The sequence below is a fragment of the Netta rufina genome (assembly GCF_964035555.1).
Source record: "Netta rufina genome assembly, chromosome: 15".
Classification (NCBI taxonomy): Eukaryota; Metazoa; Chordata; class Aves; order Anseriformes; family Anatidae; genus Netta; species Netta rufina.
In genome coordinates, this window is record NC_140138.1 from 8611343 (window position 1) to 8734240 (window position 122898).

The 122898-nt window shown below is 39.5% G+C and overlaps 4 protein-coding genes across 11 annotated transcripts; 1 reads left to right on the forward strand and 3 right to left on the reverse strand.

Moving 5' to 3' along the window:
- Positions 1–1038: 1038 nt before the first annotated feature.
- MARF1 (meiosis regulator and mRNA stability factor 1) lies at positions 1039–26847 on the reverse strand. 4 transcript variants are annotated; one of them, XM_084296004.1, is made up of 27 exons: positions 26802–26847; positions 25349–25556; positions 23179–23844; positions 22028–22202; positions 21169–21395; positions 20142–20259; positions 19259–19431; positions 18060–18494; positions 17431–17597; positions 17171–17332; positions 16288–16477; positions 15399–15577; positions 14367–14447; positions 13828–14064; positions 13215–13334; positions 12707–12882; positions 12295–12515; positions 11411–11553; positions 9895–10028; positions 9177–9379; positions 8510–8737; positions 7591–7821; positions 7280–7492; positions 6461–6521; positions 6215–6355; positions 5088–5258; positions 1039–4567 (listed from the first exon to the last, which is right to left on the reverse strand). In XM_084296004.1, the coding sequence occupies exons 2-27, from the start codon at positions 25493–25495 to the stop codon at positions 4335–4337; spliced, it is 5232 nt and encodes a 1743-aa protein (XP_084152130.1). In that variant the 5' UTR covers positions 25496–25556; positions 26802–26847; the 3' UTR covers positions 1039–4334. The 4 variants fall into 4 exon arrangements, with proteins under 4 accessions (XP_084152130.1, XP_084152131.1, XP_084152132.1 ...); XM_084296005.1 differs by lacking the exon at positions 14367–14447; XM_084296006.1 differs by lacking the exon at positions 6215–6355.
- Positions 26848–31416: 4569 nt separating this feature from the next.
- NDE1 (nudE neurodevelopment protein 1) lies at positions 31417–46923 on the forward strand. Of its 4 annotated transcripts, none has more exons than XM_084296360.1 (10): positions 31433–31648; positions 31821–31859; positions 35766–35896; positions 36909–37062; positions 40641–40789; positions 41108–41244; positions 42307–42486; positions 43441–43532; positions 44353–44489; positions 45602–46923. In XM_084296360.1, the coding sequence occupies exons 3-10, from the start codon at positions 35811–35813 to the stop codon at positions 45693–45695; spliced, it is 1029 nt and encodes a 342-aa protein (XP_084152486.1). In that variant the 5' UTR covers positions 31433–31648; positions 31821–31859; positions 35766–35810; the 3' UTR covers positions 45696–46923. The 4 variants fall into 4 exon arrangements, with proteins under 4 accessions (XP_084152485.1, XP_084152486.1, XP_084152484.1 ...); XM_084296361.1 differs by having other exon boundaries at positions 31438–31541; XM_084296359.1 differs by lacking the exon at positions 31821–31859 and having other exon boundaries at positions 31417–31541.
- A 2676-nt stretch (positions 46924–49599) lies between these two features.
- Positions 49600–109753, reverse strand: MYH11 (myosin heavy chain 11). Of its 2 annotated transcripts, XM_084295847.1 has the most exons (42): positions 109711–109753; positions 103292–103650; positions 98453–98609; positions 90744–90771; positions 83569–83671; positions 79660–79752; positions 78684–78747; positions 76628–76726; positions 75510–75653; positions 73196–73291; positions 72703–72821; positions 72373–72525; positions 71744–71917; positions 71375–71548; positions 70781–70895; positions 69533–69726; positions 69244–69365; positions 69059–69128; positions 68765–68925; positions 67803–67911; positions 66764–66895; positions 66257–66463; positions 65738–65875; positions 64964–65087; positions 64566–64737; positions 63538–63750; positions 62686–62830; positions 62394–62600; positions 61123–61227; positions 60870–61022; positions 60226–60474; positions 59741–59953; positions 58855–59067; positions 57959–58120; positions 57076–57204; positions 56456–56544; positions 56105–56228; positions 55743–55951; positions 55097–55205; positions 54322–54494; positions 53144–53175; positions 50126–50253 (listed from the first exon to the last, which is right to left on the reverse strand). In XM_084295847.1, the coding sequence occupies exons 2-41, from the start codon at positions 103631–103633 to the stop codon at positions 53148–53150; spliced, it is 5811 nt and encodes a 1936-aa protein (XP_084151973.1). In that variant the 5' UTR covers positions 103634–103650; positions 109711–109753; the 3' UTR covers positions 50126–50253; positions 53144–53147. The 2 variants fall into 2 exon arrangements, with proteins under 2 accessions (XP_084151972.1, XP_084151973.1); XM_084295846.1 differs by lacking the exon at positions 53144–53175 and having other exon boundaries at positions 49600–50253.
- Positions 109754–115574: 5821 nt separating this feature from the next.
- CEP20 (centrosomal protein 20) lies at positions 115575–121050 on the reverse strand. The gene is made up of 5 exons (XM_084296117.1): positions 120940–121050; positions 120500–120697; positions 119211–119295; positions 118228–118364; positions 115575–115936 (listed from the first exon to the last, which is right to left on the reverse strand). The coding sequence occupies exons 1-5, from the start codon at positions 120965–120967 to the stop codon at positions 115860–115862; spliced, it is 525 nt and encodes a 174-aa protein (XP_084152243.1). The 5' UTR covers positions 120968–121050; the 3' UTR covers positions 115575–115859.
- Positions 121051–122898: the final 1848 nt, after the last annotated feature.

The following is a 122898-nucleotide window of genomic DNA, read 5'->3' on the forward strand; positions in this document are numbered from 1 at the left end:
GCTACAAAGCTTTTTAATAGTTATTTGTTAGTCAGATTTTATTTTCTTTTTCAAATTTCCTCCATCTATATAATGTTAAACATAAAACCAGTCCATACAGGGAGGAACACTACTTTAGAAGTAATGCACACTGGAAGGGTAGAGACATCAGAAGGGTCGAGACATTTTACCACGTTGTCCTCTGAACAAACACCAGCTAAACTGTGGAAGAGTATCAGTAGAATCTCTACGAATCTCAATTGTTCCATAGCGCACATCCACTATAGGATACCACATAATACATTTTACCTTCAAAAATATCAACTTTAAAGGATATCAGCACCTTCCTGGAGGCAAAAAGACTGAACAGGTATCTAGGTTAAGCTTTGAACAAGTCACTTAAAATAAAGGCTGAACTCTTTGGAAAAAAAGGTAAAAGGAATGAAGTGGAATGAAGTATTCAAACTGCAGAAAGGTTAGCTACAAAGACAATGTATTTCAAGTGGAAGAATAAAAAATGAAGGGACAAGATTAAAAGGAAACCCACAGCATTATTCCCCCAGACTGATAAGCAGATATAAGCAGGTTTCACTGATGCTACTCAGTCTTCACTCATTCACCTTTCTGTAAACGGCTATCAAAGCAAGGCCACATAACTCAGTTCCCATGGGCTCACCCCTCACCAAAGCCCTGGAACTGTCTAGACAATGTAATTTGTCTGTGGCTAGAACCTCAGTGTGTTGCACATAAAAATTGCTTTCTGTCTTTCACACCCAGAAGTTTTGCTTTGTCCAAACACAAACCCTTTTGTCAGCTTCTCCACTCAGAAACTTGAAAGCCTAAGGAGCAGCATGATGTTGTCATACTTCCTACCAGCATTATTGCACATTTTACCTGAAACATCAGCTATGTCTTATACCCCCCTCTACTTGCAACTCTGCCATTATGCCTGTCTTGTTTCGTTTGCTGTTTTTTTTTTTAATAGAAATATAAGTTAAACCACAGTTTACCATGCAACTACACCATCCTGTTACATTAAAAGAGACAAAATGAATCATATCCTGAAAAAAAAAACTTTAATCATAACTTTAATTGACTTAAACAAATGACTTAACATAAGAATGAAAAAAATGAGAATGTCCACAGCAAGATAACAATAAAACAATTAAAATCAAACTCACCTTTTGCAGTTAAATTGCATACCAGGTAGCATGAGGCATTGTACTCACATACTTAAAAGCATTCACAACTACCAAAAGAGTAAAGTTGGAGTACTGATTTCACGTTTTTCTTATGCTTTAGAAAGCTTTTACCAATTGCCTGCCCCTCCTTTTCGGAAGGAGTATCTATTGCACTAATATGCAATGCTGATTTAGTTTTTGTAACTAATTAAACACTTTGGACTGACCAAGTATTCTACAGGGTCAAGCAACCATTTATGTGTGGTTGCCCTGAGATTTGCTCTTGCAGCCTGCTCCCCTTGATATTGCATTCTCTTTAATGGAACTAAGACAACTGAATGAAAAAAGTCAGGAGTAAGCTCATCCAGCTCTTTACTTTTGCACACAAACCTGAGATGACATAACAGAACAATTTACTTGCAGTATTTTAATTAAGATTCTGAAGTAAAGTTCAAAGCTCTCTAGTGAAGTTGCAAAGTAGCTTCTGTGCCAAACTTGTAGCACCTGAATATTTACCATCTTTGAACTTAAAAAACAAGGCTATTTTACCTTACCACGAGTGACTGGTTAACTTTAATGTCATATGGAGTCATGCTGTGCAATAATCTCACATTTTAACTTCTGTAATTGAGATTAAAACTCAAGAGAACCTTATTTCTACCTGTTCCATTTATACTTTTCTCCATTTTTCTCTTTAGAGTAGTTAGTAATTCTTACTGCTCTTTGTACAACAGCTTTATGACTTGTTTTTAGAAGGAAACTGCTGAGTGCATCTCTGTTAATAGTAGAATTGCAAAAGTTGAAAAAACCCACATTCTCCAGAGTAGCAGGTTATGGATTCATGGAATTTTCATTAAGCCCCAATATTTAGCTATCTGCTCTGTCTGGATAATTCAGCTTAGTGTGAGTGACACAGCAAGTTAAGGATTCTGGAACATTTTTTTTTTAACCTACATTTCTTCAGAAAAAGACAAGAGTTATGCTTGCTTGAAAATTTTATTGACACAACTGTTTGGTCCCAACACACAAAACAGCACTTGAGCCACAAAAGAAAGTGTCCAAACAAAGTAGACAGCTAATAAAAGAATTGTTCCTCCCTCCCACTCGAAGAAAAAGATAGTGCATAAACTGAGGGCTTCAGTGACATTTTTTTTTTTAAACAGACATGAATCTGAAATAGTACATTAATTGTTAAATTAAAGAATTTCATGGTTGTAATGCTTTTAAATCTGTAAGCCACATCATTCATTTAACCCTTTGGATAAAAAAATATATTGCAATTCAAATAGCTATTTTGTTACACTATAAACACAACTTCTCAAAAGTATTATTCTATTACTTTCAAACAGCAATTTCATCAGAATCACACATGAATCCAGAAAAGGTATGCTGACCTCCAGAAACGGTATAACCACATTCACTTTGACAAATACCATACTTTCCTCTAAAGCATCAAAAACTGGCTTTCTTCAGTACTCTAGATGACTTGCAGCTGCACCTTATGAAAATAGAACTCCAGATTTGCCTTTCCTCTAATGCATGCTCTTCTGAAACAAAGATCTAAGCGATCAGTGTTAACTTCTCAAAGGTAAGGTGAAAGCAGATGTTCTTGCATTTAACTTATTAAAAGCATTCCAAGAAAGCTTATTCTAAATCGCAGGATGTCTGTAGAGGCTTACTAAGGACTCAGATACTGTGCCATAATGCTCAGAAAAACTTCCAAGTGTTTCTCTGCATTCACAATGGCTATGTTTACTACAGGGAAAGTCTAAATTTAAAAGATTTTATAACAAAATCTGACTAGTAAAATTCTGTCTATAGCCATTATTCAGTGGCATTTCCTGTTGCTGGCTGAGAAATTAGAGCCCATGTTCCATCTCTTGCATATTACAATAGAATCCACCTAAAAAATCCAGTTGGACAGTGGAAAACCTCTGGTATAGGTTCTTTCAGTACAACAAGCAATTTATTTGCTGCCTGGCAAATACAACCCATTGTAAATGCCATGGTTACCCAGAATGGGTATAAAGTCTCATACACTGGACGCTTCTGCTAACTAGAGTTGAGGTCATCCACTGACTTATCTTCTCTTCCAAGGCTGGCCCTTTCAAAAGCCAACACAAGACACCACAATTTGAAAACAAACAGCTTCCAACACTAGGAGTAAGATTTAGAATAAAAACAGACACAGCTAAAAGACAGCACATCAAAGAATAAGCTTCCCATTTACCAAAGATGCTTAAAAATAGAAAACAAGGTTAAGCAGAACAACCTTAGCATTTCCACATGTAGTTGGAACTTGCCTTACAGGTGGAAATAGCATCGACTTCTCCCATCACAAAACATTTTAATAAGACCTGCTCCATTATCTGTCATTTATGCATTACATGCATATTTTAGAAATATCAGAATCTTCCTAACTTCATTTCTAGACACAATAAAACGCGTGTGTCTCTATCTCAAACTCATAACACCAAGACAGTCTTTTCCTTAACCAAATCCATGCCAGACTGGAACTAAACATAAAAGGGAAGCTTAAAACATCGATGTCCTATAAAGCTCCTAAATGGAACTGAAAAGTACAGAAAACATTTAAAACAAGTTCTACAGAAATCCACATAATCTTCTACAGACATCTTTACACAGAAAATTTACAATGCAGCTACAAGTCATCTGAAAGGGCAGAGAACAAGTTTCTCCTCTGGAGTACAATCAACTCCCTCACTCTTGTCACTTTAGGTCAGCACGTTAAAACTTCTTAACAGGCTTTTGAGAGACAGATCATGCATTTTATTAATACTGTCTGAAACAATACCAGTAAGCAACAGCCTATAGAGTATAATATGCTACATGTATGATTACACCACCAACGAGGCTTAAGGAAAATAAAACCTGTTCCATTTTAGTTGAATTTATAATTTGCTTTTACTGAACACATTTATGAAAAACTGTAAAATTTAAGAATAATTTAATGAACGCTGGATTTTTTCAAAATAACAGAAAAAATTCTGCTCTGCTAATAGCTGTGTTCAGTGTAAAAGGAACAAAATATTCACAGAACACATTTAAATACAAATTAATTCTAGGCCTTTCATTAAAATACATAAGGGCTAGCAAATAGCTTCATTTTGTGCAGAGTCCATAGGTATTTGTCTTTCACACTAAAAGAAACAGTTAAAGCTTGGTTACAGGTGCAAGTGAAAAGTTTGCTGCCAATTTCACCTTGTTTTTGTGTTGCTTTTTGGCTGGGCTGTCCATTGCTTCCTTGTTTAGTTGGATTTCAGAGGACTGACAGGGAGGCACTGAAGTATTCTCTGTGGTGTTAGATACCACCGAAGCAGAGGTCAATTCTTCATGAGCTGTAGTAACAATTCTTTGTTTTTCTTCTTCTGTTAAAATCATCATCTCTAAAGTAAGCAAGACAACTCTATTAATGCTCTGTTCTTCAAAAAATAATACTTCTCTAGTAATAGAAAATAAATCGCTTAAAAAGCTTGTCAGCCTGATTTGAAGCCAAGAGATATGTCACATTCACCTCTGCAGCTGACATGATGTTTTGGCTCTTTTTGTTTTATAATATTTAGACTGTTTAAATTAGTTCTCATAAATTAAGTCTGTCAGTGCTCAAAAAGCACAATGAAATTACTCTGGTGAAAATACTGCTACAGGTTGACAAAATGCAATTTTAATGGTGGGGAGATAAGGTACCTATAAAATTCACCCCGAGAGCCACTGTAGGGTACTTATTGTCAGTGCTCAGACATCTGATAGAAGCCACCTGCATTTCCAACACATCCTATTGGGCAACGTATAGTTTTTTTCTTTTTACATGGTAAAAACTTGGTAAACAACTGTTTGTTTGATGTTCTGTTTGAGATCATGAGTCGTCATCACTACATTAGACACAACAGGCAACCAAACTCTTACCCGAGAGAGGTACAGGACGTTCCTCAAACTGAATTAGGTCAGCGGACTCAAGAACCACTGGATCAGGTCTCAGTTGCGGGGATGGTAAGCAGGAAGGAACTGGCTCACACAAGAGGTCAACAGGAGACGTATTTGTGAGGCAAAGAAGTTCTTGCTCAGTTTGATTAGAAGCTACAAAGATAAGACAACATCTTTCAAAGCATCTGTATGCTACAAAGGTATTATTTCAGCACTGTTAAATGCAAAGCCTTCATATGTGATTCTGAGGATATACAAGCTATGCCATATACCAGCCTCAGTTACCATGGTGGGACAAAAAGCATCTAATCAAATTACAACACAGCAGACAAGCAAAAACTCTGTTGAATCTGGTGCTTGGCCAAGCAGGTATACCCCTAGAGTAAAATCTTATTTGCCAAACTTAACTAATAAACAGAGAGATGAGGAACAGTCTTTTAACAGAGAAGGGACACTTCCCAGACAACTTCCCTGCAGATATACTGACATCATATCAGTTATTTACACAACAACTAACACTTAGATGTGAAAATTAAGTTTCAAAATAAAGTAACATGCCCTTACTAAACGGAGTAAGCCTAGACTTCTTAGGTAATAGCTCAAAAATCATTTCTCAAGTTCTCCCAACTAGAAGCAATAGAAGAATTGGAGACCACAGCAAGACATGACCTGTAAGCTCAACATTTCCCAGTTATTTTTATTCGCAGACAGACCTATGCAAGTAGGACTGTCATTATTTGCCAATACAAAAACACAAAGATAACCCAAAAAGGAGTACTATGCCCTATCAGAAGGTAGGAGACAGCCCTACCAGAAGCTATTACTGACCATCCTTTCTCATTAGCCTTATCCATGCAGACTTAAGTTTCCACTAAAAAACAGGAGAAAGTATTGCAGTGATTATACGCACAGAGCTGAGAACAGACGCCCTTGTTGAAAGGACACATGCTTGACTACACACCGAGAAGATCACAGAATCAGCGTTCAAACCCAAAAGCATTTTTACAGAAGTTAGATCTAACTCACACAGCTTTCCCCATGCTGCTTTGCTTACTTGGCTCATTTCCCCAGAGATAACAAATTTCTTATACAAATCAACTTAGCATTACCATTGCTAGGTGTTCCTAGACTTAATTCCATTGATGAAGTGGATCCTGTGGTCTCCATAATATGTCCATTATGGTCAGCAAGTTGATTTCCATGATCATCCACATGATCAGCAGGGGGAAAACTAGGTGAGCTAAAACGAGCTACAAAAAGGCAAGTTCATTTGGTTCATTTGCTAAAGTGACCTCTTAGAAAGACTTAGAAAGAAAGAAAGATGGAAAGTACGGTTCAAAATTGAAAATGCTTACTTTTCATGTCATTTTTCAGTACCACAATTCTCTTATGGCCATGCCCTTTGATCCAGACCACCTATAGAGAAAAATGCGGAATTAAACAGCAGTACATGCCAGCCTCAAAGCCTAAAGCAGTTTACTCAGTGCCTTCACTGACTCGTTTACTTCAGTGCCTTCACGTCTTACACTGAAGTTATTTTTAAGTCAACTGAATCATATTGCTAATTTGCTCTACTTTGCCTAAGTAAAAGCAGTGTTTGGCATCAATTTCAAGACAAAGGGAATCAATAGGGCTAGAAAGTATATTAAATACTAACTAAATTACATTTAAGCATGAAATTCTATTTTGTTACTCTCCACAAAAATTAGTCTACTCAGAAGATAACAGCCATAAACCAGGTCACAAAGTTATCCTAGAGCACTTAAATGCATGTGGATGACAGGATGGCACAGCAAAACGCCACTATGATGCTTCTGACAAGGTGACACAGCTCTTTACTCCAGGAAGCCTACCGTAAGCAAAACTGAACTTGAATACTGTAGTACTTTACAGTGAAAAGAAAAAAGAATTCTCACTTGATGAAGATGCCAAGAAAGCAAGCAACTTTGTGGCCTCACCAGGAACAGTTCTTAAGCAAAGTTCATTTGAAAAAAGAAATTCTCATTACAAAGCCCCGACTTCCCAAAAGCTATTTAAATACAACTGGTACAAGCCTCCTCAAAAAATGTAGTCATACAAATAACTCAAACCAAACGTCAGGAGCTTCAATTGTGTAACTGTTTTTTAGTTCATTCAGAAGTCTCAATGTGATTGTGCAAAACAATTTTTCACACCTGTGGAATTGCTCCCAAGAGCTCTTCTAAATTATTGCATCCATATGCTTTAGGTTGCAGCACTTCTCCTGTATATTTGCTATATGCTAGTGGGAACTCATGAAGAAAAATCTGCTGGTAATGGTAGGTGTGAAGTAAGGACCTCACATTCTTTGCAAACATATACAGATTTGTAAGTTTCACATATTCTTCTGTGGCACCATTGGTAAAAACCTATTAGGAAAAAAAAAAAGAATTAGAGTGCAAGCTTATGTATCCTCTAGTTATGATGTCTCTTTCAAAGTATGAAAGACCAGAAGAGAACTTCATACCTCAACCAAATAAGGCAGACTCTTCAAGAGCTCAGTTAAGGTCATAAAACCATATTCACACGGATTAAGAGAAGTACTATGGATTGTTTCATAATGTTGTTTAAGCTGTTCAACTGAGAGAAAGGATGCTCCATCCCAAGACATCAACAACACTAGTAATTGGGCAGTCAGGGTCCGCAGAGATTTTCTGTTTATCAGCTGAATCTGCTTGCCAGCCTCTGTATCAACAACCTACAAAAATGAATTTCGAAAGTAGTTAGGGACAAGGAAGGAAATTGATCTATAAATGAAGTGTGTAGCTGGGGTTTCAGCACAGCTGTATCTTGTGTTACGTATCAGCATCTGGTACTACCCCAGTCAAAAGCCTAAAAGATGAAGCTTACAACAAATTACAACATATTTACTTTAAATACAAGATCTGTGTAGCAGTTTGTCTATGCAGTAGACAATTTTATTCTTTGTTCCAAGACAATTGGATGCGACTAAGCTCCAGCCTGAACACCAGCTGCTGAAGTAACAGCATGGGAGAAACTAAAAGACTACATCTGTATCTACATCGGAGTATGTATGCCTTCTTTTCTACTGGCATACAAGATCATTAGATATTTCCAATCCGAGTCAAAGCCTCAAATCAGATTAAAATAAAGTCAAGAATATAAAACATCATGAGAGAGTGAGACCTACTAGAGCTAAAAGGAAATGACTATAGTCAGTTGGGAAGAAAACCGCATTACTGTTAAAAAAAAAAAAAGCATTCTAATACAATACTTTAAAAAACAAGTAAGTGTGCATGAATTTTCCTAGAAAAAGATAAAAATCAAAAGTTTTACATTATTAAACACACAGAACAGTAATTTGAGATAGGAAAACCTCAACACATTACATACCTTTTCGGTGGATAAATTACAAAGAGCATTACCTTTACAACATGACAAAGTTTTTGCATTAAAGCTGAAACTGAGCTAACATCATAGTCGTGAAGACGCAGTGTATATCCAAATGTTTTGCTGTACTCTGTCAGTAAATCAGTCATCATTAGGCAGTTGTCTTTCTGAGACCGCAGCAGTTTAACAAACTGGGCAGCAACTGCTTTAACTTGCTCCACCTCCGTGAGTGTGAGAATTTTCTCTTCTCCACATTCCAATACCTACAAAACCGAAATTACACTTCGTTAATGCAAGTTACCTAGTTTGAGTGAAGAAAATTAATCTGCAACTAAAATTGAGTGCTTGCAAGCAATCATTAGGTATACAGCAGGGCTATCTCACAAGATATTTACATAGCAAGATATTTACATGGCAAGCAAAAAACAGTTTATGAAGTGACAAAGTAGGCAATAAAAATAGCTCGCTTTCTTTAACCAAGTTTAACATAACTTAAATGAAATTTAGCCCTGATTTTGATGCACTTCATTTTGTAAATGTAATCCAATTTGAATATGTTTAACTACCCTGAACATACTATAAACCTTCAACAATTTACTAACATGGCTATATCAAAGTTTTAAATGCATACATAACTTTAGCATGAGTTCTAAACATTTTACTTTTGAACTCATGCTGAAACAAACAGATTTTAGGACTTACTTGTAACACATCTGGTATGGCTTCAAAGAGTTCAAGTAGTTTTGTAAAACCGTAGTAAGCAAGTTTGCACTGACGACCAAAATGGTGGTGGTAAGATGGAATAAATTTATTAAAGGGCATTCGAAAGTGGGGTTGGTGGCGTAGTAAGTCTACCACCTCTTTAGAAAATTGTTTGGTTCTTTCAATTTCTTCTTGCGTGCGTTCTAAAATTAAAAAAAGAAAGCTATAGCTGTGTACCAACAGAACTATTTTGACATACAGCAGAACATGAGAATAGTGATTTTCAGGTTTGTCACATTACACCACTTTCTTCTAATATTGAAGACCCATCTTAAAATAAGACAGGCATAGTCCAAAATAAGCATGTGATCAGTACTTTACAACATCTTTAATAGTCAAATATTTAAGTATGTGTTGTGTAGAAATAACCTGTTCTCTAACCATATCACAGAAAGCTTGCTATATGCAGTAGTAGCAGCATGATGTTGTGTTTTGCCACCCGCTTTCCCATCTGTTCCATTATAAAATTATTCCTAATATAACAAATACAGGGTTTGTTACAACTTCCTAACTACTTTACAGTTAAAGGTGGTTATAGAGGTAGAAAGAGCTATCATCAACAACATATAACCCACATTACTTCTGCATTTTTTATGTAGCCTGGTTTTTAACATATTCAAAGAACAATTTCTTTAACAGTAAAAGATAAGGTACTTACCTCTTTTGGGAATACAGATCACCATTTCATTATCTAGCTGTGACAAACAGATGGTTGTATCTGGAATTTCTGATATTATATCTGCCAGTTCACAAACTCCGTACTCAGTAACATCCCAATCCTTGGAGAAACACCTGCACGTTTTATAAAATTGCATGTTTTATAAGATTATAACATAATAACCTTACTTTATAAGATAATACAATACAAATGTCAAAGTTTTGAGTTAACATAGAATGCTATTAGAATAAGCCTCAGATTCTAACAAGGTAAGCATAATTTTCATATGACCAACGTTAGCATATGAAACAAAGGAAAAAGTACTTAAATCGAATTATCTGTTCTAACCAGAAAAATAAGGGTCATACTAATGACTCACACGCCACTGGAAGAAAGCCTCACCAGCCCTACACTCAGTAGTAGTGGCAAGTAACGATAGAAAACCTGAACTTGAATAATGTTATTTTAGCAAGAGACTAAAAAACACGTATGCCCCACATGCTGCCACGCTTTCAACCGTTTCTATTTGCATAATAAAGATGTGTACTGTTCTTAAACAAAGTAAGGACTTGATAGAAGATATAGACCTATTATAGACTTTATAGGCATATCCTGGAAGACAGGATATTAAGGTTCACAATATTATGCAGAGTAGTAAAAGGTATTTTGCTCCCCTTATTCCTTTCCCTCCAGACTGATGAGCACTTCCCAGATGCAGGAACGTTTCACATTTTTATTCAAGGAATTGCCAAAAGTAACCAATTTTAAGGGAGATACACATTTAGTAGATTAAGAAACAACCAGTAATGTATTTTTGCCAATAGCAGAAATAAGTGTGCATTTCCACAAAGAATGCATTGGCACATGTAGCAAAATCATTTTTAGAAGTAGAGCATATGTAGCACTAACATACAATAGTTTCCTCAAAGCAGCTGAGGTACTACTTCCTATCTTCACGGTAAAGGAAAACATATTTTAAAAAAGAAACAATGAATTACTTCTTTTTAAAACCAGAACAGAATAACTCCTAGTAATAGCAAAACAGCTATTATTCATCCTCAGTATTATTGTTTTCCCCATTATTATGTCACTTAAATTTGATTGAAATTAGGAACATTTACTGACATTCAGTCTATTTTGTGTTTCCCTCTAAAAAAAAAAAAAAAAAAAAGTAACACTTCTCCCATAACAGTTCATATTATAAACATGCTACAAGCTGCTTAGATATATTAGCCATCTTCACAAGTAGTCAGCTTCATTAGCCAGCTTCAAATAGGCTAATGAAATAAAACAACCTCTTTTCCACTTCAGGAAATTTACATGAGCCTAGTACTGAAGTAAAGCAGTACAGCCTGACAGAATTCTTAATTTTCATTAGAAGCTGGAAATCGCAAGTCATGAAATACAGTTGCTACAAGTTTTGTACTAAAATTGAAAGCGCTGACCCCTCTTGCACTAGGTTTAAAAGCCACAGCTGGATAGACAGCTCTTCCTGTTTCATTCGAAGTTAACTTACCAATGATAAGCCTGTAAGAATTCCCTTACAATAACTTGCTTGCTGGCCTGGGATTTCAGAAGCTTCAATAAGTCCTGAGTAAAGCGTTTCACTTGAGCTCTGTGCGTTAGAGTTAATAAGCGTTTGGAACCCATGCCAAGAATCTGAAAGAAAGTTATTTGGTCACTCATCCTTAGCATCCTCAGCTAATTATATTTACAAGGTGGTTATAAGCTAGTTCTAGTATCGGTACACTATAGATAAAGGATACAGACAACTGTTCACAGACAGCCTTGTAAAGCCATATACTTTCAGTAATAAGGCATATGCCATCAAGAAATATTTCCTCCAGGAGTACTGCAATTGTTGCATATGTTTGTATTGGTTGTTTTAAACCTCTACAACAACTAGCATTCAAAGCAGTAAGCTAATGTGACCACACTATCTTTTTTTGTAAGATAAGGCCATGCTATTTGTTATTTCACAGAACAATCCTTCAAGTAACAAGCTACACAGAATAACTTACTGGCATTCAGATGTTTACTGTGTTTCTTTTACCTAAAATCATTTATCCAAGCATTGACGATAGGCTAAAAAATCCTTCAAACTTGCCACTGGAGGCATAGATTAAATAAAGTGTTAACTTCCAAAGAAGTTATTTTGGGAAGGTGGGGTAAATAAACAGCAGAGAAGTAACAACTCAAGACAAGGAGGAATTCACTTCATTAAACCAAAGCAGGAAGTAACTTAATTGAACCTTGGATTGTAATATCTCTTTCGAGGTCAAGAAGGTAATTCCATGGCATCTACTATATAATACCAACCAGCAACAGGCTCATAATTCAGATAGTTCAAGATACAAATACAGTTCTCCAAAGTAAAAGGAGAAGTGCCAGGTAACTCACCTGCAGTACATGAGGTACTGCTTCTAGCAGCTCCATTAACTTGGAATACCCGTAGTCAGACACACGGCATTGTTTTGCGAAGTGATGATGGTATGTCGGGATGAATTTACTGACAGGTATGATGCAGGACGGTTGGCTTTTAAGTAGATCTATAACTTCTCTACTGAACTGAATAAGCTGTGGATTACCTACAGGGCTCTTAGAACGCAGAAGCCAAGGATCTACAGAAAAAAATAAATGGTGTTACTGAACCTTGCACTAGTATTCTTCCACTAATCACTGCATATTATTTGTGACAAAGGTTAAACAGTTTCCTTTATTAAGTTTATCAATTACACAAGACGTTCTCTGGTATTTTTTGAAACATTTCCACAGAAACATATTAGTTCAGAAAAAAAGATGAAATATTTACCTGTGGTAGGAGGTGGTGGTTTGTTATGTATCCACTTAATAACTTTAATGCCATTTTGGGCAGTAGCAATATTAACTCCAGGAACACAGGTAATCAGGTGTTCTAAAGGCACACCACCCTGGCCTTCTGGCACCACTTGAAGATCATTGAACTCTGACATATAACAATCAGGAAAACTTTGGAAGAAAGAAAAGAGTTTCTATTATACACTAAAGTACTACTACAACAATGATCCTAAAACAATTATTTTGAGCCAGTTCCTGAGCAAAAGGCTTTAATAGCTTACTAACAGACTACAGAAGTCTTAATAAAGTGTGCATTTTAAATAAAAACATCATTTTGTGCTCAGCAAGATGTAAAAGCAATAATTTGATAAAGTTATTTGACAAGCATGTATGAGGAGTGGAATTTTTAATATAGCAGGTAGTTTCAGATTGTTACAACAGTCAAAGTTTTAAAACTTGAGATTTCAGCCTTTATACTAAAAGACTAACTTAAACTACTTTACCTTAGTAAAGGCACAGTACCCTCATGGGTCTGTAAAAGACTGTGAACTTGAGGAGCAAACGTCTTCAGAGACAAAATCACAAAGGGAATTCTGTAAGAATCTGGATCAAATTCATGCTCACTGTAATAACAACAGGTTAAAATCAATACACTCCTCCTACACTCAGTTTTAACATGACACGTGTGCTCACCTACACACCCATAATAAACATACTATGATTCACAGACCCTAGCTGACCAGGCCACTACATACAGTCACAAGCATTTTCCATCTTTTATTCTTCAAAAAAGGGGTCTAAAGCAAGTTTTCAGAAGATAAGTCAGAAGGCCATGCTTTTATTACCATTAGCTTATGATGTGTAGCAAATGGGTAGCAGTACAGCAACACATACTAGCCAGTTACCAGTGAACACCTAGTAACAACAGTACTAGCATACCCTGGCTGTTGTTGAACAAGATGAAAAAATGTAGTATGTGGCTTCAGGAAATCTTCAACCCAGTAAGAACAATTTACTAAACATGCTATGAACTTTTTCTAGCTTCAATCCACTTATTAGTGTTAACTGCTGTTCAAATACTTTATAATATTTTGTAATATTTTATGCACAGCTTACATAAAGTCTTTATTCAGGCAATGCTGCTTACAAACAGGCTCGTGATATTCCAACTCTTCAAATATTATAGGACTACAGTTTGCTGATGAACCATCATGTGACTGTGAAGATCCCAATGGGCTTTGACGGGCTTGACTGCTGGGCAAAAGACACACCAGCCGCCCACTTCCTTGGTCACGGATTGCCACAGTATCCGTTAGTTTGTACAAGTCTGATACAATTAACTTGTGCCCAAATCTAAAAGAAAAAAGTAAAATATATAAATCTTAATTTTATATTTATAACAGAGGAATATTGGAGAAACTATGCTATGCAAATTGTTCAGGCAACCACAAATCTGTTCACCTAAACAGAAGAAAAAAAGTCAGTAAAATAGCATATTCCCTTAACCAAAGGCCAGTATTACAGTCACTGTTCTGGATAAAGATACTGCAACATCTAACAGCAAAGCACAGCACCTGTTAGTTTATATAACACACTGTAAGTAATGACAAAACTGAATTCTTCTTAGAGGCACTGAACAAGAACTCAGAACTTACTTCTTCTCATAGATTTCTGTGAACTTGAATACAGGCAGACAACAAGCAGGTGCATCCTGCAGAATGGAGATTGCTTCTGAGCTAGAAGAGAAGCTTTATAATGTTAGCACAAGATTAATCTGTTAGTATTAGAAATAGCTATGTATTCTCCGGACTAGTTTGGGACATGTTTATAGTTCATAAAATGCATCTAAATATGACAACATGACTAACTATTCCCTTTTGTCCTAGCACTATGGAAGTTGATGCTTCAGATCAGTGGAGTGCAGTTAGTAATATATTCCTGCTAACTCACATAAGTAACATCTTTAGAGAAGTTCCATGTTTTGTAGGTCGTAAGTTTTTCAGCATCTATAAGTTCTAACTTCTAGCGCTACAGTTTTAATGTTACCAGTTACCTAGTCATTACATTAAAAAGAAATTTGAACTGCTATAAACTGAAACACAAGAAGGAAATGAAGTTGCAAGTCATGCAGTAGCAAGAGAGTTGATGAATACAATATATACAAACACTATTTTCAAAGGGAGCTTTGAGACAAGATGATTTTTTTCTAATGCTTTCTTTCAGGAGGGATGAAAAACAAAACATTTGTATTCCCACTAGCATTAGCACTCTAGTTCTTCTACCACTTTCCTTTCAGAAAACTGAGATAAAGAGAGCAAAAGCATTTGAACTGTGCGTACTCTTTAAGGAGATCATTTGTTGGCATTTTCTTGAAGAAATAAAAGATGCAAAGTATAATCTCAACTCAACTGCTACAAGTACGTTATTGAAGATCATCAGTATTACAAAAGCGGTGATGGAAGTCCAACACAAGGACACCATTAAGCAGATCTAACCTCTTTAAAGGTAACTTTAATGTAAGCAATGTAAAAATGCTGAACTGAAAATTGTCAGCCTAATTGCATTTAACACAGTTATCAGATTAGATGGATTTTTACTTTACCTTCCTATCATTCATTTACTCAGTATTTTAAATTATCTCTCAACTACTAAATACATGCTATAGCAGTTGAGACAAAATTTATCACCTTAGGAGAGAGAGCGATTTATTAGTAGCTCCCGTTGCTAGTGAGACCTGGATCCTTTTACTGCCAATTTTGTATCTGTGAAGACTGTTGACAGCACTGATTGCTTCTTGCAGATTTTCCATCTGAACTGTAGCCTTCAATTGGTAGTCTGTATGAGGGCTAAGCTCAACACTTTTTACCTGAAAGTCAAACAGAGCCACACCACCTTATGCATTTACCACAAAATGTTAACCCAAATCAAGCTGACAGAAGAATATTAGTCTGTGGCCTGCAGACAAACATGAGGCAAAAGGGAACTGAGTATGATGAGCTACAGCCAAGAGGACAATGCAAACAATGATCCAGTGTAATGAGCTGTAGACAAGGCAAGGCCACAGTACTCAGTTATCTCCTTCCCATGCAGAAGATGCCAAAAGAATGTTATTTACAGATCACACATAGCATCACTATAAGAATGATCTCCCCCAGTATAATTATTTAGAACAATTGTCACTCTCCCTGGTTTTGATCACTTAAGACTCAAAACAAACTCAGTTTTTACTTTTTTAATCTGACAGTAAGAATTCAGCCTTACAGCTTAAAATGATTATGTAGCCAAACAGCATCTCTCTTCCCTTCATGCAGAGGGAAGCACTTAAAAATGAGACATATAACAAGCTTCAAATTGACAGATCTACAGAGACCACAAGCAAATTACAAAGCTAGCGCAAGTGACCTTCTGAGTTTTTCCCCCCCAAGGAAAAAACTTTTCTACAAGGCAGTATTATGTAAGAGTTGCATTTGGATAGCTTTCTATTCCTACTCGAAGCTAGACCACAAACGCACCCATAAAGACATAGACAAGAAGTATTTAAAGAGACAGATTTAGTGAAGGGGTTTTACCCTTTACCTTGCCATGCCTTGAGAAAGTTTCTTGTAAAGTTTGCTGCAGCTCTTTTCTGGACAATCTGTAATCTATATTGCTGATCTGAATGTCTGCACCATTTGCAAAAGGATCAGGGCATTCTGTACTGCTGGTATGATTTACTACATTAAACGTGAGCGGAGATGATCTATTTGAAAGGTTTGGAGACATACTCCTGGGTAAAACAAACATTTATGAAGTAGTTATTGCACAGTTCTGATATGTTGAAATCCATTAAAAGACACAGATCAAGTACACAAATACAGAACTTTGAAAGCATTTTCCTGCTATATATATGCATGTAAAACAAGTTTCACACGTGCAAAACACCAAAGCAAGACAAGCACGTCCTTTGAGAAGGCTGATGAATAATATGAATAACCTTCTAAGTCATCCAACTTAACATATGTGACCCCAGGTCTTCCTCTACCATCCTAATAACACAAGTTAAACTCATTCAATTTATTTTAATAGTTGACAGGTGCCAGATATTTAAGCCTCTAAGAGAATTTGAAGGGCTTGGAAGAATTGCTACAAGGAACAAAGACAGAAATTAAGAGGAGTAAGATGTCTAATACCTCTGATTTTTCAGAAGTATTAGAGTCAAAGTCTACATGAAACAACTGCCACACAGTAAGTTTCTGATAAAAGTTCAACTTACGTTGAACTTTTTTTTGAGGTGAACTTTATCCACCCTGTCAGCTATTATGTAACACCATCACAACTTCTTTTCACATGCACATGAATTGGTAATGTCTACTATGTCTACTGTATGCAACCCCACATGAAAATATCAGGAATCAAAATAGATAAAGGCCTAGCACTGGCCAGTCCTGCTCCATCTCCCAAACAAGACCCAGACACTTACCGAGATGACCAGCAACTCTGAGACATGAGCAAAGGACTGAGTTGTCTTGAGGCTGTCAACTTACTGAAAGCAGATGGATAGCTGACCTGAAATACAGTTTCATCTTTATCTTTTTTATCTACAGGGGAATTGGTAATACTCCTGGAAGCAGCGGTCTCTTTTCTATTTAGAAGTACACAAAAAAGAAAAAAAACACGTTACGTTGCAGAATTCATATAAAGAAGTGCAGTTAACATTAGCATCTAAATTCTTAAACATACTTATGACTACTTTTACAAGACGATTCTCCTGTTCCAGTTTTTTTGGTTGCCAGAGACACAGGAATCACTGCATTAGAGTTATTCTGAGACGGAATTTGTTCTCTTAAGTGTTCTTGCTGGTTTTCAGTATTTCTACTGATAGTCTTTGATTCAAGCCGACATAGCTCCTACACAAAACAGCAAAAAGGTCAGCAAAAGAGCACTAGACATTCCTTACGACAGAAAGTCAAAGTTTTCTTTAGTTAGATTTTCATTGGCACTTCAAAACCAGGAATACTTGATTTTTTGTGACAAAGTAGTAAATGGTCAATGATTTTTATTAGTATTTTTGCTATACTGTGTAAATCTAATTCAACACCAATTTAAAAACTACAACTGACCTAGGATCCAAGACTCTGTAAGCACCAACAATATTTCCAAACTGAGTAAGAAGGGTGGTGAAAGCAAAAACACTTTCAAACTCAACACATGCTTTCCAAGCAGATGAGCATACAACTCACTCATGAACACACTACACATTACAGTTATACATTAACTAGGACTGACCAGTTAAAACTACAGCTCTAGCAAGCCATCTTCAGAACATGACTAACAGCAAAACTACAAAACAAGGCAGAACACAACAATACCTGTAAACTCTTAACATTTGTGGGCTTGATAATTGATCCGTGTATCTGTACCCCTCTCCCAGCAGCGCCTTTGGTACCAGAAGCCTGATCACTTGCATCTTTGTTGAAGAGACACAGCTTTGTGTTCTTGTTAACTTTTTTGGGAGACTTCACCTTTTCAGTTCCAACAAAGCTGGAGGTTTTTGTTTCATTAAGTTCTTTGTTTTTGGGAGTAAAAGACACTATGATCCTGTTGCCAAAAACATCTTCATTTTCCATTCGTTTCCGAGCACGTTCAGCACTATCTTGATTTAAAAAACGGAGAATTGCACTGCTTCCAGAAATGCTCAGCACCTTCCCTCCACAGTTGTCTGACAAGCGCCGGAGTCTATTACTGACACTTTTACTGTCTCTGTTTGTAGGCAGATTGTAAACATACAACAATGTATGGCATGCCTGTTAAAGGGAATAAGATTTTAGTTTTATGTCAGAACACCCGTGTGCTGTTCAAGAAAAATACTTTTATATTGATTCTGGTAACAAGCTCTCCCCTGCAAAAGTCTTCTCTTTACAATGTTCAATTTGTTGGGAAAACTAATGCCAAGGTTGGCTCTGACACTTCCATCTCCAAAATAAAGACAGAAAAGACTACAAACACTCTGATCAATGGATCAATACCTGACTACTTCTCCAGATGAGAGAGCCTCACAGTTTGCAGCCCAAGAATTCTATGTATCACACAGATGCATGTGAACACATAGTTAAGGAAGTTCTTCTGAAGAAAAGGCTCAGTGCTGTGCAGAGACAGCACAGCAAATCCAGAGAGCACCATCCAGAGTTAAAACATGGTAGGCTGTTACTTAAAACCAGCTTCTTTGTTAGGAGAGCATCACAAAGCTGTCTTAATGCACAGCTAAGTTCTTATCCTACTTTCTGCCAGTGAAAGAAACTCATGTAATATACATTACCTCATCAAATATTTAGTGAATGTGACTTTGCTGTTGTACTTTTTTTAGTAAACTACTTGGTTCTTTATTTCATTCTTTGTCTTCATGCAAAAAGCACATATTCACACAGCAGTAACTAGAATACAGACCATGGCCAAATCTGTAGCGGACTTTATGTCCCACCATAAAAATAGCACTGCTTTCCCCAAAAATCAGAAAAAGAGGGCTTTGACACTTGGAAACGTTCACTGAATTAAGAATTTGAAACCTTACCGGCATTTTCAGTGGTAACCTTGGGGGCAAATCTGAAATAAATTCTTCAAAACAAATAAGTTCATGAGCATGATGTAAGAGTGCTTCTGAGGCTTGGTTTTTATGTACCAAAATTATCCGAAAACCATGTCGATGTCTCAGGTCACTGAGTTCCAAAGCAAAATTTACATCCGCTGCAGTAAGGCAGAATGAACACATGGGGAAAAAGTAAAAATCATGGATTAAACATGCAATGCTCCAGAGCTCACTTGTCAGATTTTATTTATTACTGAAAGTTTCCAATGAAATAGCACTAACAGCAACAAGACTTCAACAGATTTAAATCAGTAGTTACCACTTGGTCTCAGAAAGGTACTTCCTTTTAATAGCAACTTGGAGCAGCCTGCAAGGCATTTGACTGCTACTGTATACTTTTGTAACAAGAAAACATTTAGCTTAACAGGGATTACAGCTTTAGCGAGAAACCCAAGGCAACTGCACACAGCAATTTAGTAGTTGAGTGCTTTACATGTTTACCTGTGTAGTATGCTGCTACAAGAATAAAAATATTAAATATTTGTCTCAAAACTCATTCCTGAAAGATATCCATAAGGAAGACTCAGTTACTTTATTAAGGTTCCTATTGAAGCTGTCTAACAGACAGCATAATAAGCACAGCTAGTAACACTTAACAGGCCAACAGATTGCAATGATTTAACTAAAAAGTCTCATCTTTCTGTGCCTACTTTTCTCTAGCTGTCAACAAAATTATGATTTCTTAATTAAACAGGTCAGTTAAAGCTGATTCTAAACATAATTCTTAAAAAGCAAAATATGGAAGTATTTACATGCAGAAGTACTACTGAAGAGAAGAAGTGTTCTGTACCACAGAAGGACCACTTACTTGACACAAGAACCACAGTGGCAGGTGCTGTGTGTGTATCAGCAAACCTCCTAAGACTCTGTCTGAGTTTGTCATCAGCAGCATTCTTTGCTGTAGCATTGATGTGCGCAACAGTCACCTACAGAAATGTAGAGAGATTCTACAGAATTGTTCAAACATACTAGCTTAAATGTTGTTCAAGAATAACAGATACAAGCTATCCCTTGCAGTTTCTACTCAGACAATACAATGCACACATGCATGAAGTACAGCATGTGGATACCAAACCACTCTAAAGAGCAATGAACTGGACAGCTAATTGCTCAGTGTCTTATGGATGACAGCATTCTGTGTAGAGATCACAATTTCCAAGTTTTGCATTCTTTAAGAGTATAAGCCACTACTGTGAAAACATTCTACAAGCCATCATTTGAAATACAGATGTGACAAACATAGCAAGAACTGTCATTACTTCATTTTAAGCTTCATGTAAGCAGGTAATTACAAACAACGGGCTGGCAGTTTCTTATAGCTTCAGACTAACTATCCAATAACAAACAATTTGCTAGCATATCTACAAGTTCAGGAGCAGGAAGGGAAATTGTGTGAGAACCTGCACACAAAAAAGTCAAAGATACCAAGAAATAGTATTGATGGAAAAAACAAGTTGTTGAAGGTGTCACAATACCACTACTTTGCAAAAACACTAGTGAGCAAAACATTCACAAACAAGAGGTAAAGCATCATGTTCTCTAAGTTAATGCTATAATCACTTATTTCAAGGATACTACTAGAAGCATCTGCTTATTACTGAATGAAATCAAAATTATCTGAGAGCTAAGCTAAAAGGGTAATCTACATATAACAGAATGCAGTTTCAATTTTAAGTAGCATACCAAGAAAGTTTAGCATTAAACAGCACCTACAAGGTAATTATAAGACTATGCATTTACAAAAAGTCAAAATAAAAGCTTTTAGTAAACAGGAGTCACAATCTGTAGAGTACTTATCCTCAAGCAAGCACGCTAGGTAAATGCTGTTTTCATACCTGGCAGTTGTTCAGCTCCTGAATAACTTCTTTATTTTCTTTGCTTATGTCACACACACAAATGAATTCTGCCTCTCTGTGACCTTTAAAAAACTTTTCCCGAATTCTCTGTACAACCGCTACAGCCGAACGGCCAGTGGGAACTGAACAGTTTTCAATATCCCAGAAGACTCCAATAGGGGGCAAGTTTTCCAGAACTTGTCCTGTTACTGCAACTTCTGGAGACCCTGTACAGGTGTAACACAGCTCATTTTAATCCCCAAATACCAGAAGTATTCTAGTTTGCATACTATGAACTTATAATAAAAATTAGAAGCTCCATGTTTTAGAGAACAGCATGCCTAGGAATGCAAATTCATTCTTCTTATATAGTTGTGCATCTTTCCAGTTTCACTTCAAAGGAGAGACCTTATAGCTCAAATCCATATTAAACATGAATTTAATCAGTGTTAAGTTAGAATAAAGATGCAAGGCAACCGCAACTTTACTTTTAACTCTGAAGTAACTAAGTAACATGTTTAGAAAAGGTATCATATACTGAGGTGGCATGTGCAATGAAGACTGAGGGCTATATCAATAAAAAAGTGAAACATTAAAGCTGTTCAAGTGTACAGTGTGCATTAGAAAAAGAATCTAAACAAAACCAGCTGAGATGACTAGTAGTGTCAGTGAGTACAGAAAAATTAAGGTAGTATGTAACAGAGGTGTCCTATAGAAATGGACACAGAGGTTAAACTGTTTAGTCTTCTGCGACTTTATAGAAGTTTCCAGAGAACAGTGCAGTTTAAGAGAACTTGATATGCAACAGTACTTAAGGAGGACATCCACTAAGTGCAAGTTTCTAACAAATGTGGTTTACCATATTTCTGTGGTGATGTGCCAAGGCTGCTTGCCAGTAGCAAACTCCTCTCAGTTCCTGTTCCTTTGGTTCCACAGCCATTACATATTGGGATAGAAACAGGTGCTGTCTGTGTACTTGGAGGAGGAATATTTGGCCAGATTTTAGCAGCATCAACTAGGCTGTTTCTGTTTGGCTGTCGGGACAATTTTTAAAATACATGTTCATTTAGTATACAATATGAACACATACTATTCCAGGCTTGAAACACTCAATTTCCCATCTGCAATGAACGCAAGTTCAAATATACTCTAGAAAGTTAATTAACAGCTGTACAAAATATTCTCCTAGATTTAAGTCCTTTCTAGTATACTTAGCTCTATAGTCCCAAATAGAAAGAAGGACCCTTATTTAACTCTGCACATGAAGATATGCCATCTTCAGAAAGTCCTGACATATATTAAGAACACCTACCATGTGACATCAGCACATTTAAGAGTACAAGGCTGAATTCTCACCCTCCCACCAAAAACAGCATTTATGCTTCAAAACATACTGACTTCACCACTTAGTTTACTGAAAACATTTCTGTATTGGAAACTCATGCTTGGAAGTAATGAATCTTCCAAAGCCCAGTGTATTATTTCACTTCAATTTCCTATTAAAATTCAAGTTCTAAGGTGTACCAAGACAGTACTGGAGTACAAATAACAAGTTAGGAAGATAGAACTAAGATTCAACCAAAACAAGAATACCATTGTAGCTTCAGACATTTCACCTGAGTTTCAAATGGACCTTTACTGATCATTTACTGATCAGTACACAAATGTACATGTTAAACATTACCTAGCCTTTTTTGATTCACTGCTACAGAACATTTTATTCTGAGCTGTCAAGGAGAGAATTGTCTTTAAAATCCCGTCAAAATCCTGTTTGAGTACATTAAAGATCCACTGTAAGCTAACCACTGGTAGTCTTGTCTTGCTGTTAAGCTGAACATTGCCTCAGAAGAAAGCACCTCTGAGCAATCTGCTACGTTTGGCCTACGCGTCACGAACTAGGTGAATGCAGACAAACCAACAGAAGCTGGTGTTTTGCTCAAGTTAACACTTACTCCTTCAACATTTACCATATAGCACACTTAATGAGCAAGAAACGCGATGCATACAAACCTGGTTCAAGCAGTCACTGCAGTAGTGAGAGCCCTTTAAACAAACTGAAGGTGCCACATTTAGGTGCAAAGGGTTGGCACACACACGTGATGTTAGCTCCGACTGTGCAATATGCTCGTCCAAGTGGCCTGTAGCCCCACTTGTGAATTCAGAACAAGGAAAGTAGCCTGAAGATGTGCAGCTCTGAAGGGCTGGGAACTGATGGAGTTTGTGCATGTTACCATGACAGGACTGGAAATGAAGTTTTCCACAACAGGGCAGATGTTGACAGGAGGATACATTGTTTTCTATGCACATGCCAGGGAACTCGCTGGCAATGCCTGCCAAATTGCTTCTAGCTGGAGGGTTCTTCAGTGAAGATGCAGGCTGGAAAGCAAATCCTGACCCTACTTGACAGGTAATCGTCCCAGTGCTTTTTGAGTCTAATATCGTGCCAGGGTGAATGACATTACCACCACCACCACCACAATGCATCTGTGGAGTACAAGGAGAGTCAGAGCCATGAGCACAGCAGCTTACTTTCGGGCCAGGTGAAAGCTGTATTTGCTGTTGCTGAAGAGGATGGACATCAGGAAGCGGTACTGCTGGAAACAGCTTAGAGCCAGCATTATGAGATGAAGCATCCTTCAATTCTACAGCAGCTTTCTTGTTCTCCATGTAATCTTTCTGGAAAATGAAGGCTACGTTACATTCAGAAACATTAATAAGCTAACAATTTTACACTATCATATGTATATTTTTAAACATGCAATTCGACAATACCATTTTGAAAAGTGTTATCTCTGCCTCACTGGCTAAGCATGAACAATTGGCATGTTTCCTTTAATACATGCCAGCCTGAGATATACTGGTACTAATGGGTTTCAGAAACAACAAACCAATTAAAATCTGTAAAAACAGAATTTGAAAAGGAAGAAAGTGTTAGGCTAAGTCTAAGAGATTCCCTTCAACTGCAAAGCAAATAAAGCAAACCCAAATGGGTGAAATATAAAGCAAGAAAAAGCCATGCGGAGATATGTAAGTAAACATCTTTTCCTTTGAATAAAGGCTAGAGAACAGTATTAAAGATTTGAAAGTTATGCTTTAAAAGATTAAGATTTCAGAAAATTAGAAGTTATTTGAGAAAGGTAAGCTAAGAAGACAGAAGACTGAATTATCACAATGGCTATTTAAGTTCTTTTGCCTACCTCAAGATATCAAGAGGTACAGACAGAAAAGCAGCAGTGACAACCAAGCAGCAAGGTTATGAGAAGCACCAGAACACCAAGGTCAGTATAGCAAACCTGCACACAGCTCTGTTCCAAAGCTTCAGACCACTACTTCGCTTTCCAAATTGAACTTAATGCATTGCCTACTACACAGCAATGAATAATTGATTACCCAAGTTCAAAACCATTACTCTTTACCTGATGCTTTATCTTATGCAACAAGACACAGCCAAAAACCCATCTGGAACTGCCTTACACACTGAGCTCCAGAACTTACAGCAGCTCCCCTCCTAACTCCCTAGGCACAAAAAGACCAACCCAAGGTATATGTTCACAGCTTCCCCTGTATCTTTTAACCAGAAGATTGAACGCAGATGAATGAAAACTAATTAACTGTTGGAGCTTGCTTGCTCAAGCAAGTCACTGTGTTCACCATTTCTTCTATTCCTTAGCACTCTACATCTTAAACGTACACAGTCATACATAGCTACAGAACTGAAACATTAGAAGAAAACAAACAAGGAATAATTGGACCTTTATTAAGGGCATATCTACCATTACTGTAACTAATACATACTCAATTCAGAAAACAAATTATCTCCCAACTATTGAGAAAACCTGGAGGCATGGAGAGTAGCTTCCTACTCTACTCTTCAGCAACAGCTTCAGAGCACTTTCAAAAAGCTGTCCTATACCCTTTCTAAAGCAATCAGCTGAATTACCCCAAACACACAGGTGCAGAGCAGAGCCTGGCAAGCAAAACAGCATTCATACTGTCACTGATATTGATGAGAGCACTCTCAACACAACTAGAGACCTTAAATTCCCAAGCAGACTTTGTACTTTGCACAGTAAGTGCTGTCTCCTCCCTCTCCCCTCAGCCAACAATAGCATTGCCATTAGGTATACTGCTCTGTAACCAGGTACCAGCTAGACTTTTGGCAAAGCAAACAATTACCTACCGTTTTCTCACTGCAAGGCAAAGTCTTCTCGGCAGCAGAAAAACAATTAGAAAGTTTCCAGAGCCATGGTTTAACATCATTCTCTTGTCGCTGAAGCCATCCAAAAGATTTATTGCAGAGGTTCTCCGTCCTGTTTCCTTCCATCATACAGCCACACTAAATAGTTCAACATTCTTTCATCCCCCCTTCCTTTCATTCTTTCCACCTGCTAAAGAAAAAAATGTACGCTTTAAAATAATTTTAAGGTAAGAAAGACAAAACCATGGTGGTCTTACAAATTCCACTGCTACTAGATCACTAATCCTACATTATTTATGTCAAATTTAATTATGTAACAGACACAGCTGTGACTGGCTACATCAGCCTTCCTGTTTACTGCAGAAATACTCCTTGTGCTCTGCAGTACAGGTAAAGCTGTCTGAAACGACTGCTGTTTGTGCCCATGGCATTATCTACAAGTCCCGGAAATCATTCCTAGAAACCTTCATTGCACTCTCCTAGAAAGAGGAGCTAGGGTGAGTTTTCAAGAACAGCTTATCAGTGAATATAAAATAGGCATAACTGAACCCAGCTATAGAAACTGGTGTGTATATTTATTGTTTTTCAATGGGCTTACAAAACTACCTACACCTATATTAAGCACATAGCATTTAGTATTTACACAGTTTTAAAATCATTAGAATTATTTACAAACACTTCTTCTAATCCTCAACCTGTTCCATGGCACACCACATCAATTTCCCTTTATGGAACCACAAACAACCAAAACCATTTGTTCAAGGCCCAGCCACACTCCACCAGAAAAATCAGGATTAGCAATGAAGCCTTCTTGCCCTCCAGCTACGTGCTGCATTGATTAAACTACACTCATGCAGTTCTTTGCATTTACTGTTGAACACAACAGCCGGGGAATACATTCCATAACATTAAAGTCATCTCTAAGACCAAGTTTGCCTCTAACGTTGTTTTTAAGCAGAAAAACAAGTTTGACGTTTTTATAAAGTAGACGTGTTTATTCACACGAAGTGTAAGTTATGCTTCAAGTTATTTTGTACATTATGTTGTATAAAATATTAAGTCAAAAGACTCCACGAGCCTAGAGGAGGCTACTTCCAAAAACGCCTTGTGACACGCAGCCGAGCCGTTCTGTTTACAAAATAAAGCGACAACAAGGAAACAAAAACACCCCAAAACCCAGGCTTTATGTCAGCTTGCCATGCCCGCCCCCGGCCCGAACGCCCCACGGGCAAACGGCCACCGTCCCCTCAGCACCCCCAGGCCGTTGGGCGGCCCCACACGGAGCGGGGGCGGCTGCCGCCCGCCAGGGCCCCGTTCCCGTCCCCACCGGGCCGCGCCGTTCCGCCGAGGCCTCCCCACCGCCGCGGGCAGCCCTCAGCGCACGGGAGCGGCGGGGCCGTTCCTCCCCGTCCCCTTTTCCCCCGCCCGGCCTCACCTGAGCCGCCCCCGGCCCTCACATGGCGTCGCCGCCCGCCCCTTTGTTGGCCGCCCCCCACCCCGCCGCCGCCGAGCGCCGGAAAGCAGCGCCCTGCCGCACAGCGCCACTGTCGTGTCGTGACGCACCGCTCCCCCCTCCCCTCCCGCCGGGCCGCGCTAGGCCGGGGCGGGCTTTAAACGGGGCGGGGCGGGCCCCAGGGGCTGCCCCTGACAGAATCCGAGAGTCGTTAGGGTTGGAAAAGAGCTGCGAGATCGTCTGGTGCAACCATCACCCTACCACCGACGTCACCCACTAAACCATGGCCTCAAGCACCACGTCCAACTTTTCCTTGAACACCCCCAGGGACGGTGACACCACCACATCCCCGGGCAGCCCGTCCCAACGCCTGACTGCTCTTCTGAGCAGCAATGTCTCCTCATTTCCAGCCTGAACCTCCCCTGGCGCAACTTGAGGCCGTTCCCTCTGGTCCTATCACTGGTTACCCGTGAGAAGAGGCCGACCCCCAGCTCCCCACACCTTCCTTCCAAGCAGTTGCAGAGAGCAATGAGGTCTGCCCTGAGCCTCCTCTTCTCCAGCCCAAACCCCCCAGCTCCCTCAGCCGCTCCTCACAGGACTTGTGCTCCAGGCCCTTCACCAGCTTCGTAGCCCTGCTCTGGACTTGTTCCAGGGCCTCGATGTTCTTGTACCGAGGTGCCCGCAGCCCTGGGAGAGCCTCGCCCTGCTGGCAGCACGTGAGGAAGTACAAGAGTCAAGCTGCATGCTTAGAGATAACCATTTTTTAACACTTTGTGCCAAATTTTGGCATTCACTTACATCTTTTTCATGCAGATGCAAAAAAATATCGGTAGGCTGCAAAGGACAGATAGTTTTAGTCGATTAGAAAGTATAGTCCAAACCCTGCGGACAGCAGTTAGGTGTCAATTTGTTTATTGTAACCCAAGTATCTGAACCTTCTGTACTGTCCTTCTTGGGGTCACTTTGGGCATCTTTAGCTGCATCTAAAGAAACTTCCCAAGCAGAATATATATGTTTTTAAAATGTAAAGCAAGTACCAGCTAACAAAAACTACAGCAAGCTGCTAACAAGCCACTAGATAGGCATTTGTGTGTTCCCCTCCCCCTGCTAAAACACCTGAAGTCTGCTGGCCACTCCTTGAGCCACCAGCAGTCTTTGTCTCAACAATCCTCCTTTATTTGTAATTTTACTTTTATTTTCTCTCCACAGACACAGCACTATCTCACAGTGTAGCAGTTCCCTCACAACTTAGCATTCCCTCAGAAGGCCAGGACAAAGTCATGCTGCAGATCCATACCATCCAGGCTGGGCCTTGCTTCTTGGCATGCAGGTAGCTGAGCTTCTCGAGGTGGGGTAGGTAAAGAGCAGGGTGAGGGGCCTCTCTCTGATGGCCCAGTATCTTTTAATCATAAGTGACATCATCGTATTTGGCTAGGTCATCATTTTATCTTCACCTTTGCCTAATGGGCTGCAGTCACCACCAGGGTTAAGAGTCTTAGGGACAATGCTTGTATCCAAATCCCATCTTGTCCCTGCTACCATCATTCATTCAGGATGTAATGCTGAGTGAATGCTGGTATCAAGGTCTTGAGTGGTGTTATATTTTGCTTTGCTGAGCAAGGCAGTGCTATTAATGAGCATTTGATAGCTTCAAGGTATCTAAAGGGTTTTAAAGCAGTGATATGCAAATCCAATTCTACAGACTGCAGAAAATTATGTAACATCTTTAAATGCAGGGAAATAAGTTTCACTGGTGTTAAATGCTTACTCTGCTGTGACAGAACTATTTGAATTTGTATATGGCGTTCTAGTACCTATGTTTGTCATATCTTGTTATGAGTATCAGTAATCCTCAAAAACATAATTAATTTGTAATGACAGCTGGGGGTTAGTTCCTGCGCCATCCATAGAGCACATCGTTCTGTGGTCAATGACTTAATTTTTACTGCAAAGCCAAGCTCTTTCCTCTGACTTTTACTAATGAATGTTCCAGCCAATAAGCTACTTCTTTTTGTATATATTGTGAACTGTACATAGTGATAAGCTACACTATTAGCTGAAGGTGCTGTAATTAGATCTGTGGTCTCCTATGTTCATTATCCATTTGATTTCCTTAGCCCCTCTTTTCCTTTTAACAACCAGGATTCATATTTATCATAATTAACCATTTTTTTAAGCAGCAGCTGCAGAACAGCTGCCAACATCACCACGATATCCTTTGTCAGTCTGTTGTGGTTTAACTATTTAGGTTGCCTTTTTAATGCTTGTGTTCTACTTTGGTAGCTATGGATGTCTAACGTTATTTTTATGTTGTAGATGTTGGATTTAACATCACTGAATTTTATCAGTTAAAATTGTGTATAAGAGGGTTAAATTTTGGAAATATTTAAGATCACTGATAAGCTTCAGTCCCTAGGCTATAGGGTCAGATAGGTGTCTTTGTCTTTAGCTGTAAGATGAGCAGGATATATCCTGAGAATGACTTGCATAATTAATTTTGTATTGTTTTAATTAACAGAACATAAAGCAATATTGAAAGGTTGAAATAAAGGTGAAACAAATATGGACAGTATTTCATTATTTTTAAGTCAAATCACTTCTAAAAAGGATATTTTTTCAAATGTATTTGCCAAAATAAGAAAACATCATGTTACTCTGACTTCCTTGCTCCAGATCGCTCACACCAAACTGCTCTGAAATACTAGTTTTTCCATAAGAAGCCTGTTGCCAAAAGATAACATTATGCAATGTTGCCAGAACTTACAACGTGTACATTTTTGCTCAGTTTGCTCTCATGGAAGTCTCAGTGTAGCATTCTCATCAAAATAACCAGCAACAAATCTAGCACTGCAAAAACTGCCTGTTATTAATTATTCATCAGCAGAATAAAAATAAATGCATAAAATCATTTTTTTTCTTCTCTGCTAATTTTGAAACAGGCAAATGTTCTCATGCTTCTTGCAAACAAGACAGTGGATAGTAATTAGAGAAACATTTTTATTAATATTTATTGCACCCGTACAGCAGTGCCTCTGAGCCTTTGGCACCTGTCAGGCTGCTGTTACACTGTTTTGGAATTGGATGAGAGGCTAAACAGCTTCCTCTAACATATCAGAGATTTTGCTGTACTTTACAAGTGTATGAGATGAGAACTATTACAAATGTTCAGGTACACTGAATTTTCAAATTACTGTGATGACATGTGGTTTATTTTCTGTAACTTGCCCACTTAAAATTTTATTGAGCAACAAAAGAACTGCAAATTGCTATTAACCAATTTTAAGCACATAATTTATTTTTCTATTAATAAGTCTATAATAGTTTGTCAGTATTTACTTCTGAACAAATGATCTCAAAATGCAGTTATTTTGCTGAATATCTGACATGAGAGCATGATTATTTCGCTCACCCTATTCAACTGAAGTCATCATAGCTATGGCTGGATTTCTCTTATAGGAATATTCTTATAGAAAAGCACAAACACTCTGTTACAGTCCAAGCCTTTTTCTGCAGAGTTGCTGGGAAAGGCTTACCTGCTTGCAGCCCACCCAATTAAGTCTTTGTGGGGTTGGGCTCTGCTCCAGGCTGGGTGGTGCATCTCTGAGGTAAGCGGGATGGGCTCAGGGCCACGGTGCGTGGGTGCCTGTCATCCAGCAGTTTGTAAAACGTGCTGCACGTGTGTCAAGCGATACTCAGTGACATATGGGCAGATGTATGTGGGCTGGCGTATCTAGGTGCACGCGATAATTTGTGCTTTTGTTTTGACTCAGGAAGCAAATACCAGGCACGCCTCATGACCAAGTGTTTGTGCATGCTGTTGGGTAGGAACACACCTGGGGCATACCTCAGGCCCCTTCACAGTGACCCTGGGCAGCAAGGGCATGACAAACCATTTATCGGCTGCACCAAGGTTTAACTCGGCCCTCTTGTTTGTGGGTGGCCTGAGGTTTAATGCGGCCTCATTGTTTGTGGGTGCCCAGTTCCCACTGTGGGTGTGAGGTTTTTGAGGGTGCTTTCTGGGATGGTGACGCCACAGCAAGGTGACAGGTGAGTGCAGGCAGCTACTGTTCGGTAGCACACTTTGTCCTCATCGTGGTGACTGCTCATCAGTCATAAAAGTCGTGCTGGCTGCAGCGACAGTTGGCTTTGTTAGCCAGCCGTACAAAGGGGTTCGGTGTAAAAACGTTGAGCTTGTGTTAGATGTTTATATAACCACCTCGCTGCTGGCTCTTTCAGGGGAGTCTTTGAAATAATAATAATAATAATAATAATAATAATAATAATAATAATAATAATAATAATAATAACAACAACAACAACAACAACAACAACAATAATAATAAATAATTTTTAAAAGTACAACTTTCCCTTTTTTAGAGCATTTCAAGGGAAAACAGCTACGCGCTGCTACCACCCCGTCACCCCCGGCTGAGGGGCTGGGGCTGAGGGGCCGCCCCTGAGGGGCCACGGCCCCGCCCCGTCCCTGTTTGAAAGTAACGAAAAGTTCCCGAACGCTCCGCGGGCCGCGCTCTGGCGCCGCCGATTGGCGGAGCCCTGCGGGGCACGTGATCTTCAGCCAATGGGAGCCCGGGAGCGAGGGGGGGCCGCGCTGAGGAGCGAGTGGCGTCCCTGGGGGAGCTCCGTGAGGCGGCGGTGAGGGGCTCCTGAGGCGGGGCGCTGCCTGCTCTCGGCCGCCTCTCACGCCCAGGGCTCTACGGCTGGGTTCGTACCGCTCGGGGTGTCTGGGGGAACGGGGAGCCCTACCACTGCTCTCAGAAATCCCGCAGCAGGGCTGAGGGGGAGCGCCCCCCGCCGAGTCCGTGCCTGCGGTGAGCTGGGCTCTGGGGGCCTCTGCCCTCGGTTTGCTTTTGTGCTGCTTCAGCAGAGGGAGGGCGGCGCGCTGTGGGGAGAGCCTTGCCGGGGGTGTTTTAAGATTTGGTTTTTCGTGCGATGGGAAAGCTGCTTCTTGGGAGCAACGAGCTTTTTTGTTTGTTCTTACAGTTGGCAGAAGTGGCAAAGAAGAGCTTCGTCCCTGCCATGGTAGTCTTTCACCTTTACCTAGTCTCTTTCCTATCTTCTCTTTTCTATTTTTTGTTCAGGTAGGACCTGCTCAGGCTCCAGCCACAGCTTTAAAGATGGGTCAGTGCTATTCAAGTGCTCCTTTGTAGCAAATGCATTTGGTATGCAGAGGTTGTTCTGCATCCTTTACTCTAGGACTAAACCAGCTTCTAAGTTGGGGTCTTTGTGAACTTGATGAACTGGGACTCTGATTCCCAAGCTGAAGTTTCTTCAGTAATGTTACTTGTATGACTTTCCTTTCTTTTTTTTTTTTTTTTTTTTCCTTTTTCTTTTCACTGAGGAAACTTGCAATTTTGCTGTCACTTGTATGAAATAATTTCCTGCAACTATTATGCAGAGGTGTTTATCTCCTTGCAGAAGTCCCTTCCCCACCCATGAATGCTTCACTTCCTGCATGCTGTAGAGATTTTGTAATGTCTGTGACCAGCTCTTGTGGTGCTTGTAAGCAGGAAGTCTGGCCAGATGTTTTTTTCTGGCTTTGTGTGTGAAAACGAGTAAGAGACAGCCAGTGTGTGCATTCTGTAGCCTGTGACTTCCACTTGTTTTTTCCACGTTTGCCTGTGTTTAACAAAATATTGCTAAAATCTCTTTTGCACAGACACGCACCCTTCCCATATTACAGTGAGCCTAAATAATGAAAAGTTTCTAACTGGTTTTATTAATTATTTTCAAGGTATTTTGCATGCTGGCTCCAAGTTGTTAAAAATCAAGTAGAGAAAGTAGTTGTGTGTGGAGGGAAATCAAACCTTACTCTTTCTACTGTCACTTCGGAAAAAATTGTGTTTTGGTTTTATGATTTAATTTTTTTTAATGGTCTTTAACTCTGTCTGAAACTTTGACTTTCTAGTTTCAATTTGTATTTTGTATCTTTGATAGGTTTGAAAATCCCCATGAGGTAAAATACAGTGCAGGTGTACAGGGAGCCTAATATGTCTTCCTTGGATGTTGAAGACAAAAAAACATATGCCTGTGGCATGGGATGGTAGTGAAAGGATCTCTGCTATGCTAGGTTGTCTCTGGAATAAATACAGGTCCCCCAGTCTTCCAGGCATTCACAGTTCAGCAGTCAACTTTAACCACTAAGTGCTCTTTAGTGATGGTAACTGTGAAGCAGTGTGTTCTTAATGGCTGACATCCTGAGGGTCCCTAATCCCTTGATTATACAGACACGGTTAGCAGCTGTTCTGGGCAGCATCTTTGTTTCTCTGAAAGTTATCAAGGTTCTGTGGACCTTTTATAAAATTTATGACTCAGTGGAAGTCCTTTTTGTCTGTGACCCATGCAATCTTACAAAATGTGAAGTAGCACATTCTTTTAGTTCTTCTAAGGTGAAATGTAAAAAGGTAAGTGAGGGCCAGGTATAAGCATATCCAAGCCTTTCAGGCCAACAGAAGCTGTCTGTTGGTTACAAAGCTTTTGGTTCCAAGGGATTATTTGAGAGCTTTCAGGTACAAATCTTGCAGTTCTTCATGTTGGATTTCTTTCTGTTGACAGTCTGAACGCAGGTATGGTATTCATTAGTATGCATGCACTGGTCAGAAGAAATCCTCTTTGGAGACTTCTGAAGTATGTCTTGATTTGTGTAACAAAGTCAGGCATATCCTAGGTGGTATTTCTGTTTTTAAAGAAATACAGAAGTTTCCTGTTGTATGAGTGGTGAGAATTAACCACTCAGAAGGATTTCTGGTGTTCTCTTCTAGATGGTGGTTTGGCCGCAGTAATGGTTGCTGGTTCTTCTGGGTTTCTTCTTGCATCTGTATTGCTTCTTTGTCTGAGTTTCTGTCCTGTCCCTCGTCTGTGAAAAACACAATTTTCTTCTTTGCAAGTGTTCTGCAAGGGTTGGTGAGCGTCTGCAGTGCCTTGAACATAAGACATGCTCATTAACTTCAAAGGCACTTTCAGTTCACTTAAAAATGATATAAATGTGTAGTGAACTATCCTAGGTAAAGAATGTTAATTGTGCTTGGTCTCGCTTTTCTTTTTAAAAGGCAAGGCTACTATTTAGAAAATCACTCCTTAATCATCCCCACCTCCATGGCGTACTTCTAAAAACATCTACAGCACAGATAGCAGCAGCCTTGAGAATTTGTGTTGGAAAGTTTTCTTTCTTAGAAGAGATTTTAGCTTTGTCTAATCAATATTTTGTGTCAAGAAACTGAGTTGTAAAACTCGAGTTAGTAACTTTCCTGCACCTTCTAACTCCCATTCTAAATAACAATGTAAATTCCATGAGTGTGGTGCTGATACTGTGTGTTACGGTGTTTGGGCACAGGCCACTTAGCTGTGACAGCTGCTTGGTTTTTGCTCAATAACCTTCTGAAAATCATCTGATCTGTGAAAATGACTTGTGCTTTCCAGCACTGCTTGGATTTGTAGGAATTGGATTTTAGATCCCTAAACTTTGAGTATTTGCCACTGTCCTCCATAGTAGAGGTAAGAACTGAAGTTTGGTTGTTAATCCTGGTTAAACCAGGTGGTTTTGCACAGCAGAGTGTGATGATTTATGATAATAACTTTTTTCAGTTCTGTAGATGTGGAGTGGATGTACATTTTCTTCAGCTATGACATGCTGCTCAGAAGGTCTGCTCCAGCATTTCCTGAGTGTCATAAATAAGAGCAGACAACAGGATTGATATCTAAATGATCTCTGAAGTATTTGGCTATTTTCCCCCATTCCCCCTTGATGCTATCAGAATTACCTCAAAAAAGTGTTCTTAATACATGTAGAGCTGAGGCTTGATAGAAGGGCTGTGTTTCCTCAGCCCCAAGAATTTAAGAAGTTTTGACAACACTGTTGCTGTGGGCTGTTTGACTCCACCTTTATTTACTGCCCTTGCTCTACTCAGGGGTTTTATTAACTTGATAATGGCTGTGTGGAATCCTTGCCTTGCCCAGGGCAGCGCGTGGCCGGTTATCTGGGGCTTTGGGACTGACGTTTCTCCAGTGTCAAGACTAACTCCTATAAAGTGATATTTGCTAGCAACCTGCCTATTAGAGTGCATCACGCAGCTCAGAGGGCATTTATTTAATTGTAGCATCTGCTTAAGTCTTCAAGCTGGAGTCACCAACTTAAGGTTCTTGATTTCCATGTGGCTTTCTCATGTGCCATTCCTGTTTGGTACTGTGGCATAGGGACTGCTGGACAGTCTGGATTGCTGGCTGGGTTTGCTGCAATTTGTCTGCACGCTTAGTCCAACCATGTGCTTTCCCACTAGAGCCTTTGTGGAGCTCTTACTGCCTCTTCCCTGGGATTTTCTGGAGTTCCCTTCTCCCATGGCTCTCTGAGGCATGCAGATACATTGTGACCCTCAGCTGTATCTGGGTTCTGATATTTCAGGTTTAAAATGGGGTAGTTTTGTCTATCTCGATTTAGGGAGAAGTTTTTTTGTATCCAGTGGTTATGTCCATAAGAAGCTTAGGCACTCCTGGAAGTGTTAACACAGGAAACCTCAACCTTGAGTACTTTCTCTGTGTCTCTTTGAAGTCTCTTTAATTTTGGGGTGTCTTTAGGGCTGTTAACTCCAACTTAATTGCACTGTCTTTGGAGTTGAAGGTGTCTAAGATGTCTTTCTTCTGTGTTGTGTATGCATCTGCACAGCTGTAGCTCAAGTTTGAGGTTCTGTTCTGTGTAGTCAGAGGATGGGGGAAGATGCTTGCTGCTGGGATTGTGGCATGCAGCAACCTTGGGAGAACTGGGGAGAAGAACTTCATTATTCAGTAGAGATTTTCGCTTTTTTTTTTTTTTTGTTACATCCAACAGACCACTGTCAAGGCTCATCTTCAGGCACGCGCTGAGTTCCTGTGAGGAGCAGCGTATCAAGTTAGCTCACTGCATTAGCTCTTATACTTGATCCTTTAATTTTCCAGGGCACAAAATGAAACAGGAGTCTTAACTTTGAGGGCTCATTCACCATGGAAGACTCAGAAGGCCATCACTTCAGCTCAGCAGAAGAGGAAACCAGATACTGGAAAGAGCTGGCTATGAAATACAAGGAGTGGTAAGGCAATGGCTTTGTTCCTCAGTTGTTTGATATGATGCAAAAGCACTGCATGCAAAGATAGAAATAGCTCCACACAGGGAGGTGAACTCAAGGTAGCTCAGTTGTCTCAAGTGTCAGCAGGAGCAAAGCAGTGACACGTGCTTCTGCATGAGCTACACCAGCCCAGAGTCCTTTGTGCTTATTTGAGCAGTGAATTTGTGCTGCTGAGGGACCACTGCTTGTGTCCCCTGCTCTGGTTTGAATGGGAATGTGTGTGCTGCACGGTTTCTGACTGCAGCCTGTGGGAAGCACAGGTGAATTTAAGTCACTGCAAGACCTTGTTGGGATGATCCAGGCCACTGCAGAAAGATTCTGCTGTTTAACTTTTATATGTGGATCAAAACTAGTTTGGCAGCATGTGGATGGGAGAAGATCCATGTCTGAGAACGGGCATGCTTTGCTCATTCCTTTAGCTCACTGTGTTGCTGTAAACACAGTAAAGGGTGGAATAATTCAGCCTTTTTGATGCTGGTATTGGTGGATCCTTTCTCAGACCAGACGTCTAGACCTTTCAGTACTGCTGATTTGGCTTTTTGTAGAATTATTTCAATAGAATTTTCTTGAATGTAAGAACAGGCTTTCTTTTCTGTCTCTTATGTTTTCTCCCCTTTTATTGATGATCAAAAATGGCACTGTTCAATTTCTTATTTGGAAATTGGGACTGAATAATAGGTTAAATATGAAGATGGAGTGGATATTGGACATCTTAAAGAGACTACATGTGTCCTGTTTGCTGCTCGTGTAAAGACAGATAGGATTTCTTTTCCTGTTTGTCCATTTACTGGTTTGCTATGGGGTGGCTTTCCAAGTTTGGGGAGGCGTGTTTGCAAATGGCTGGGTTTTCCTGTTGAGTGTGTGTTGGAGAGGGACATAGAGCTTTCTGTGTTAGATGGCAGTATCTTTTCATCCTCAAGTGTACAAGAGTTTGTTCTGTTTCATTATGAGTTCTGCTGCTGGAATTGCCTTTTAGTGCTGAGAACACACAGGAGGAGCTGCGTGAATTCCAGGAAGGGAGTCGAGAGTATGAAGCTGAACTGGAGACTCAGCTGCAGCAAACAGAGTCCAGAAACAGAGACCTTCTGTCAGAAAACAATCGCCTGCGAATGGAGCTGGAGTCAGTTAAGGTAGGAGTGGTTAATGCTTCCAGTAGACATGCGTCTGAGGCATGAAGATGAACAAGACAGGTGTATGCTGATTCCACTTGCCTTGTGGGCAGAGGTGTTTGGCATTATAAAGTGATTGAATGGGAAATAGTAAAAAAAAAAAAAAAAAAAAAAAAAAAAAAAAATCTTGGAAAATGAAGAAACATCAATCTGTTGTCTGCTTTGAGAGTACTGGATACCTTACTGGATACCTCCATGATGTTCCTGAGTCCCTGTTTGCAGGTTGTGTTTATGTTTCAGGGATAGATTTGAGACAGGAGAAGTGTTCACAATGGAGTGAAGAGTAATGCTGTCTGCATTGTGCAAACATGATACTGCAGAAGAATGAAAACACAAACATTTCATCTTTGGTGTTCTGTTACATAAAACTTAGTTGTTTTAAAGCCTTTTGATGTAGTTGTGTGTAGTTATTATCCAGTGTTCCAGATAAACTTGGAAGTAGCAGCTAATAAGTAACGCAGAACTGAGAGGAATGAAAGTTGCACTCTTGATTTTTGTTGCTGATTCTTCCTATAATCAGGGGAGAACAGGAACACAGCTTATCTTCCTTACACTTGGTTAGTCTGGGGGGTGTGTGGGTGAAATAGCTGGCAAACATTAATTTCCATAAATATCAAACATAAGGGATACAAACTTACTGAGATGGAACCTCCTGACAGAGAAAGGTAAGAGATACAGTTACCTGAAGTAGGAGACTGAAAGGAGGCAGACACATCTCTTCAAAGATGCTGCTAGTTCCCTGTCCTCACTGACAGGTTTAGGAAATACTGCTAAACTAAACTTGAAGAAAAATTGTTGTTGAAATTGGTGTGCATTTCTAAAGCTTAATCTTGTTAGCATTTTACTTAAAGATGGTATAGTCACCTAGGAAACATTCCACTCTTTTTAGGTCTAGGTCAGTATCTGTGGAAGCAAAGATTTATTTAATTATACTTCTCAATTGTATGCAATAATGAGCTAATGGGAGTGAAGATATTTGTGTAAGTAATTAATCTGGGTGTATAGAGCTTTGTGTCTCAGCTGTTGTGTAAATTACTGTCTTAAGTAAATATTCTTTAGCTCCAGATAAATGTCTTGTCTCCCAGCCTCAACTTAGGGAGGAAGAAATCACTCTTGGGCAGCAGAAATTCCATGCTGTGGTTCGTTGCATTTGCTCTTTTACACTGATCTTTGTTGTTTATTAGTACCTTAGCAGTATTAGATGCTGCTTGTAGTATGGAGTGTTGGTCTACTCTGTTCTGTGTAGCTACATAAACTCATGGGAGCTGATGAGTCTGGGGAGAAGCCATAGCAGTTCAAAAAAAAAAAAAAAAAAGGCAGTGCATTTGACTAAGAAGATCATGGACTTTTCTTTTGCTGCAAGAACTGAGAGAAGGGAACAAAAAACGAGCTCAAGCAGTTGAGAATGAAAATAGCAGAAACTGACATAGAACTTCAAAGTGGAGAGTATATGTATCTTGGAAAACTAATCTTCATAGTAGATAACTTACTCTGTTAGATAGTAGATAAACATTCTGTTTCAAACAAACCCTTTTAACAATTGGCTATTCATGCAGCCTTGAAGACTGCAGTAACAGCTTGCACTGAAGGAACAGAGGCTCCATTGATGGTCAGATCAGCTGATAGTTTATTACAATTGGCTGGAAACAAAGCCTCAAACCTTGCAATCCTGGTCTTTTATCTGAATCAATTGAAGAGCAAAGCATTAAACTTGGGAAGCTATTGAATAGTAATGTTAACCAAGCCCATCAAGGCTTGCTATCTGCATCCTTCCTAACAGGAGTGAACTTTGTGAGGCCCACACAGCCTGTCGCTTTGAGTTTGCCAGTGTAATGAGCATGCTTGCTATCCCCTCAGAAGCCAGCGTTCATGTTACCTAAACATAAATTGAAATAATGCTTTGGAGGACTTGTTTGGAGAGGCTTGAAAAGCTAACTGAAAGTACTCTGCCTCTTAGAGCTTGAAGGCTCTTAAAGTCAGCATGCATGTATGCTTCAGAGATCAGGAATTATGGCAATGTGTCATTACACTGTAATCAAACAGGAATTTATTAATTCAGCATGGGTGTTTCTTCCCTTCCTCCTTGTCTGTGCATTACATGCGCTAAAACAGCTCTATTTACATTGTCAGCTGCGTTAGGCTACTTGCCATGGTTTTCAAATTGCCTCATGTGAATTTGTTTTCAGTGACTTCAAGTGTGTTAAATTTTAGACAGAAGCACTTCAGGAATGCTACTTATACAGTAATATTGTAGCTTCACAGAAAAAAACTCTCTGGCATGTCAAAGTGATCTGATAGCAAGGTGGTGGAGTGTGAAGTGTTGCAGTAGATGGTGGCTGTGAAGCTTTTGCTGTCACATGATGTTTACTGCATATGGAGGCAATAGCAGGAGAGAGATGTATGCTGGCAAAGCTGAGCCTTCCTCCCCACTGGTGCCTCTTTTTAAATGTATCCTTGTGTACCTGCTGTAAAGGACAGAGTTTGTTTTAGGGTCATGTCTGAAGTGTGTTGCATAACTGTACCTGTAATGTTTATAAACAAGAGCTCTGAACGTGTTTTGGGCTAATAAAACCACAGAGGTGGTGGAGAATCCTGCTGGTTCCATTTATGTTAGTATATAAATGTACTAACACTTTTTTCATTGCCATTTAGGGTCATAAGTACTGCTTGACTCTAGCTTAGGCTTAAAAATAAGTGGCTTCTTTCAGCTCCTTTTGCATCTTCCTTTGTGCATTGCTAAAGCTCTTGGGGGCTCAGAAATTGCTGTCTTGTTCAGAGTTGCACACAGATCCACTTGGCTCCAGGATGTCATACATATTCTTCCCATTCTACCAAAGCAGATCGTAGAGGGGGTGGCAGGCTTATAGTCTTTCTGCAGACAATCTCACTCTAGCCAGTGCATTTGCCTGGCAAGCAAGTGCACTGTCTCTCTGTGGCATTACTGGGTGCTGTTGTTAAAGTGGATGCTGTCTCTTGGGCCTCTGCTTTGTGGTTGTCACCTGCACCTTAAAACAGTGAGGCTAAGACTTGCCTTTCCAGCTGCTGCCTTGTGGTAGGGGAGCTCAGGAGCTCTGTGCCGTTGCCTGTTGAGCCACCCACCTGCATTGGGCAGAACCCAGGAACACTGCTTTGTCTTGTCTTTGAGCGGGGCACTGCACATGTGAACAAACCAGCTGCTGTTGAAGCCATTTTTCTCAGAAAAAGGGTAAAAGCTGTCTGTGTGTAGGAGTATGTGTTTCTTTCTTTCATCTTTGTGAATGGGGGCAGGTCAGGAGCACGTGTGAGAACTGTCTGGTAGAGCAGGGAACAGCTCTGGGCGGTGGAGCTGCTTGCTCTCCAGCACAGTAACTTGATAAGGAGTTACAGGAAGAGCTCTTGTCTGCTGGCAGCCCAGAAGTATGTAAGCAATTGGCTTTGTTGGCATTTTACTGTATGTAAGCTGATGTTTCTCAGAAAATTTCACAGGATTTATGTCTGTCTTTAAAGGCTTTAAGACAATGCTAAGTCTCTGATGCACTGTTTGATTTGTCCTTGTACAGGAAAAGATTGAAATACAGCATTCAGAAGGGTACAGGCAAATCTCTGCACTGGAAGATGACCTGGCACAAACAAAAGCTATTAAAGATCAACTTCAGAAATACATTCGAGAACTTGAGCAAGCGAATGACGACTTGGAAAGAGCAAAAAGGTGAGCAGTCTTCTGTGTTTTCTTCCACCTCAGTTCTGTCCTGTGATTATGGTGGCCCTGAGTAATTTATGTTGAGCTTGTTAGCATTGCCATTCTGAACTAACCATTCGGTGATAGTTGTGATGAAGATGTTTGTTGCAGATGGGAAATAGGATTATTTTTTTCACTGTCCAATCCCATAGCTATGCTATTTCATATCTTACAAGCTAAAATTAAAACAAACAAAAATAATCCTAACCCAAAAGACTCTTTCTTTCCTTCTGGGAGAGGGAGTTACTATATGTGCTTGAAGGGTCTGACATGTGTACTCTCTTTCAGAGCAACTATAATGTCTCTGGAAGACTTTGAACAGCGTTTAAACCAGGCTATCGAAAGAAACGCTTTTCTGGAGAGCGAGCTGGATGAGAAAGAAAACCTTCTGGAGTCTGTGCAACGCCTGAAAGATGAAGCTAGAGGTTAGACAGCAGTTCACTTGTACCTCTGCGTTTCTCCCCTCCTGACTTCTACCTGTTCGGTCTCTTCATGTGCCTTAGAGTTTGGCTTCTACTAAAGAAAATAAAGAAAATGGTATCTTCTAAATCTGCAATATGAAGTGATGAAGCTTCAAGACTGTCTACCCCCCTTGTTGAACTGTTGATCTTGTTCCTGAGTAGCTTGTAGGAGCACAAGTCTGTTTTAACTTTCTCAACCTTCTAATCTGTGGTGATGGGTCTGTGATGAGGTGTGCTGTTCAACTTCCTGTAACCTGTGAAGGTCAGCTTTTAGTAACCAGTAGTGTCTGTTATTCCCTGGCCTGTGAAAAGTGGAGTTAATGAAACACTAATGGGACTGGAAAACAGGAGGGCTGTGGCTGGCTTCCAGTTACCTTTGAATAGTCTCAGGAACTAGCTTCTTGGTTTGTCAGTGTGACTGGGTAGGAAGATAAGAGAGACCATGTAGCTGTGGAGCTAGAAAAAACACTTCTAGCTCTGCTCAGATTCTGTGCCCTTGGGTGGTTTCTATAAGCTACAGCCAGGCTGTCAGACAGGAGTGCTCTGTCCCTGGGTTAGATAATGGTGTGGTTTCCACTCTACCTCGGCTCAGGATTTCTTGATGTGGAAACCCAAGTGGGAGGGAAAACAGTGTACTAGGTAGGAATACCTGGATCTCATCCCAGTAGGGAGCTGGGATATAGCCAGGATATTCCAAGTTGCAGAGCCTCAGTCTTGATGTGCCTTCATGTACTGGTCTGTAACGTTTGGATGCATGTTAATTCCCTGCCTAAGGGAATTTCATTGTGAAATGGTATAGAACTTAAAGCCAAATAGCAACTTGAACTAACACAACAAAAACAACTTGAGCTGTAATGCTAGATAAGCCTTAGCGTTCATCCAGAGTTTGAGTATGTGCCTGTAGTAATCATTACAAGGATAAAGGATTTTGTTCCCCTGGTGAAGGTGTGAAGTACAGCTCTTATCTGCTTTTTATCTTGGTGAATACTAATTCCCAAGATTTTGTTTGTGTTGCTTGCATCATAGATCTACGACAAGAGCTTGCAGTGCAGCAGAAACAGGAGAAACCCAAAACACCAATGCGAACTGCACTGGAAACAGAACGAACAGACACTGCAGTTCAAGCATCCTTATCTGTGCCTTCAACTCCCTCCGTGCACCGGGCACCTGGCATCAACATGGCCACCCCTGCGACATTTAGGAGAGGTGCGTGATGGAACCGGTACAGACATGCCATGTGATACCCTTGTTTTCACTATAGCTTCTGGCTGCAGGAGGAAGTGAGAAAACAGAATTACAGTTGAGTGTCTCAGTGAAATCCACCTAAATCTAGTTACTGTGATTTCAGCATTCACTGACCCCAGTTCTGGGGGTTTATTTGTATTCAGGGCTAATTTAGGGAAAGGATTTTAAAAACTTCATCATGATCTTTAATGCCACGCTCCTGTTTCTTGAACTGGCTTCTCCATGAGCGTAGGTTTTCTTTGGGACGGGTTTTCTTCCTCCTCTGGAACAGTAGGACACTGGAAAGTCATCCTAGATGGCTGTACTAGATGATCATCTCTGCTTTTGTGCCAATAGAATCAGTTACTTATCTTTTATGAGTGCTGATTGTATTGATATCCTAATCCTCCAACATTAGCTTTCATTCTGCTTACTTAAAAAGTGATAAATTGATGTAATTGTGTTTGTGTGCGTAAATGCAAGGAGTTGCAGGGTCATGTGCTGGTGTCCTGATACTACAGCTCTGAGTGTTAATCAAGTTTGATTGTAGCTGTTGGTACTCTTAACCTGAAATTGTCTTTTGTGCAAGAGAAATAGCATTTGTGTAAAAGAGGATTCAGAAGTTTTCAGTGAAATGAGATTATGGTTCTCTCTGAGAACGCATCCTCCGGTCCTACAGCAGCAATAAAGATGTAGAACAGGTCTCTAGAAATCTAAGCCATGACATATGTGGAGACTTCAGCTTAGGCCTGTGTAACTGGAGCTGTCTCAGGGAGGCAGTGCTTTGTATTTCTAATGCACATGAAGTATCTGGAGGTCAGATATGAAAAGGTGAAAGGAAGATAGTGATGTTTCATTTACTATGTATGACTATGCCAGAACTTTTTTTTTTTTTTAAATATCAGGTAATGTATTGTTCTTTATCCTGCCCTGCAGGTTTTGAGGACAGTTACAGTGCAACCCCTCTCACACCTGCTGCCAGAATATCTGCACTTAACATCGTGGGAGACTTGCTGCGGAAAGTAGGGGTGAGTGATTAGTTGTTAGCAAATATTCTTGGAAGGACAGAGTTGTTGGAAACTGCAGCCAGCAGCAAGTATCTGCACTGCCCAGAAGAGACTGGAAAGACTAGCTTAGCTAACCTGACAGCTGAGAAAGGCCTTGAAGTTGTCTGGACTCTGTATATTTCTGAGTAACCCCATACAAAAATAGGGCCCATCCCTGCTTTTCTGAGATCTTGCGCCCATGTGGAGTCCTGACCTTTCTTCCTCTCCAAACTTCTGAAAGAGTATGTGCAGAAAGAACAATCTGATGTGAGTAAATTAAGAGATCATCTACTCCCATGAAGGGCAGAGAAGAAAGCAGGCTGGTGCCTGCTGTCCAGAGGGCTTCCGGTAAAGTTTTCATTAGGGCTCCAGTAGTGTTTTGAGCAGGGCCTAATGCCATGTTGAGTTGTAGTTTGACATGTCAGGTAGTACTGATGCTGGGAAAGTTATCCCATGACTTCCATTTGTCTCTTCCCTTGTGCCCTAGTGCTGTGTTGGCACAAGCATTCATATGTCTTTTGATGGTCTGACCTGCGGAAATGATATAGCTGAAAAATAACCCAGCATGAGTTAGTTTATAATCCTTTATAATCCTTGACCTCCCCTACAAAAAGATACAGTTTTCCTGGGATATTTGAGATGACTGGCTTTACCTCCTCAAGAATTCAGAACTCATGGCTTTGTCTAGTAAAAAAAAAAATTTTTTTTTTACCCCAACTCATTTTTAAAGCAAACTTAAAAACAAAACCAACACAGTCGATCTGCTGAAAGATATCTGACACATTACCTGTGTTTGCATCAGGCTTTGGAGTCCAAACTTGCCTCTTGCCGAAACTTTGTGTATGACCAGTCTCCAAACAGAACCACAGTGTCCATGTACATGAACAGAGATGTCCTTGAAACGCGCCTGAGTCCTCACCAGCCTCTGTGTGATACAGGGTTAGTGCTGTTCTCCACTGTTGTGTCGTAGTGAGAACTCTGACAGGTACTGTTGTATTTCTTACTGAATCTTTGGTTTTGTGGAATCAGTTTTGTTTCCAAAAGGTAGGAAATTTATTTATTTAAGATTGATTTGAATGTTTTGGATCAGTTTAAAATTTGTAATCAACAGCTGTTAAAATCTGAAAACTGTGATCAAGTTTTGAAAAACAAATTCCAAGCAAACTTAATACACCTATTATAAATCCAGTTTTATGTGTAGGAAAGTACAACAGAGGGAGCTCCTGCTTATTGTCTTAGTTTTGTTTATGTTTCATGTTCTTGTGTGGTGATTCCTCAGGAATGTTGTGGCATGTGGGGACTTCCCTTGTCAAAGTTGAGATTCTCATTTATGGAAGAACTGGGGAGGGGAAAAGCAAATAATGAATCACCTCAATCAGAATGCTTTATGCTTGCTAAAATGTGTTTCCAGGGAGCAGCTGACAAAAGTAGTTATCTGAGGCAACTTGCAAATTTTTCCAAGCACTTGAACTGGTTGTCTTTTTGTTTTAAATGCATGAAGAAAAATCAGCAAGGACATAACAAGTTCAGTGCCTGCTTAAGCCCTGCCAGTCTTGTACTGCGTATTCTTCAGATTATCTGTAAACTAAGTGTTTATAATACGGTTCTAGATGGAACTATTCAACTGGACCCTTGCTCTGGGAGTAGTGGGTGGTTCTGCTACCCAATGCCCAAAGTTTGCAGATGAAAGGAATATTCCGTATTGTACCTGCTATTGCTAGAGAAACCTCATTAAAGCTCCTACAAGAAAGCCTCAAGGGCCATACATTTGCGTTATTACATACATGCTGACTATACCTCTACTGCTGTAATGCTAGAACTGAAATTCCAGCACCTGTAAAAGATAACTTTTCACTATTCAGAGGGAAATAGAACCCTGTTTTACGGTGGAAATTCAGCCTGGTTAAGTAAAGGGCTCATTTAGTGTGCAAAGTGGTTTTTAATCTGCTGGCTTCTCAGGCTGAGTGGTGTACTCTTGTAGCAACCAGTTGTTCTGATAAAATCAGTAAAACTGAGCAAGAAATGTACTAACTTGTGTTTTGTATTTGTAGGTTAGTGAAACGTCTGGATTTTGGGACGCGACCTTCAAATATTCCAGGACCAATAAGCCATCCTTCACAAAGTGTTGTCAAGATGCTGCTATGAAAAGACTGCGTGGCTTTGGAAAAGGGAAAAAAATGTATAAAACTTTAGTTTTAAAGAGATATCAATGAGCAATCAGTTAGCAGCATAAGGGTAGGTGAGGACTGAGTAAGAAGCTGCAATTGACAAGGGCCTCTCATGGCCTTACCCATCTGGCTTCTCTGAGTTTGGTGGGCAGTGTGATGAAGCAATGCTGCCTAGCAGCACATGACTTCAAATTGCTTCTTATATCAGCTGTGGGAATAAAAAACCAAAAACAACTCCTTGAGAATTGTTTCTTTGGCACAGTCAGTCAAAGCTATTGTCCTTTTGCCTCCAACAGGCAGTATTTCCTATGCAGCTCCTCAGGCTTCGGCTTTTGATACTGAATTCTGATTGTGTCAAGTTTTTATCATGGGTGTTGTGTGCTGCAGTCACCTGAGTTAGGGGAGTGGTTTTAGGTAATGAGAGGTGTATTTCTATGGGGAAGCTGCTCAGTTCTTTGTGAGATGTTTGGTCAGAATCATGCTACACGAAACCCTGTCTCTAGAATGGTAAGGTTTTATAAGCAGTTCTTTGCCACTAAGAACAGGTGTTGGTTAAAGGTGAGGAATGCCTAATGCTTAGAATACTCGGGAGATCACAGAACTATCTGCAAGGTAGGGGACTTCTAGCCTATAGATATTGTTTTACCATATGGGGCTCATAAAGCCTAGCTGTTGTAGGAAGCAAGAGACCTGATTAAGTTCCTGGTTCTAACATCTTACTAGCTGGGGTTTACTACTTTGCAAACCTGTCTTTATTAATGTGCCTTGGGTTTTTATGAGTTTTTTTGTTTTTGAGAATATGCCTTCAGCTGTTACTAATTTAGCAATGTTTTTAACTTGAAATGTCCAAGTATGTCAGAATACTGAATTATTCTTGAAATTGGAGTTTTTCCCCTACAGAATAACACTGCATCTTTTTAAAATGCAACAGGTTCATTCACAGTATTAATATATATTTACAGTATTAATATACATTACAGAAGCTTGTACTTGCAAAATAATTATGGCTAAATATTTCTGTATTATTGGAGGGAGCTTACATGACAAAATGCATAAATTGTGTTTTTTCTTTCAATGATGTGAAAGCAACAACTGATAGATCTGTTTCTCTGGATTAGGAAATAACTACAGATCATTCAAATTATTGAAGCCATCTGCAAAGTTGGCTTAACTTGGAAGCAGAATAAAGCTTATTTCGAATGTTAGGTATTCGTTTTGATTTTGTCTCTGTGAATTGTCATTGTAGCTCTTGCAGGAATGCTTGCTACCATCTTCTCAGCTTACCAATGGAGCCTGAAGAGACATTGTTTGCTGAATTGTATGCAAAGATTTTTTCCTACATTTTTCTTGTTCTCATGCTTTCCTACCCTAAGGAATGTAATTGTTGCCATAATTAACGATGCCTTTGGGATTTATGCAATGGCTATAGTTGGCATTGCTCTCTAAAAACTTTGAACTCTGGTTTTAATCCATTTTAATGTGATTTTTGTCCTCTCACACAGGGAGTTCACACTTTTTCTTACCCATGAAGAGCTGAAGCATGTGGGCTACTCTGTTAGTTTTGCTGTCACATGGACTCTGGATCACTGAACTATGTAGCCTGGAGGGATCACTCAAGACAAGTTGCATTTTCTGTATGATCTTGCCAGAATTTGCCTGCTTGGTGAGCAGGTTGGCTTGCATTCAAGTTGAAAGTCAGCGCTGAAATAAGGTAGAGATAAAGTCAGGGATGTGCTAGAGACACGGATTTGAAGTTAAAGTGACTGCAGGTATTTTAAGATGGTATGTTATACAGATACATATTTTTATGCAACTACGACTGTCGTCAGATCATTGGGGGGTATGGGTATGCTGTTGAGAATTGTCAGAATACTTTAGTGCAGAACAGTCACCTCTGTAATATTGTATCTGCTGGGAGTGAAACTAGTGTGGTATTGGGGATTAACCCTGGCAACCAGGTAAGCACCACACAGTCACATGCTTGTTTGCCCTACTCAGCGGGGTCAGGGAAAGAACTAGAAACGTAAAAATGCAAAGAACTCATGGGTTGAAATAAAGATAGTTTAATGGCTAAAGGAAAAGCTGTGTGTGTAAGCAAAGTAAAATAAGAAATTCATTCAGTGTTTCTCCTTGGCAGGCATATGCTCAGCCACTTCTAAGAAAGCAAAGATTAATCATGCTTAACAATTACTTGGAAAGACACATTATAACTCTGAACACATGCCCCTGCTCCTCATGCCACATTGCTCCTCTTTGCCCCTAGCTTTTATTGCTGGGTGTGATGTGAAATACGGTATAGAATATCCCTTTGGTCAGCTTAGTGTTCCTCCCCAGCCTTTTGTCCACCCTCAGCCATCTTGCTGAGAGGGCAACAGGAAAAACATGAGGCCTTGACTGGCTGTAAGCACTATTCATTAAAAGCTAAAACAACAGTATTTCGTCAATACTATTCATTACAAATCCAAAGCATAGTGTATCCAGCCAAAACCACTGTTATTTGGCCACTGTTGCAGGTGGATTCTTCTTGTAGTGTTACTAAATAAACACTCTTAGGCTTCTTATTTTGAAATAAAGTTTGTGGAATAGGAACTAGAACCCAAGTTTCTGAAGTGCTATGGCAGTACTCTAACCATTGGGCCAACACTTACTGTTACACATATGCATTTTTCAGAAGAAATCCTTTTAGAAGGTCACAATGTTCAATCGCCCAGCTCTGATCTGAGTATTGGTGCTTCAGACCGTTCTGTTTGAAGTCTGACTTCCTTGGTCTCCGTGTTTGCATATGTGTAGGCTCACCAGCATAATAGCTGGCTATTGGACACAGTTACAGAGCTGAGCTGCTTGCCTGACGATGCAATGAAAAGCTTTCAGGTGACACCTACTAACTGCCCATCACCAGTTTATCATCTTAGTCACTCTAAATAGATTCTTATTTGAACTCTTCCTTTACTCTTTTATGAGCTAAGAGAAGTCTATGGGATCTACTTCTGCTGGCTAAATGGTGCCTGGTCTGAAGTTCTTGAGTTCATGGTCTCTGTGCCTTCTGGTACAAAATTCAGTTTTGGTAGGTGATCACATTAGCAGTTAAGATGGATACTTTTCCATGATCTTCTCCCTGTAGTCATACTGTTTAAGCTTCACCTGCATTACAACCTAAGACATGGAGGAAGCTCTCTGTTCTCAGTTCAGAGCAATACTATACCTGGCTTTGCTGTTCATGGTTCTCTGCTGTCCCACTATGACCACAAAGCCAGCTGCTATCTGGAAGTACTAGAGCTGCATAGAGCTGTGGTAGGTCCTGGTAGTTTCCAAAAGTGGGCTGCAGTCCTGTTGGAGTACTCCAAAAATAAAAGTAACTGTGTGCTGATCCCTTTATACAGAGTAGCTTGGCTTGGATCACTGCATTCAATGAGGGCTGCTGTGTCTAATTGTTTCCAGCCTGCTTTAGAGGTTATGACTGTCCCTCTGCATACAGACTTGGAGTGTGGATGCAGTTACCTAAATGTAGGTATTTAGGGCCTTGTTTGCTTTCTAGCTCCTGTGCCAGAACGGTGCAAGTCTCTTGAAGATCCTGTATGTCCTTAGATCCATCCTAGGGTTTCTTAGCACCATGTCTCCATGTGGTAGCCAAACCTGTTCCAAGTGCTTCGTGTCATTTTTCGTTCAGCTAGATGTGTACATATTATTTTATTCCTTCAAAAGCAGTTACTTAGAAAATCACCAGAACGAAAAACTGATAATAGTTGACCTTTCCTAAAAGGTATGAGTAGTAAACATGTTCCATTGTATCCCATTCCCTTCCAGCATGTTGTGTTGCACCCAAGTGACACCTGCACACAAGAATATTGGAGTGTTTTTTTATAGACTTTTATTAGTGTGTAAGCACATCCATGGTGCATATAAAACTGTAACATTTGACTTAATTTGAACAAATGATATTTTATTTTTCAGTAAGTGATTAAAAAGGCACTTTCACCTTGTGAATGGTGCATCAGGGGTGTAGTAACCAGGAAAAAAAAAGTTATATTGAATACTTAAGACAAAATGAAAGTTTAAGAAAAGATTAACTGACCAATGCCTTTTTTTCCCCTGCAACAGTCTTACAAATCCTTTGTAAACTTTAGTTCACTGGGACTTAAATTGTCTGAGCTATTGGAACTTTCTTTCTGGACGATTCTTGGTGAAATACTCTGAATTTAAAACAAAACTTTTCAAACACACTTCATGGTAAAAGTTTTGGAGTACTTTCAACATCAATCTATACATTAGAGACAAGGCAGTTGTGCTTTTTATCATCATCAGAGGAGTGGGTGTGTGTGACCTTGACACTAAGAGTAGACTTAAACAGTGCTAAATATCATCCTCCTTCCCCTTACTGCAGTGCAATTTTTAAGCGTGTTTATTCACTGGCTTTTCCATTGAAATCTCCATCTCTTCCATCAATTTCTTCTTCACCTCCATCTGTTGCATTCTCAATTACTCTTCTGCCTCCAGATCGGCGGGGTGGGGCAAAAGATGTTGGCTCATTTCCCCTCCTGTAGTAAGTAAATAAAAAATAAAATTAGATGTTAGGTCATTTGCAGTTTTCACAAATAAGTGTAGAGTTTTGTAACAGTACCTGTGGGCCTGAGTTTTTAAATGCAAAACAGCCAAGAGCTGTGGGCACCTAATAAAGCTTTCTGTTCTGTACCATCTAAGGCTAGTTTATAGACAGGTTCAGACTCCCAGTTCCTTTGAACTGTGCTGGGATTCCTGTTCTTGTGCTTAAAGCTCCACTCTGAATTGTCTTATCTGCCACAGATCTCCTACTCTTCCTTTCATTTTACTGTTTTCCCCTGTAGGGACTGCAACTGATTGTGCTTAGAAGGGATTGGAAAGTGGATTGCTTGTCCCTGCATCATCAGGGGAGCATTGCCAATGCTTTTAGAAGATCAAGGAGATACAGAAATCTCATACCGAATTTCTGACCTGCAGTCTGAATAAACTCAACAGGTACTGAAAGCCAGGGACTGTAGTGCTGTGGATGACAGGAGGCATTTTTGAGCCCACAGTCCCTCTCTGCAAAGGCTGTGTTGCTTAGAGCACCACAGGTGCTGTGACATGTATGGCATCCTAGGCTGGGAGTAGCTCCAACCTTTTCCACAATGGGGAGAGGAAGCCATCAGTGTGCTTTCAAACTGTCTTAACTCACATGCTGACACTCAGCAGAGTGTTTTACAGAAGAGCTTGGAGAAAATGCTTTTTTTCCTCCTATCCCCTCTTCCTTTCCCTTCCCTCCCCTTCCCATGTATTCCATAGACACAGCCCAAGCTAGGAGCACTTTGGTCCTCAAGGTTAATTTTCTGGGAGGTGTGAGCAAGTGAGCCAGAAGATGTTTGTCTCTTCTTGGCCTCCATTGCTAGTGTGTTACAAAACAGTGGAGTTTTGTAACATGGCCTCTCACTTGCTCCTCATTAAGCAAACCTTTGTCAAGGCTTGAGACCACAGACATAAGCGACAAAATATTTTCATGATCACTGAATGTTTGGCCAAAATTACTAATTTGGTGTTAAAATACATCCAACTCTGCGCTTTTGGGTACAGCAATCATGCAGAAATATTTAAAGGCTTGTCTTGTCCTTGCAAAAGACTAAGCCACTGTCATCCTTTCTGAAGCAGCTATTCAAGCCCCAAATTCACTGTTGCATACTAGGGAAGTAGGTAAGAGCATTGGCTGGACTAAGTTATTTCAGAGGTACAAACCTGTATTTCCCAGGTGAAACTCCTTGAGACGTGTAGTCTGTTGCCTTTTTTTTTGTGTGTGTGTGTTTAATCAGTTCTACCATTTAAGGTAGACTAATTGTGATGTGAACAAGCAACTAGCTGAAAATAATGCTTCATTGAAGTTCTGCTCTTAGAACTACTTCTGGTGCCAATGGCATGTATTGAACAGAAGGGTAATTAATTTCTACCCTGCCATGGCTGACAGAGTAAAACAGCAGAGTCTACTACTTTATGATGCCAAGTATTTGTCCCTACATTTTAGTTCAGTAGTTTAGGTCAGTAAATTTGTTAGTTCTTATCAATGAAGGTCTCAGTCTTCACAAGGAAGAGCTCTTTACCCCTCTTGGACTCTTGCTATCTGAACTTAATTATGAATCATTTGTCAAATGACGTTTTTATGCTGTGGTAGTTCACTGAAGTGCTATAAAAGAACATGGGACTGGTAGAGAGTAATAGGAAGTCTACCCACTTCTTGTAGTAAGTCTTGGCTACAGAAAAGTGAACACCCTTCAAACTAGTATTGGACCTGTTTATAGATACTTTTTGTTTAAATCTGTTAATCTAAAACAGGTTCATGTCTTTGATAATGTTCTTGTGGTCATTTGCATCAATGCCTTTAGAGTAATGTGTACAGCTGAGGCAAGCCCTAAGCATTAGTGTTTTGCTTAGCATCTATTTTGTCTATCTTTGAACAAGTGCTAATGGAGTGGTGCTTGAATAACAGCCTGATTGGGAAGATCAGCCTGACTAAAAGGCACATGCAAGGACAAGACATCTTCTTTAAATATTTGTGTATTCACAGCGAAATCCAGCATATTTAAAATAAGAGATATACAAATATTACAAGGCAGTAGCTCTTCAATTTTTGCAACAGCAGGTGTTATTCCTATCTCTAGAGAATGTGATGAAGTATAACATAATGCTGTGCTACGTTACAGTGTTCATATTAATTCTGATGTCTGTGCTTTACATTTCAGTAATAGTAGACAAGCAACATACAGTAGACAAGCAAGTAATGGCTGCAAAACAGCTCTAAAAGCCTTAGTAATAGCTATTTGTAAGCGACACAGGCACAGAATGCTACATAACGAATGGCAAGATTTCCTCTTCTCTCTGTGATTGGATGCCATCAATGTGTAATAAATCACATGCAAATAAGACCTTTGCAAATCTCATGTGAATTAGATAGGGTCTTACCTTAAAATCAACATTACAGTATGCATAAGAAATACTGTGAAACACTTAACATGCTGTGATGATTCATATTCATTAGTGCTTTTAATCAATTTTACTAATTAATGGTGTATTTGATTTGCAGATTTTCTTTTTTTGGCTGTAAATAGGTGCAAAAAAGACAATTTTCATGCAGAAAATGTCAGAGTACTTTATTAGGTACTCTGTTGGTAGAGTTTATAAGAGGTGAGAATGCAACATTGGTAAGTCTACAACAGTACATAACCTACTTGTAAGAAAGATGTATCACTGATGAACAGCTGACGGTAGCTAGCTTATTGTAATATTTGTCTCTTTTGAAAAAAAATTATTAATGCCAAGATATCCAAGCCTTCACAGTTTGCAGAAACCTCACATAATTTTTACTTGGGCCAAAGAAAATGGAAATTTGTGCAACACAAGCTAGCTGCAAAGTTGAAGGCATGGTACCTGCTTAGTCATGCGAAGGTTCCTGTGTCCCTCTGAAACAGAGATAAAGAGTCCCGGGCAGTTATACTAAGCACATGGTCATGATCAGAGGTAGGTAGATTACTTTTAAATAATTAAACAAAGTACATTACAGCCAATGACATTACATTTGGATCAGACAAAGATCAACTGTGCTATTCTATGTAAATATGCTTTTCTGTGTAAAAGGGACTGGATGCAGCTGCTCCTTTGTTAAGCAGCCAGGAGCATGCACCACCCAAGATGGTGCTAATGGAAAAGGCCACCACATCCCTAATCCTTCACTTCGAAGGAAGTATTCGTATCTGGAGGTTCACGCATGTTACTGGCAAACCTGAACAACAGCTTCAAGAACACATCTAGGCAGGTGCGTTAGTTTCATCTGAAATACCTTTGGTTTTCGGTAGAAAACAAAATTGCACAGCATGATGATGCAGATTCAGCCACTTCCTATAATTTAAGTCATCCTGTATTTCAGTGACTTGGAGCTTTCAGACCCAACAAGTGCAGGAAAACTCAGGTATGTAGCGGGCTGATCACAGCTTTATCTTTTTCCCAGTTAGTTTTAACTAACTTAGTTTAGCTTAATAAGAAAATACGGAGGGACATTTTGATCTTTCCTTGGTCTAATGACACTGAATAAGGAAGGGTGAAGTCCAAAGAGACTTTTGGATAAGAGTCACATAATGTGCTTTGCCTTTTGCTGCCCGTGGAGTTGTGCAAGACTGATTACAGTCATTGTGCGTGAGTTGTGCAGGTATGAGAGTGTGAAAAGCACGAGCATTTCTAACTGTATTTGTAACTGTAAGAATAAATATATACAGCAATAAGGGTATTTTCTAAAGCAACCAAGTCTAATTCTGTTCCTATTTAAGCCAATAGGAGTTTCAGTTAGAAAAAGAGGTAAGTCTGTGCCATGTTATCACAGTTGTTCATCTCACAGCTGAAATCCTGAGACTGCTGCAGTTTATGAAATGCATTTCACCTTCTGATTTTGGCCTTTTGTTGCATCTGCCAAGCTAATACAAGGAGTAATTTTGCAGTATAATCAGTGTCTGTTTGTTACTCAAGTAGATATTTTTTTCTACATTTCTAATTTAGTTCTAAATTTCAAGGTTGTCACTGAGTGGGAACAGCTATTCCAAACAAAGGCACTCTACCTTAGCTTGCTCTTCAGTGCTGCAACCTCCCGGCCCAGGGCTTCGTTACTCTCAGTAGCTTCATCCAGCTCTCTCTGCAGCTTCCTGCGGTTTGCGTTGATACGCTGAGACTCTTCCTCAGCCTCCTCCAGCTGCCTTTTCAGTTGCTTGAGTCGTAGGTTGCCCTTCTCGGCCTACGTGAAAAATTTAGAATAATTCTTTAAGTCAAAACAGGTCTGATAGCTTTAGATTCCTCATTTTAATTTCATATTTTACAGAAATAATGACCTGAATTCAGTTTTACAGAAACATGACCTGACCTGAATCAAAGGTGAAAGCTTAAAATCTAAAAATGTAAAAATAACGTTACTTTATGGGAGTTCATTTTGCTAATGGACACTGTATTTGGAAACTACTTGTTCCTTTTACTGCACAGTCCTACCTCTGCATTTCTGATTTTCAAGTTGGTGTGTTTTATGTGAAAGTTAAACATTTCAGTGTGGGACAAAATTTGATCATGGTCTCCATTTGTGTACCAAAAGGGATGTTGTGCAGAGTCCTATGTATCACTGTGTGAAGTCAGACTGTTGCAGCTGGTTGATGGGCAAGGACTAGTGCTTTGACACTTGTCTCAGCATGAAAGAAGAATCAGATTGTCAAGTCTTTTAGCAGAGTGCTGTATAGCTCTCCCAGCACAGAATATTTTTCAAGGTGGAACGTGGAATATTCTTTTCTTAGGGTAAAACCTGAAAATCCCTGTGCCCCAGGCTAAGACCCTTATGCCATATTCTGATACCTGATCTTTGTACTGCTCTGCTTGCTTTCTCTCATCCTCCACCTGCAGCAATGCATCCTTGAGCTTCTTGTCCTTCTGGCGCAATGTCTTGGCTGCAGCCTGCTTCTCTCTGCAAATGACAATGCAACATTTGATGATGTAGAAGTTCTGTAGTTCTCACCTGCCTCGGGAATGTGGCACCAAGGAACAGTGTGTTAAAGGCCTTACTGAATTTCATAGATGAATTCTAAGCAAAACTTAAAGGTTGTGTTCTTCTGTTCAAATCAAGTATGCGTCTTTGCTATATGCTAAGGTGCTCCAGGGATATGGAGATGTGCTCAAGCATGAGTTGATTTCCTCAAGAAACAGTCCTACAAATGGCACAGTATATAACAGAGAACCTGGCAGGGGCATACGGCAAGGCAGGGGAACAGATCCTTGCCTTTGATACCAGTAGAACTTTTCAGCAATAAAATGGTTCTACTCAGAATCTGGAATAACTCCAATTAATGGCTGTGTCTCTAAGAAATGTTAAGTGGATGAGAGACTTCAACAAATATTAATGACACTGAGAGCCCAATGATATAAATCCTATATGCTTTTGTTTAATTTGACTGATTAACTGGAACAATAAATGGATAGCTGTACCATCTGGAATTCCACATACCTGGCTTCCTGTTCCAACTGCTCTTCAAGAGATGCAATTTTGGCCTCCAGAGCAGCAATTGTGCTCTTGAATTTGGACTTCACAGCTCCCTCCATCTCTTGCAGTTTACTCTTTAGCTCTTTGTTCTGCCTCTCCAGTTGCTGCCTGGCATTTTCATTCTTCTGTGCAGTTGAACGCTCTGTTGCCAGCTCGTTGTTCAGCTGCTCAGCCTGAAAGGGTGAAAATGGATGCTGTCAAAAATGTGTACTTTCAGGGAAATGACAGGTGGTGATTCATGGTGGCAGTTCTCCAAATATTTATTCAGAACCACAAATAGCTTTCACAAATGCAAACAGGGACACACATGCTGAAATGAACTCTACCTGCTGTACTGCTTTCCTCATGCGATCACCCATTGCCTCTATGTTGCTGTGCTCCTCTTCTAGCTCTTCCTCCAGTTGGGCAATTCTTGCCTCTAGGCGCCGTTTCTCATCCTGAAGGCTTGTCCTGTAAGTTTAAGAAGTATGTTGTTATGGCTCTGATGAGTTGAATGTGTTTGAAACTATTAGGAACTGCCTATAATTCACAAAGAAAAGAAAAGCAGATCATGAAACTGGTCAGACATGCATGTTGTGTTGTCAAGCCTGGTTGGCTGTTGGGACAGGCCAACCTGGCAGCCGGGCAATGTTCAGCAGCATGTTTATAGCTTTGTGAGTCATCCAGACTATTCCTACCTTCCAGAAGAAGCACTTGCAAGTTCCTCTGCCATCTCTTCTTTCTCCAGATCTGCTTGTTTGCGAGCTCTTTCTGCAGCAGCCAGGTCCTAGGAGTAAAGGAAAAGGAAGCATAATAAAGAAATGAGCAAGTGTTCAGTTAGACAACCATGAATTTTCTGAAACTAGTGTATGCTGGGTTGTCCAGTTAATGGAATAAATTATTATATCATAAATCCTAGGGAAGTATGACAAAATACACTTTCCCCAGACTGTCAGCCTGCTTTCTATTAATTTTAGACGAAAAGATTTCCATTTAATATATACAGGAATAATTAATTCATTCAGGAATTTATAGATACTGAGAACAATTTGTGTTGAATCATACAGATAATTTTCCTTTAGATCTGATGAACTGTGCTTTTTTCCAAGGTGTTTTTTTCAGTTTAATCTGGTTATGTTCAGATGTATATTTGACAACTGTTGGAGTGCATGGAACACACGTAACTTGTAGCAAGTTCTGCTTATAGCTTTCCATCTGTAACTATTGTAGCACTTATATTGTTTCACTACAGTTCTGTTTTGCTACTGAACATCCTGTGTACTCTGCTTTATATTGCTTTAGAAGTTTTTTACTTTACCTCTTGAAGCTGGATGAGTTCTGCTTCCAGGCTCTTTGCTTTCTTCTCATTCTCTCTGGCTGTAGCAAATATTTCTTCTCTGGCAGCCCGTGCATCATCCAGCTCTCGTTGGTAGTCTTTCATCTGAGCCTTTTTGAAAAGAAAAACAGATTTATTTTTGTCTGGCTTTATTACAATTTCAGTAGAAAGAAATTTACACAGACTAGAAGACACACATTTACGTAGTCATAATGCCTGATTAAATGATGTTTTTTGGAGAGATCAGCTAGCACGTGTTGGAAGGGTCTGAAATGCTATTCCAAGAAGAGTGATGCTTCCGCTTGCACACTGTGACTTTTGTAATGCCTGTTGTCCTCATTTCCCTGGAATGTTTGAGTATGTGTGTGATTTTAATCTTTGCAAATACGTCTGCTTTCATTGTTTAGTTGTCAGCATATGACAGAACAGTAGATATGGAGATGCACAGTATAAATATGAAGATATTCAGAAATTGCATGATTTCTGAAGAATCTTTTGTACTGACTCTTAGAACCAGGATTGAATTCTTATAGTAGGCTTTATCCCGTGGCCCTTTCTCTACATTGGAACATGTTTTTCTTCAAATCAGTAAGTTAATAGCAGATGGGTGTTGGTTAGAGAATGTTGGAAGCTCTCTGTAATGATGACATTTAAGGTTTTCATGGTTTGCCTTGTAAAGTTTTCTTTTTCATTCATATTGAACATTACAGTACAGATACTTGGTTCTGGTAGGTTAGTTAAAAGTCCCTGTCTAACCTATCACCTGTAACAAGTATCATGTTCACAGATGTCACCAAACTTTCATGTTGTGTCAGTACAAAAGACAACAGCAGAAAAGACAACTGTATTTGTGCGTTGTACATACTTGTAATTTGCGAAGTTGTTTGATGGCTTCTTCCCGAGCTTTGTTAGCAGAATCAGCTTGGCTTTCTAGATCTTTGACATCAATCTCCAACTTCTTTTTGGCTGCAGCTGCCAGGGCACGTTGCTTTCGCTCGTCTTCCAGTTCCGTTTCATATTCATGGAGCTGATCATTAAAGAAGACAAGATTAGAAAAGTCCTCAAGAGCTTTTAAACACTCTGTATAATTCTGGGTAATCTATACAGTCCTCTATATCACTGTTAATTGTGGTATCACTAGCCGTTAAAATATTTACATTTTGTTCAAAAATTGAAGGCTCTTCAAAGGAGTCAGCAATATAGGTTTTGTACTTGTGAAAATCTGACAGCTACAGTATTTGTCCTTGCTGTCACACTACTATACATACTAGTATATATCTATATTCTACATATCTACATAATAGGTTCTGTCCTGTCTGTGTTCATTTCCAGTGCTTTTGTATCCACTCAGCATACCTTGAGAAGGCAAATAAATATACAGAAGAATAGATACATTGAGAAGGCAAATGGATATATTAGTTGGTGTCTTTTTTCACTTGCACTGAGAACACAGGGAAAATTCTTCTTACTGTGCTAGAAATAATTCATGTTTTATACTATATTGATTGTAGGGTTGAATTGCTACATCTGTTTTCTGTTGGATATTGTGCATCTGCTACTGAAACAGGAAAAATGTAATACTGCTATGCAATTTTGTGCTTTTTTTAGTGCAATAGCCAACATGTAGTTTTTATTTGCCAAGCACAAGGAAATATAATGTTTCCTTATTATTACAGTAAAGTGCTTTAGTATAGGCACAAGGCTGGGGACTTTCATCTGTTTTGTTGAGATATTTACAAATGCAATAACAAAGAATGATACCTGTTTAAGGAGTTGTCTTCTCTTCTCCTCATTCTGTTCATCTCTGGCCTGTAGATCTCTTTCAAACTGGCTTTTCATGGCTTGCATGTTAACTTCCAACCTGAGTTTGGCATCTTCAGCGGCCTGTAGCTCATCCTCTAGCTCTTCTAATTGTGTCTTCATCTCTTCTACTTGCTGTTCAAGGGTCCGTTTAGACTTCTCCAATTCGTGGACCTTTTTAAGCAATGAGAAATTCATAGATTTGTTATAAGAAATAAAAATAATTTCACTTAAACACAGCTTATTTGCATTATAGGCCATTTGAAAACATCAGCTATGGACAATGAATGAAGTAAATTGCAGTGTAAGTAGTAAACCAGCGTTTTCTGTACACTTGAAAATCTGTCTTAAAATAAACTGGGAGACCTTGAATCTCAAACTTTCATTTTCAATCAGTCAAGTATCATCACTGAGTTTAGTCAGTATTAAAAGTGATACTGTCATCTCACTGTAATAAAATAAATGATTGGCAATGTATCAGTGGAAATTTGCTGCAGCTGTACAAGTACATGTTAGGCTGGTGGCAAACTCAAATGTGATTATGAGATTGCAGAGTTTACAACTTTAAAGTTGCTTAATAAATAAATGATTTAGAATCCCTTTTTCCAATCTTAGAAGAATCTTCAAACTTGAAGCCATATTAAGAATAAAAGTCGCTTACAGTTACTTTGCCAAGTCTCTTGAAGGTTTGGGTACAAATAGAATAAAATTTGAATTTTGCACAAAATATCTGATCTTGTTGAAAGGTTTTGTGTGCTACAGAGAACTCCCCACACTGAAAACAACTATCTGTTTGTTAGCTGCTATTTTAAGTTACCGTGGATATCGTTCTGAGCCCAAAACTTACATTCTTGCCGACATCATCTTTGGAGCTAACAAGATCTTCCATTTCAGCTTTCAACATTTTGTTTGTTCTCTCCAGTTCTTCTTTGGCTTCCAAAGCCTCTTCAAGCGCCCGCGCCAATGACAGAGCCTTTGTTTCCTTTTCTCTTGCTTCAGCTTCTGCCCTGTCCCTTTCGTCTGCATATTTTGAAGAGATGTTTTTCTCTTCAGCCAGCATCTATAAAAAGGAATTCATTAGTAGAATGTATTTTCTATTGAAACGGTCTTATCAGTTGTTAATGACAGAGAGAAACCCGCATTTTGATCAATGTATATAAATGCTAATTAACCACTATATGGTATGTTTAGTTCAATCCTACTTTATTTTTTGACCCTGATCTTTTAGATGAGGGTCAAAAGATTTTTGATCTTTCTTTGTGCCAGTGGATTCCTTCTGAGTCCCAGAAAAGTTAGGTGATAACATAGCAAGGGAGAATTTTAAATTCACACCTGATCAAACTTCTTCTGCTTCTTCTCAAGGTTGGAGACCAGCTGACGTTGGTTATCTAAGTCCACCACCAGGTCATCCAGCTCCTGCTGGAGTCTGTTCTTGGTTTTTTCCAGTTTGTCATAAGAAGCAGCCTTTTCTTCAAACTGTTGCGTGAGACTTTCGATTTCTCGCTGAAGTTTCTTTTTACCTTCTTCCATAGTTTCTACTGTGGCAGAAAATTCCTGTAGCTTCTTCTTAGAGTCGGAGAGCTGAAATTTGAATTTAGAGAACAAATCTTTATAGCAAGCGACAAAAAAGCTTGGCAGAGAAGGTGACTAAGAAACAACCAAGATCAAGAAATCTATCATTTGACCCATGTGAGGCTACTTACAGTTACCCATTACTCATCCTTTATAAAATGAGGCAGACTACAGGCCTAGTATGCACATTCAGGCCTACTGTGCAAGACTCTCCTGGGACCTGTGTTGCATATATACCTAGAGGAAGAGTGCTGGCTCCATTGTAGAGCCTCACTGATGCCATCTGGGCTATCAGCACTACTCACTGAAGGTCCATATGCTTTATCAGGATAGTTCTACAAACCTGAAACCTGTGGAATTACAAAACTCAGTGATGGAGCTAGTGATTTATATAGCACTGATACCTGTATCGTAAGCGTTGAAATATGTCTCTCCAGATTTTGTTTTGCTTCTACTTCTTCATCCAATTGCTCCTGCAAGCTGTTCTTTTCATCTTCCAACTGACGAAGCTTGGTAGACACATTTAGCTTCTGCCGTGTTTCTTCCTGAAGCAGCTCCTGTAGTTACCACATCAACCAACAAGTTGGTCATTAGTTTAGGTCATTTATAGTGCATTTATAATTACTGTAGGTGAGCTTTTACTGGATATAGTTTTACCTGTGTGTCTTGTAGCTGAGATCCTAAGGTTGCAACATCTTTGGTCAATTTGATTGTCTTGCTTTCTGCTTCGTTGAGCAAACCAGTAACATTTTCAACCTCAATCTATGGGAGACCAAAGTGACAACGCTCAGTTTTTTTGCACAACTTCAATCTAGAGCAAACTAAAGTTAAAGGAATACGTTGAAGTCTTAATGTTTGATTGGATTCTGAATCTGCTTCTATGCTTCTTGGGTCACCTCAAGCACTAAAGGTGTTTCTAGCTCAACTGGAATTCATAGGAGAGCCATAAACTTTGCCACAATTTTTCTGGACAGTATATGGGATTTAAGTCCCATAGAACTAAATCCTACATACAAAATCTGCAGTGTCTGAACGTCATCTTTGCAACCTGTACATTAAGACCCCAAGTTGTAATGCTGGTTTTGTCTAGAGTATACCTTAGTATCATATTACTATCAAATATCATAGCCTGTTCCTAATCATAAGACAATACTAATATATTGTATATACCACAACAACAGGCAGTATTTTCAGGAATTCAGTTGTGAGAAATATCGTTGTTTACATGAATGACACAGATGCTGAAAATACAGCTCCCATTTTTCATTCACTTTCCAGTGACTTGCAAAGATGAATGGGGATTTTCCTGTATTTTCTTTTCTCTTAAGTTTGAGAGAAGCTGATGCATTTTGATTATATTTTCTTCATTATCCATTAACTTAAAATAAAAAAGAAAAGCTTACTGCTACTCTGAAAAAAGTGGTAAGAACATGCTTGGTCAGTATTGCTAGGCACTGCAAATCTACCAAAGAGTCATCTTAAATTATCTTTAGTTAATTTGTTATTAGGAACTAAATTGTAAATAAGTAAGCATTCTCCTTTCCCTGTCATTTCTCTGAGTACATCTTATAAGATTAATAGTTGTTTGATCCATTTCCAGAAGCCACATTCCTATTGGTGTTCCCCACCACCCTACAACAAATGAACAGAAAGAATCTTTTAAAAACGTGCAGTGCTGTCTCTGGAACAGTGGTGGCATTACAGACGTGTACAGGGAGACCGTGAGACTAAGAGCTGTCACTTCCATGAAACAGCGTTCTAACTGTTTAACAGCATGATAGCTGAGGTAGGAGCCCTACAGATGACAAGGAGCATTCCAGCTGAAGTCAAGAGAGCCAGGATTCCTCCAGGTGTACTCTAAATGAACTCGGCTTAACTGGTCTACTCAAGTCCAAGGTGTCACAGTGAAGGGTCAGACTCCCCCTTACCTGTAGTTTATGAACTCTTTCATTGAGTTCTGTCCGAACACGCTCTCCATCTGTGTACTTGGACTGTAACTCTTGCAGTTGTACTTCCAGCTTCTTCTTTTTGTGCTCCACATCTTGTTTGGCCTGATTCAGGCTCCTGACTTCATTAGCCAGCTCAGAATTTTCTTTCTCCAGTGTCTGTTTGGTCTTATCCAAGTTTGCTTTAGCCTAAAAGCGTGAAGTGAAGAAAGAATTTTTATAAAATGAAGTCGTATTTAGTGGATAGTTTTCAATAAGATGAACTTCTGCTTACCCTTTTAAATTGTTCCAGCTGCTCTGTTAGCTCTTCTACAGCTTGAGTGTGTTTTTGCCTCATCTCCTGGACTTGGGCTTCATGAGTTCGAGTCTCCTCCTCCAGAGCTCTCTTCAGCACTGTGACTTCCTGTTCACGCTTTGCTCTGCAAGGTAACACATGTAAATGAAGCAACAGTAGATAAGAGTGTTTCAGTCGCTGGGAAAATGACTGAACGTCCTGCACAGGTGTAGAAGGTGCTGCAGCTACCAAAACTCACATTCAATTCTAGTGTATGGTTTTTGGATCTTTAGGAGTTGGAAGGCTCCAACACAATGAAAGCCATAGGAGTTGCAGTACTAAGTTATGGCAAGGCAGAATGAAAGCAAACTGAAAGTCAGTCTAGTTATAGTTCATGTTGAGAGATAATGCAAAAATGAATTTACAGAAATGCCATGAGGTGACTGTCACAGGATATAACAGACAGGATCAGAGGAAGTTGCATTGAGATCAGTTAAAAGAATTATGGTCCAAAGAGCTGTGGTCCCTGAAGCATGAAACATCAGGGGAAAAATAAAAGGTTTAGATTTTTATGTAATTAAGTACAAGACTGAATTATTTAGGTGCCTAAGACAGAAAATGAGATACCTAGCTCCAGAAAAAAATAATTTAGATAATCTGAATTAGATTGTCTAGATCTTGGAGACCATCACTGTGAGAGACTAATCTTTCCACTGACTGCTGTTTTCCAAATGTGCCATTTACAATTATGTCATCTGGGTTAACCCACCACAGGGCCATATGAAACACCAGACCGTGTTGTACTGAGCTTGGTGACAGCTTTTATTTGGTCCACGTGCGAACTCTCCCTACCTGAGTTCTTGCTGGGTGGCTGTAGTATCCAAAGTATCTTCAAGCTCTGTTTTAAGAGCCTCCAGCTCTTCACCTAGGTCTCTCTTCTGTTTTTCTGCTTTGTTTCTTGCAGCTTTCTCAGACTCCAAGTCTTCCTGGAGATCAGAGATGAGAGATTCCAATTCACGGATCTTCTTGAGGGCATTGTTCTTCTGACTAGTTTCATCCTCAAGCCTGAAAAGAACACATTTCATTTTCTGTATTTAAAAATATGATTTCACTTTCAGGAAATTGGTATACAGAGATTAAAAGTTTATCACCAGGGTGTAATTTTAACAAACTGGAAATATTTAGTTTTACCATTATCACTTCAGAAGGAAGCATGGTTTGTCTATATGAAGTTATATCTACTTGTATTTAAGATAACATGTGATACCATGTATTTATACTTTTATTTGGTGTTCTGGTGTTCTAGAGTTCTACAGTGGTATTTAACAATGTAATTGTGAGCAGTAAGTCATGACAGTAAGTTTTGAAAGCCCTGCTTTATATTTATATGAACCTACCTGAAAACTGTGCAAGAAAGTACCAGAGAAAGAGAGGGAACTGATGTAAAGGGGATCTGACAGCTCTGTTTTATCAGGACATGATAACTGGAGATGCTGAATCAACTGATTCAGTTTTGGTTGAGTGTTCTCCCTCTTAAATTTATACAGAAAATCCACAGACTAGAATGGATTGAAGTTAGACTTACATTTTTGCCTTTTGCCTATAAACTATGTTGTTACTTTTCATTCTTTACTTGGCAGCACTGCCAAGGTCTTTGGGAAGAGGAGTTTTCATTGCTATCTGGACATAATGTTAGGTTGTTTATGAGCATACTGTCATTTATTTTTTTTTAGTTGCAAAGGAATTTGGAAGTTGGGAAAGCATGCTGACAGAATGTTCTGAGATGAGATTCAGAGCTGCAGCATCTGGGTGTCTAGGGAGGGAAGGGACATGTTACAGCCTGGCATTTTCAACCTGTGTGCAGATTCAAGAGTGAATACCTGGCTAGAGCAGCCTGCAGCTCTTCCTCTTTCTTGGCTAGTTGTGCCTTCAGCTCAGCAATTTGTGCCTGAAGCTCTGCAATTTGCTCATGTAGATCACTTGACTCCCCTTCCAACTTCCTCTTTGTTTTCTCCAGTTCTTGTCTGCTCTTCTCCTCTTTCTTCAGCCGCACTGAAAAAGTAAGGATTTTGTTCATGGGACTGGTTAGTACAAGGAATTCTTAACCTAATCTTAAATTCAGACAAAACTATTTTGGCCATCAGTGAGGCCAAACAAATGGCTTCAGCATACGAAAGTTGGAAAACACCGTGCAGAATTTTTAGTTTGCTTCAGATTCTGTTTGTTTGTTTGACATGAACTATGACAAAAATCTGACATAAAACATTGTTCATGTTACCTTCCAGTTCTGAAATCATAGATTCATGTTTGTTTTTTAGCTTTGTAAGATTTTTGGCTTTTTCTTCCTCTTCTGCAAGATTCGTTGTTAGATCACTTATTCTTTCTTCAAGAAGTTTTCTTTCCTTAAGAAGAATAAAATAATTTTGTTAACAGAAGTGTCTTCCATTGGTGATTATGAAGCATCTCCACACCAAATGAAAAATGTCCAAGATACTGTCTTTCAATGCTGTTTCTCCTGAGATTGTAGTGATATATTATTATTCCTCTGTTATAGAGGGGCTAAAAAGTGGTACCTAAAGTTTCCATCCTCTCTAATCTGCTGTTATTAGAATCTTATACTCACTCTAGTGGCTGGTAAGTATAGGGCCTAGTTGAGAGGAGCATCCCCTCTCCATATACTGGAATACATGTTTACTTCTCATTCTAGTCATGAAGATTGGTTTAAATTGGTTGAAAACCAAGAGACTTATTTACTCCTCTTGAGGCCAAGAAAATCTGTTCCACTGATTGTGCTTGGCTTCTGCGGTGATTTTGCTTGAAGATACTGTCACCACAATGGACCTCAACTGGTATTTTTACATAATTTTGAATTATTTAAATAAGCACAGGAAATTCATCAGAAATTTGCTGACTACAGGCTGAACTGATCATCTGGTACATATGTACACCCATGAAACTCTGTAGTTTTCCTAAAGCATTCCTATTGTTCTTCTAGCTGAAGAGATGTTCTCTTATCTTGCACAAAGTAAGAAAATGGACCCACAACACTTACCTTTGTTAGCTTGTTATTCTGATCTTCCATTATGAGAATATCATCTTCCATTTTCTTTATCTTGCCATCTGCTGTTACTTTTTCAAGCTGCAGTTTCTGTCTTGCAGCTTCTTCTTCTTCAAGCTGTTCTTCCAGGTCCTTTGTAGGGAAAAAGAAATAATGAATTCTGGAAATAAAATACCACTTAGATAACAGGAAATGCCTAATGCTTGTCAGTCTATGTGGGTATGTTCTAGACTTCAGTTTTACTAAGAAATAGATAATCTGTAACGCTTGGTGATTTGGAAGAAAAGATTTGTTAATTCTTTAGAGAAAATTTAAAATTGGGGTATGGAAAGAAGATGTATAAAGAATTCTGGAGGAAAGAACAAATATTGATTGTTCTTACTTCAGTAGAGTAGGCACATACTGTTGAGGGCTGCATAGCAAGCTCTTTGATCAGTAGACCTCAGATCCTATGTCCTTTTTTTTCTCTGAGATGCATGTTATTGTCTCTAGTTGTTGCTTACACCTTCTTACCAGCATTTGTTGCTGCATCTTTTTCTTTTCTGCTTGCAACTGTTGGCTGCGCTCCTCCTCTTCCTCAATTCTGGCCTCCATCTCATGCAGAATCTCTTCCAGCTCTTGTTTCTTAGCAGCTAAACGGACTCTCATCTCTTCAGCTTCAGCATAGAGTTCAGTTTCTGCCTGAAGCTGTTCCTGAAGGAGGTTCTTCTCTTCACAAAGCTACACAGATAAAATGGATAGGCAGGTAAATTTTAGATTGCAAATTGCCCCCCCCCCCCGGTGTCTTTATACTAGATAGGCCTAGTATACAGGTAGGCAGCTGCACCACACACTTTTTGTGCAGGCACTAGGCCTCCACTGAAGGAACTGGGAGTTTGTCTGCACTGAGCTTTTGTTCTGGACCATTGACTGCTATGAATACAATTGTAACTCCAAAGGAAGAAGAGACCTTTACTACAACAGCTTCTAGAAATGGTGAGAGTAGCTAGCATTTCAGAGAGATTCAGAGCTGTAAATCACCTGGGTGTGTTTCTGTTCTAGCTCCTTCAATTCAGCCTCTGCTTTCTGCTGTCTTTCCTTAGTTCTTTGCAGTTCTTCATCCTTGGCCTGCATTTCTTCCTCTTGGCGGGTGACTTGTAGCAGTGGTTTCACCTGGAAATAAAAAGGTATTTTAAAGAATGTTTCCTACCAGTGCTTATGTTACTAAATGCAGCACTTAATGGTGCCAGGCTGATGGGTACTGAAGGCAGCACTATCTGTTGTTCCTCAAGTAGTGAAACTACTTGAGGCAGAAATACTGTCTAACCAAACTCAGCATAAACATCTTTAAAGCAGCAAACCCCTGCAGTGTTATTAACTGGCTTTGTGTTAATTCTTGAAGCCTTGTGAGCACCTCTACCTTGAACAGTATTGCTTCTTGAAGGATTCCAAGCCTGGTTTCATGTGTTGAGAATGCCCATGGACTATAACTGCTGCACAGAAAGGCACACATGCACACGCATGTGTGTGTTAGTGACTTGCTATCAATGCAGGTAGCAACAATTTTCTGAATCCAAACTGAAGGCAATTTTTGGAAAAGCAAAACAAAACAACACACAAAAAAAGCCTCTTTAGTAGGAAAATAGACTTAATTTGCTTGACTGCCTAGCAAAAAGATGTTTAATATCCCAATTAGGGAGTTCCTAAGCTACTCTATCACTAGATGCATAACTGCATGTTCATGAGATTCTGTTTTAGGCTCTCTTCTCATTAACCACCAATGTGAAAATATTTCCTTTTTGGCAATTAAAAAAGAACACATGCAAAATCTTATATGAATCTCTGCTTAATTAGTTTGTTTTCATCCCAAGCTAAAACTAACTTTAATGTTAATGGCATTATATGAATCCAGTGTATCTCTTAATCCAAAATTTTGCAAAGCTAATGAAGCTCTTGCAGTCAGCTGTGTTGAACTGGAGCAGGAAGGGTGCCTGACATGACACAAGTTGGAGTTGGTGTCTTGTGCAGTCTGTTTCTTTTGGAAAGCTGAGGGAGAGATTCACTGACAGTAGTCACTTACTTTAGTGAACAGTCTCCACCATTGCCAGTTCCTCAGCTTTAGATAAGCAGCACAGTTTCTTTGGATAACTTTCATTGCAGTCAGCTGTTGCTGTCTCTTGGCAAAGGCTCTGTGATTAAAAACACAAAACAAATTGGTTCAGTCTGAGAAAGCAGTGTCTGTAAGATACAAACGTTGAGTGTAGAAACTGTAACATGAGGGTCTGCTGATTTGAGGATTCTGCAATAATTCTTCTATCACTTAAACAGTGCCTGTGCTTTCTTGAGATAAGGTAATACCTCTGTTTAGACTACCAGTGTTTTATTTAGTCTTTTTTTTTGACTGTTTGTGCTCAGTAGATAGGAATGAAACAGAAAGCAATTGTATAATTCTGGATATATTCAGAGTACGTGGGCACTCAGAACAGACATTGATTATTATTATTGAAACCTATTATGTTTAAATTTGTTTGCTCATCAATTTGAAACCCTTGGGAGTATGCAGGGAAAAGGGCATTGCTGTTAATAGTTTAGTGATGTACATTAACTGAGATTGTGCTAGATGACTCCAGTGTTTCATTCCCACACTGTGTAAGAAATTATTTAATGTTTTAGAAATGCCAGTGGTGCTGCTATTTGTACTGTAATAGCGTGTGTGACTCCAGGCATGGGTGAGGATGTACCTTGTCCTGTTAGTACAAACGTGTTTAAAAAATGGGTCTTTGCTTCAGAGGGTTTGCTGTACAGAAGGCTTAAGAAGCCTCACAATATAATTGCTCCCATAGTAATTATACTAGTGAGCTGCTTCTGGGCAGGAAGTGAGTCTTTTAGGTCAGTATTAGACACAAGTTGAATTCTAATGCAATACAACTAATATGTAACAATGAAGTATCTTGGTATCTTCAGCTTTTTATAAAAAGAACAAAAGGCTACTGTAGATACCCCACTGCCAAAGATATTCTTTCTGTTAGTACGTATTCTTACTTTCTTGCCAGGTAGCCTCGGCACTGAGCCTGGAAGGCAATAATGACATCTGTGATCTTCAGGTCTCTCTCTTCTTCCAGGTGAGCCAGAACACCAGTTCTGAAGAAGATCTTACTCTGCCCAATTCTGTACAAGTTGGGATCAAGTTCCAGTGCTTTGATCTGGAGGAAAACAGAGATATTTGTTAATTCCGGTGCTGAGTACTTAAAATTACTTATTTCTGTTCATTTGCAGCAGCTTTTATATAAGAGGTATAGACCTGATTATCAATAGGATTAAAGATGCTTTCCTCACCATCAGTATGCACGCCTGCTTTCCATCCATGAATCCTTTAGGAATAGCATTTGCAGCAAGAATTTCGTATCTGCCAAAAGACACAGATGTTAAGGAGGTGGAAAAACATCAGATTATTTTGTATAGACAAACGTGTATTACAGCACTTTTAAACACTGAGTTAGGACTGAACAAGGGATTCCTACCGCTGACGGAACTCCTGGAAGACGATCCTGTTGGGGAATCCCTGTCGGCAGATACGAATACCTTCCAAGACACCATTACAGCGCAACTGCTCCAGCACTAAATGGGCATCAAGTTTGCCAGCCTGAAAAGGGAATGAGAAGTATTCTTAGCACAGTTGAAATATACAAAGATGTTACTTCAAACATCTACGTTTTAAGATATCATTAATTTCTGTAATGTGCTGACAAAGTGAGCACCTCAACATGCATAATGTGCCAGGGTTCTGAAAACTGAGCATTTGAAATTTACCCTTTTTTCATGATTTGGAATGATACAGCGAACAAAGTTGGGATTGGTATTCCTTAAGGTGGTCATCAGTTTGGTCAGCTGCTCCTTATAGAGTTGGCCCACAGTACGGAACATGCCTTTCTTGGTTTTTGAAGCACTAGGCAGTGAACTTTCAGTCATCTTGGCCATCTGGTCCAGCCCAACTATACGGTCCACTGCAATATAAAAGGAAGTGTGAACGGGATTGCTTATATAAACTATCCTCACCGTGCATTACAGCTGTCACTGCCATTGCTAAAGTGCAACTTGCAAAAGAGGACCAAATTATTTTTGATGCAACAGAAGCATCCTAACAAAAGCACTAGAAGATCCTTCTAGGTAAATAGTCCGCTTCTGTCAAACTTGAAATGAGGAGCTTTGTAAACTAGTGACAGAATGGGAAAATGGAATACACAGATTTTATCACAGAATCACAGAATTTTCTAGGTTGGAAGAGACCTCAAGGTCATCGAGTCCAACCTCTGACCTAATGCTAACAGTCCCCACTAAACCATTTCCCTAAGCTCTACATCTAAACGTCTTTTAAAGACCTCCAGGGATGGTGACTCCACCACTTCCCTGGGCAGCCTGTTCCAGTGCCTCACAACCCTTTCAGTGAAGAAGTTTTGTTTTGTTTTATGTTTGCTCTACAAAGGACAGTTCTGCAAAATATCCCCATTGGTAGGTTTGTGTCCTACCAACCAGAAAAAAACATCAGTGAGCCTAGCTTGAAGGTTTCAAACCACCTTCCTGGAGTTTGCATGCATGCTTATTTGCAGATGTTACGTATGTATAGTGTAGTATATATGTCTTACAGATCCATAGAAATTTTTTAAAAAAGAAATTTTTCATATGTACACAGACATTTTTCTGGTGGAATCTGAGATTATACGTTGCTGAAGAGAACTGCTGCGGGACTTTTGGGAAAGGAGCGTCAAAGGTAAGGACTGCTCACAGTCATTAATAATAAACAGCATAAACAGCAATAACCTGTATTAAGTCAGCTGTATTAAGTCAGGTAAGGAAATTATTTTAGTTGTGCTTAAATCTATCTAGTGATGTTTTCCATAAATATTTCTTTAAAAAAAGGCTATTCTTGCTTCTTAGTTCAATCTCTTCTATTCTTAGTTTCAAACTCATTTCCTGCTTGTAAGGGATAGCTGTCAGAATAGTTCTGGTAGAATTTTCTCCCTTTAAACAACATTACTGATTTAGAGTTGCAATTCATACCATCTTTCCAAAGGTCTGCCACAAATTTGTCTGAAGACTGGTTTAGCAGAGAAGTCACGTTGTCATTTAGTGGATCCATGTTCTTTGTTAGCCAGGCAGTTGCATTGTAGGTAACCTGCAGGAAACAACACCAGGTCAAAAATCTGTTTTTGATACAGAAATCTGGAGTGGCCAAGAACACAAAATAATAAAATGACTGACACAAAACAATAAAATGTGAAAAGCACGCTTATAGTTAAGAGCTGAGTTGAATATTTATTCTTGCATGTACTTAGATCTGAAGGGCTTTTTTTTGCAGACATACCCATGGCAGGGGACCTACCCTGCCTTTAAAAATCGGCTTGCTAGAAAGGAATCCAAAGTATTAGGATTTTCAAAAACCCCAGTACTGGTTATTTTTGTTTCCATGTGATCTTAGAAGAAACATGAATGTTTTGCAAATTCTACTCCACATGTGTTGTAATTAAAGCTCTTAATGCATACATTATATTACTAAAGCTCTGCCTTATCAACAGGGGAACTGGACTGTTTTTACTGTTTGAGCATCACTGTATCAAAGTTCTATAATTCAAAATAGCTCAATCTCTCCAGTACCTTTCCTGCATAGTGCATTATACAGAATTCTGTTTTATCCTTGAGTTGCTTGGGCTTCTGGAATTTGGGATGGTTGCCTTGCTCTGTAATGAGTTTTTCCACAAAGGATGTGTCAGTAGCTTTGGGGAACCAGCACTCTTCATCCAGCAGAGCCAGAACACCTGGAGGATTGGTCTGCAAAGTGAGCAACACCAAATCAATATCATCATAGCTACAGACAAAGAAAGAACACCACCTTCTTTTTACTTTGTAACTAATCCTGCCAGGCATCAAGAATCTGAAATATCTTAAATGGCCGTCATATTGTACTGACAGATAATACCCCAAAGAAACCTACAAAGTGTCCCATCTATAGAGATATAATCTTACCGGTCTTTCAATTAGCTCAATGCAAGGTTGCAGGTCAAGGCCAAAGTCAATGAAATTCCATTCGATGCCCTCACGCTGATATTCCTCTTGCTCCAATATAAACATAGTGTGGTTGAAAAGCTGCTGAAGTTTTTCATTAGTGTAATTGATGCACAGCTGCTCAAAGGAATTGATCTGTGAGGAAGACAAAATAATTGAATTCCTAGTGTTAGAGAGACACCTGCAAGAGGGAACTTACATGACAAGATGAAATTTTCTACCTTCTATTTCTTTTTAAAGATTACTGAAATTAAAACCAAGGAATCTGTATTTTTCTAATTTAAGGTCTCAAAAATTTACAGTAAGTTCACAAGTGGTCAATCTCAGCATTGAACCTGTTTAATAAACCACAAAGACCAGACTTTGGTTCTAAACAGAGAGTCCCACAGTCACCCAGCAGGATAATGCTGCCAGCCCTGCACCTTTCCAGGTGGAGTAGTTGTGAGGATTGTCTTGGCCATGGGCAGCTAGCCAGCTTGAAAGAAACATACTGTTTTTGTGGCTCTGAATTTAGTTTTTTTGTCATCTTGCATTCCAAACTACAGTGTGATGATAAGGAGTTGAACCAACTTGTATCTCACAGCACATACCTCAAAAATCTCAAATCCAGCAATATCAAGAATGCCCAAGAAAGAAGCACCTTGTCTTTTTGTTTTATCAAGAGCTTTGTTTACACGCGTTAGAATCCAACGGAAAAGACGTTCGAATTTTGCCTTGGCCAAAGCCTCTATGGCAAAGTCAGCCTGAAAAAAAGAAGAACAAAGTGTAAATAAAAGATGAAATGCAATTAACAGCTAATTTAAGTAAGAATAATGAATAGGGAGACAAGAAGCAGACATTTCCCTTTAGACAAGATGTAAGAAAGAAAAGAAGAAAGGAAAAATATCTTAAAGATTGCTGAGAAGACTGCAAGTAGATACCTGCTCTTTGGTCTGAGCTTTCTGAACAACATCTCGTCCTACTTTGATTCTTGGGGTTAGAATAGATCTTGTGAAATCTGTCACATTAATTCCCATCAGGTGACACACTTTTTGCGCAGCTAGAATAGAAGAGTGATACTATATTTTAGATTAAATTTTCTCTTAGTGGGTCAGTAAGTGTGAATACAAGCAGTCCAACAAGTATACAAAACAATTTATCTTCCTTAAAAGCTCCTCTGTTGTACACACAAGAGTAAAAATATTATTCATGATACAAGCAAGAAATTCACTGTTTGTCAGTTTATGGATTCAGGGTTACCAGAAAAGTTAGTGATAATTGAATGAATCACAGGCATAATATATTTTTAAAGACCTGTGAAGCATATAGGCAATTACAATTAAATTAAAGATACAGATAGAGTGCTTACTCAGCTGCTGTTTTTTTTTTTTTTTTTTTTAATTTTTACTCAATTTTTAAAATGACAAATCATACCAGTATTGTCAGGCATAGAAGCTTGATCAGTGTTTCTCTCCTTCTTGAAGACAATATTACCCAGCTGTAGGACAGATGAAACAACTCTCAATATAGCTGTAAGATAAGCAGATAAAATAAATGAGGAATGGAATGACGCATTTTGAAAGCTCTATTCTCTTCAATAACAAAAGTTCATTGTATTTCCTGTGGTAGTCTATATCTCTATGGAAAGATGTAGGTTTGCTTTAAAAGACTTCTATAAACTTCAAGAGTTTGAGAGCTGACTGAGGAGCCACTCAGATAATTCATGCAGTGGAGTAAACAGGACAGTCTGGGAACACCAGCCCCTCCAAGTTAAGCTGTGCCGGTTCTCCAGGCAGACCCCCAGGTCTCAGGAATTCATCTTCTACTTAGAGTGGCCTGTAACATCTTTCCCACTTGGTCACTGGAGAATCTGTATCTCTATCTTTAAAATCAAACATATCTATGAATTGCCAACAGCTTCAAAAATGTGTGGCACTTGTGAAGCTCAAGTTATGCAGGAACACGTGGTTTTTCACTCATGTAACTACAGCTAAATGCATACAAGTCTTTGCAGGATTAGCGCTGGAGTACAAAAAAATAATTGATGTTTGCTTACTAAAATGTGTATAAGTGTGATGATGCCTTACTTCAGGTAGTAAAATCTACTGCTATGTTATAGATGAGACCATATTAATCTAATCAATTTGTTCATTTGATAGACTTACACGGGAGAATAATACTGCCCTAATGGGCTTATATTTTAAAGCATGAAATGAAAGGGGTTCAATCAGTAATACTCGTTTTGATATTTTGGAAAATGCTGCTGTCAATGCCAATGCACATGCCCTGGCTGGAGAATGAACCAGTCTTCATCAGTACTACGATCAGAATTTACAAGGAGTGGGATTATCATGGCTGTCCGGAAAGGCAAGACATTTTTTTCTTGGTACCCTTAGTCACTGATGCAGGGCTGAGAGATGATGATCAGCTCCTGCTGCAGCAGCTGGTCCAAGGCTCAAGAGATGGGATGACAATGTTTCTGCCACCAGGTGTCACTTGGGGCATGGCAACTGCAACCATGGGTCATTCAGGCTGATGAGCATGATACAAAATCCTGCAGACTCCTAGTAACTGTGAGGGGTAAATATTTGATGTCTCTGGCAAGCCCACATTGTCAAGGTAGTTTAGTTGTTTGTTCTTGCTGTCTGTTTTTATGTCCCTTTTCTCCCAAACAGTGAATATGAGCTATTTGAGCCTGATCCACGTATTTCAAAAATAATTTGTAATATTTTGTAACTTTTTCATTTAACTCATTGAAAAGTTCTGAAAAAAACAGTCATTAGAATGGTTAGTGCATGTCATGTTCCTTCTACAAGTAGGTCTGCTGAATTTATAAGACTTAAAAGAATAAGAAAAACAAACAAACAAACAAAAAGAATAAGCAAAATATTGTGATAATTATTTTAATTCCCTGCTACATTACTACATATAGTCGCCCTGCACATCACCAGTTGTTCTGTGCATCACAGAGATAACTACTTTTTGATGATGTATACTCTTATTTTCCAATATACATGGTAACTTCAATATTTTTTTAACTTTGTTCAGAGCAAGTGCTGCCAGTATAAATGTCTGAAGGAGGCAGTATGCAAAGGGTTTTCACTATTGGTTTCTTTGGTTCTTAACAGTACCTACTGCAGCAATGGGAAAAGGTATGGCACTGTTGTGATATTTTTTAAGAGATCTTTTCTAACAACAACCTAAAAGCAGTGAGATCATAATTAGATCTCCTTGCAAGGTCTCCTTGCAAGGTCTCCTTGTGAATATCTCCTCGTACAAGACTTCTCAAAGCATCACCCTGTTTAAACAAAGGTTTACAAACTCCTGAACACACAGAACTGAGTGCCAATCTAAAGCTTCATGTGAGGAAGAAACAGATCCATGGTTGAGATGGCTTTCCTTTCCATGAGACATCTATGGTTTAATGCATCTAATACATCCTGGGAAGGGGAGAAAGAGGAAAATCTTGGTGCTCTAATTCACAGCGGACTTCCTAGAAACAGTAGCTAGGTTAACAGTTGATTGGTACTAGTTTTACTCAGGGGAAATAAGAGGCAAAGAGGTTAAACAACATGAGTAGATTCAGAATCCTCCACTTTGTGTTTCGTGCAAGATCACAAACCTTACTTTATGTGCATATTTTGCAAGGTGGTTACTCTAGACAAAATTAACTGGTGTGAATTTGCATCTGTATATTGTGTCACTTACAGATGTATACCTTCAATGCAATCTTGCTAACAGTTCTCACCTGTCTGTTCCTCCTCAGTAAAGCCCATAATTTTCATGGCTTCCAAGGTCTCCTGGAACATTTCATCATCTTGTTGAGCAGGAATAGGCACGTGACCATTAGAGAGAAAGGTATAGTTGTTGAAGCCTTCCAGCAACAGATCATCTAAAAGACAAAGAAGAAAAGCATGAGTTAAGTATGTCAGCTTAATGCTGTTAGTTCATGGGTTCTCCCAAAGAACAACAACAAAAAAAATGATGTTTTCACCAAAGGAAGATTCTGCTTGTATGAGCATCTTAGGATTTTATGGCGGACAAATATTTTCAAAATAACACATCATTTAGCAAGTTTGATTGCTTTAAGTTTCAAATTTTTATTAGTAATGAGGGAATGTCTCTGTCCCTCAGTGGAATTTTGCACCCCATGCAAAAAATCAGAACAATTCTTCCCATAAATTTTTAATTTAATTCTGTGTGTAACCTAGTCAGAATTACACCTCACTTTGTATTCTAGACCTGGAGATTCATACTAGCTAATAATAAGAATGGAACCAGGTTACAACCACAGGGGTGCAAATCAAAAATGTTTTCAGCCCATACTGTGGCCAGCAACAGATTCTTAGGTAAGGAGCGTAAATACCAGGGAAAATACAAAATTATGCATTGCTTTATGCATAATTTGGCAACCAGTAATGGAGGGAAAGATGCTGTATTTAAACCATGGTGTTCCAACACATTACATTGAATCCCCTTTTTTAAAATCATGTGCTGTGAGAAAGACATTCTCTTAATCAACTGTAAAACTGCTAGCCAATAATTTTACTGGGAACCCCAATTTCTTTTGTGTAAAAAAAATAATGAACAGCTCTTCCTTGTTCATTTTGATAACGTTCAAGATTGGCTTTCAATGAGTTTTCATTTCCTGTAAGTTGAAACATCTTATAAACTGCAAACCACCTGACTCAAACAGATATACACCAACTGAAGCTTTTTTACAGTTTACTTGAGAGAATTATTTCTATGGCTGTTTATCAAAAGTACTGAATGACATTCGATTAAAGAAATTAAGATAGATTACTTAAGTAAGCCTTTTTTTTAGGTGGTTTAGTGAGATGTAAGAATTGTTATCAGGTAACTTACTTCTCATTTGTTCAGAAGCTCCAGCAATCAAATAGTAAAAGATATGAAATGTTCGCTCATCTTTAGCCTGACGAATAGCACGGGATTTTTCAAGCAAATCTGTTTGTCAAGTATGTTAAAAAAAAAAAATCAATAACATATTCCAGTCCTTCCTTAATTGTGTCATCAGCCTTAGAACCATCAATAGCATTGTTGAAATATTTGCCACGAGCTTGTCTAACATGAATTTGAGCCTAATTCTGTGGCACTAATACTGGTATAATTCACACCACAAGGAGTAAATCAATTTCCCACCTCTTGTTGTACAGTAAATGCTGATAATCATGATTGTAAGCACTACAATTGTCATAAATGCATTCTGAAATTAAACATATAAAAATGGTATTGATAGTACCGTTCACATCACTTTTAGAATGAAGTACAAATATGAATCACCATAAGGTAGGGCTGCTAGAAAAAAGTTCTTGGGGCCATTGTTGTAGGTATCAAAGCAAAGAAAGTAAACTTTATTTATTGTCCATTTTTATGACTATCTAAAATATTAAAAATTAAGTTGACGATAGCGTAAGTATTTTGACATCAATCAATGATTCATTCTTTAAATGCTATATTGCTATAGATAAAACTTCAGTTAAGACTGGAAAAATTAAAACCCCTTTTTTTCTGAAGATCAGTTGTCAAAATAAGAGCAGAAAGATAAACTGTTTGCTGTGCCACCTAAGAGATAGGGTACTTCCTTATAACTGCAATTTTCTTTATCTTCATTTTTTGCAGCAAGCAGCTCCTCTATGCAAATATGAGCAATGCAGCACTGAGGAATCTAGCTACATACCCATTCATTAAAACATGCTATCTCATAAACATAACCAAGGAAAGAGGCAACAGTTCTTGGCAAGCAAAGTCAGGCTCAGTTGAAATTATCTGAAATGTTTTTACTATGGTCCTGAAAAAATAAAATCACCGAAGTTATTTACATGTAGAACACTGCTCTGAGTGCATCACTTGAAACAGCAGGACAGTATTTAGTACCCAGAGAAGACAAGTGCTCTGAAAATATCAAGTTCTTGATGCTATCTGGGGCATCAGCACCAGCAAATTATTAGTTTCACTAAAGTAGTGCGAGTTCCCAGAAAAGTAATTTATTACTATGGTGATTTAACAAAATCTGTAAAGATTGAAGCAGATTCAGGGTAAACTCTCCCTTAGCTTGACAAAGGAAGAAGAACTGTAGGGCATCCAAAGGTTCTTTGGCTTTTTCTGTTTCTTTTGTCTTTATTATTATGAAGGCCCTAGAGGGATGGAAGATAAAGGTATATTACTTTTATTAAGGTGATCTTTCAATCCTCCAGACATACATGTAGACTGTAAAGCTGTTTTACCAGGTATCACATGGAATTCTCCCTTAGCAGGTTATTCTCAATGCTTTTTCTTGGAATCCATTTATCCCAGCACAACATACATAACCTTTCCTTTGCCGGAGTGCTAAACCTGAACTTGAGAACCGGGATACATTCCAGGACATCCTGGGTATGCTGTAGTGATAATGCCAAGCATTCAGTGTTTTTTCAAAGTGTAACAGCATTGCTGAGAAACAGGAAAGTTTCAAATCTTTTTATACAGCTGGAAGCCCAGATGACAGGGAACCAGAGAGACCCATGTAGGATCACACCAATGTGAAACAAAAAGACTGCATAGCTCTCAAAATCACATACAACCTCAACCACAAATCAATCTTCTTGCCCTGTTGTGTTACTGAAAATCTGCTCTTAAGTCCCCTCCCATTGCTTTACGCAGGTATGTTGCCTCAATTTTCTGAAGCTGTATATGGGGAATAGCATACTTTCCTATAGCTGAGAAAACAGACCTGAAAATGTAAACATGAGAGTAAGACAAACTGAGAAGCTAGTAGCAGCGTAAATGGAGCCACTTCCCTCCATCTTTGTTTATAACAGCCTCGGTGATATTTGCCTTTCTTAGACATGCAATGGAGCTTGTTTATCTTTCTTCCTTCTGCTAACCCTAGTTAGCTTTCAGTGCAGCTCATGGAAAAGGATACAAGTCTCTATGTTTGCTCCGACAATGTAGCCTGTCACATCAAAGTTGATGCGGATGAATTTGCCCTGTGAAGGAAAAGAAGACCTAGGTTGGGCTGTTTTTTCAGGTATGTTGGATTTTACAACAGTAGCATTTAGCCTGTTTAGTGGTACATATATGTTATCTTCTTAAGAATAACATGCTCGATTCCCACCTACTAGGACAACCTATGGAAAAGACTGAAATGAAGTGACCTTCTCAGACATTCTCACTGTGGAGATTTGCTCCCACGTTTTGTTCATGTACTTAGAGGGAATGAAATTCTCCCTAGTGGAACAGGCTGTGGAAGCTGACTATGCCAGTGTCTATTTTATACTTTGATTTCCATTAGGGCAATTAGGGAATAGCATTAGGTCTGTCTAACTCCCTCTGCTGAGGGATCCCCAGACTCTGCAGGGAATCAGCAGCAGTAGGAGCAGAATGCCTGAAGGGAAAACAGGCATCTGCCAACACTCCCAGCTAAAAGGGGCATCAAATAGTGGCAGTCCCCAGCTACTATTATTCCAACTTCAATCTGTATGACTGCTTTCTTGTTTTCCCTTGTAGTCTTTCATTAACTCTTGTTCAATGACAGTCACACCTTCCAAAAAGATGCATGCTCAACAGTGGTGCAAAGGAAAACAAAGTACAGGTTTCATTTACAGATTTCTGGAGGAGGATATGTCCTGGAGCAGGAGTTGACTCTGCATGGCCCACTTATAGACCACTAAATTGTGAAAGTACAATGGCACCGTCAAGTCTGAGCTTGATTTTTAGTCTTGTATAAGGCCAAATTCCCATTTCAGAGAGGAATTCTAAACAGTGTTTGTTAGGGATTAGTTTGGAGAAGCTCTTTAGACAGAAACATTGATGACAGGAGGGCCACTGTTTGTCCATTCTGTTTTAAAAGATGCTGTAGCTCCCCACAACGTAGACCCAACTGGATTTCTCCTACTTACGAATCTGGAGGAGTTGTCATTCTTCACGGTTTTGGCATTTCCAAAAGCTTCAAGAATAGGGTTTGCCTGTAGAAGCTGTTTTTCCAGCTCACCCTAAAATTCATTCAGACTCAGTTAACCCTAAACTTCATAATTACTTAATTAAAAACAGCACATGTACACTGGAGAAAAATGTGGAGAAAGATAATTTAAGTCTCTAAATTTTTGCTGAATACTCCACTTCATGTGGATTTGTTTTCATTCTCTGTTAATCTTTGTGTTTATATATTTGTGCAGTTGATTGCTGTCCTGTATACGTGACCCATTTCCAGTCCTGTTGCCTCTGACAGATCAAAGTCTATTAATCTGTTAAGCATCATGACAGGCCTTTCTTTAAAAAAAGGGTCATTCGGTGTCAAATATATGTATATTTTTTTTTTTTCAGTTCAAAGTCGTTTTTTAAAGGGATATTCTTAAAGGAACCTCTAGCATATCTTCTTCAAGTTAGTTTATTGAGATCCTTTGCTAGCAAATGACAACATAATTAGAATAACTTGCCGAGAATCATTTTAATGTAATGCGGCACAAAGCTACAAAGCAGATTTCACCAAGTCTATTAATAATGATCCATGCAAGGCTATTTAGGTTAAATATGGAAATGCACTGATTTATTTCAAACTAGGATAATGAATTCTCATGCAAACACACAAAACTTGTATTATGTTGTTAATTGTGCTTGGTAATTGCTAATGAAACAAAACATGCAATGAAATGAGCATGCATTTAATACTCCTATTTCTAAACAAACCAGTGAAGTTGAAAAAATACTTTGCTTATGAAGACTTTATTTTTTTAATTTTTCATTCAGGTCTGGACTATGAAGTTACTTACACGTTTGCTTCTTGTCATCCTGTTTGAGTACTACTCTGCAGTAAGATTATCTCATTTTAAATAACTCAAGCTAAATAACATCCAGAAAAACTCCTTGATAGATAATATGATAGCATTTAAATCATTCTAATGAAAAAAAAATAATCAATGTTTAGGTTGAATATAGAGGCAATAATTTGGAAAATGACAGCTCTTTCCCAGTCAGTGCGCAAAACTGGTAACCTTCTAAATGCCATTTCCGAATGCTTATAACTTACGTGGGAATGATGGGACTACCTCAAAAATGTAGTAAAAAAAAAGAAAACAACAGTTTGTTAACAAATGGCTAAGGTTACCTGCATGGTCATGGGAGATGGGAGATGGGAGAATGGGAGAATGAGCACCCTCCCAAGCATAGTTCTTTTAAGAACTAAGGCATAAAGCAAGTCCACTGAACTACACAGAGTTGCCTGGGCCAGCAATTAAGTCTTATTTTTTTACTTTTACAGAGAGCTTGTCAAATGAAGTAATAAATTAACTAAGGGGCAAAACTTTGTTGTAGTGAAAATTTGAAACAGCAGTCAGAATAAGGGGGAAAAGGGGTAATAAAAAAAAAAATCCATATACCTGGCATACAAACAAAAAGAAGCCAGCAAACCTGCCTGTATTCCTAAAGCACTGGTATGCTGGATGTCACACCACAACATAGGAGGCCCCAGGGGCCTGTAAGAAACTGCATAACATACCTGCAGTTACACACTGCAGTGGGAATTGCTCTGTTATACATCATAGCAGCAAGCTAGGAGCATGCTAACTTTTGCAGATGTGAACAATTCTTTACAGTTACATGAAAATGTCATTGAAAGCAATATCAAATGGAAAGCATGCAGCCAAACAAATCAATCAAACACGGTGAGGTTTAGGAATTATTTCACAACAGTCCTAGAAAGTTCAACCTGAAGCATGGAAAGCATTTAGGTATTTTCATTCAGAAATCAGATTGCTCAATTTCAGGCTGAGTGGCTCTTTCAGGAACGTGGGAAATTTCATTCAAACTACGGTAATTTGAACACACACGTATAGGAGAGAGTGATATTTGAGAGATGACCCTGCCTGTGTCAGACCTCATTCTTTACCATGGAGCCTGACACAGTTAGGGTTGATTTGTGAGAGCATTTGGCGCTATTGTTGCTTTCATCTTATCATACAACATATTTCAACAAAATCTCTCTTGAATTTTTGAGGTGCAACAATAGCATGCAGATCTACACTCAGTGCCTTAAACACACATCAAACAGTCTAAGTTACTCACGTAAGAAAAAGATGGACCTTGCTGTATTGAATAATGTGGTATAAAACAAGTGTCAGTATCATTTCCATTACACAGACATTTTTATTGTTTTTCCTGTATTAAAATAACCAATACACAGTTTCCATGCAAATAAACCAGAAAAACAAACAAACAAAAATCTATTGCAGACATACCAAGAGTACAAATGCAAGTAACATGTATAGAGTATTTTAACTGAAGAAAAAAAAACAACCTGAAGCGAAGGGATGGGATATGGATCCAGTCCCAGGTCAGTCTCCCAGGACCAGATAAGGACAGTTATTTTTAGGGTAAATCCCCAGTTCTTTTCTGGTGCAATGGAGGCATCTTGCTCTTTATTATTTTTTTAATGACTGAAATTACCATGTTAGTAGTCCCAGTCACTGAATTACTATTTGTCAACATGTTATAGAATAATTTAGACTTTCTCTCAGCCCCCATCTGGTGGATATTTGCCTTCAGGTCTCTCTCAGAGCCAGTTTGATCCTGAGACTCATGTAGTTCCCCAGGGGAGTCAGCAGCAACTACAGTTACATGCCCATTAGGAATGGCCCTGAAACCACAAGTTCATTTCCCCCAGCCACTGAGAAGGACTCGGCAGGATGAAATAAGTTTTTTTTTCATAAACATTCAACAAAGGAAAACTATGCCCTTGGTCTTGGACTGTTTCCACCAACTTGAATCACAGATTTCTAGAAAATACTGCCCTAAGGGACATCTACTCCCTCCCTTGCCCTGAAGCAGAATACGCTGTATGTAAACAACAATTACTCATGGTAGAAAAGGCCAGGCTGTGTGCTCTGGAGTCCTCTATCCTCAGGCATACAGGATAGGCAAGTCCCAGCACAGGTGTGGTCATAAGATTTTTACTTTGTTTTTCACTACTCTATTAATTCCTTATTTTGGACCCAGTCTTGCCTTTGGGATGCACTGGAATGTCTTCCTGAATTAAGCCTGTTTTGTCATAAAAATTGATTGATACCTTTTTTTTTTTTTTTTTTTTTTTTCCCAGAAATTTTTGAGTAACATAAAAAGGGCTGGAAATGACTGAAATGACATAGGACCTCGAGTTGCATTAATGTTGCAGTAAAGCTGAGAGCCTCAGCCACACCAATGATTCCAGGGAACTGGGTAGACATAAGCTCTTATGGTTCAGAGCAAACGTTGAACTTTAATCACTAAGGCAAAATTATTACAAATTTTGAAGCAACAAAGTACTTTATAGAAAATGTGCCTTTCAAAATTGTTCTGTGTCAACAGCCTAAAAAGAAACGATAGTTTTTATATTGAAACTTTTTGCTAGTTCATAAAAAAATTGTGTGCTAACAAATCCAATCAACACTTCAGAAGTCTAAAAGTTTATATACATTTTTGTAATGCAGATGGATGATGTTTTAGTTAAAGGTTTTCCTAAAGTTCTTATTTGCCAGTGGCCAAGGGTAAAATAAGGACCTTGCAGACTTCAAGGCCTTCATGTTAGGATATAAATAAGTACTATGCATATAGAAAGCTATGAATATTTCTCTTCTAGGAAAGTACATTCTGATTTGATGCCTAACAGGGTGTCAAACAAAATTTTTTTTTCCATAAACATAGAGCTGTGACATAATTGTGTACTCTTAATATGTCAACTACTTGGCAAGCCACAGACGTTGACTTGCTGTTAGCAATCAGCTTGGTACAGTCCTAACAGGCTCAAAGGAGAGTTGAATACAGAAAAGCTCACTTACAGTGATGCTGGTGTCCTTTTTGCCCTTATGTGATGAAGCAACAACAGCCAGGTACTGAATGACCTTTTTGGTATTTTCTGTCTTGCCGGCACCAGATTCACCTCTGAGGGAAAAGAAAATAAAACAAAAGAAGGTAACTGGTGGACTCCCGCCATTTGATGAGTTTGTTGTATAAAAACAAGACTGGAAACTGCGTGGCTCAGTATTTATCCCTGAACATGGTCTCTCCAAACCCACTTGACTTCAGCATGCACAGAACATGGTATCAGAGCTCTATCTCTGTCCCATTAGTATTTTGACTGGACATTGGGCCACGTAAGGCAATTCTAAAGCACTTCTTTACAGCGCTTCATTTTGCTTTGGCAGTATCTAAACATTTATGAGAACTGGGGCTGGCAGGGAGTCTGTTCATATTTTAAGACCCCAAAAAAATGCAACATTAAGTATAATGTGGTACAAGAATAAGAAAAACCATCAACAGTAATCCAACAGTTTTCTCATCAGAAACACAGGCATTAAAGCAAACAGTTATATCAATGCTGTAGAATAAGGGAATTATACTGCCTTATCTGATCTCCATGATCTTCAGACTTTCCTTGACCTCTGTAATACCAGAGTTGACACTGCTGGAGTTCTCCCAACTAACCAGGTAGCAGGGAACTTAATGTGGGGACATTTCTGACCAGCAGAAGCGTCATCGTGGCTGTGCTCTGTGCAGTATCTCTTGGGAAGCAGGAAGGTGGTATTAACTTTCTACCTCCCAGAGGATTTCTGGAGTTAAGTTTATTTACAACTCTTAAGCCCTCTCTTACAGTAAAATGCTAGTTTTCTAAGTACAAGGACCAAATTTACAGTATTTTCTCAGAAGTAAAACCATTTCCAGCCTACTTGTCTCTCTCGTTCACATTTCATCTTTGCACTTCTTCTAGATATCTTTGGCTTTGATGATTATATGGACTAAAATGTTTTTATCTTGTCCTGCCTCAGCAGTCAGAAAGGGCATTACAGTGGGTGTGGATGTAGTAAGTTAGTTCTTTCAGCTCTATCAAGCTAGTGCTGTGAGTCTACATGTAAGTTGGACATCTCTTTCTTTGGGTTTGAATCTAAGTGGATTTAAAAAATAAAAGGAACAATACATATAAAAGTCCTATGGATATTTGTCAACTCTTTTGAAGCTGAAACTATTTAGCCAGATCCATTGCAGTTCTGCTTCTTTTCCTAATTAGGAAATAGAGGAGTTAATTTTCCCTACCAAGGGACCAGTGAAAAATGGACGTAAAAAATATGAGTAAGTGCAAGGCAGGACTTTAAAGACAGGATGACATTGATGTAAACATTAGGAAACCAGAAACAATTCCTGCCCAAGGTACACATGATGAGAAGTGTTTCTTCTGGCTTTTATAGTTTTAACCAGAACTAATTGAGACAAATATGTTCCTTATCACCAGACCTGGGGTAATTTGTGCAGTTTAGAGGTTGGATTCATCCCTGCCTGGACTTCAGTGCTAAAACATTTCCATGTTTTATTGATAAAAATTAAGTGTCCTGGGAACTATTCCAAACTAAGCACACCAATTTGAAAACACAGGCATACTAAGTTTTCAAATAAATTTACCTTGCAACTTTGGTACTCTGGAATAAAAGTAAAAACTTTCTTCAAACAAACCCTAGACTTTGAACTATTCTATTTTATTAAAGGTTATTTGTAGTTCATCACTACATGCATTGCATTTCCTTTGCATTCCCAGGGCAACAGTGCCCATCATTTGGCTTTCCCTGAATCCCTGTGAGTATTACCATATAAGGCATCATTTCACTTGTAATTATCCTACCATACTGCAATGTTAAAGTTGCTTAACATTTTGTTCTGTGCTTGCTTTCCTTAACTCTCTGCTCCTGCATGAGCTGAGGGTTTTCCTATTTTCTGCAACTACTCTTTGAGGCTTTAACTTCCTTTTGAAGTGGACAGTAAACAATTCTTCAACGTGAAATGGAAATGCTTCAAAACAAAATGGAAAACAGACAGGATCTCAACAGCTGCAAGGAAGAAAAAAATCTCTAAGGTCATTAAGTAATGAAGAATCACGGCCATAGTTGATGAACACTTCTAATTTTTCAGCACATCAGATCATTTTTAAATGTCCTTGGCAACACACAGGTTTGATAAGCAAGTATTAATTAAACAACATTACTCTGAAGGATGCATCAGAGCTGTATGACAAGGTCTAGACTTCATCTCAGTGATAAAATACCATGTGTTTGAAAACTAAGTAATGAGGAGGAATAGCTAAATCAGGTTCAATGATTCAAATCAAGAAGCTTACAAGGGAAAAGACCCAGGAGAAGGAGAGCATGTGACTCTCAGCTCCCTTCATAGGCGAATGAAACTTCCTAGAACTATTGAGCTGTAGCAGAATCAGTCATGCTGTTTTTTCCTCTGCATCTTTCTTGCAGTACCATAATTTCTGGGATGGCAGAAGCAACTTTTATTGTGAAATGGCATGCAGAATCCCACCTGTTTAAAAATTGGCATGCTCTCTTCATTCTCAGTGATTCAATTGTTAAAGACTGGCCTTTTTCTTGCAAGCAGTGATTTTGGCATGAACCATAAACAGTGGGGTTCCTCCCAGGAGGCATCTTCTGAGTGCCTATTTTCCTCAGTCTTGTATCCCAAATCATATTCCGAATGGGAAGTTCACCATGCAAACTCTGTTAACCACTGTCCTAATCATCATCTTTTGGAAGCAGACCTATCATTTGTTTAACAGAAATATCTAAAGTCATTCTTGTTGCCTGCCATACAGAGGCAGCACATTTATTGCCAGAGCAGTTCTTTGCAACCAGCTCAGGTGGGCAATGCAATCTAACAAATAAACAAAAAGTAACAGCAAAAGCAGTTCCTATTGCTCAGTTGTGATCAGTTCAATAGCAGTATTTAATCTGCTTCCAATACCTATTTTCCTTCCAAGAAACTGCCTTCCTTCCCCAGAGTAAAAAAGTTCACTAGGCTTACAGGCTTGCTCAGATAAAAAACAAACAAACAAACAAACAAACTCCAATTGTGTGGCATAGCTTAAATTTATTCCCCCTTTGTTTCTTGCCAGGCGTTGTTTTCGGAACTCTGTAAAGGATTTAAAGTACATAATCCCCCATATAGTGCTCAGCCATAACAGTTTTTTGTGCTATACAAGCTACTAAATCCTCCATGACTCCATTGTCTTCGCCTTACATGAAAATTATCGTAGTTCAAATAGGTTTCCAAATTAGTACAAGCTGAGAGTGGGAAGCTGGCCCCACTGGTGTGGGGTGAGCCTGGTGTGTAGCTAGGACTACTGAATGTTTGGGCATAACAGGGAAAAAATATTTTCAGAAGTGGATATTTTGTTGAAAACTTGAGAGCTTTCTATATTAATATTATGATATAAGACTTAGTTTAATTCTGCTTTTGGAAACATCTAAAAAGTTACAGCAGGATTTATTTTCAGCATTTGTTTCATCAAGCAATGAACCACAAAATTGACCATTCACACATCCCTTAATCTGGCTACCCTGGCACTGCAGGAAGCCTCTGTGCACAGAGCAGTCAATGAGGTGCTCCAAATCACATTAGGGCTTGGCAGGCTGTGGTATGAGATGTGCAAAGATAACGAAAATCTTTGTCCTAAACCAGCTGAATCCCCCCAGAGACCTCGCTCAGAAGCCAACCCACTGATCCTCCTAGTTTGCTTATAAAAAAATTCCCAAAGGAGGCCAAGCTGTTTTGGCACTGAGCTCCACCTCGGGTCTAAAGCTACACAAGATAACCATGTGGGAGAAGGGCCAGGCAGCAATGCGTGCCAGCTCCAGCCTTTGAGATTTAGTGGGCTGGGAAAGAAGAGTTTAACTCTTTTGTGGAGGAGGCTTTGCCTTACAGGACTTTGCAGTCTGGAGGATGTCCTGGGTGTCTCTGCTTCCTGGCACGTGCCAGGGGAGAAAGCAGGTGGGGGTCACAGGGCCAGGCAAGGCTCTGGACAGTTTGCCCATAAAGAAAGAGGAAGGACGAAATGGCAGGATGGTCTCTGCCTTACTCAGTATTTTGGATGTTACTATGCCAAATTAAGTGGAATCAGTACCTTGCTACCATATGTTTTGATACAGGCTAATCAAATAAAGTGAGTGCATAAAAAAAAAAAAAAAAGTAAAAGCTAATGAAAAACTATTAGATTACATGTACAAATCTAGTGTTTAACAAACATTTGTTTTCTTAGTCTTCACATATCCCCTACGCTTAAAGTTTTGATCAGATTTTTTTTCCTCATTCATTCAAGGCCAATTTTTGTTTAATTAAGGCTCATACCCTGATACTTTTAGCCACATCTGCTTTCCAGAAAACAATATTCTACCCTCTCTTTTCAGGAAGTAGTTAAAATATGGTAACTCCAAGATCAGACAGGTGTAAGAGCAGATCTTTAAAGCATTTATGTGCTTAGCTATGCAAATGAGCACCTGTGGCATTTTTAGAGAAAAAAAAAAAAAAAAAAAAACTTCTAAAAGTTCCATCAGCATCCACTTGTATCTTTAGAAATCAAAACATAAAGGCCAGAGCTCTCCTTTGAGAGCTGGTGCCTTAAGTTGGAAGAAATTTGAAAAGTCACAAGCCTCTTCACTGGCCATTGTTTAGTTGCTGATGCACTAAGGCTGCTCAGGTCCCCGAGTGACTGGATAGTTATTCCTATTTTTTTTTTTTCCCTTCAGCAACACCTAATGTTCTGGTCCACAGCATCCAGGCCCTCAGCATGGTCTTTGCAAGAGTAAGTTCAGAATACTTCATGGCCAAGTCAGATATCAAAGAGGAGAGACTACAGCAGGGGATTTCATGGAATCCCAAGAGGCAGGCAGAGGAGAGGAGGCTGCCCAAAGCAGTGTGGGGACTGAAACACAAAGATGGACAAGCATTAACTACCTGGATTTCCAGACATACAGAATAATGAGATTTCATACCCTTAGTGCAGAAGCATACGCTACGTTATGTTATGATAATTATATGATAATCCTTATAGCTACATTTTTAACAATTTAGGTAGCAGGCTTTGGAAAGCTTGAGTCTACAGCTATTTAAAGAAAAGATCCCAGCTGATCAGTGCCATGAGGTAGGTCTTCAGCTGTTGTTTTATTTTTTAGGGGAAAAGATAATTTCTTACAATTTTTAGCAATTATAAAGTAATGTGAATTGTTTGTGCTTGAACACTTCCCAGCTGAAATCCAAGTGAACTTTCTTGTTTCTGTACAGCCAAATAAGGCCAAAAAGGATGATAAACAAGTAGTTGTTAAAGCTATATACGATGATTTTAGCTTGACTAATCTTGATCTAAAAGACCAGTGAGAGCAATGTTTCAATCTATGGGTCATGGTGCCCATCCAATATACAGCAGTTATTCCAAATGTGGCTGTTTTCAAAATGGGAAAGACATTTCACTCTCTCTATGCCTTAGTGGGGTGAAACACGTAATGTTTCCAGCTTCTAGAAGGAAATAAAAGGTATTCTTGTATTCACTACATATGGTAGCTGTCAGAATTAGAATCTTTAAAGGATTTTCATTAACAAAAAGACATGGGTTTGCTGAAGAAATTTGTTTCTTAAAAAAAATTATATTCCGAGGTTAAAAGAAGATCTGAAGAGTTACTAATGGAAAAATAAACTAAAGTACAGAAATAGAAGGAGGAAATGCATATCGCAAATTAGTCTTCATTACCATGACATGTTTCATCCTGGGAAAAGTGTGATGGGAATTTTTATTTTATCTTTGCATCAATTTTAGATTTGGTATTGGTTTTCATGTATTTTTGGGCAGATTCTTGACTGATATACTGTCATGTAATGAAATCTGGTCACAAGTGAGGTCAGAGCTATGCTAGCCTTTAAGGTACTCTGTACAGTATGTGATTTGTACTTCCTAAATGATTAATTTGTTCAAGTTATCAGTGGCACTCACAAATACCTGTATGGCTGGTGATCAGTAGCACTACTTTTTAAAAACTGTAGTATAAATATTCAGTCAGTCAGTAGCCACACTTTTAGGGATGACCTCCCAAAACAAATTCAGTTTGGGGTTATGATGTGTATTTGAAATATAGGGCAGACTACAGCATCACAGCATGATCCTGCTATAAACAATGTGCATGCCATCTTCTGCAAACAAGAATTTGTTTTCACATGAATCAACTCCTACCTTTGATTGGCAGAACTGGAAGATGCCTAATACAACAAACACAAAATTAAGTCAAAAGCATTCTCGATGGCATTTAAGTAACAAAGCCAACTGACTAGCCATAGAGAAATGCAGACATGGTCAAAATTGCAGGTCAGATAGAAGATCCCCATCCAATTAAACAGCCTGAGTGTTTTGTAGAAGTGGCTATGAATGATAAACCTAGGAGGGGATTTTGAGGAGCAGTAAGTTGTGCACAGCAAGCCTTATTACATTAAAATCTTTGCCTGACCCATGGTACAACAGCTGCCCCCACAATGTGGCACCGCCTGAGTGCTGGCAGGCCAAAACTCAAAGAGGAGGCCTTCGGCAATGCAGGACTCAGAAAAATAAGGGCTTTCAGAACAGGGCTGGCTTAGCTGCTATTTCACTATTGCCTAAAGTGATTGTATCAAGACTGCAGAAAGGTTGAACCCATGCTGTGTGCACTTAGCCAGTGCGCCATGGCCTTGCACACAGATGGGCTGTGCCAGCAGGGAGATGCCAGGTCATGGTTGTTCTAGCTGCACTACATGCAAACAGTACAAAACGACATGAACTTAAGGATCACATTTTTTATAACAACTGATTTAGGATATGTTGGTAAGCTACCAACACTTAAAAATTAAAAACTGTTCAGTAAATACCCAGGATGCTCCGTGTTCCTCAGTTTTCTCAGTTTCCTTTAGGGAACTCTTAAAGATCTGTTCTCCCTAGACAGTTTTACAACTACAGTCTCCAACTGGTTGCTGTAAGCTCTAAATCTCTGAAACTTCCTATGACATTGATACCTGCTTCTTATTTCATCAACAGGTAAATTTTATACTGAGACTGGAGTTCAAGCTCATTGAAGGTGAGAATATATAGTTCTATCAAAATAGGAATTGATTTTGAATATAGAAAGACATGATAATACTGAGGTATACTAAAATGGCTGAGTTTACTTACGTGCACAGGATAGACTGGTCTTCTCGATCTGTGAATAAAGAAAAAAAAATCCATTAACTAGGGAAAATGGCTAAGTCCTGACAGAAGCTGTTATATTTATAAGGACTTACATTGAGCAGTCTAGACCTTCCAAAATCTGGCAATTCATGATTAGTCAAAAGTACAGGGTTCAGATCTTACATAATTTGCCCTCATATTTAAATCAGCATCTCTAATGGAAATATTTTGTACAAAAAAAAAAAAAAAAAAAGAACAAAAGGTTAATAGTTCAAAAATATTTTTTGCAAATTCCATTAGAGATGATCTATAATGAGCACAGCAAGAGGATCAGGCTCTCTATAAGAAGATTATAATTGATGATTTCAAGCCTGAAACTCAAGTTTTTACTATGCTTATGAAGTATGGCTAGCAGCCCACTTCAGACAAAGTCTGGATAGATAAGGCATCAAAAACTAAAATATTTGAAGGTGGCTATGGAAAACTTTAGATTTTGAAGGCAGACCAGTCCAAATAACTGAATGATGTACTCAATGTATTTTATTTCATATTTAGAGATAATTTTTTATCAAGAGGACAGATAATTTCTGTAAGGTATCCTCCAAAGACTGAGACAAAATGAGATACTTCACATATTTTACAAAAGCCTATCAGCAAGAACATAAGTATTCTTCATATTTTACCATGAAGAGGATTATCAAACACATATTGGATAGAAAATTATAAAAAGGTGAGCCAGAATTTCCATTTCTCCTGTGTATTACATTTAAAAGGTTTCTGTGTGGCAGAGACCAATATGCTGCAATGCTGCAGCACATTTTAGCATTACATCATAGCTCCATAATCTTGCCATGTACCTCCCTGTTCATGCATTTGGAGTCAGAGTTTCTTTTTACCTTCAGAACTTTTACACATAATTTTCTACCAAAAGGCTGATATCAGGCTAAACTTAGGCTGTAATAGACAGTGAAAACACACTGAAGTTTCATAATGTGCTCCACAACGCTAAAGTATTTCCCAAAGCTCTACTGAAAAGTCTGTGTTAAGGGGAGGCTTTACAGTTTGCCTCTGCGGAAAGATGCGTGTCTAGCACATCTACTGTGATCACTTCTGAAGCAGAACTCTTTTTTTCAGCATGGGAATGGTCAAACTCTGGTACAGGTTGCCCAGAGAGGTGTGGTAACTCCACCCTTGGACATAGCTACAGATAGACTTGATCAAGGCTCCGAGCAACCTGTCCTGGCATGAAAGCTGGCCCTTCTTTGAGTGAGGCTGCCTCAATCTGCCATGTACAGAGGGTAATATTTACCAGATGGAGAGCACACATTTGACCAGGGAAGCCTCTGGGCAAAGGTTAAGACCCAAACCCCTTCCTCTTTTTATTCAGCATGTTGGATGACCTGCATGGCTACCTATCTGGTTGCTTGCCCCTGTCACTGACCCTGTATGTAATTAATGCCATAAGATAAACAAGCTTTCTGTATTGTGTAAAGATAATGGAGATAAATTCAACCTATTAAGCTTTCAAGTTGTAATTGCTGCCTGGACCACAGCCAGTCTAGAAAAAGCAATAGTGGTTTTTGCTCTGGTTTGGATTGGTATTAAACAACTGTATTTAGTCCCAGTTCTTCAGTAACGTTTGAGCAGATGCTATAACATTGACTGCTTTATTGATCGCTCCCACAGCAAATGGTACCGCTTTACCACTTTAGTCAGTAAATTGGTGTAAAATGAATCATTTCATTGCTGTTGGAGGTATTTGTCAGCAGTCAACATTGCAGGACTCTTCCACGTACACATTTTGAAGAAGAAGAACTGTGATCCATGTTTACTTTTTGCTGCAAGATACCGAGCTAGGCTTTCTCTTAGGTTAAAAAAAAGTGAGAACACAGTTGAATTTTGCTAAAAATACACTGTTGTGTAAATAGAAACCATGGGCATATATTGATATTACATCACAAACTCATAAATACCATAGAGAAAACAAAATTGACTCCTTGATACAGAGTTGCCAGTGGAAATTCTGAGCTCAGGGAACATTTGAAAAAATCAGTTTCCTCCAAGCCAAGTGTTTTCTCACTTCTCTTCACTGCCCATTGCTGCCCCTCTTTTCATCCCTAGGAAGTGACAGACCCCTCTTGAAGGTGTCTCATAAACTGGCCCACCACAGGAGCTCGCACAAGTGCGTGTATGTGGGCAGCTTGGATGAAATATAAGAAAAAAGGAATGGGAAGGTCAGGAGTTGCACCAAGTGCCCTCTGGGCCAGTGAACAGACCATACAAGCCAAGCAGGAGTTACTGAATTTCTTCAAACTCAGACAGCCCAGCCCTTTTTCAGGTAGTGGAAACAAATCAGAATAAGAAGAAAAAGGAGAGAAGGGTGAGTCTTTGGTGTGCTGCCAGAGGCAAGGTCTACTTGCTGCCCAAGAAGGAAAGGATGCCTCTGGTGAAGCAGCACTGTGTAAATCAGATATGCAACCTGAGGGCTACTGGGATTCTTGGAGGGAAAAGGAAAACTATTTGCTTGTTTTCAGCTTCCTCTTGTAATCCCAAATGGCTTCCGGGATCATACCTGTGTGATTTGATCATTCCCTGTAGGTGAGCAGCCCCATGGCATTCTTGCAGAATTCTGTGGGGGAGCAGTGAGAAAAGGCTCCTTTCTTGGTTACTGGCCCTTTCAAACATCTTGTATACTTGGCAGCCATATGAAATTCTGAAGTTTTAAGCCCTATGTTGCTGAGCTGTGCATCAAACCTCACACCAATCAACTGACCTATGCACATTCATGGAGGGAGAATGCCCAAAATTGCTATATTGCCTTCAGAAGTTTTAACGAATTGCAAAGGTAAGGATGGAACATATCAGGAAACCTGATCCTAATTTGTTATGTCATGATCTGCAAATACCTGCCTCATTTACTTTCCAGGACTCTCCAGATTGATTGCTTCTATTTCTGTTCTGGGATATTTTATTCTATGTAGGAAGGATTGTAGCTGGTTTTGGGAGCCTGCAACTTTATGTGGGTAGATTTATCAGGAGAAAATGACTCACAAAATAAAGCTGCTTAAACATAATTTCTGGGGTTTACGAACTATCAAAATATATTTGCTATCTTCCAAAATCTCTTTGGTTAATTCTTTTTTGAAAGATTGATACTACCTGGAAGACTATCCTATCCTGTATTTCTATACTCCCTCTATGTCCATATTAGACATTTTGGATATTTTTGTGTTTTCTCCTCAACTCTAACAGTATACAGACATACTTCACAGTCTAAAAACCACCAGCTTTCCTAACCCTGCAACTGAATTTTTTTTTTTCTGGATTCTGCTTCACTTTTTCAGCAAACACCTCCAGTCTGCTTGTAAGAATCATATGCCCCTCTGTTCTCAATAGACCAGCTAGTTCTGCTTAATCACAAACAAAATCAGATGGTTTATCACAATGAAGCAGCAAGTTGGCAGCTTTACCATAAAAGGGAAAAACAGACTGAAGCCATGCTCCAACACTCGCTTACTGCTTCTTTACATTTGTTAATAACCACACTGCCTAAAGGGGACATTTCTGTACAGTCCTGCTAAGGACACAGTAAACAGCTGGCTTTTCACAGCAGCCTCCTTTTCTAGGACCTTGGGAACTGTGCTCCCCTCCCATACCTCCCAGTAACTACCAGGTTGTTTGTTTTTCCATCTTTTACTCTAGCTTGCTTACAAAGTCATTGCATAAAAATGGCTTTGCAGAAAATAGATAAGTTTCTTTGAGTTGCAGGAAGCCTCAGTATGTCTTCTCTATATCATTTACTGCCAGAACACTTAATAAAAACCTAATCTTCCACATTAACATTTTATATCTATTATTACTGCTACATAACCTGACCTTTTGCATTTTTGCTGTTTACTGCTCATTTGCTGTTTGCCACCTGCAGGGGAGATGGCAGAAGGCAGCAGAGTTACTCATCCTTACTGGACCAGTGTCTGAACTCAGCCACCACTGACGCTGGCAGTGGTGCAGGAAACCATTCGTCCACCCACCTCTGGCTCCTCTTCCCTGCCCTGCACTGCTCTCTCTTGCATGAAGGCATGATGCAGCAGCAAGGCTAGCGTGCACTTTAAAACTATCCCAGCAAAAAGCAAGGGGTGGTGGTAACCTGGAACAGTTCGGTGTGATGACTGCATGAAGAATAATGCTGACAGTGTTGGAATGAGGGGGTTGTATAGCAGCTGCGCTCCTGGAAAGCTACTGCCTCCATAACACAGGAGAGAGAGGTGAGTATAGAAGCATAGGGTGTTTTTTTATGATCACAGTCTCTAAGTGTAGTAGTAGTAAGCTAGCTGGTCTGTAAAGGCAGTTAGTTCAGTGAGGTAGCTCCTGGGGCCAGATTCACACACAAAATGTTCTCCTGGAATATTATATTCTCCTGGATATTTAGATTAAAGAAAATTTCTTATTCTGCCTTGAAATGAGCATGAAAGAAAGACTGTGCTTGGGCCATAATTGTACTGCATTAGTGACATGTGGTAACCTGCAGATTCAACAAGACATGTAGCACCCCAGTTTGAGCATGGAAGAGCATGGCTGTGATTTGGAAAAGTGCTCATAACAACCTGCTGCATGTGGCCATTTTATCTCTGTCCAGCCAACATCTCCATTAATTCCCATGTCCTGTGAGAAGTCAGCTTTTCTGCATATTTGGAAGTCCAATTATTTGATTCCTGTTAACCATGACTGTTGTCACCAGAACAACTTTGATAGGGCTTAAGCATCATCCCTAAAGAACACATTAACCAAGTAAGTCTCAAAAGCAGAGGAGGGGCACAGAGTGCCTGGCTTATGCCTTTTGCTGGATATTTGTGCCAATAGAGAGGCTGGGAATATGAAGGGTTGTAATTTTCAGCTGATGAACCTGCAACAGGACAATCTGCAAACACTATGACTTGGTTCACTGAGAGACAGAAGTTCCTTAGGGCATCTGAACAAGCTGACTGCTCTTGGCCAAGCAGCCCTGATCAAGGAGTACTAGAACGTAGTTCTTCAGCCTCATGAACCTAAGATATATTTTGCTTTGTCAAGAAGAAACTATGCAAGTTTCCCAGATAAGGAGCAATACTGAAATTTCACAAGGAAAACATTCAGTGCCCTGATCCATGTTTATGAGTATGAATTTCTGTTTATACTCCGTTTGTAAACATGCTTACAGAGACCTACAGAGCATTCTGTGCCTATATGTATTGCGTGCACACACACACACAATCACATTGATGCCTACTTTCACTATTCCAGTGTGAATACAATTTGGCTGAATAACTAGAGTTATTTTGAGGTTTGGTTTAGTTTTATGCTCAAAACATGAGTCTGTTTTTCCAAACAAAAGCACAGCTTTAAAAGCAGCTGGGGCCCTCCTCAGAGCTGGAGAGACTCCAAAATGGCATGTGCAAGTAAATAAGCAAGAAAAGCGTAGGTGTCCTGGGCTTGGGATGCAAGCTGTTGTGGGAAGGCTCCCCAGCTGCCGTGCCAGCTGTGCCTGGTTGGGATGGGAGACAGCAGAAGAGCTCCCTCTTAAATGTTCAACTTATGATCTGTTCCCGCCTCCTTTTTTTTTTTTTTTTTTTTTTCCCTTCCTTCCTATTTGTTCTCCCCCTCTTCTTTGCTGTCAGGAAGTTTTCCTTGCAAAAAGGACACATAAATCCTGAGGCGTGAAGCTTCCCCAAGAGTCGGTGGGGCTGGGACATTATTCCAAGCACCAAAAAAGTGAAGAGAATGAAGGAAAAGCATACACTTGTGCTGCCTCCTCCTCCCAGCAGCCAGCCTGACAGGCACAGCTGAATCCCTGCTGTTCTAGGTGCAGATAATGGCCACAGTGAAGGACAATGAAGCTCAGGTGGCTTCACCAGGGCATGTTACGAAGAACAGGAGAGAAGAGTGAAAGAGGTCCTTTTGCTGCTGGGATCAGGCAGAGAACTGATACTGCTTTCATCTTAAGCAGAAAAATTGTGCATACTGCTATGGTGAAACAATTCTTATTTTTTGGTGTAGGTATAGCATTATGTTCTTTTCTGCAGGTAGTTTGAGGCCCTCCCTAGGTGTTTTTTTCTCCCGTCACATTTTTAGGGGACAAACAGCAGAGTTCTGCACTGCTGAATGGGGAGAATACTGCTAAGCTTCTTGCAGAGCTTCCACATGAGGCTTGCTGCTTAAAGGATTTGGGGAAAGTAGACTGTTCTGACTTCAGGGGCTGTTCAGAGCCCTGTGCAATGCTGTATGCAGAGCACTGAGCTTGAGAGATGACCTAAAAGACAAATAAGTGACTGTAACTTACAGGGATCTGCTTATGCCAAGTAAGTTTCTTTTAGCTGTGGCTCCACCAGAAATGAGATTTACTGCATCACGTTATTCTAAAAGCTTGCACCTGCCCACTTAGCCCTAAACATTTCATGTGCTTGTCTTCATGAATAACTGCTGTTACATTAAGAAAGGAAGGAAGTCTGTTTTCAGTGTGTCTGGTATTGGCATGTTATTGATCCTCATTTGCTGCACTGTAATTCTGTCTTCTGGGATGCCTTCATAAAATAAGCTGACATAGTTCCAGAAAAGAAATGTCACATAAACAATAGGAAGAAAATGGTTGCTATTGTAAGGCGGATACCTAGTTCTCTGCATTCAGAGTTGAATTAATTCAAGCACTTTTATGTCTGAAAATGTAAGATCCTGAAGTTAGGAACCAAAGTTACACTTAGCTGCTCAAATTAAATTTAAGTAAATGATCTTCAGGAATGTTAAGTTTTTTGTTATCTGGACTATTTTGATAGCATTACTGTTAGTACAAATAAGTACTCAAGACTGCTGGGAGGAGAAAAGGTGCTGTTTATTGTTTTTCCCCAGTCAGACCTGAAACTGATAAACCTTAAACCCTTAAAGCATTAAGCTCCAGATCAGGCAGCCCTAAACCTTGGGGCTGAGCTTGCCAAGCCATAGTCACCTGCAGGATCAGGCCCCTAATGAGGACATTTAAATCTGAAAGAATTCTGCATCCTCCTGGTTCTGTGGAGAACCCAAGGTTGCAGCAGGATGGCAACCAGTCAAGTCCCTGAAGCCTGTAGGTGTTGTAGCCTGTATGCTCACCTCTGTAGCTTTTTCGTCCCTATGTGATCTTTCCCTAGAACAAAATCCCCTTGGCCTGTCAACACTGACTGTGGAAATTCCCTGTGAATTTCTAAGGTTTCATTTGTACGCTTTGCAGTCTCCTTTCCTTCTCTGTTAGGAAACAGAGCACATGAAAACTTAGGACTCCAAAGCATCAGGCAGTAATGAAAGTAGCCCCGAAATGTTATTTGAATTTGATTGCTAGGAGAGAGAGAAGCAACGCCGACAGATGCAGCAGCGTTAGCAGCTAACTTTGGAATAGTCTGCACTGGTGGAAAGGGAGCTTTTTCCATGCCCGTATTTGCCAAAACTATTTGCTCGACTTTGAAACCTTCCCACATGCCTCGACACAGATGGGTAAAAGGATTGTTTTTCCTTTTTGAGTCACAGTGTTTGTGGACTGCCGTTCCTGCCAAAGAATTTCTCCGAAGCTTCTCGAAAGGCTGTGTCTCCCTCTGAAGCAGACCTTTTCTGTCTGTACTTCTTGCAGGAGCACATGTGGAACTCTCAGCTGTTTTCTCCCACATTATGGTATAGTGATTTCTAAGAACAGCAGCATTAAAATCGCCTACCTTGCAGCATGCTCCTGTAGGCTGTGTCCGCAATAGCATAGATGTGGGGTGGCATTTCGTGCCTCTTCTTTCCCTTGTACATGTCAATAATCTTCTCTGAATAAATGGGCAGCTGTTTGTATGGATTTATCACGACACAGAAGAGACCTGAATAAGTCTGTAAGAAAAATCAAATAAAAATGGGAATCAATATTGCATACCACCTCTATCTTGGGAAACACAGGCATCAGCTGCATTGAGCTATAACAACATTTTAGCAAATAACACTTTCTTTTGTATATCACTTTTAGTGTGACAAATGAGGCAGTAATTTTTGGATGTATGTGTATGGATGTAATTTCCAAGTGCACAAATAATTATTTCTAATAAGCAAATGGTCAGAAAGTATGTGAATTTAGCTGCCTGTAGAAACACCGTGCTTTAATTTCATGTTGCAGGTTTCTTTTTACTTTAGTTATTTCCAGTACATAGTGAATCACCCTTATTTGTGATGACATAACTCTAATGTTTCATAATATTTTTATATGTGCATTGCATACTGGAATTTATTCTTTACTCAGGCAGGTGTCAACTTTTCTAAGTCTTAAATAATAAACTTGGTTTGATGTTACAGAGTCATTTTTAAAAAGATAATGTGACCACCATATAGCAGTGATGATTGAAGTGAGTCCTTGAAAAAAATTACTCAAGTTCCTAATAGACGTTTTATTAGAATTGTCCTATGCTTTCACTATGTAACTATTTCTGTAAGAGATTCAAGGAAAAATGTTTTATATTTAAGGTTTACTGAAGGTATTCATATAAAGATATGTATGTAAACAAGCAAGCTATGTAAACAACATAGCTACCAGTTGATAGCTGTTCATCCAGCTGTTCATCCTGTTAATTTTTTAAAATTTTTCTTTATTTCAGGAAGCTCCAGCTATTGAACTGGGAACAGAAGTAATAGCGCCTTATAATAGATGACGACCCACATCACAAACAGTTACCAAAAGTAAGTCATTTTCAAGGGTTTAATAAATAAACACAAAAAATATTAATAATAAAAATAAAAAGTGATATTATAGCTGCAGCCTTTAAGCCAGCTATTAATTTTAAAACCATGCCAGCCTGGGAAAAGAAAAAAAAAATAGTGAAAAAGGTGTTCTATATAACTTAGGCATAAGTTGTTGGTATTCCCCCACTGCATGAGTGAGTGCTTCGTGGTGCCCAGCTGCTGCCTTGCCCTGACCTTGGGGCTGTGTCAAAGGATGGCTCAAGCCACCTTGGCTCCCCCATTAGGAACCAGGGCAGTGCAGGACTGTAAAATGCCATCTCGGAGGCTTGGATCCGGGCACAGGGATTTCCCTTTCCTGACCATATTAGGAAATGGCACAACACAGTCTCGGCACAGCCTGAGTACTTTATATGGTATTCAGCAAACAGGGCAAGAGCATCCATCAGCTCCTAGCAGTGAGGAGCAGGTTGGGTGCTCCTTGCTGGGCAGGAGAATATCTGGTGTGCTCTGGCTGTTGATGAGGGCTTCTCATGCCTTTTACAGGTTGTGATTTCATATCCATCTGCTCAAGTGAGATAACTAGAAAATGGAGTTCAAGATCTCCTTCAGCTCTTGATATCCCCAAGCTAAAAACTTTGCTATGGAAGGTAAATCATTATTGTGCTGGCTTTTCATTAACACCAAAGCTTAGGATGAAACTCTGTGCTAATCATGTTGAAATTAACTTCATTGCTGCAGGAATGACATGGTTGAAAAGGGCTATACTCTTTCTATCAGAATAACCAAAAGGCCCTAAAGGGAAGGATAATAATGCCTTTTTTATTCAGTAGTAATAGATTTACTGTATATGCTCAGCTAATAATTCCAAAGTAAGTAAAATAATGAGAGTAAATTTCTGATTCAGAAAATCACTTAGGCCTCACTTCCCTGATATTTATAGACATTTTCCTGACTTTCATCATGCAGAGTCCAAATGCCCCTGCATAGCTATTTATTTGCACTTGTAAGAGCTAATTTGGAGGCACAAGAATCAGGTTACTAAAGGGAAATAGCCTGAGCTGACAAAGTTCAGGAATCCCCGTTTCTGACTGGCCTGTGACTGATACCTTCTCTCACCTGAGGGAAGTTAACCAAGACTTTGTGGTTTCACTACTCATAGTTCTAGGCATCTACTTTGCAAAGATTTGGGGAAAACAGATTAATGTATGCAGTATTTTGAAGGCAAGGAAACCGGTTGGCTAAGCATGGGCTTTAAAGTGGTGAATTTGAAGTTTCTGTGCTTTGGATTATTCTTCTGGGGTACGGTCCTTCCTGGGAGGGGGGCATGCCATCATGTCCCTCCTGGAGGATCTGAAGGCAGGACCTGGTTTGAAGTATTTTAGGGATAGTGTCTGCACAGGAGTGCTGTCTCTTGGACAGCCACCACTGATTGGTATTTAAGAGAGATTGATGCAAATACACATCTATGTTGTAAATGTCTAAATTTGGGCAGAAGAATCCTGCCACTGGCTCCAACATACGTATATAATTTTCTGTAGGCAAGAAACTATTCTGCACTGTTGAGCAAAGACTGAATGAGTAGTGCCTATGAATGCAGGTACAAGAAACTTGATTCTTCATGCAAATCCATTGAAGCTAAGATTCTATTTTATTTATGTTTATACCATCCTTTTTAGTCTAATTTCTGCATGGACAAGGCAGATTGTGTTTGTTTTAAACAATGCGAAACATGAGTTTGCCTTTCTTTAAGCAACTCTGATGAAGAAAAAGGCCAGTGTTCTTCCAGTCTATGGTCACTCTGAAGTACTGTACTCAGTCTTTTCTATTTAGTAATGTTTAAATGCAAGAGTATATAATTTATTTATTTTTTTTTCCCCAAGTATATAATTTATTTATTTATTTTTTCCATCTTGGTTGGCTTTTTTTCCTGTAGTGTAATGGGGAATCCTTGCTTGCATCAGTGATGCTCTGAAGGGAAGAATATTAAGGTCATGTTTTCCTTGTATGTGTGGGACTCCAAGGCAAGCAAGATTGGCAGTGCTTGGCAAAGGGAGGAAATGGTGGTTTACAGTTAGTTTTGCAAATGGATAACAAAGCCAAAACTTCTATTTGGTTTTAGGGCTTTTTTTTAAAAAAAAAAAAAACTCAAAAGGTATGACATATAACAGTGTCTAGCAGCGCAGTTCTGTGTAAGGCTGAACATTTTTAAAGCAGCTTTAGGTTTCCTGAAAATACTAAGAATTTGTAATAGAGTGAAAGTAATTTCTTTGTAACTGTTAATTAACCACCATCTTAAAATGTGGTCTCTGGAGAGAGAGACTAATTTCAGGTACACTTCAAGTTTGGACTCAATGAAAACAAATTTTAAAACAGTGGATGGTGCAATTAAATTAACTCCCTCTTCATGCAGAAAGTGGAAGCTCCACGAAACCCTACAAAGTGAACTGACTGCAAGTCCGGAAATATCTAGTCAGTGTTGTTTAATACAAACAAATACCATCCCCCACCTTTTATCACTCTAAACAGCTAGTAATTATTTTTAAATCTTGAAACAGCACAAAGTATTTACAAATTCCATTTTAGTAATTAATGCCTTGTGCTCTAATATAATAATAATATAGAGCTCCCTCTGTTCACCTGCAAACATAGAATCCAATAAACTCAGATCTGAAAGTGTGGAAAGTCTAGCTTCTTTCAGGCATCTTGATGATGTGCATTTTAGTATATTCCTGCAGGAAAGATTTTGAGCTCTAGGTCTTTTAAGTTGTGCATTACAAATGGTTTCATTGTTGTACTATATATAACTATCTTATTTTCTGCTTCATTTCCTACCTTCCAAGTTAGCATTCCTCATATTAAAGAGAGCTCTACTCCTGCCTCCAAAACCATGTTACTTAAGCTTTGTGTTTTCTTTCATTCACCAGTGGTCTGTCATGCAAGTAAAATTTCCATAGATTTGAAACTATTGATTACTTTCTCTACAACGTAGCACAGGGATTCAAAAGTCAAAGGTAACAGCTAAGTTCCATGGAAACTTCTGGGCTCTCTTACTGTGCAGTTTGTAACTATTGGCACAGCTGGGCTACAGGGTTGTTAATAGTAAAATACGCTGGTGTTAACACACTTGTCTGGATTGGAAGACAGAAGAATCTTGGCCCTAAATCCCATTAATGAGAGGAGATTACAATTTGACCAGGCTTGTCTGATCTGTAAGTTGACCAACAAGGAGAAAAAAATCTATGTTGTGGCAGATGTGTCTTTCATTCAGTATTGCATTGAAGGATAGGAGTACCCAACTGGATTCTGGTGGGATTACTCACTCAAACATGAGGTTTTACTCAAGAACTCACCAAACCAGAACTTTTCAGCTATCTTTTAGTGGGAGTTTTGGCTGAGAAAAGAGTATGTGGCATGGCTTTTCTGCATGTTCTAATTGTAAGTTACTGCTGGAACATATGAACTGGAAACTTCTGAGGTTTCCATTCAAGTCATTGAAAAGCCCCTACTGATCTTCAGAGCACGAGGACTGAGGTGGTGTTTAACTATCAGTAGGTACTCTCCAAGCTGACATCATAATTTCACAACTAGCAAGCTCTGGGGAAGAAACCTTCATGTGTTTTAATTTAGTTGAATAAAGAAGCAATTATTAAAGAGGCAGAATAGTAATGGGGAATAAAGTCAATGAGATACATTTTTGGTTTGGGGTCCTGTTGCTGAGGCAGGTGTACTTGCATGGCCATGTTACACCAGTACTGTATCCCTGACAGCAGCTGGGATCTACCTTGTTTGTGACAGGACGTGGTAGCATGCAATAAGAAATATGTGCATTTGTCTCTACTTACATAAATTAAACCTGAGAAGTATCTCTCCCTTAGATTGTGCAGCACTGAAGCTTCATTGAGGCAGGTCAGCTCTGCCATGTCCTCCACTTTGGAGAACTTTGGCGGGTTCATCTTCTGGATGTCATCTTTGCTCAGTGTCACTTTCTTTCCATTTTCCGTCAGTTCAACTGTCACCTCATCCCCTTTCTCTTCCTTGATACTTGCTGCTTCAAATCCATGTTTCTCTGATGGAACCCAAACCAATCTCTTCGCTGACCAGTCAGCCTGGGCAAGTGGGTTATTAATGAAGTTTTTGTCCACAAAGAGGAATTTCTCATCATCGCTGAGAGGTTTTTGAGCCATTTTGACTCAGTAGTCACCTGTTGAGGAAGCAAAATATTCTGCTTTAAAAGGGAGGTAAATATGGAGGTGGTCCAGGCAATTTGGTATTTGTCAAATCTGTGCCAAAGCCCTGTAGGTCCTATGTCATATCCTACATTTCCATGCAGATACTTTGGGGTGCCAGATTAGATACCTTAGAGAATCTGTGCTTAGATACATGAGTCCCACTCTTTTGTTACCATGTCTGAAATCAAAACCTTCAGAGCACTAAAACAAATGAGGACTCCTGAGCTTATTATCTTTGTTTTGTTTGTATGGTACTGAAGATCAGAGAGAAAAGTAAGGCATAATTAGCATTTATGTAATTAGACTGTCAGGATTGCACCAAGGCTACCATCTGAACAGTTCCCTGCAGCCTCATCTCTTGCCCATCACTAAACTAATTGAATTCATATATATTCACTAAGTTAATTGAATTCAGATATATTCAAAATTTATCATTGCCCAAATACTGTTGGGTGTGTACCACAATATCAGTATAATGAAATAATTAGTAGAAGAATAGTTCCCAGGCTGTGTTCCAGAAAGAACAGAAATGAACTTTTCCTGTGAAGGACTATTTCTAGTCTCTCTAATATCATTTCACTTGGAGAAGAAAAAGATTAAGAGAAAATCAAAGTAAAAAACTTAATGTTTGAAAGCAAACTCAGAGGAAACAAAACAAAACCCAACCAAAATAAAACCAACCATTGCTATCAGTAGTGCTCATGAAGAAGAAGTAATTTAGAATTATTTTCTTTCTGTAGCACAAGACGATGAGAGCTGATCATTTTTGAAGGAGTAATGTCCACCATGTGAGAGACGGGGAAAAGAAATACAAGTTATTAGATATTTGGACTTGGATAAAATTGCTGGATGTATCCACTCTGCAGGTGAGAGTAACAGGAGGGTTTTGGCTGCTTTGTGCTGTGTTGGGAGGGAGGAGACAGCTTCTTTCCTGCACTGGCCATTGGAAGTCATGATGCAGCTGCAGCAGCTGGGCTGATAACACTGGAGTGTTCCTACATGTGGGACACACAGCCCTCAATGAGAAAAGGGGAAAACAGAGGTCTTGTGGTTTGCTACAGGGCAGGAAAAGCATGGTGCTAGTCAGGAAACCTGCTGTGCAGCAGAGCAGAGGGCAGCTGTGGAAAGTGGGGAAGAGTATGGCTGAGAAAAACATCACCAGGAGACAGAGGCTGTTTCATTTCCTTATTGAGAGTGAATTTAATATTTACAGTATTCAGACAAACACAAATCTTGAGGGACTTTGAAGAAAATGCTAAAGATGTCTGCAATCAACCCATAAGCAGAATGATATTTGTAAAGTATGTGTATGTGGACAAATGGACACCCTGTACTCTGGGAGTATCAGAGAGTGATTTCCAAGTATTTGTCCCCAGAGCCTTTCCACAGATTCATATTTTTTGCAAGGCCAGGCTGTGTGAGGAGGTCTGAGAGAGAATCATGGATCATGCAGAAGGTGACCTAAAGCTTAAAAACAAAACTAGGATTTTAGAGGCGCCTGAGAGGGTTAGCTGATATCCCCGTGGAAATCAGAAGCCCTGACTCTTTAAACTCCCTTGACAATGCTCTCATGTAAAAAAATCCATCTTTCCTTTAAATATGATTTCTCTAGAGCCACCTAGTCAGAAAAACTCCAAGAGGAAATTTTACTCAGGTCATTGATGGGCACATGATGTAGGTGGTGAGGTGGGTAAATGGAAGGCAGATCCTAACAGCTTGGTTCTGTGCATCACCACTTGCCCATGCACGGCGTTCTCTGCTGTCAAGTCCCTGTGAGGGAGCTCTGCAAGATGTGGCCCTTTGCAGGCTCCCAGGGGATTCTTGGAAGAGAGCTCCAAGAGGAAACTATTTGACCTCTGTGTGGATTAAGGCAGAAAATGTTCCCTCCTTGCCAAGAGGGCTGGTAGAGTCGCACAGTTCCAATAATGGAGATGGTATTCTCTTCTGCAGAGCTTTCCAGCTGGCGGCTGCAGGGTGAAGCTGGCTGGACAGAGCTGCAGCTCCAAGAGCAGGCTTTGGGGAGCAGCAGGAGCCTGCCATGGCCTCTCTGCTCCTGCTGCAGTAGCAGTGGGCAAGGCATGTTCTCTGCCCCATGCCACAGCAGCACATAAGGAACTGCTGCGAAGGGGTGGGAGGATTTTGGGTTGCCGTAGGGCCAGAAGAGAGAGCTATGTAGTCATCCTGAAAGGCTGGAGCCTGCTGCCTTTGGCTAAGTGCCAAGTGGCAGCGCATCCAAACTGATTGGAATTTGGTATTGCTGCCACCAAAACCTAGACTGAACTGCAGAGCTGGGTTTCACGGAGCCTAATCTTGCTACTTTGAGGCTGCCCAAAAATGATGGTGGTGGAAATCAATGCTTACCTTAAAAACCCAACTGAAGATGAAACCTGCTACAAAGCACATCACCAGTGGGACAACCCAACAGTTCTTTGCTGTTTTGTTGCCCAGGGACCAAAAGAGAGTTCTGTTTCTTGTTACATCCTATATCCAACACAAAGCTTTACAATCATCCTCTGCAGGACCCAGCATGATACCGAGAGCTGGTCTGCCTGTATTCTGTTAGGTTCTACTTCTTCCTGTGAGTAGAAATTTTTGCATCTTGTAGTGGTTAAATTTGGTCTTTTTGAAAATGAGGTGAGGTTGTAGTGCCTAAGAGGTGGAACAAACCGAGAAGCTTGGAAAAGAGTCTTTATTCCTAGATCTAAGCACTATATTTTTTCATAGTACAATACGATCCTGTGGATACCAGTTTAAACATGGTAAGAACAGACCTTCTACAAGAAACAAGGAATATCTATCTAGTCTGAGCCATGTAACTCCTCTGAAACATAATGAGGAGAAAACATGGATTTTTCTAAAAAGTTTTCATGAATGATCACCTGGAATCTGAGGATGGCATTTGAGTAGTAGCTGAGTACAGCTGTAGTAACAAAGGAAATTCAGTTATAAAGGGTTTCTAGATAGAAGGGGTAGAAGATGGGCCCCAAAGACTTGACTGGATTTGTCCTAGAGAGGTGCTGGGCATTTAGCTAATGGGCTGCTGAAGTTTCTGAATCAAAATCAGAAGTAAACCTGCTGGACCATCTCTGATCTAGGCTGCACTGCACTCCAGCACATGGCTGATGCTGGAGACGTGGTCCAAGGGGAAAGACTCATGACTGTCCATTGGGAATATTCCCTGAGGTGGCAAAACTGAGCCCTTAGCCAGACCCTGGGTTTCATCCATAGGGCTGGCTAAGAGAAATGGAGGCTAATATCAGTGGAAAGCTGTGATTAGAAGTTCTCATCCATTACTTCAGGTAAATCTTAGCCCAAATCATCTGAGTAAGGGCAAAGCCTGTTCTGTACTCAAAGCTGAGCTGTCCTGAAGAAGGGAGGAAGAAAAGCAATGGCAAAAATAATACTGACATGAAGTTTCTTGCCTCAGAAATATGACACATTACGCCAAGTGCTGGATGCATTTGCTATACTTGCCTAAATTCCAAATGTGCACATATGCAGGGCCATGCATACTTCCATAGGTTATTTTCTATTCCACTTTCTACTGCCCTGCTGCAGATATATCCTGCTGATTTTCACTGTCCTTTCCCCTATAATGTCAGTAACAGAAGTTGAATGCCGTCTTTACAATTAGTTTTTCCTGAGTATATTATTCCAAGGACGAAGTACAAATATCTCCAGGAAGTGCACTTTAATTAAAAGGTTATTGGCCAAGCAGAATTGGCTCCTGGGTCAGAGCTCAAAGGGAATGCTTTTGCCCTAATGAGAATATAAAGGACACTTCTCCCTTCCTCTGCAGGATGTGAATGTCAGTATAAAAGCTTATCACAGCTGTGCAGGGAAGGGTTATTAGAACAGAGGAACATATAACCAAGCATGTGAATTATTTTCAGGAATTATTGTGGGGAAAGGGAATAAATAAATAAATACATTCTAGGCATGAATCCTGATCTTTTGACCTTTCTTTGGGACCTGGCTCCCCAGCACAGTTAGTTTTGTTACGAGCACTGTTAGAAATCCCTTATAGCCTCTTGCTTCTTCTTGCTGGCTACTGGGACCACCCCTCAAATTCTTTCTGTCATCACAGACAATTTGATCTGAACATGAAGTTGTTGTCAGTACTGTTTTATTAATGCTGTTCAGCCAGGGAAGAGGGAAAGTCTGTATTTTAAGAGAGAACATTTTTAGTAATTTCACAGGGCTGGTTTTTAATACATTCTCTATGCACTTTAATCAACTTGTCTGCAAGTGACTTGGCCTCCTATCAGGTGTGCTCATCTCTGTTAATGCAAATCAATACAGAACTATGATAAGACACTTGATACGTCCAGAGAAATTGGTCCACATTATTATGTTATAAAATGAAAATAAAAAAAAAAAAAAAAAAAGACTTGAACTGCATTCTGTGGGGATAGATTCCTCCCTCTGGAAGATACTAGCTATTTTGAATAGCCTCAAATGTCATTCTATGAAGTAAATCAGATTCTGCAATTAGAATTCATAAATAATCTATATTTTAGCTGGACTACGCACAAGTTGGAAAGCTACCTTTTGCTCTTTGCTTCTTCTAAAATTAACATACTTGAAAGAAAAGCCAAGAGATTTGCAACTAGTAATTCTCAGTGAGTTATAAAGAGCCTGGATGCCCTGCGTACATCTATGCGTGCTTCCATATATGGCCATGTTCTCCTCAATACTCGCTGTTCCGCAAAAATGTAATGATAACAAATTCAAAACAAATACCTTTTAGGGACTAGTGTGTCAATTGCAAATGAGATAATAAAAATCATTGTTTACATCTAAGCGAATGCAGTCAGAGGAGTATCATGCAGTAATTGAAGGGACTTCTTAGTTAAGTGCTTTGCCCTCCGGGGTTTCATCCTGTTAGCCTCTGTTAGTTGTTTATGGGAACGGAGAGCCTTGGGGGTTTGGAAAGTGGGACCGGGCACAGCATCTTCTTGCAAGCTGCCTGCCAGGACAAAACTTTAATAGAAAGAGAAGGTGGGCTTGCTTTTAAACAAGTGTATTTCAGAAAATATTTCATTGAGATGTATATGTTATATAATAATGATGAAACTTCTGATTTCCCTTGTATTTAAAATATCTCAATTTTTGTCTTCGTTATAAGCATATATGTACACCTCTCACGTACATATCCACGTGTGTGTGCATACACATATATAAATATGTACGTGAGAGTAGCCAGTGAACTTCTGGGATGACACTGAAGCTGTTTTCTATACTGCCATCTACTGTCGTCTTACTTTACTCACAACATTTTGTTCAAGTTAGAAGTTCGCTTCTGTATTTTCCCTTTAAAAGGGCATAAGTTGCATTTGAAATCACTTAAATTAGTCTAGGTCAGTGAATTAATCAGATTAATTCGCTTAAAAATTATTTCCAGCATATTAAAATGCACAAATATAATAGGTATTTTTGTAAAAATGTTTCCATTTCTTCTCCTAGTTTTTAAGTATTTTTCCTGTTTAAAGACCAGAAAACTGGAAGGCTAATTACATTATTTGGTTTACTTTCATTAAGCTGCTCAGGAAATGCACTGTAAAAGCAGAAATGCTTAAAGAAGATCAGCTGCTCAGGCTAGCAGGTTTTTTCCATACCGAATGCTCCCTATGATGCATCCTTGCAGCACGTACCTGCTGCAGCCCGGCAGCGCGTGGCACCTTGCGGGCTGCCTCGCTGCTGGCTCAGAGCGTGACCACTGCTCCCCAGCCAGCACCTTCAAGGCTCAATTCAGCCACAGCAGTCTTAGAAGTGACTAAGGACCAAGCTGGATCATCAACATGCACTGCCTCTTGCACATTTTAAATAGAACCCTATTAGTAATATACAGGATAAACCATTTGAGCATGTCTGGTAGATCTATTTCTGATTTGTATGCTCTCTGCAGGTTCACTCACTGAAGGGCTTTGCAGAGTAGCACCATCCTTGCTGCCCTACTCCATCCCAGCATGGTGAGCCCCCAGCCCCATTCCCAGCAGGGATGTGCTGCCCCCCCCCCCCCCAGTACTCACAGGCGTCCGATTAAGGCAGGGAGGGAACTGGAGAGTCAGGAACCTGTACAGCCACCAGCCGGGACAGTCCAAGTCCTCGCCGCCTTCTCAACCTCCCTATATAGAGGAGGAGAATCTTGTCAGTGGGGAGGGGCCCTGTAAACCACGTCCTGCTGGAAAATCCTCCCAGTACCTGGGTTAAAAAACCCAGCCTCAGCCAAGGAGCTCATTCCCAGCGGGGCCTACCCCAGGGCTGCTGCCCCTGTCCCCAGCTGCCCTTCAGCAAAGCTGGGTCTGGCATCCCTGGCTTTCCAGAAGGCATTGGGGGTACCCCTAACCCTCAAGTTTGGAGCTTCTGCTTGTTTCTGGGGGTGCAACTCTTTGGCCAGACAGACCTTTTAATTCCTTCCTGCCTAGGCAGCATCCTTGCCCCTTGTGCCCCCCTCCCATGTGCAAAGGGCAGATCCCGGTTCCATGGGGCACAGGAGGTTTCCCACCCACCATCAGTGCCTTTTCTTGGAACTAAGATGTGTTCCTGAGTTGAGGAGCTGCTTGGCGGAGGGGAGTTATTCCTAACACAGCAGGGTTTCTGGGTGTTTGTGTGACATTCAGAGCTTGGGGCTGGTGTCAGCCTCCTTTGCCCCTGGGGAGAAAGAGGGATGTTTCCCAGCTCCCCAGCACATTTGCCAAAGTTTGTCTTGCCAGCCTGTGCTCAGCTCAGTTCCCAAGAAAGCACTGTAAATACTTTTTCATATATAAGAAATACCTCCCTCTGTCCATAAAAGGAAGAAGAGAAGTGATAAATAGCTGAGGGGGAGCAGTCGCTGGGATGCAGTGGAAAGAGCAGGCAGCAGGCACTGCGTGCCGGGGGGGAGAGGAGGACAGGGTGCGTGGAGCCAGACCTGCCAGGGCTAGGGAGGGATCTGGTCCTCATCAAATCTCCCTCACACCCCCGAAACCTTCAGTCGCCAGCTGTCCCCCCTCCTCCCGCTGCGAGTAGCCAACAGCCTTGTGCAGTGAGACCTGTGGATGGAGACATCCCAAAAAGGGAAAGCTAGGATCCTCTAGGAATTCCCATCAACGTGCCAAACACAAAATACCGAAACAACCCCCTCTCAGCACCAGGCTAAATATGGTGTATACCCAAAGGATCAGAGCACAGTCCTGGGTGAAATAATTTCTCTTGACATCAACAATCCAGTCTTCTCTGAAAAATAAGCCCTCCTGAGGAAGATGGATGAGAATCATATTGGCCTTGGCATCCTAGGAAAATACCTCTGAGGGGAGGCTGAGCTGAAAACCTCGGGTGTCACTCGTGGAAGTCCCAGTGCTTGCAGGTGTGACGGAACAACAGACCCTGCTTCTAGCACTGGCCAGTGGTGAACAAAACTGATTAAACAGGAGAGAGGGGAAGTGCATCGGTGCTCCTTCCCCACTACATTGCAGAAGTACCAGCTATGGACATCATGAGAAGCCTCAGCTGGAGAAGACTCAGTTTGCTAACCCAGTTGTGTTTCCAGCAGTTGTGCTCAAGTGGAGGGGCAGCGTCCACTGCCTTGTGAGGCGTGGGGCTGCCCCACAACCTGGCAAAGCCCTGACAGGTTTGGAAAGGCAGCAGGGTCCTATCAGACTGAGGCATATGTGACTGTGTTGGAAGGAAGCCAGGGGAAATGATATCCAGGATGTCAATCCAAGAAACTCACCCTTGTTAGCAGAAAGCTCCTCACTGCAGAGTTGGCCCTGTTCTATTTGCAGTTTCTGTGTTGCAAGCTTAGCTTTTAAATAGGAGTATAATGAATAGAAAATACTGAAATGCAAGGGGATCCCCTGAAAAGTATGATCATTTCAGCATTCGTCAAAGTTATCCTAAGAAGCTCCTTCTAAACCCACGCAGCTGTTTCACAAAACCAGATGCATTTTAATAGTAGCTTAAAAAGGAGTGGAAATTATTCCTGCTGCTGTGCAAACCACTGCATGTGCACACGCAGGCTCGCTGCCTGAGTAGTATGTTTAGCAGAGGCAGTGGTGGAGGATGATATATGATGTGACATTAAACTGAGCTGCAAACTAAAAAAATATTACTGCTGGGACTGAAACAGTTGCAGTTTCAAGCCAGGTGGGGTAGGAACTGATAAGCATAGGCCTGGCCTCCATCCTTCATTTAAAAGTCAGCATAAGAATATAGTAATGAAATAGCCTGCTTGGAGTTTCCCAAGTGCTGCAGTAGTTTTTAAACCTTTTAAAAATTGCATCAGAATGAAAGCTGTGCAGTTCCAGTGGATGATGCTTTTGTGACAGCAAAATAAGCTTTATTTAACTCCTCCTCCTAATTTATTTATTTTAATTGCTTTTCTAGAAAAAAAAATAAAGCCTTAATAAAGCTCTTAAATATCTCTGTGCTGAATTCGCACAGTATTATACTCAGAAAAAAAGGGGACTCAAGAGGGAATGAGTTTTTCAGCTACGTCAACACTGTGTAAACTGAGTACAACGGAGGAAAAAAAGAAAAGCCCGTGTGATGATGCGTTAGTTTCTTAAATAATGGTCAGGTAAGCATTTTTGTTTAAAAATTATTTTATCAAATTTATCAACCATATTTCTCTAAGTTGACATAATTAGAACTAGGAAATGTAATAGCAGTATGTGAAGATGTACTTTTGCAATAGGAGGGACAGCCTGCACCCAAACTAGAACAGTTAACCACAGGAGTAGTCTGACCAGGCAGAGTAGTCAGGAACTGCTTAACGCTAAGCTTTGTGCTTGATGCTGGATCCAGGTTAAGTGAAGTACGTGAGGCAGAGAGGTCGATTCTAGATCAGTTTGGACTCCAGCTGCTACTGAAAGGGTGTCTCTTAGAGCGTGAACAAATATTTTTGGTTTTCTCTTCCTAAACATAATCACCAAATGGTAATCACTCCTCCGGAAAGCTGATCAACTGACACCAAGATTCAGCTTGATTTGAAAGGGTGCTCAGGAAGGAAAGTGTAACTGACTCCATGGGGCATGTTGATAAAACCTAGAAAAAAATTTCCCCATGCGTGACAGAAACTAATACCTCTGCAACAACACTGATGCTGTCGAGTATACACACAGACTTTCCTCTGATTTTAGGGGAAAGCAAAAATTTGGTTTTAAAGTTTTTTTTGTTTTTTTTTTTTTTTAATAAACTTGTGGGTCAAGTTCTTCCAAACTGCTTTCCAGATCTGATATCCACACCAAACTGCCCTGGCTCCTTGCCACCTTCACTTTTGATATCACACTCAGACGAAGAACAGCCTCTCTTAACATAATTCCCCTGCCTAACAGTCTTACAGTGTTCGAACTCCAAAAAAGAACACTCACAGTGCTCTAACTCACTAAAAATGCTGAACTTCTAAATCCTTACATCTTTTTCTCATGTTCTGATATCAGTAGAAAGAATAAAGGCAGTTAATTCATTACAGACTGTAATTAAGCTATACAGAATTTAAATTATTTGAGAAAATATTTTTGTATGTGTTCATCTAGGTGGAAGTTTCATCTAAAATCTGAACATGCCTCTCAAGGTTTTTGAATTACTTTAATCTAAATACTGGCTGACCTGGCCTAAACTTCTAAGGAATGATTTTTTGCAAGTGCATCCATAATGTACAGGATTTGCACTTCCTCTTCTTACTCGAGCAAGTAAAGGCAGTCTGGCATTCATAGGACTCACTACATGTCCACATCTTGAAAGATGCTCTCATATTTTGTGTAGTCAGGATAAATGCTAGACCATTAATAATGTGATTAGACTAGCATATTTTCAGGCATGTTTCAAAGCTTCATTGTACAAATAAATACCACGGGAAATACACTTCAATTTAATTTGCTCATATAATGACTGGACTTTAGAACAAGAGATTGTTCCAAAACTCTAAATTTCTACTGTGAAGGTATCACAAAATTAGGTGAAACACGTTGCATAAGAGAGCAGACACACCAACTCCTGCTCCCATACTAGCACAGAATCTTGAGAAGTGGACAGAAGCTGTACTTCCCAAAGAAACTAGTTCTGAGATTTCTATCTTAAACAAATTTTTGCTCTGATTTCAGACACACCAAATACACATCTTTACCTCAAAGCTCAATGAAGCACACCTCTGCTTTCATGGCTGTGGAGACCATGAGCATACTGAGCTGTGTTCTTGGGAAGGTCAAGTACCAAGCTTCCCTTTGTCCTCTCCCACCATAACAAAAACTATTTTTAATTTCAGCTATTACAAGTCCTTTTCCCAAGGAGCTCCATGACACCTAAGCAGCTTTTGTATGATCTATGGTAGGAAGATAGAAAGCAGACGCAATGGCTTTGGTTACACTGGAAGATTTGCATAGCATAGAAGGTTGTAGCTTCTGTGTTTTCCAGTAGAGCATTTTCCTTGCCCTTGAAAAGACAATTCGCATTCCAAACATGGATAATAATTTGACCCACTAGGTTATGGAGAATCATTTAACCTCTGGAAAACCAAAGTTAAAAATTCAGGGATTTCTGTGGCCTGAACAACCCTACCAGCATTCTGTAAAGGTTAATTTTTGCAATTTCGCAGATGCACTTTCAGCTCATTCCAAAATGAAGGTGATTTGTAAATAATAGCTTACAGACTATTTTTTTTTACTGTATTTTTAGATAGAGAAATTAAGAGAGAGAACGGTAATTTGCACTAGATTGTCAGGAAAGAGCCTTTGTATTGAGGCAGATTCCCATGACGGTTGGGCTTTTACAGAGACGGCTCTTCAGCTAAGTAGTTGAAGTGATAGTGGTGTTAACACAGCAAACATTGAGGGCACACAGAGATAAATTTGCTTGCTTGACCCAGTAGTCAATAATAATTGATGCAAAGCAACAAAAGACTTAAAGATGGATTTGATTAAGATAAATTTGCAAACATAAGTCCTCTCCTTTTGGAAACAGTCCTGAGGTACTTATAAATAAGCAAATGGGGAGCTGGCAGCATTGCCAGTCAAAGGTGATGAGCTCACTCCTAAGGCTTGAAATGGATAAATGTAGCTTCCTTTAAAGCCATAATGGTTCTCTGCACTTTCACATTAGAGTAGTGCCTTGGCTGCTTATAAAAAAATCAAAAAAAATAACAAAACCACAACACCTATAATGCTAATTGGTTCATATGATGACTAAGGCAAAACTTTGTAGAGTCTGTAAAACTCAGGGTCCTTTCACTAACATTTGCGAACTGCGTGTTCTCTTCCTCTCTTTTTCCCCAAACACTTACTGTACTGTTTATTTAACAATTTAAGGATTTTGGAGAACTCAACCCTAAAATTTTATTTACACAAAACTCCTCTTAGTATCACTGAAAAATTAACATCTATACATTTTATTTAAAAAAAAGAAAAATAGATAACCTGATCTTTTTGATGTATAAAGTCTGCTTCTGCCATCTCAAAACATAAAAATACCTCAGCTAAAAAAGTTATGGGAATCAGTAATCTATCATCAACTTTATTTTTATTTTTTACTTTGCCTGGCTTTGACTCTCATGTGATTTGGGGAAAAAAACAAACAAAGTTCCCCTCCCTCCTGTATATTCAGTGTTACACCATACAATTTATAGCAGCTCCAGATGGAAAAGGCTTACCCTCACTTGTTTGCTGGCATAAAGATAAATATAGTCCCCATTTCCGGAGAAATAAAAACAACTATTCCTCCAAAACACTTTAATTTTATTTTCAAATTCATTTTCCCATACTTGTCTGAAAGTAGCAGCTTCTTCTGCTTCTTAATGATGAGGAATCATTAAAATACTTGTTTGAATTCTTTCAAAATACCAAACACAATAAAACTAAGAAAACCAGGAAAGACACATTAAGACATAAAATAGTAATAAAAGTGTGAAAATTATACAATATCTAGTAAGTTTTTATTTTTATAAAATGAATATTTTTAGGCCCAATTCTAGACACAGGCTCAATTAATCTGACTTCATATACAGTTTTCCTTCTATTAGCACTGGAGGAAAAAGGCCTTGGTTAATATTTTTTCATTGGCAGCAAGTAAGACCCCATCTTTATGTCTTATGGGTAGCTCTAACAAAATGAAATGGTCCCACTGGAAATAATGGAGAAATTTAAAGAAGAATTTCTTAAATTAACTCTTAAAGAGCTTTACACGAGAAATTAATATATGAAAGATATCATCTATTTATATTCTGTAAAACAAGGGGCTCTTCAATGCTGGTGCCGGCCATCCTTCCTGGTTCCGGAATTCTATCTAAAAATGAAACAGACAAAAATGTTTTCACACATCTGGAGAACCAAACATACGTGTTACTTTCTAAATTATGAACTTTGATATAGAATATCATCATAGGAAGCCCAAGCAACTTTATAAATATATTTTTTCCATACAACTGTATGAGATAAGAGCTTTGCATGACAAAAGATTAGATTGTAGACAGCTTCAAATCTGCTTTAGTAAATCAATGAACAGAAACATGAAATTGCACAATCTGTATCAGGATCCCCCAGTCTTTGCACCAGTTTATTGGAATAATTATTCAGCAACATAAGCAAGACAATTTTTAATATAAAAAGCAAGATAGATGTTAGATACAAGATTGTGAACGTTGTGCAGATGAACGGACTTGAATACCTTAGTATGCACCCTAGTTAAAACAGCTAGGTAGTTAGTATTTTAAACACATTTCAGGGAGTATTTTAAACCCACTTCAGCTTTTGTGTCTCTACTAACATTCCATAAACACATGCAAGAAGTAATTTCAGACTATAGTAACTTAAAGGTTAAAAATATTACAAGTCTACTTTTATATGTTTGTTTAGTTCAAAGTGCAATGTGCTGTCATGCCTTATGATTAATCCTGTCTTGTAACCAACTCTAAGCAATTTATCCCTATGTGAAATTGTATTGGAGTCAACAGGACAAGATGACTATGCACAAGTTCAATTTTGAAACTGAGGCACAAAGTTTTATTCAAAAATCTTGTCTAAGACTTCTCTATAGTACTGAATTTATTTAAAAAAAATAGGAATAAGAATTTTCTAACAAGAAAATTACAGTTACAGCAGTTTTGACATTGAAATTTTACTTCTTCAGCCCCCCCTTCTGGCAGAAGGGTAACAATATTGTATCCATGAATTAAGAAAAGGTGCTTATTTCGTACTTTTCTCACGCTTCTTAGATGTTGTAATAATATCTCAGACCTCAGTTTTTGTTTTTTTTTTTAAACACAAAAGTAATAGATGATATTACTATTACTAGTAACATGATAGTACTCAATGGCCCAAATTCTCACAGAGTAGAAAGTGAAGTAATATGCCAAGCAGATTCTTTTAAGGAATAAAAATTAACTACTGATCCCTTTCATTCTATAACATGGGCAGTATTAATACTAAACCAGCAAAGAGCAGACCAGAAAGGGAAAAAAATCTATCAGTGTTCTACTGTTGAGAAGTGAAGTCAAAGTGAATTACATGCGTAGAAAACATTCATGCCCAAATGCAGAATTGACAGCTAAAGAATTAAGAATGTTCTATAGAAATCAAGTTAGAACAGATGGGAAACAAAGAGATATGCCCACTATTTAATATATTTTACTGAGAATTTGGGTAAAATTCCTATATTAAATTCCCAATGTGATAAGACTATCTCTACCTTACCCTTTCCAAATTTGCAACAGTGTAAGAAGTACAATCTGGCCAGTTTAACTTTTAAGAAAATGGGAAAACAAATTGGTAGATGAGTTTTGTGATACTGAGAATCAGGTTATCGATATATTCTGGACTTTACCAGCAACTGCAGCAGTAAATCTCAGTTTCTAAAAGCATAAATGGCATATCAGATATTCTACCATCTATTAGTTAGCACAACTGTTCAATTTAAATGAGTTTTCAGTCTTTAAGAGTCCAAAAGACTTAACAGAATAAAGCTAAATAATTCCCCTTCCCTTTAGTAGCTAACAAATAGCTACAGCTACTGCAAGGTAACAGGAGCTTCACAGTATCTTGCACTGCTGAAAATTTATACAGGTTTTGCCATCTCCAATTTTTAAAAATGCCTTTTTAAGTAACGTATCTTTCCATATTAGAATGAAAGTTCAACTGCTGACACATTTGAATGCCAGTCGAGCATTTCTGAGGGCAATCAGATTTGTATTCTGTACAAGCTGTCTCATTAGCTTACCAGCAGAAGAGAAGCAGGCCTAAAAGCTTGTTTAAGTTGGATGCTTATTCAAAGGAACATACAGAGCTAGTTTTAGAAATCAATTAATTGGATATAGTAGGACTTTTCTTAAACAAATATATGAGCAACATTTAAGGTCAGGTCACAGAGTTCAATGGTATTTTGAGGTGTAAACACTGTTCTACTGAAGATTTTTATTTTTTATTTTTATAAAAAAGGTGTCAGTTCAAAACATTCCTTGCACGGAGAAGGATGTACCCTGCGTCCATCTGCATGATTATGTAGTTATAAGCACAAGTATCTCATACAAAATCTAGTCGCAAACCAAACTTCTGCAAAAATGACTGCATTCCCACACCTACCTTTTTGATTTTGCTCAGTAGGTGGTTTGCCGAGGTTCTGCCTTGGATAACTCAGCGAAGACCCTTTCAGGATACTCTGGGTACTTTCTTCTTTACCACCACGTAAGAAATGAGATATAATTCCATACAAGAGAGGTCTGCTCAAGACAGAAAAGTAAAAGCAGCCAATGAAATACTGAGCACTAATAAAACCATCCTTTCCTCCTAAGTTCTTAGACCTTAATGTTCACTCTTAATGTATGTTCAGATGCCTCTAATTATTTAAATACATTATGCCAGGTGTAATTATATAAAGAAGCACAGATCTAAGCTCCCTCTGAAGACCACCGCTCTCCCAAAAAGTTTGCATTAAGAGACACTCTCAACTAAACTCCAGATTGCTCCTGTAGGGTGAACCAGAGCACGCTTAGCACATGAACGCAGAGCCACATTCTCACTGATGCAATACAGAGGATTGCACCGGAGCCCACAACACCACTGCATACCCCAAACTTGACTTTTACTAAAAGCCTGAGGCAGATTCTTTGAGACCAAACTAAAGAGACCCACTGGACATGTTTATACCTGCTTAACACACTATCTCATGAAATAGTTGTATCAGAACACTGTGAATTTATATCTGATCTCAGCGTGTGCTATCTTTTTATTGCTCTACAAATCAACTTGCTGATATGCACAGAACATGTTTTCTGCTTCTGACTGAAGGAAAGACTATAGCGCTAAGAGACTTGTTGTTTGGTATGCAAGTACACTAGCTGTAGAATGCATTCTATAGCACTTGTAGAATTAGTCGTAGTTTGGAGTATGTTTGAAAATGGCCCTCTGTTTGACACTGTGAGTTTGAACCCAGCATATTAGCTGCATATAGGCACGTGATATAGTCACATTTCAGTTGGTGAGAACATTTATATGCGATTCACACAAACACTAAGGGGAAATATACGCAGAAAAAATACACTGTGCATTCCAAAATCAATCCTTACACTGATTTTGCATTTGCATCTTCAACGATGTTCAGCTCTTTGACAAGAAACTGTCTATCCAAGGGCACTTCAGGCTGGCCAGCTTCTGTAAAAGAAATTTCCCCACAATTCTTAAGACTGGTAAAAAAAAAAAAAAAAAAAAAAAAAAAAAAAAAAAAGCATCACCAGTTAACTTTTCGACACTACTCATGAGACTTCAAAAACATCAGACCACTCACCTCAGTTTTTAGACTATTTCTCTCTAACCCTATACAGTAATTTCAGGGAACACAAGTATTACTGTTTCATACTAATATAATTTAAAGTGGCATACTACCGGTTTAGTCTTCACTCTAAAGGTAGATCTGAAAAGTATTAAAGTTTACAGTATAAAGATGAATTAATCAGGCAAACAACTTCCTCTGAAGAAGTACTGTTGTTAAACTGATTCTATCCATTAACACATACTGTCTCCATTCCCTCTTCTCACTGAGATGAACCTTTGTGTCTGTAATTTTCATAGTATGAAAACGTCAAATTCTTATATAGCAAATGCAATTACCACATCTAAGCCCAATTACAAAACAGCAAATTTCAAATACAAATTAGCAATAGGTACAAGCATAACTACATGCCGTACCACCTAAATTATAGCTACCATTTAAACATTGTAGCTCTCAATTATTAGTATTTTAGCACAGCCAGTAACAACTAACTGCTGTTGTTCAAAAATAGGGTCCTTCTTCGTATCTTTTTTTGTATGTAAGGATTAGATTGTAAAGACAATGACGATTAGATGTAAGGACATCTAATCACATTTCTCACAGTTTATACACAGGAACTGCTGTAATCCAGACTATCAACTACTTTAATAGATTAGTTTAAATTATTCTTCAAAGATTATTTTTTAATTGCAGGATTTGATATTTTTATTTCATCCAAATGCCAATGAGAAAATTGTGATACACACTTTAAAAATAGTTAGCCATTCTCCAATACAAAAGCAAGCTATTTTGGTTTTGGAGGCTGCTAGCAAACTTTCTTGCTCTTGCATCAACTGTTTGGTCAATGTAAATACTATTTACCTCAAGGATAAGCCGCAAAGAACATGTTTTCTTGAAAACTAATGGGATGACTTGGCTTACTGCTGCAAATAAGGTGGTGGAGAAAGCGTTCACGGGTTACTTACTTCCAGGGAAAGAAGAGATTGTGCACTTCGTTCCCACCTCTTAATTCCATAGTGCAATTACTCAGTACATCACAGTGACACCCCAGCACAGCGGTGACAAAGCCGACGCCCGGCCCCCTACCTGCGGTGAGCACCGACGCCGTGTATTTGTACTTGTTGTACTCCAGGTACTCCCGGACCAGCTCGTTGATGAGGAGATTTTCACGGGACAGCGGCGGCCGGGGCTCGCTTTGGTCATCCAGCGCGTGAAAAACTTCAGCTCTGATGTTTGCTCTTATTTGCCCGAGGACACCTCTTTTTTCCAGCGCCTCCTTTAGGGCTGTTACCACAAGAAACCAGCGGACATAAAGCCAGGCGCGTCCCGGGACACCCACTCCCACCCCACCACCACAGTTCCAGCACGCAAGGAAATTAACAGAAGATACCCGTACCCGCGGCTATACCGCTCCTACCAACACGGGGATCGTTACAGATAAAAGCAGAGCCCCCAAACACACCACAGCCCCCGCTAAAGCCCTCAGGGCGCCCTCACAGCCCTCACGGTACCCGCCCCGCCCCCACCTTGTTTCAGCTCCACCACCGTCGCCATGGCCCCCACAGTAACACCCCCCAGTGCGCGTGCGCAGCGCGGCAGCAGGGGACAGCAGCCTGGTGGTCCTGCCTCATGGCGCCCGTCAGCCAATTGGGCTGCGCGGTGGGCGGGGCGGGGCCTTAGGGTGGCGAATGGCGGCGGGGCGGTGCTGCCTGAGGCGCTGGCGGAGAAGGGCGGGAACGTGGCGGCTGAGGGGGGCATGGGTGCCGCCCGCCTCTGAGGGAGCGGGGGTACTGGCAGGTGTCCTGTGTGGGGGCTGTTTTATTTTTTTTTAAATAATCCTTTTATTGAAAAGAATCTTTTAATTTCGAAGGTTGTCAATGCTTTCTCCCTTTATTAACAGGGAGAAAAAAAAATAAATGGAGAAAGTTTCTCCCTGATAAGTTTTACGCTGCGTGTCTCAGAGATGAACCTTTCGTTAAAGGGCTCATCAAGGCCGAGCTTTTAACTGAAGGCTTTTGCCAAAACGCCGCTGGACGCTGCGGGTTTTGCACGCACAAGGTCTCTCGTGTGCCTGCTTTGTGCGGAGGCGTGCATGCGTGCCTCGTGTTGCTGTGAGGAGGTGGCTGTTTATTTTGCAAGCGAATGAAATATTCCCCAGGGAAATGCTGTCAGTGTGGGCGAGCTCCCTGGGTTTGTCACGGTCTAGATGGAGCAGAGCCTGCCGGGCTTGGGGGAAAATATGAGTCGTCTCAAGCAGCAAGCCCCTACGGCCTTTAAGGAGTGCCAGCTTTTTTTTTTTTTTTTTTTTCTTTTACCAATGTTTCCTCTTAAAGCAAACATTTATATTCAGAGTTTCCAAGGAATATCTGAAAGGAAGCACGAAATACAACTCAGAGAAAAAAGATTTCTGAGTTAATGCTGAAGTTAACCTGCTCCTTTCACACAGCAGCCACCTGCAGGAGTGCCTCCACAACAGGGCTGCTATGCGGCCCCTCAGGGACAGATAATTTTCTGCTGTACCACTTCAGCTATAAGCTTATATTCTGTTATCGTACACAGAGTATGTGTAAAAGCGTAAGCTCTTACAGGCTGTGTTATCCATTTAGATTTTTTTTTCTAGCTTAGTGTGCTATTAATAGTGCTATTAAAAAGGTTCTTCCAGCTTAACCACTGGAGCTCCTACCCTGTATTGACTGTCAGAGCTATTAATGTTTATATGTGCTGCGATCACACCAGAGAAAAACTGTTCCCAGGGGCAAGAGGATAACACACAGGGGGAACTATGACTTAACTTTTTGAACGGAAGTTGTAGTGAGCATCAATGCATCAAAACAACAACCCACCAATGTAGTTAATAGGATTTTGAGATGAATTTAGAGAATGTACAAAACAGGACAGAAATTCTTAATTAAAATTAGGGGAATTAAAATTAGGGAACATTTATCTGTTCTCTTGCAGTACTGTAAAGATTTGAACATGGTATGAACTAAGGCATGGGTTAAACTGGCGCATTGAGTATAGCTTCTGACACCCATTTATTGGTTTTTCTTTCTGAAAACCATTTCTTGGTTTTGATCTTTCTGTGGTAATTCTCTTCATCAGGGGATATGTGACCTCGGTGTGAGTTGAACGCTGCTGCTTCTGCTTCTTGGCCTGGCATCCTGGGAGTGAGAGAGCTGAAGAGACAGACCAGAAATGCTGCAGGTGGACGGGCAGTCTGGCCAGGGCTGATGATGAGTGAGCACAGCTTTGTTCCATGAAAGTGTGCAGGTGAGTACAGAATCAACCTGTGATAGTTTTTTTTGTTTGTTTGTTTTGGGGTGTGTGTGTGTGATGCCTGATTTTTACACTAGCCCAGTGAGACCTGTCTCTGTGTGAATAACTTCTCCACTACCGCAGTTGCTGTGGACACAAAAGAGCATTTTAAATTGAGGTTCTTTATGTAACTTGCATAAGGAAACTTCAAATGTTGGTGCCCCTTTTTT

What these genes read in the sequence shown, in the direction of transcription:
- MYH11 (XM_084295846.1), bottom strand. Translation starts at nt 103,633, where the DNA reads ATGGCTCAAAAACCTCTCAGCGATGATGAGAAATTCCTCTTTGTGGAC. An exon ending in AGAATAACAAGCTAACAAAG is followed by an intron (nt 65,088 to 65,737) that starts GTAAGTGTTGTG and finishes ATTCTTCTTAAG; the next exon opens with GAAAGAAAACTTCTTGAAGA. An exon ending in CAGTTGGAACAGGAAGCCAG is followed by an intron (nt 55,206 to 55,742) that starts GTATGTGGAATT and finishes TGTCATTTGCAG; the next exon opens with AGAGAAGCAGGCTGCAGCCA.
- CEP20 (XM_084296117.1), bottom strand. Translation starts at nt 120,967, where the DNA reads ATGGCGACGGTGGTGGAGCTGAAACAAG. An exon ending in GGTGGTGGAGCTGAAACAAG is followed by an intron (nt 120,698 to 120,939) that starts GTGGGGGCGGGG and finishes TTGTGGTAACAG; the next exon opens with CCCTAAAGGAGGCGCTGGAA. An exon ending in GGCGTCGGTGCTCACCGCAG is followed by an intron (nt 119,296 to 120,499) that starts GTAGGGGGCCGG and finishes TTTCTTTTACAG; the next exon opens with AAGCTGGCCAGCCTGAAGTG.
- MARF1 (XM_084296004.1), bottom strand. Translation starts at nt 25,495, where the DNA reads ATGATGGAAGGAAACAGGACGGAGAACCTCTGCAATAAATCTTTTGGA. An exon ending in CTTTCTCAAGGCATGGCAAG is followed by an intron (nt 15,578 to 16,287) that starts GTAAAGGGTAAA and finishes TTTGACTTTCAG; the next exon opens with GTAAAAAGTGTTGAGCTTAG. An exon ending in ACCACCACCTCCTACCACAG is followed by an intron (nt 12,516 to 12,706) that starts GTAAATATTTCA and finishes TTTTTTCTGTAG; the next exon opens with ATCCTTGGCTTCTGCGTTCT.
- NDE1 (XM_084296359.1), top strand. Translation starts at nt 35,811, where the DNA reads ATGGAAGACTCAGAAGGCCATCACTTCAGCTCAGCAGAAGAGGAAACC. An exon ending in CCTGAAAGATGAAGCTAGAG is followed by an intron (nt 41,245 to 42,306) that starts GTTAGACAGCAG and finishes CTTGCATCATAG; the next exon opens with ATCTACGACAAGAGCTTGCA. An exon ending in ACTTGCTGCGGAAAGTAGGG is followed by an intron (nt 43,533 to 44,352) that starts GTGAGTGATTAG and finishes TGTTTGCATCAG; the next exon opens with GCTTTGGAGTCCAAACTTGC.